General features: G+C 46.7%; 3 protein-coding genes across 53 annotated transcripts; all 3 read left to right on the forward strand.

Moving 5' to 3' along the window:
• The first annotated feature begins 8,936 nt into the window (after positions 1-8,936).
• poc1bl (POC1 centriolar protein homolog B (Chlamydomonas), like) lies at positions 8,937-54,573 on the forward strand. Of its 2 annotated transcripts, none has more exons than XM_035759109.2 (11): positions 8,937-9,320; positions 28,095-28,554; positions 39,097-39,266; positions 40,513-40,702; positions 40,984-41,169; positions 41,720-41,837; positions 43,817-43,993; positions 46,948-47,079; positions 51,427-51,537; positions 53,555-53,707; positions 53,911-54,573. In XM_035759109.2, exons 2-11 carry the CDS (start codon positions 28,163-28,165, stop codon positions 54,049-54,051), a joined length of 1,770 nt encoding a protein of 589 aa, XP_035615002.1. In that variant the 5' UTR covers positions 8,937-9,320; positions 28,095-28,162; the 3' UTR covers positions 54,052-54,573. The 2 variants fall into 2 exon arrangements, with proteins under 2 accessions (XP_035615002.1, XP_035615001.1); XM_035759108.2 differs by having other exon boundaries at positions 8,937-9,312.
• A 9,111-nt stretch (positions 54,574-63,684) lies between these two features.
• LOC118373055 (polypeptide N-acetylgalactosaminyltransferase 12) lies at positions 63,685-89,129 on the forward strand. Of its 50 annotated transcripts, XM_052472678.1 has the most exons (14): positions 63,685-64,816; positions 65,411-65,580; positions 66,790-66,979; positions 67,294-67,479; positions 75,024-75,141; positions 75,654-75,830; positions 77,465-77,596; positions 78,389-78,644; positions 78,693-78,880; positions 78,975-79,021; positions 79,069-79,115; positions 79,352-79,492; positions 79,635-80,567; positions 87,006-89,129. In XM_052472678.1, exons 1-8 carry the CDS (start codon positions 64,461-64,463, stop codon positions 78,542-78,544), a joined length of 1,485 nt encoding a protein of 494 aa, XP_052328638.1. In that variant the 5' UTR covers positions 63,685-64,460; the 3' UTR covers positions 78,545-78,644; positions 78,693-78,880; positions 78,975-79,021; positions 79,069-79,115; positions 79,352-79,492; positions 79,635-80,567; positions 87,006-89,129. The 50 variants fall into 50 exon arrangements, with proteins under 50 accessions (XP_052328638.1, XP_052328610.1, XP_052328648.1 ...); XM_052472650.1 differs by having other exon boundaries at positions 79,069-79,492; XM_052472688.1 differs by lacking the exon at positions 79,352-79,492.
• A 2,213-nt stretch (positions 89,130-91,342) lies between these two features.
• Positions 91,343-100,023, forward strand: LOC118373054 (uncharacterized). Its single transcript, XM_035759113.2, has 3 exons — positions 91,343-91,504; positions 95,715-95,822; positions 99,156-100,023. Exon 3 carries the CDS (start codon positions 99,161-99,163, stop codon positions 99,854-99,856), a length of 696 nt encoding a protein of 231 aa, XP_035615006.1. The 5' UTR covers positions 91,343-91,504; positions 95,715-95,822; positions 99,156-99,160; the 3' UTR covers positions 99,857-100,023.
• The last annotated feature ends 44,156 nt before the right edge of the window (positions 100,024-144,179 follow it).

Below are 144,179 nucleotides of genomic sequence, written 5' to 3' on the forward strand. Positions count from 1 at the left end.
CCTTATGTGTGCCAGTTCTTTCAGGTCTAAGATCCAGAAATAGTCAAACAAATACCACTTCAAGAGCTCTCATGTCCGCCAGCAGAATCTGTCAAATTCAAATGAGAAAGAGACAGTTGTGTGCAGCAATTACAACTAGCTCTCACATATCTGCATAGATCCTACCAGATCCCACCTCTAAAGAAGTAAGCCTGCCTACATTTTTTTCCATTGGATTCTTACTTAGAACTTTCTATGAGGCACAATCTGCTTTAGCAGCGTACCCAAAACAAGCTTCACACCTTCCTCTCTACTCCTACCCCCTTTTTGTCTCGTGAGCGACACAAACAGCTCCCACACTGTTGCCTCTCACGGACCGATGTGTTGCCGGGACAACGGGAGGAGAGCCTTGGGGAGTTTGATGCAGCAGAAGGGAGGGAGATTTTGGAGAGTATGTGTGTGTGGTACTCTATAAGGACATGGAGTGGTGTGTGTGTGTGGCCCTGTGGCTGGAATGAAATTGAGTCGAGCAGAAAGGGTGCTGAGTGGGCTATTTAGGATGAAGCCATTCTCTCTCACACAGTATCACTTAGAGCAGCGATTCCCAAACTTTTTATAGTCCCATACCCCTTCAAACATTCAACCTCCAGCTGCGTACCCCCTGTAGCACCACTCTCAAATTATGTTTTTTGCCATCATTGTAAGTCTGCCACACACACACTATTAAACATAAGAATGAGTGTGAGTCTTTGTCACAACCCAGCTCGTGGGAAGTGACTAAGAGCTCTCATAGGACCAGGGCACAAATAATAATTTAATAATAATCAATCATTTGTTTAGCTTTATTTATCTAACCTCATTTGTTCATCAAAAAATGTTGAATAACTCACCACAAGTTGATGAGAAGGGAGTGCTGGAAAAGATGCCCATAACTCTGCAATGTTGTGTTGTATTGGAGAGAGTATCAGTCATAAATCCTTTCCCACACACAGTCTGTGCCTGTATTTAGTTTTCATGCTAGTGAGGGCCGAGAATCCACTCTCACATAGGTACGTGGTTGCAAAGGGCATCAGCTTGCCAAGGCAAGAATCTCTGGGCGCAGCTCTATCCAGAGATCTGGCAGTGGCTTCTAATTAAATTCAATTTTCACAGAACCGCTTGTTGCAATTTTGATGAGGCTCTCTAGTTCAGATATCGGTAAGTGGACTGGAGGCAGGGAATGAAAGGGATAACGAATCCAGTTGTTTGTGTCGTCCGTTTCGGGAAAGTACCTGTGTAATTTCGCAGCCAGCTCACTCAGGTGCTTCGCTATATCACATTTATTTTATTTTTACATTTTTATTTAACCTTTATTTAACCAGGCTATTTGAGATTTGAAATATATTTTTGAAATATATTTTTCAAGAGCGTCCTGGCCAAGATAGGCAGCACCAAGTCATTATACAAACACAGACAGACAACATGAAAAACTACAAGTAATCTAGTAAAAACCATACATTTCATAAGAGTATAACAAAATCAGCCTCAAAATCCTTCATCAGTGATTTAAAAACACCAACCGGGACAAGTTCTTTAGGGCTAGGGGGCAGTTTCCTGAATTTCTGCCTGACTGACGTGCCCAAAGTAAACTGCCTGTTACTCAGGCCCAGAAGCCAGGATATGCATGTAATTGGTATTATTGGATGGAAAACACTCTGAGGTTTCTAAAACTGTTAAAATAATGTCTGAGACTATAACAGAATTGATATGGCAGGCGAAGATCCGAAGAAAATCAGACCAGAATTATTATTTTTTTCAGCTCCCAGGCTCTTATTATCAAAACCTATTGCTTATATATATATCTGTCACCCAAATTGCAATTCCTATGGCTTCCACTAGATGTCAACAGTCTTTATTCAAGGTTTCAGGCTTCTTTTTTGAAAAACTAAGAAGTATTTTGACTTTTTGTTTCGGAGAGCACCTGAACCAAATCAATCTTTCGGGACGCACTTACGAATTTTCCTTTCCTATTGAACATAGTACTTTCCGTGTGAAATATTATAGTTTATTTACATTTTAGACTACCTGAGGATTAGATAGAAATGTCCTTTGACTTGTTTGGATGAAGTTTACCGGTAACTTTTTGGACTCCTTTGTCTGCATGTTGAACGAGTGGATTACTGAAATCAATGGTGCCAACTAAACAAACTTTTGGGGATATAAAGAAGGATTTTATTGAACAAAACGACCATTCATGTTATAGCTGGGACCCTTGGGATTGCAAACAGAGGAAGATCTTCAAAGGTAACCTTGTCAGCTTGGGTAATGTAACCAGTGACCTTTCGGACACTGGCCCAATGCTCTAACTGCTAGGCTACCTGCAGCCCTTGATGTTGTTGAAATGCAACAGTGACACTCCATGGTTTTGGGCTTTACTTTCAGTTTTCTGCCAATTCAGTTCTCTCTCCTTTACATAAATGGCATATCCTTGAACAATGCTCTACATACCAGGGGTGGATGGTGGGCAGAGATATCGGAGGAAGGGCTTATGGTAATGGCTGGCATAGAATTAATGGAAAGGTATCAATCACTTGAAACACTGGAAATGATGTGTTCGATACGGTTCCATTCATTCCAGCCATTACAACGAGCCCATCCTCCTATGTCTCCGGCCCACCAGCCAACACTGAGACATATACATTGCAGATAGAAGGGGTTCACATGCTTATGAATGGGATTTGAGGAGATGTCCTGGTAAAGCTGTGGAATCTACGGCACGTCGGCTGAGGTGCATGAAGGTGGTGTAAGAGTGAAAAGAAGGAAGTACACTCTGGGTGGATAAAAATTTCAGATGAGTCTTCTACTTTGTGACTTGAACTCCCAGATCTGACAATTGTCGCACCAGAGAAAGTGTAATATAATGTACATTATAAGATAGCCACTAGATGGCATTGTACACTTTGCTAAATGATGTACCACCAAGCAGTAAATCGTGACTGGTCTAATATAGAGCGTTTCATATTGAATACTTGAAAATAAATTTGAAGGTCCCAAGATGAGAGAGGTGTTGATTGATTTTGAACTGTGTTTGACCTGAAACGACCCTCCAGATTATAATAAAATGATAGAGTCAGACAGTGTACTGTAAGCTAATAGGCTTAATCAGGCCAACCAGAAAAAAGCCCTTCTGGCCTGTTTATTTCATGCATTTATTGCTGGAATATATTATTTACAGATTAGGATCTGAATCAACTTTATTTGTCCTTCATCACGGTCCTTCATGGAATGAGCACAAATGGTTGGTCTTTGCCTACCACTGTCCTGTCATGGATCTCACAGTGGTACCATAGTAGTCAACACATCGTAATACATTTTTTTTAAAAGAATGTTTCATTCTAATCAATGAATTGAATGAACATTTGTATTTATTTAGGAACACATGGATAATCAAATTTGTACAATTCAATTAAACTAATTAAGTATTTGAATTCAGGAATGGTTGAAACATAAGACTGTACAATAATCCCCTTTCCTTCAGTAGCTTGAGATTTCAGATCCTATCAGGGAAACGGAACCCCTCTAGTTCCGGCTGGGTGTTCCTGGGAGAGAAAGAAGTGTCAATTGTTTTCAATGGGAAAAGGAGAATGAGAAAGAGTGGGAAGGGTAGAAAGAGAAAGAGTGAAGGAAAAAGAGAAGGGAGGGGAAAGAAAAGTTCCCTGGCAGGCTACCAATAGCCACAGGTGTCATGTTGGTTGGCAGCCTGGCACACTGCTATACCATCCGGGACTGGTCCGGTATGAACAGGACCCCTAGAGGAAAAGACAACAAACCAATCCCTATAAAGTCAAATATGCTGAGAGGGAAGGGAGAATTGTGTGCAACTGTGCATAGCATATGCAGACAGGCCCAGATGTTAACCGGTTAATTAATAATTTTCTTTGGCAATATGTAGCTGTCATTTGTTTCAAATAGGGAGAGTATGGTCCACACCTGTTATCTATTATTGGAATTATAATTATGTTATTACACTGTGACACACGATTCTCTGTTTTGTGATTTATTTAACTTGGGAGTTATTTACAAAAATCATAACTGGCTTCATTGAATATCTTCAGAATTTGCATCACATATTGCAAAATTCCAGTATCACATTTCTTATTTGATCAGTGCTAGTACCTGCACTGAACTAATAACTTTAGCCCATAACTTATTCCACAGCCTGTCATTTCAGATTGGAACCTAAAACCTGTTTTAACTTATGAAACCATAAACCATGTGTTGGTATTGATCCAACATAAGAAACATTCTCTTGACACTGTGAACTGAGACGGCACTTAAATGTTTCACACAAAACCCTTTTGCTAATAGCCGGCTGACATATCATGAATTTTATCTATTAGAATGTACTTCCTTCCATATTTTCAGTGTATAGGATTTCAGTGATTTCAGTTTTTCGCGCTTCCTCAATAGCTATAGATGTGAACTGGGATGTGGTCACAAATGTTCTCAAGTCAAATTCATATTATAATTCCTCTTCTTTTACTGTGAGTCAGATTTCCAATGTATTTATTTGACAAATAAACTTAAACCTAAACTGACTGAGAGCTCTGCATAAAACAAATCAGTCAAAATGTAAACACTTTTCCACTTGTTCTTGTGCCACACCTTTGTTATTAGCATTGCAATGCCTATGGAGTCTGTATACACACAGTGTTCTATAGTTTACTGTTGATATCCGCCACACCTAGGCTGCCCTCGGCAACAAACCCGGTGGGGTTGAAGTCCAGTTATATCCGCCACACCTAGGCTGCCCTCGGCAACAAACCCGGTGGGGTTGAAGTCCAGTTATATCCGCCACACCTAGGCTGCCCTCGGCAACAAACCCGGTGGGGTTGAAGTCCAGTTATATCCGCCAGACCTAGGCTGCCCTCGGCAACAAACCCGGTGGGGTTGAAGTCCAGTTATATCCGCCACACCTAGGCTGCCCTCGGCAACAAAGCCGGTGGGGTTGAAGTCCAGTTATATCCGCCACACCTAGGCAGCCCTCGGCAACAAACCCGGTGGGGTTGAAGTCCAGTTATATCCGCCAGACCTGGGCTGCCCTCGGCAACAAACCCGGTGGGGTTGAAGTCCAGTTATATCCGCCACACCTAGGCTGCCCTCGGCAACAAACCCGGTGGGGTTGAAGTCCAGTTATATCCGCCACACCTAGGCTGCCCTCGGCAACAAACCCGGTGGGGTTGAAGTCCAGTTATATCCGCCACACCTAGGCTGCCCTCGGCAACAAACCCGGTGGGGTTGAAGTCCAGTTATATCCGCCACACCTAGGCTGCCCTCGGCAACAAACCCGGTGGGGTTGAAGTCCAGTTATATCCGCCACACCTAGGCTGCCCTCGGCAACAAACCCGGTGGGGTTGAAGTCCAGTTATATCCGCCAGACCTAGGCTGCCCTCGGCAACAAAGCCGGTGGGGTTGAAGTCCAGTTATATCCGCCACACCTAGGCTGCCCTCGGCAACAAAGCCGGTGGGGTTGAAGTCCAGTTATATCCGCCAGACCTAGGCTGCCCTCGGCAACAAAGCCGGTGGGGTTGAAGTCCAGTTATATCCGCCACACCTAGGCTGCCCTCGGCAACAAAGCCGGTGGGGTTGAAGTCCAGTTATATCCGCCAGACCTAGGCTGCCCTCGGCAACAAAGCCGGTGGGGTTGAAGTCCAGTTATATCCGCCAGACCTAGGCTGCCCTCGGCAACAAAGCCGGTGGGGTTGAAGTCCAGTTATATCCGCCACACCTAGGCTGCTCTCGGCAACAAACCCGGTGGGGTTGAAGTCCAGTTATACACGCCACACCTAAGCTGCCCTCGGCAACAAAGCCGGTGGGGTTGAAGTCCAGTTATATCCGCCAGACCTGGGCTGCCCTCGGCAACAAAGTCGGTGGGGTTGAAGTCCAGTTATATCCGCCACACCTAGGCTGCCCTCGGCAACAAAGCCGGTGGGGTTGAAGTCCAGTTATATCCGCCAGACCTAGGCTGCCCTCGGCAACAAACCCGGTGGGGTTGAAGTCCAGTTATATCCGCCACACCTAGGCAGCCCTCGGCAACAAAGCCGGTGGGGTTGAAGTCCAGTTATATCCGCCACACCTAGGCTGCCCTCGGCAACAAACCCGGTGGGGTTGAAGTCCAGTTATATCCGCCACACCTAGGCAGCCCTCGGCAACAAAGCCGGTGGGGTTGAAGTCCAGTTATATCCGCCAGACCTGGGCTGCCCTCGGCAACAAACCCGGTGGGGTTGAAGTCCAGTTATATCCGCCAGACCTAGGCAGCCCTCGGCAACAAACCCGGTGGGGTTGAAGTCCAGTTATATCCGCCACACCTAGGCTGCCCTCGGCAACAAACCCGGTGGGGTTGAAGTCCAGTTATATCCGCCACACCTAGGCAGCCCTCGGCAACAAAGCCGGTGGGGTTGAAGTCCAGTTATATCCGCCAGACCTGGGCTGCCCTCGGCAACAAACCCGGTGGGGTTGAAGTCCAGTTATATCCGCCACACCTAGGCTGCCCTCGGCAACAAAGCCGGTGGGGTTGAAGTCCAGTTATATCCGCCACACCTAGGCTGCCCTCGGCAACAAACCCGGTGGGGTTGAAGTCCAGTTATATCCGCCACACCTAGGCAGCCCTCGGCAACAAAGCCGGTGGGGTTGAAGTCCAGTTATATCCGCCAGACCTGGGCTGCCCTCGGCAACAAACCCGGTGGGGTTGAAGTCCAGTTATATCCGCCAGACCTAGGCAGCCCTCGGCAACAAACCCGGTGGGGTTGAAGTCCAGTTATATCCGCCACACCTAGGCTGCCCTCGGCAACAAACCCGGTGGGGTTGAAGTCCAGTTATACACGCCACACCTAGGCTGCCTCGGCAACAAACCCGGTGGGGTTGAAGTCCAGTTATATCCGCCACACCTAGGCTGCCCTCGGCAACAAACCCGGTGGGGTTGAAGTCCAGTTATATCCGCCACACCTAGGCAGCCCTAGGCAACAAAGCCGGTGGGGTTGAAGTCCAGTTATATCCGCCAGACCTAGGCTGCCCTCGGCAACAAACCCGGTGGGGTTGAAGTCCAGTTATATCCGCCAGACCTAGGCTGCCCTCGGCAACAAACCCGGTGGGGTTGAAGTCCAGTTATATCCGCCACACCTAGGCTGCCCTCGGCAACAAACCCGGTGGGGTTGAAGTCCAGTTATATCCGCCACACCTAGGCTGCCCTCGGCAACAAAGCCGGTGGGGTTGAAGTCCAGTTATATCCGCCACACCTAGGCAGCCCTCGGCAACAAACCCGGTGGGGTTGAAGTCCAGTTATATCCGCCAGACCTAGGCTGCCCTCGGCAACAAACCCGGTGGGGTTGAAGTCCAGTTATATCCGCCACACCTAGGCTGCCCTCGGCAACAAACCCGGTGGGGTTGAAGTCCAGTTATATCCGCCACACCTAGGCTGCCCTCGGCAACAAACCCGGTGGGGTTGAAGTCCAGTTATATCCGCCACACCTAGGCTGCCCTCGGCAACAAACCCGGTGGGGTTGAAGTCCAGTTATATCCGCCAGACCTAGGCTGCCCTCGGCAACAAACCCGGTGGGGTTGAAGTCCAGTTATATCCGCCACACCTAGGCAGCCCTCGGCAACAAAGCCGGTGGGGTTGAAGTCCAGTTATATCCGCCAGACCTAGGCTGCCCTCGGCAACAAACCCGGTGGGGTTGAAGTCCAGTTATATCCGCCAGACCTAGGCTGCCCTAGGCAACAAACCCGGTGGGGTTGAAGTCCAGTTATATCCGCCAGACCTAGGCTGCCCTCGGCAACAAACCCGGTGGGGTTGAAGTCCAGTTATATCCGCCACACCTAGGCTGCCCTAGGCAACAAACCCGGTGGGGTTGAAGTCCAGTTATATCCGCCAGACCTAGGCTGCCCTCGGCAACAAACCCGGTGGGGTTGAAGTCCAGTTATATCCGCCAGACCTAGGCTGCCCTCGGCAACAAACCCGGTGGGGTTGAAGTCCAGTTATATCCGCCAGACCTAGGCTGCCCTCGGCAACAAACCCGGTGGGGTTGAAGTCCAGTTATATCCGCCACACCTAGGCTGCCCTCGGCAACAAACCCGGTGGGGTTGAAGTCCAGTTATATCCGCCACACCTAGGCTGCCCTCGGCAACAAACCCGGTGGGGTTGAAGTCCAGTTATATCCGCCACACCTAGGCTGCCCTCGGCAACAAACCCGGTGGGGTTGAAGTCCAGTTATATCCGCCAGACCTAGGCTGCCCTCGGCAACAAACCCGGTGGGGTTGAAGTCCAGTTATATCCGCCAGACCTAGGCTGCCCTCGGCAACAAACCCGGTGGGGTTGTTGAGCAACAGTTAGTTATAAACTCAAAGACCAAACAGTTATGGTCCAAAGGTTCGATGCAGTTAACTCCTCCATTCCCAATCAAATGTATGGGGGTTTTCCACTTTCTTTTACATTTCTGCATATATGGACCTTTTGTTTATAATATCATATATTTTCAAACATAAGCCCAGACAAAGACACATTAAGAGTTTAGACTGGGACTCATGAAAATCTCATTGAACAATGCATGCTATCTAACCTGTAAACCACACCTCATCCATGGATGGAAAATATCTAATGGAGGTTAAAGAGGTAGGGATTAACGGGTAAAGTGTCACGTAAGGTCAAACACACACACACACACACACACACACACACACACACACACACACACACACACACACACACACACACACACACACACACACACACACATGCACGCTTGCAAGCACACGCACATAGAAAATATAAGATGCATTATTTTGTTATTATTTTTGATATTGGAAAAAGTATTACATGTGAAACATCCTTGTTCATTTTGGAACATTGTATAAAATTCTGTGCTGTCTTTAATATTATTTTTCCACAATGCTTTGGTCACGTGGTTTATTCAGATCAAATCGCCACATTTGCAAACTTCCTAGTGAGTGATCAACAAGGTACACTTGCTCAGTCAGCACATCTGCATTTCGTGAATAACAAGAGGTTTTAAGGTCCGAAATATTTCCAGCACAAGTACGCATACATGTAGTCTCATTTATTACACAGCTTCAAGAATTCATTTGAAATCGAGTGAAAACAAGAGCTGGCAAGATAAATTCCGGAACGGAAAAGTGACAGCCGGAGCGAGCCAGCGCGGCAGACCATCATCAACGTGAAGAGGATGTGGTTGTGTTGAAAGCTGCAGTCTCAGATCGAGCTAGACAGATGCAAACCAGAGGTTGAGTCGGAGACAAAACGCCGAGCAGCTTCCAGGAACACGGAATGTAGTGGACTAGGTAATAAAGTAAGAATGAAGTTAATTTGTACACGTGGCTAATCAGGTGTAATCTGATTAGCAAACGAATACATAGATGAGCTCTGGTCGCCCTGGGCTAGAGTTAGCTAACTATCAAGTAGGTTAGCTAGCTACAGTAGCTAGCTAGGATTGCTTGGTCTTTTGCTACATGAACTTTGTGTTCTTGCCAAACGTGGCAAGTTGGGTGTTTAGTAAATTTACGTTGGATGTAAATGTCTTGTTCCTGAAGGTTTCGAACTATGGTCATCCAGCTCCCAGTCAGTAACAAGCTAACCTTAGCTAGCTAGCTAACTAGTTGGTAATCTAAACAAAAAGACTCAATATCTGAGATTTAATAACCAGCTAATTTAGTTGTCTGTCTTGACAGCTGAGTTAGGCGAACCTAATAATAGCTAACCCATGTCAGTCCATGCAAATAACTTTTATACTACTGTTATTTTGTAACAAACAGTTGGCAACAACAACAACTACACATGCATTGGGTTTTAGCTCGAGTTTAATATTCCCTGATTTAACATGGTTATATGTTAATTCTAAAGGTGCAATGCTTTTAAACCCTTCGCAGTCCCAAGTTGAGTTACTCTAGTTCACTATCACAGTAAGCCTCATCTTCTTTAAACGGAAGGTGATCTCGAGATGCTGCAGTTTCACCATTCTCAGCACATTTGCATTACAGTGATACATGTTTCTCTATTGTCTATAATTAAAACCTGTCAAGTTTCATGAACTAGATTTGATTTATTTGCACTCTGTTGGAACAAAATGTAGGCCTTATGCTGAAGATGTAGAGATGTAGCTGGACCTTTAGCCATCTACTGACACGCCCACTCCTGCTCGCTCCGCTGCATCCAGACCACAACCTAAACATCAGGGAAAACAAGCACTTTGACAAACTTTTCCCCAAAGTCTTTGAAACGGAATCTGTCAACATACAAGGAGACATCGGCTATTTTCATTTGCCAGTTTGGGCTAACATCAGACAAGATGCATCAAGTCCATTTGAAGAGAAAGTAAAGCTGAACGACAAGCTTTCACTGTAGGCTTTAGACAATTTTCGTCAGTGTAACGGAGGTATGTGGAAGACATGTTATAGCCTAACTTTATTTATCAACCTCCTGATCCAGTTCATATGGTTGGCCGGTCGGACTTACTATAGTGTTTACGCTCAGTGTAATCACTGAAGAGTTGTTATTGTCGCCGAGAGAGCTTTTTCTGTGCCACATGTTTACAGGGAGTATAGGCCTGTTGGCTCTTGTAGTTCGAGCTGGCCAGCTGTTCGTCTCTAGTGTACCGTTCAGTGAAATGCCGGGGGAAATTTCCCGTAGGTACAGATCAAGGGTCAGCATCCCCATTTCCAACCTTAACCATTAGTGATGGAAATGCAAAACTGACCCAAGATCAGCATCTGCTAGAGAAACTCCAAACTACACTATTCAGTGAGACCGATGACATCATCGTTGAATACCAAATGTACTAGCACATATTTTGCGGTTTTTCAGTGCTGAATGTTTAACAGCGAGTAAACGCTCACATATTGTCCCTCATATTTCATGTTGGCCCACTGTTCATCTGCGGTGTACCATTCAGCGACACTGATAAAATGTACTCGCACACATTTTCCCAGTTACAGTGAGTGTTGTCAGTGCTATGTGTTTGACTGGTCTCTGAGATGGATGTCACAGTGAAAGCAGCAGCCCTGTTCTGCGTTTGTACTTTAATACGACTATTGTTGATTGACTGTAGCTCTTTGTCAGTGTCGGGTGTTTTTCTTCCTCTTCGGTTGCAGAGGAAGACATTGGCAACGCTCCCATGTCCATACTAACGTAACTACTTTTAGAATGCCTGCCAAATACATTCCAGTGACAATGTGTTTCCCCTAGGATTGTTTTCAGCGGTGGTGGTAAGGGTAAGTGGGGGAGAGAGCATTGCTACTAGTGTTAGGGCAATGACGTGCTGGCTGTTCCCATACACTTCCAGTCATTTAGCCAACGACTATCTGTTTAAAAGCCTGTCTCACCAGAAATACATGCATACAGTAATACAGTACCAGTCAAGTTTGGACACACTTACTCATTGATTTCTTTATTTTTACTATTTTCTACATTGTAGAATAATAGTGAAGACATCAACACGATGAAATGACACATGGAAAGTGTGTAATAACACACCAAAAAAGTGTGAAATAGATCCAAATATATTGTATATTTGAGATTCTTCAAAGTAAAACTCTTTGCCTTGATAACAGCTTTGCACACTATTGGCATTCTCTCAACCAGCTTCGTGAGGAATGCTTTTCCAACAGTCTTAAAGGAGTCCCCACATATGCTGAGCACTTGCTTTTCCTTCACTCTGCGGTCCAACTCATCAGATTTCCACCGGTCTAATGCCCATTGCTCGTGTTTCTTGGCCCAAGCAAGTCTCTTCTTCTTATTGGTGTCCTTTAGTAGTGGTTTCTTTTCAGAAATTCGACCATGAAGGCCTGATTCAAACAGTCTCCTCTGAACAGTTGATGTGTCTGTTACTTGAACTCTGAAGCATTTATTTGCCAGTAGAAAGTTGCAGCAAGCTGATTGATGGCTACAATAAGCAGTTGTCTGCATTTATCTTAAGGTGTGGAGACAAGTTGTTTTTCAGTTTCAAGTTATTATTTTATTTTTTATTTCTTGTTGAATTTTTACCCCTTTTTCTCCCCAATTTCGTGGTATCCAATTGTTTAGTAGCTACTATCTTGTCTTATCGCTACAACTCCCGTACGGGCTCGGGAGAGACAAAAGACCGGAAGCCAGCCGCACCAATGTGTCGGAGGAAACACCGTGCACCTGGCAACCTTGGTTAGCGTGCACTGCATTCAGCCCGCCACAGGAGTCGCTGGTGCGCCATGAGACAAGGATTTCCCTACCGGCCAAACCCTCCCTAACCCGGACAACGCTAGGCCAATTGTGCGTCGCCCCACGGACCTCCCGGTTGCGGCTGGTTACGACAGAGCCTGGGCGCGAACCCAGAGTCTCTTAACCACTGCGCCACCTGGGAGGCCCCTTGTTTCAAGTTATTTTAGAAGAAATAAGGATTTATTTAAGAAAAGTGAAAGGGTGACAACAGTATACAGTGAGAGGGATCCTGCCGTGACATGTATACAGTGAGAGGGATCCTGCCGTGACATGTACACAGAGAGAGGGATCCTGCCGTGACATGTACACAGAGAGAGGGATCCTGCCGTGACATGTACACAGAGAGAGGGATCCTGCCGTGACATGTACACAGCGAGAGGGATCCTGTCGTGACATGTACACAGAGAGAGGGATCCTGCCGTGACATGTACACAGCGAGAGGGATCCTGCCGTGACATGTACACAGAGAGAGGGATCCTGCCGTGACATGTACACAGAGAGAGGGATCCTGCCGTGACATGTACACAGCGAGAGGGATCCTGTCGTGACATGTACACAGAGAGAGGGATCCTGCCGTGACATGTACACAGCGAGAGGGATCCTGTCGTGACATGTACACAGCGAGAGGGATCCTGTCGTGACATGTACACAGCGAGAGGGATCCTGCCGTGACATGTACACAGCGAGAGGGATCCTGCCGTGACATGTACACAGCGAGAGGGATCCTGCCGTGACATGTACACAGCGAGAGGGATCCTGCCGTGACATGTACACAGCGAGAGGGATCCTGCCGTGACATGTACACAGCGAGAGGGATCCTGCCGTGACATGTACACAGCGAGAGGGATCCTGCCGTGACATGTACACAGCGAGAGGGATCCTGCCGTGACATGTACACAGCGAGAGGGATCCTGCCGTGACATGTACACAGCGAGAGGAATCCTGCCGTGACATGTACACAGTGAGAGGAATCCTGCCGTGACATGTACACAGAGAGGGATCCTGCCGTGACATGTACACAGTGAGAGGGATCCTGCCGTGACATGTACACAGTGAGAGGGATCCTGCCGTGACATGTACACAGTGAGAGGGATCCTGCCGTGACATGTACACAGTGAGAGGGATCCTGCCGTGACATGTACACAGTGAGAGGGATCCTGCCGTGACATGTACACAGCGAGAGGGATCCTGCCGTGACATGTACACAGCGTGAGGGATCCTGCCGTGACATGTACACAGTGAGAGGGATCCTGTCGTGACATGTACACAGTGAGAGGGATCCTGCCGTGACATGTACACAGCGCTGTGAAAAAGTACTTGCCCCCTTTCTGATATTCTCTACTTTTGCATATTTTTGATACTGAATGTTATCAGATCTTCAACCAAAACCCAATATTAGATACAGGTAACCTGAGTTTAGAAATAACAAAAAAATATGTATTTATTTAATATACAAAGTTATGCAACACCCAATTTCCCTGTGTGAATAAGTAATTGCCCCGTTACCCTCAATAACTGGTTGTGCCACCTTTAGCTGCAATGACTCCAACCAGACACTTCCTGTAGTTGTTGATCAGTCTCTCACATCGCTGTGGAGACATTTTGTCCCTAAACCATCACACTACCACCAGCATGCATCACCGTTGGTATAAGGTTGTTACTGTGGAATGCATGGTGGTGGTAGTGTGATGGTTTGGAGATGCTTTGCTGCCTCAGGACCTGGACAACGTGCCTTAATAGAAGGAACCATGAATTCTGCTCTGTATCAGATAATTCTCCAGGAGAATGTCAGGACATCTGTCTGAGCTGAAGCACAGCTGGGTCATGCAGCAAGACAATGATCCCAAACACACAATCAAGTCTACTTGAAAATGTCTAAAAAGGAACGTTTTAAGTTTTGGAATGGCCTACTTAAAGTCAGGACCTAATCCCAATTGTGATGTTGTGTCAGGATTTTAAACAAGCTGTTCATGCTTGAACGCCCACAAATGTCGCTGAGTGAAAGCAGTTCTGCACGGAAGGGTGGGCTGAAAGTCCTCCACAGTGAGAGACTGACCAACAACTACAGGAAGCGTGTGGTTGGAGTCATTGCAGCTAAAGGTGGTGGCATTGACTTTTTCACACAGGGGCATTGGGTGTTGCATAACATTGTTTATGAAACAAATGAAATAAGTAATATATTAGGTTTTGGTTGAAGACCTTTATTTAACATTCAGTATAAAAAATATGCTGCGTTAGAAAGGGGGCAAATACATTTTCACAGCACTGTGTACAGGCCCGCAGTCCACATCCAGTGTTCTGCAGAGGTGTAGCCTACATAGTGCAAATGCAATATAGTGCAGTTACTATTACAGGTCATTGACGCCAAGGTGCAGTGTTCGGCCCATATGTAAATTCTCTCTATTCCAGCACACAAAGTGACATAGGATCATGGCTGGATGTAAATCCTTCAGATGGCTACAGCTAAACTCTCTAGTCTCTCTAGTCTCTCTAGTCTCTCTAGTCTACTGTACCTACTGTCTCTCTAGCCTACTGTACCTACTGTCTCTCTAGTCTACTGTACAGCTAAACTCTCTAGTCTCTCTAGTCTACTGTACAGCTAAACTCTCTAGTCTACTGTACAGCTAAACTCTCTAGTCTCTCTAGCCTACTGTACCTACTGTCTCTCTAGTCTACTGTACAGCTAAACTCTCTAGTCTCTCTAGCCTACTGTACCTACTGTCTCTCTAGTCTACTGTACAGCTAAACTCTCTAGTCTCTCTAGCCTACTGTACAGCTAAACTCTCTAGTCTCTCTAGCCTACTGTACCTACTGTCTCTCTAGTCTACTGTACAGCTAAACTCTCTAGTCTCTCTAGCCTACTGTACAGCTAAACTCTCTAGTCTCTCTAGCCTACTGTACCTACTGTCTCTCTAGTCTACTGTACAGCTAAACTCTCTAGTCTCTCTAGCCTACTATACCTACTGTCTCTCTAGTCTACTGTACAGCTAAACTCTCTAGTCTCTCTAGCCTACTATACCTACTGTCTCTCTAGTCTACTGTACAGCTAAACTCTCTAGTCTCTCTAGCCTACTATACCTACTGTCTCTCTAGTCTACTGTACAGCTAAACTCTCTAGTCTCTCTAGCCTACTATACCTACTGTCTCTCTAGTCTACTGTACAGCTAAACTCTCTAGTCTCTCTAGCCTACTGTACCTACTGTCTCTCTAGTCTACTGTACAGCTAAACTCTCTAGTCTCTCTAGCCTACTATACCTGTCTCTCTAGTCTACTGTACAGCTAAACTCTCTAGTCTCTCTAGCCTACTATACCTACTGTCTCTCTAGCCTACTGTACAGCTAAACTCTCTAGTCTCTCTAGCCTACTATACCTACTGTCTCTCTAGTCTACTGTACAGCTAAACTCTCTAGTCTCTCTAGCCTACTATACCTACTGTCTCTCTAGTCTACTGTACAGCTAAACTCTCTAGTCTCTCTAGCCTACTATACCTACTGTCTCTCTAGCCTACTGTACAGCTAAACTCTCTAGTCTCTCTAGCCTACTATACCTACTGTCTCTCTAGTCTACTGTACAGCTAAACTCTCTAGTCTCTCTAGCCTACTATACCTACTGTCTCTCTAGTCTACTGTACAGCTAAACTCTCTAGTCTCTCTAGCCTACTGTACCTACTGTCTCTCTAGTCTACTGTACAGCTAAACTCTCTAGTCTCTCTAGCCTACTATACCTACTGTCTCTCTAGTCTACTGTACAGCTAAACTCTCTAGTCTCTCTAGCCTACTGTACCTACTGTCTCTCTAGCCTACTGTACAGCTAAACTCTCTAGTCTCTCTAGCCTACTGTACCTACTGTCTCTCTAGTCTACTGTACAGCTAAACTCTCTAGTCTCTCTAGCCTACTATACCTACTGTCTCTCTAGTCTACTGTACAGCTAAACTCTCTAGTCTCTCTAGCCTACTGTACCTACTGTCTCTCTAGCCTACTGTACAGCTAAACTCTCTAGTCTCTCTAGCCTACTGTACCTACTGTCTCTCTAGTCTACTGTACAGCTAAACTCTCTAGTCTCTCTAGCCTACTGTACCTACTGTCTCTCTAGTCTACTGTACAGCTAAACTCTCTAGTCTCTCTAGCCTACTGTACCTACTGTCTCTCTAGTCTACTGTACAGCTAAACTCTCTAGTCTCTCTAGCCTACTGTACCTACTGTCTCTCTAGCCTACTGTACAGCTAAACTCTCTAGTCTCTCTAGCCTACTATACCTACTGTCTCTCTAGTCTACTGTACAGCTAAACTCTCTAGTCTCTCTAGCCTACTATACCTACTGTCTCTCTAGTCTACTGTACAGCTAAACTCTCTAGTCTCTCTAGCCTACTGTACAGCTAAACTCTCTAGTCTCTCTAGCCTACTGTACCTACTGTCTCTCTAGTCTACTGTACAGCTAAACTCTCTAGTCTCTCTAGCCTACTGTACCTACTGTCTCTCTAGTCTACTGTACAGCTAAACTCTCTAGTCTCTCTAGCCTACTGTACAGCTAAACTCTCTAGTCTCTCTAGCCTACTGTACCTACTATCTCTCTAGCCTACTGTACAGCTAAACTCTAGTCTCTCTAGCCTACTATACCTACTGTCTCTCTAGTCTACTGTACAGCTAAACTCTCTAGTCTCTCTAGCCTACTATACCTACTGTCTCTCTAGTCTACTGTACAGCTAAACTCTCTAGTCTCTCTAGCCTACTATACATACTGTCTCTCTAGCCTACTGTACAGCTAAACTCTCTAGTCTCTCTAGCCTACTGTACCTACTGTCTCTCTAGTCTACTGTACAGCTAAACTCTCTAGTCTCTCTAGCCTACTATACCTACTGTCTCTCTAGTCTACTGTACAGCTAAACTCTCTAGTCTCTCTAGCCTACTATACCTACTGTCTCTCTAGCCTACTGTACAGCTAAACTCTCTAGTCTCTCTAGCCTACTATACCTACTGTCTCTCTAGTCTACTGTACAGCTAAACTCTCTAGTCTCTCTAGCCTACTATACCTACTGTCTCTCTAGTCTACTGTACAGCTAAACTCTCTAGTCTCTCTAGCCTACTATGTCTACTGTACAGCTAAACTCTCTAGTCTCTCTAGCCTACTATACCTACTGTCTCTCTAGTCTACTGTACAGCTAAACTCTCTAGTCTCTCTAGCCTACTATACCTACTGTCTCTCTAGTCTACTGTACAGCTAAACTCTCTAGTCTCTCTAGCCTACTGTACCTACTGTCTCTCTAGTCTACTGTACAGCTAAACTCTCTAGTCTCTCTAGCCTACTATACCTGTCTCTCTAGTCTACTGTACAGCTAAACTCTCTAGTCTCTCTAGCCTACTATACCTACTGTCTCTCTAGTCTACTGTACAGCTAAACTCTCTAGTCTCTCTAGCCTACTATACCTACTGTCTCTCTAGTCTACTGTACAGCTAAACTCTCTAGTCTCTCTAGCCTACTATACCTACTGTCTCTCTAGTCTACTGTACAGCTAAACTCTCTAGTCTCTCTAGCCTACTATACCTACTGTCTCTCTAGCCTACTGTACAGCTAAACTCTCTAGTCTCTCTAGCCTACTATACCTACTGTCTCTCTAGTCTACTGTACAGCTAAACTCTCTAGTCTCTCTAGCCTACTATACCTACTGTCTCTCTAGTCTACTGTACAGCTAAACTCTCTAGTCTCTCTAGCCTACTATACCTACTGTCTCTCTAGCCTACTGTACAGCTAAACGCTCTAGTCTCTCTAGCCTACTATACCTACTGTCTCTCTAGTCTACTGTACAGCTAAACTCTCTAGTCTCTCTAGCCTACTATACCTACTGTCTCTCTAGTCTACTGTACAGCTAAACTCTCTAGTCTCTCTAGCCTACTGTACCTACTGTCTCTCTAGTCTACTGTACAGCTAAACTCTCTAGTCTCTCTAGCCTACTATACCTACTGTCTCTCTAGTCTACTGTACAGCTAAACTCTCTAGTCTCTCTAGCCTACTGTACCTACTGTCTCTCTAGTCTACTGTACAGCTAAACTCTCTAGTCTATCTAGCCTACTATACCTACTGTCTCTCTAGTCTACTGTACAGCTAAACTCTCTAGTCTCTCTAGCCTACTGTACCTACTGTCTCTCTAGCCTACTGTACAGCTAAACTCTCTAGTCTCTCTAGCCTACTATACCTACTGTCTCTCTAGTCTACTGTACAGCTAAACTCTCTAGTCTCTCTAGCCTACTGTACCTACTGTCTCTCTAGTCTACTGTACAGCTAAACTCTCTAGTCTCTCTAGCCTACTATACCTACTGTCTCTCTAGTCTACTGTACAGCTAAACTCTCTAGTCTCTCTAGCCTACTGTACCTACTGTCTCTCTAGCCTACTGTACAGCTAGTCTCTCTAGCCTACTGTACCTACTGTCTCTCTAGTCTACTGTACAGCTAGTCTCTAGTCTCTAGCCTACTGTACCTACTGTCTCTCTAGTCTACTGTACAGCTAGTCTCTAGTCTCTCTAGCCTACTGTACAGCTAGTCTCTCTAGTCTCTCTAGCCTACTGTACAGCTAAACTCTCTAGTCTCTCTAGCCTACTGTACCTACTGTCTCTCTAGCCTACTGTACAGCTAGTCTCTAGTCTCTCTAGCCTACTGTACAGCTAGTCTCTCTAGCCTACTGTACCTACTGTCTCTCTAGTCTACTGTACAGCTAGTCTCTAGTCTCTAGCCTACTGTACCTACTGTCTCTCTAGCCTACTGTACAGCTAGTCTCTAGTCTCTCCAGCCTACTGTACAGCTAGTCTCTCTAGCCTACTGTACCTACTGTCTCTCTAGTCTACTGTACAGCTAGTCTCTAGTCTCTAGCCTACTGTACCTACTGTCTCTCTAGCCTACTGTACAGCTAGTCTCTAGTCTCTCTAGCCTACTGTACCTACTGTCTCTCTAGCCTACTGTACAGCTAGTCTCTAGTCTCTCTAGCCTACTGTACAGCTAGTCTCTCTAGCCTACTGTACCTACTGTCTCTCTAGTCTACTGTACAGCTAGTCTCTAGTCTCTAGCCTACTGTACAGCTAGTCTCTCTAGCCTACTGTACAGCTAGTCTCTAGTCTCTCTAGCCTACTGTACAGCTAGTCTCTCTAGCCTACTGTACCTACTGTCTCTCTAGTCTACTGTACAGCTAGTCTCTAGTCTCTCTAGCCTACTGTACAGCTAGTATCTCTAGCCTACTGTACAGCTAGTCTCTCTAGCCTACTGTACAGCTAGTCACTCTAGCCCACTGTACAGCTAGTCACTCTAGCCCACTGTACATCTAGTCTCTCTAGCCTACTGTACAGTTAGTCTAGTCACTCTAGCCTACTGTACAGTTAGTCTCTAGTCACTCTAGCCTACTGTACAGCTAGTCTCTCTAGCCTACTGTATAGCTAGTCTCTAGTCTCTCTAGCCTACTGTACAGCTAGTCTCTCTAGCCTACTGTACAGCTAGTCTCTCTAGCCTACTGTACAGCTAGTCTCTAGTCTCTCTAGCCTACCGTACAAATAGTCTCTCTAGCCTACCATACAAATAGTCTCTCTAGCCTACCGTACAGCTAGTCTCTCTAGCCTACCATACAGCTAGTCTCTCTAGCCTACCATACAGCTAGTCTCTCTAGCCTACCGTACAGCTAGTCTCTCTAGCCTACCGTACAAATAGTCTCTCTAGCCTACCGTACAGCTAGTCTCTCTAGCCTACCGTACAAATAGTCTCTCTAGCCTACCGTACAAATAGTCTCTCTAGCCTACCGTACAAATAGTCTCTCTAGCCTACCGTACAGCTAGTCTCTCTAGCCTACCGTACAGCTAGTCTCTCTAGCCTACCGTACAGCTAGTCTCTCTAGCCTACCGTACAGCTAGTCTCTCTAGCCTACCGTACAGCTAGTCTCTCTAGCCTACCGTACAGCTAGTCTCTCTAGCCTACCGTACAGCTAGTCTCTCTAGCCTACCGTACAGCTAGTCTCTCTAGCCTACCGTACAGCTAGTCTCTCTAGCCTACCGTACAGCTAGTCTCTCTAGCCTACCGTACAGCTAGTCTCTCTAGCCTACCGTACAGCTAGTCTCTCTAGCCTACCGTACAGCTAGTCTCTCTAGCCTACCGTACAGCTAGTCTCTCTAGCCTACCGTACAGCTAGTCTCTCTAGCCTACCGTACAGCTAGGCTCTCTAGCCTACCGTACAGCTAGGCTCTCTAGCCTACTGTACAGCTAGTCTCTCTAGCCTACCGTACAGCTAGTCTCTCTAGTCTCTATAGCCTACTGTACCTACTGTCTCTCTAGTCTACTGTACAGCTAAACTCTCTAGTCTCTCTAGCCTACTGTACAGCTAAACTCTCTAGTCTCTCTAGCCTACTGTACCTACTGTCTCTCTAGTCTACTGTACAGCTAAACTCTCTAGTCTCTCTAGCCTACTATACCTACTGTCTCTCTAGTCTACTGTACAGCTAAACTCTCTAGTCTCTCTAGCCTACTGTACCTACTGTCTCTCTAGTCTACTGTACAGCTAAACTCTCTAGTCTCTCTAGCCTACTATACCTGTCTCTCTAGTCTACTGTACAGCTAAACTCTCTAGTCTCTCTAGCCTACTATACCTACTGTCTCTCTAGCCTACTGTACAGCTAGTCTCTAGTCTCTCTAGCCTACTGTACAGCTAGTCTCTCTAGTCTCTCTAGCCTACTGTACAGCTAAACTCTCTAGTCTCTCTAGCCTACTGTACCTACTGTCTCTCTAGCCTACTGTACAGCTAGTCTCTAGTCTCTCTAGCCTACTGTACCTACTGTCTCTCTAGTCTACTGTACAGCTACTCTCTAGTCTCTAGCCTACTGTACCTACTGTCTCTCTAGCCTACTGTACAGCTAGTCTCTAGTCTCTCTAGCCTACTGTACAGCTAGTCTCTCTAGCCTACTGTACCTACTGTCTCTCTAGTCTACTGTACAGCTAGTCTCTAGTCTCTAGCCTACTGTACCTACTGTCTCTCTAGCCTACTGTACAGCTAGTCTCTAGTCTCTCTAGCCTACTGTACCTACTGTCTCTCTAGCCTACTGTACAGCTAGTCTCTAGTCTCTCTAGCCTACTGTACAGCTAGTCTCTCTAGCCTACTGTACCTACTGTCTCTCTAGTCTACTGTACAGCTAGTCTCTAGTCTCTAGCCTACTGTACAGCTAGTCTCTAGTCTCTCTAGCCTCCTGTACAGCTAGTCTCTCTAGCCTACTGTACCTACTGTCTCTCTAGTCTACTGTACAGCTAGTCTCTAGTCTCTCTAGCCTACTGTACAGCTAGTATCTCTAGCCTACTGTACAGCTAGTCACTCTAGCCCACTGTACAGCTAGTCACTCTAGCCCACTGTACAGCTAGTCACTCTAGCCCACTGTACATCTAGTCTCTCTAGCCTACTGTACAGTTAGTCTCTAGTCACTCTAGCCTACTGTACAGTTAGTCTCTAGTCACTCTAGCCTACTGTACAGCTAGTCTCTCTAGCCTACTGTATAGCTAGTCTCTCTAGCCTACTGTACAGCTAGTCTCTCTAGCCTACTGTACAGCTAGTCTCTCTAGCCTACTGTACAGCTAGTCTCTAGTCTCTCTAGCCTACCGTACAAATAGTCTCTCTAGCCTACCATACAAATAGTCTCTCTAGCCTACTGTACAGCTAGTCTCTCTAGCCTACTGTACCTACTGTCTCTCTAGTCTACTGTACAGCTAGTCTCTAGTCTCTCTAGCCTACCGTACAAATAGTCTCTCTAGCCTACCATACAAATAGTCTCTCTAGCCTACTGTACAGCTAGTCTCTCTAGCCTACTGTACCTACTGTCTCTCTAGTCTACTGTACAGCTAGTCTCTAGTCTCTAGCCTACTGTACCTACTGTCTCTCTAGTCTACTGTACAGCTAGTCTCTAGTCTCTCTAGCCTACTGTACAGCTAGTCTCTCTAGTCTCTCTAGTCTCTCTAGCCTACTGTACAGCTAAACTCTCTAGTCTCTCTAGCCTACTGTACCTACTGTCTCTCTAGCCTACTGTACAGCTAGTCTCTAGTCTCTCTAGCCTACTGTACAGCTAGTCTCTCTAGCCTACTGTACCTACTGTCTCTCTAGTCTACTGTACAGCTAGTCTCTAGTCTCTAGCCTACTGTACCTACTGTCTCTCTAGCCTACTGTACAGCTAGTCTCTCTAGCCTACTGTACCTACTGTCTCTCTAGTCTACTGTACAGCTAGTCTCTAGTCTCTCTAGCCTACTGTACAGCTAGTATCTCTAGCCTACTGTACAGCTAGTCTCTCTAGCCTACTGTACAGCTAGTCACTCTAGCCCACTGTACAGCTAGTCACTCTAGCCCACTGTACATCTAGTCTCTCTAGCCTACTGTACAGTTAGTCTCTAGTCACTCTAGCCTACTGTACAGTTAGTCTCTAGTCACTCTAGCCTACTGTACAGCTAGTCTCTCTAGCCTACTGTATAGCTAGTCTCTAGTCTCTCTAGCCTACTGGATAGCTAGTCTCTCTAGCCTACTGTACAGCTAGTCTCTCTAGCCTACTGTACAGCTAGTCTCTAGTCTCTCTATAGCCTACCGTACAAATAGTCTCTCTAGCCTACCATACAAATAGTCTCTCTAGCCTACTGTACAGCTAGTCTCTCTAGCCTACCATACAGCTAGTCTCTCTAGCCTACCATACAGCTAGTCTCTCTAGCCTACCGTACAGCTAGTCTCTCTAGCCTACCGTACAGCTAGTCTCTCTAGCCTACCGTACAGCTAGTCTCTCTAGCCTACCGTACAGCTAGTCTCTCTAGCCTACCGTACAAATAGTCTCTCTAGCCTACCGTACAAATAGTCTCTCTAGCCTACCGTACAGCTAGTCTCTCTAGCCTACCGTACAGCTAGTCTCTCTAGCCTACCGTACAGCTAGTCTCTCTAGCCTACCGTACAGCTAGTCTCTCTAGCCTACCGTACAGCTAGTCTCTCTAGCCTACCGTACAGCTAGTCTCTCTAGCCTACCGTACAGCTAGTCTCTCTAGCCTACCGTACAGCTAGTCTCTCTAGCCTACCGTACAGCTAGTCTCTCTAGCCTACCGTACAGCTAGTCTCTCTAGCCTACCGTACAGCTAGTCTCTCTAGCCTACCGTACAGCTAGTCTCTCTAGCCTACCGTACAGCTAGTCTCTCTAGCCTACCGTACAGCTAGTCTCTCTAGCCTACTGTACAGCTAGTCTCTCTAGCCTACCGTACAGCTAGTCTCTCTAGCCTACCGTACAGCTAGTCTCTCTAGCCTACCGTACAGCTAGTCTCTCTAGCCTACCGTACAGCTAGTCTCTCTAGCCTACCGTACAGCTAGTCTCTCTAGCCTACCGTACAGCTAGTCTCTCTAGCCTACCGTACAGCTAGTCTCTCTAGCCTACCGTACAGCTAGTCTCTCTAGCCTACCGTACAGCTAGTCTCTCTAGCCTACCGTACAGCTAGTCTCTCTAGCCTACCGTACAGCTAGTCTCTCTAGCCTACCGTACAGCTAGGCTCTCTAGCCTACCGTACAGCTAGGCTCTCTAGCCTACTGTACAGCTAGGCTCTCTAGCCTACTGTACAGCTAGGCTCTCTAGCCTACTGTACAGCTAGTCTCTCTAGTCTCTATAGCCTACCGTAAAGCTAGTCTCTCTAGTCTCTCTAGCCTACCATACAGCTAGTCTCTCTAGCCTACCGTACAGCTAGTCTCTCTAGCCTACCGTACAAATAGTCTCTCTAGCCTACCATACAGCTAGTCTCTCTAGCCTACCGTACAGCTAGTCTCTCTAGCCTACCGTACAAATAGTCTCTCTAGCCTACCATACAGCTAGTCTCTCTAGCCTACCGTACAGCTAGTCTCTCTAGCCTACCGTACAAATAGTCTCTCTAGCCTACCGTACAAATAGTCTCTCTAGCCTACCGTACAGCTAGTCTCTCTAGCCTACCGTACAGCTAGTCTCTCTAGCCTACCGTACAGCTAGTCTCTCTAGCCTACCGTACAGCTAGTCTCTCTAGCCTACCGTACAGCTAGTCTCTCTAGCCTACCGTACAGCTAGTCTCTCTAGCCTACCGTACAGCTAGTCTCTCTAGCCTACCGTACAGCTAGTCTCTCTAGCCTACCGTACAGCTAGTCTCTCTAGCCTACCGTACAGCTAGTCTCTCTAGCCTACCGTACAGCTAGTCTCTCTAGCCTACCGTACAGCTAGTCTCTCTAGCCTACCGTACAGCTAGTCTCTCTAGCCTACCGTACAGCTAGGCTCTCTAGCCTACCGTACAGCTAGGCTCTCTAGCCTACCGTACAGCTAGTCTCTCTAGCCTACCGTACAGCTAGTCTCTCTAGCCTACCGTACAGCTAGGCTCTCTAGCCTACTGTACAGCTAGGCTCTCTAGCCTACTGTACAGCTAGGCTCTCTAGCCTACCGTACAGCTAGTCTCTCTAGTCTCTATAGCCTACTGTACAGCTAGTCTCTCTAGTCTCTATAGCCTACCGTAAAGCTAGTCTCTCTAGTCTCTCTAGCCTACTGTACAGCTAGTCTCTCTAGCCTACCATACAGCTAGTCTCTCTAGTCTCTATAGCCTACTGTAACAACAGTAAAGCAGTGATCTGCTCTGTCGTCAGTCAGACCTTTAAGATTAAACACTGCTTTCCAGACTCCCTTGAAAACCCCCTCTGACAGAAGATGTTAGATCAGGTGGCATCTAGATTAGTGATAGAGTAGCAATGGGGCAGTGTAGCCAGCCATGGATCCAAAGCCTCCTGTAGCTGGTGGCTTAGGTCTACTTGTTTTGGATTCTGCAGAGCTCACACAGTCTTACCTCAAAGAGGAGGCAGAAATTCTCCCTAAGCCTTCTGTCAGACTCTGCTGGTGCAAATCCCTCCCTACCCAGCCCCACCAAGGGCTATCCGATTTAGTGGGAGGAAGATGTGATGGACGTCTAATATAAAGGAGGTTTTGTTTAGTGGCGTTCTCCATTTTGTAACCCCAGGCCTCGGAGTCCCTTGGCCAGTGACCAGAGCATTGAGTGTGAAAGAGGCATGCCCTGCTAACATCTTGAAGGACTGAAATGGAGACCCCTGCTTAGTGACTCAACAATGCTGCAGCACACACCATTCTTAGTCTCCTCAGACAGGTCTCTCCTGAACCTGACAGTTTTATGGTGCGTTGTGTATGTATAAATCTATATAGGGTGACATCCTCGCTGACACCCTCAGTGTCCCTGTCATGATCATTCATTCTTTTTTTATTCTAGAGTTAAATTGATTTTATGGCAGTAAAGCAGTGTATTCTGGATTATGGAAAAATGTCAATGGTACAGTAGGAAGCTGGAGTGTGTGTGGACAGAACACCTCATCGGGTGTATCTTCAGGGTGGAAAGACACAGAGTGGATCAAAGTTACATTCTGAAGCATCAGTCTGTCAGTCACTGTTGAAGTGCGTATCGCTCCCTGCTGAATTATTAATGCTGCGATTACACTCAATGTCAGCAGTGATGATGGAGACGGGTTTAGCAGTGTCTGCCCTCTTTGATTTGCCTCTGGTCTGCCTGTCTTCTGAGCTGAGCTGTCTGTCTCTAAGCCTGTGTGTTAACACCAGGAGAAGTCTGTCTCTAAGCCTGTGTGTTAACACCAGGAGAAGTCTGTCTCTAAGCCTGTGTGTTAACACCAGGAGAAGTCTGTCTCTAAGCCTGTGTGTTAACACCAGGAGAAGTCTGTCTCTAAGCCTGTGTGTTAACACCAGGAGAAGTCTGTCTCTAAGCCTGTGTGTTAACACCAGGAGAAGTCTGTCTCTAAGCCTGTGTGTTAACACCAGGAGAAGTCTGTCTCTAAGCCTGTGTGTTAACACCAGGAGAAGTCTGTCTCTAAGCCTGTGTGTTAACACCAGGAGAAGTCTGTCTCTAAGCCTGTGTGTTAACACTAAAAGAACAGTAGAACAACCTTAGGCTTAGACTGTTTCCTAAACATATTGTCTCAGAGAACCTTGACTCTTAGAGAGAGAGAAATGATTCTGAAAGGTTTCTCCGGCTGTCCCTATGGGATAATTATTTGAAGAACCATTTTTTAGATTCCATATAGAACCTTCTGTGAAAAGTAATTCAATGGTTTTCCCTTGGGGACAGAAGAATGACCCGTTAGGTTCTGAATAGAACTTTCTAGAGTGTGCCATGTGCAATGCCTCCTGTATAAAATGTTGGAGTTGATTAAGTTTGAGTATCTCTGGGGCCGTGTGGTGCAGTGATAGCGGCATCACTACAGATCCGTGTTCGATACCGTGCTGTGCCACGACCGAGAGACCCATGAGGTGGCGTACCATTGGCCCAGCGTCATCCGGGTTAGGGGAGGGTTTGGGCAGCCGGGTTGTTCTTGTCCCATCACGCTCTAGTGACTCCTGTGGCGGGCCAGGCTCATGCACGCTGACACGGTTGCCAGGTGTACAGTGTTTTCTCCGACACATTGGTGCGGCTGGCTTCCGGGTTAAGCGAGCAGTGTGTCAAGAAGCAGTGCTGCTTGCGGCTTGGCGGGGTCGTGTTTCGGAGGACGCATGGCTCTTGACCTTCGCCTCTCCTGAGTCTGTACGGGAGTTGCAGCGATGGGACAAGACTGGAACTACCAATTTGAATATCACGAAAAAGTGTTAAAAAGAAGAAGAAGAACAACATGATAATAATAAGTTCAACTATTATATCAGCGGTACAGTGATCTATCTTTGCTACTTGTATTTAATTTCAGATCACATCTAGCCCAGCCCTGAGTTTGTCATTATTGATCTCGGATGATGATGATTGTCATCAGTTTAGTCAATTTGAACGACATCATTAGCAGTGTTTTCTCAATTAGCCGCAAACAGACGTCTCAGTCGAGTATTAGCGCTGCCACTGACTGGAATGAAATTAGCATAGAATCTTATTTAATTTAGCCTTTAAAGTGTTTTGTGCTTAATTAAATCTCCCTGTCACGTGGAACGCTCTTGAGTGAGAATTTTAATCTGTCAATATGAAACTTGTTATGAACACTACTATTCAGCCGTTGTAATGGAAATATTTATTATGGCAACGTTTTAATATTTATTATGGCAACGTTTTAATATTTATTATGGCAACGTTTTAATATTTATTATGGCAACGTTTTAATATTTATTATGGCAACGTTTTAATATTTATTATGGCAACGTTTTAATATTTATTATGGCAACGTTTTAATATTTATTATGGCAACGTTTTAATATTTAATTTCGCCTGATCAACACTAAGTTTAGCATATTTAGAGTGTTTGTAACACACATCGTTTCCAGTGTTCTATTTGCGACTCTCAAGGTTCAAATTGAAGGTCACGAGACTTGTTATGGATTTTTCTCATTTCTGTTGATCGTGATTGACTCCAGACTGGAGATACAAGGACTGAAGACACTGATTATTCACTGTTGTATTGATGACGTTCTATGACCACTGTGTGATTCTGTAGCGGCTGACAAATTCACAGCGTTTTGTTTGGACTTTCTAAAAGCCTCTCGGCTGGTGTTTAGAGAACATTTGGTGCTTGTATTAGGATATAAAGTGCCTGTTTCCAAGAGGCCAGTTAGACATTTTCTCTGCTTCTGTGCTGTTGTCTCCCTGTTGCAACACGTAATAAACCAGATAGATTTTTGATTGACTATCTGTGGCTGCTCTCACTTTCGTTTACCTGGGAATTCCTTTTCCACCGATTTCTGGTATAGCTCTTACCTGCTCACTGCAATGGTTCAAGTCTTATCAAGTCTGTGATGGAGTAACTCAGCTCAAGATGTCTTACTACTTTTATCATAGGCCAAACTTCAAACTGGCCCTCAACCTTTTCTCAGCCCTCCCTGTTGTGTGTTTGTGTTTTCCACAGAGCTGTGTGGCCTGGGGACTTTTTAAGTGGCAGCTGGTGAGATTCCACTCTAGTGGTTGCCGGGGGCGATGAGGGTGCGTTGCTCCCGGAAGCTGGGCCTCCTAGCTAAGTCCTTCTTCCTGCTGTGGGTGCTGTGGCTGGGCTACCTGCTCCTGGTCCGTTCCGCCTCCTTCTCCTCCACAGGGAACGATGGAGGGGAGGACGGAGGGGGCCGCAGCCTGTTGGTTAGGCACTTGGCCCCTGTGGAGGAACAGGGGAGCGAGCAGCTGGCCAGGCCTGTGTACGTGAAAGCGCCGGCGGATGCCAACGCTCCCGGGGAATGGGGCAAGGCCACCAGGCTAAACCTCAGCCCGGAGGAGAAGAAGCAAGAGGAGGACAGCGTGGAGAGATACGCTATTAATATCTTTGTCAGCGATAAGATCTCTCTGCACCGACACATCCAGGACAACAGGATGAAGGAGTGAGTAGGCAAATTATCTTCATCTTCACACAGTGGGAACATCTCAATTGCGTTCTCGTCGCGTCTTCTCTCCTCGTCTTCTTCTCAAAATTGAGAGGTCCCTCCCCTCTGACCTTGTCCTCCAATGGGTTTTGAGAAAGAGGCAAGGAGAGGGGCTGTGAGGAGTATGCTATTGGGATTGAGACCCCCGGCATTTCAATCCATCTGGACCAGTAGTTTAGACCAGTAACCACCTCTATTGTACAGGTCCAGTGAGTCTGATTGCAGAGACTTACATGGATACTTAAATCTGTGTTATGAAGCTGAACTAGACTTGGCTATTCTGGTGTCATGAAAGACTGATATTTTCTGTACAGCTGTAAGGGATGAATGAGTAACTTCCCTAACTGGCCTTCCTCAGTTTAAAAGGTACGGTACTCATTGCACTAGAGGACTGAACTTTGATTGGCTCAATAAAAAGTCTCCATCTGTGTTTCATCTTCCCAGCTGTTCACTGCAGAAGTGATGCTGAGTGATGCTGGCAGCCCAACACCTGTGTGATAATGTCTTATATTATTACCCCTCACATAAAATCATGTTTGTTTTTAGGAACAAATAATTAAGAGTATACTATAATATACAAACATTTGTGAGCAAAATAATATGAAAAATAACATTTTATTGAGTAAATGTTGGTTTCTTTTCATTTTGATAAGAGATTGATGTTATGATTTTAAGGTTATTTGTTGATGTAAAAATCTAAATGTACTGATTTTAAGGTTGTGTCATTAGATTTGTAGGGTCGTGAGAAATCCGTGCCCAAAAAATAAAGGGTCCCTGAATGAACGAATTAAAGTTTAAAGCTAAATCCTGACTTCAAATACAAGGCAAGCATGAGGTCATTTAGTAACACACAGTGTAAGTTGAGATCGGGCCAATCACATAACAGGAGACTTAAATGTTGTTAGGCACGTAAATTGCTTGGAATGTAGCAGATTTGTTACCTACTACTGTGTTGTTTACCTATATTGTGACGCATACTGTTGCTCGCTTAAAGATCGGCAACAAAACAGGTTACTACTTGTCTATAATCAAGCTACTACACACACACACACACACCATTATTGCTGTGGTTGAATTCAAGCTTGTGTTTTTGTTACTTTTCATCTGTTTTCCATAAGACGCTGTTCTGCTTGAGTTTCAATGACTTCCAATAAACACTGAATCTGTCGAGGCTCATGGTCAGCTTCCAATAAACAGTGAGGCCAGGATCCTTTTTTTTAAAGGCACATGAGCTGTCTCTCCAGTTCTTTACAGAGTAGCCTCCGTCTCTGACTGAAGCTCTCAAATGCCATTCTTTCTCTAACTTCCCCTTTGGTGCAGAAACCTGAGTTCTGTTTCTCTATTTCTTTACCTCCCTGCCTCTCATTTTCCTTGCCCCCTTTCTCTCTCTCGCTCTAACTCTTTCTCGCTGTTCTCTCTCTCGCTCTAACTCTTTCTCTCTTTCTCTCTCTCTCGCTCTAACTCTTTCTCTCTTTCTCTCTCTCTCTCACTAACTCTTTCTTGCTGTTCTCTCTCTCTCTAACTCTTTCTTGCTGTTCTCTCTCTAACTCTTTCTTGCTGTTCTCTCTCTCTCTCTCTTTCTTGCTGTTCTCTCTCTCTAACTCTTTCTTGCTGTTCTCTCTCTCTCTCTAACTCTTTCTTGCTGTTCTCTCTCTCCCTAACTCTTTCTTGCTGTTCTCTCTCTCTCTAACTCTTTCTTGCTGTTCTCTCTCTCTCTCTCTAACTCTTTCTTGCTGTTCTCTCTCTCTCTCTAACTCTTTCTTGCTGTTCTCTCTCTCTCTCTCTCTAACTCTTTCTTGCTGTTCTCTCTCTCTCTAACTCTTTCTTGCTGTTCTCTCTCTCTCTAACTCTTTCTTGCTGTTCTCTCTCTCTCTCTAACTCTTTCTTGCTGTTCTCTCTCTCTCTCTAACTCTTTCTTGCTGTTCTCTAACTCTTTCTTGCTGTTCTCTAACTCTTTCTTGCTGTTCTCTAACTCTTTCTTGCTGTTCTCTCTCTCTCTCTAACTCTTTCTTGCTGTTCTCTCTCTCTCTCTCTAACTCTTTCTTGCTGTTCTCTCTCTCTCTCTCTAACTCTTTCTTGCTGTTCTCTCTCTCTCTCTCTCTAACTCTTTCTTGCTGTTCTCTCTCTCTAACTCTTTCTTGCTGTTCTCTCTCTCTCTCTCTCTCTCTCTCTCTAACTCTTTCTTGCTGTTCTCTCTCTCTCACTAACTCTTTCTTGCTGTTCTCTCTCTCTCTCTAACTCTTTCTTGCTGTTCTCTCTCGCTCAAACTCTTTCTTGCTGTTCTCGCTCTCGCTCTAACTCTCTCGCTCTAACTCTCTCGCTCTAACTCTCTCGCTCTAACTCTCTCGCTCTAACTCTCTCGCTCTAACTCTCTCGCTCTAACTCTCTCGCTCTAACTCTCTCGCTCTAACTCTCTCGCTCTAACTCTCTCGCTCTCTCGCTCTAGCTCTCTCGCTCTAACTCTCTCGCTCTCGCTCTAACTTTCTCGCTCTCGCTCTAACTCTCTCGCTCTAACCCTCTCGCTCTCGCTCTAACCCTCTCGCTCTCGCTCTAACCCTCTCGCTCTAACTCTCTCGCTCTCGCTCTAACTCTCTCGCTCTCGCTCTAACTCTCTCGCTCTCGCTCTAACTCTCTCGCTCTCGCTCTAACTCTCTCGCTCTCGCTCTAACTCTCTCGCTCTCGCTCTAACTCTCTCGCTCTCGCTCTAACTCTCTCGCTCTCGCTCTAACTCTCTCGAACTCTCTCGCTCTAACTCTCTCGAACTCTCTCGCTCTAACTCTCTCGAGACGCTCTCGCTCTAACTCTCTCGAACGCTCTCGCTCTAACTCTCTCGCTCTCGCTCTAACTCTCTCGCTCTCGCTCTAACTCTCTCGCTCTCGCTCTAACTCTCTCGCTCTCGCTCTAACTCTCTCGCTCTCGCTCTAACTCTCTCGCTCTCGCTCTAACTCTCTCGCTCTCGCTCTAACTCTCTCGCTCTCGCTCTAACTCTCTCGCTCTCGCTCTAACTCTCTCGCTCTCGCTCTCGCTCTCGCTCTAACTCTCTCGCTCTCGCTCTAACTCTCTCGCTCTCGCTCTAACTCTCTCGCTCTCGCTCTAACTCTCTCGCTCTCGCTCTAACTCTCTCGCTCTCGCTCTAACTCTCTCGCTCTCGCTCTAGCTCTCTCGCTCTCGCTCTCTCGCTCTAGCTCTCTCGCTCTAGCTCTCTCGCTCTCGCTCTAACTCTCTCGCTCTAACGCTCTCGCTCTAACGCTCTCGCTCTAACTCTCTCGCTCTAACGCTCTCGCTCTAACTCTCTCGCTCTAACTCTCTCGCTCTAACTCTCTCGCTCTAACTCTCTCGCTCTAACTCTCTCGCTCTAACTCTCTCGCTCTAACTCTCTCGCTCTAACTCTCTCGCTCTAACTCTCTCGCTCTAACTCTCTCGCTCTAACTCTCTCGCTCTAACTCTCTCGCTCTAACTCTCTCGCTCTAACTCTCTCGCTCTAACTCTCGCTCTCGCTCTAACTCTCTCGCTCTCGCTCTAACTCTCTCGCTCTCGCTCTCTCGCTCTCGCTCTCGCTCTAACTCTCTCGCTCTCGCTCTAACTCTCTCGCTCTCGCTCTAACTCTCTCGCTCTCGCTCTAACTCTCTCGCTCTCGCTCTAACTCTCTCGCTCTCGCTCTAACTCTCTCGCTCTCGCTCTAACTCTCTCGCTCTCGCTCTAACTCTCTCGCTCTAACTCTAACGCTCTCGCTCTAACTCTCTCGCTCTCGCTCTAACTCTCTCGCTCTCGCTCTAACTCTTTCTCTTTCTCGCTCTAACTCTTTCTCTTTCTCTCTCTCGCTCCTAACTCTTTCTCTTTCTCTCTCTCGCTCTAACTCTTTCTCTTTCTCTCTCTCGCTCTAACTCTTTCTCTTTCTCTCTCTCGCTCTAACTCTTTCTCTTTCTCTCTCTCGCTCTAACTCTTTCTCACATCTCTCTAAAATTTAACTTTCTCTTTCTCTCTCTCGAATATACTCTTTTCTTTCTCTCTCTCGCTCTAATCTTTCTCTTTCTCTCTTAAAACTTTCTCTTTCTCTCTCTCGCTTCTAACTCTTTCTCTCTTCTCTAAGCTCTTTCTCTTTCTCTCTCTCGCTCTAACTCTTTCTCTTTCTCTCTCTCGCTCTAACTCTTTCTCTTTCTCTCTCTCGCTCTAACTCTTTCTCTTTCTCTCTCTCGCTCTAACTCTTTCTCTCTCTCGCTCTAACTCTTTTTCTCTGCTCTAACTCTTTCTTCTCTCTTGCTCTAACTCTCTTGCTCTAACTCTTTCTCTCGCTCTCTTGCTCTAACTCTTTCTCTCGCTCTCTTGCTCTAACTCTTTCTCTCTCTCTCTTGCTCTAACTCTTTCTCTCTCTCTCTTGCTCTAACTCTTTCTCTCTCTCTCTTGCTCTAACTCTTTCTCTCTCTCTCTTGCTCTAACTCTTTCTCTCTCTCTCTTTCTCTAACTCTTTCTCTCTCTCTTGCTCTAACTCTTTCTCTCTCTCTCTTGCTCTAACTCTTTCTCTCTCTCTCTTGCTCTAACTCTTTCTCTCTCTCTCTTGCTCTAACTCTTTTCTCTCTCTCTTGCTCTAACTCTTTCTCTCTCTCTCTTGCTCTAACTCTTTCTCTCTCTCTCTTGCTCTAACTCTTTCTCTCTCTCTCTTGCTCTAACTCTTTTCTCTCTCTCTCTCTCTAGCTCTCTCGCTGTTCTTTCTCTTTCTCTCTCTCTCTTTCTAACTCTTTCTCGCTGTTCTCTCTCTTTCTCTCTCTCTTTCTCGCTCTCTCGCTCTCGCTCTAACTCTCTCGCTCTCGCTCTAACTCTCTCGCTCTCGCTCTAACTCTCTCGCTCTCGCTCTAACTCTCTCGCTCTCGCTCTAACTCTCTCGCTCTCGCTCTAACTCTCTCGCTCTCGCTCTAACTCTCTCGCTCTCGCTCTAACTCTCTCGCTCTCGCTCTAACTCTCTCGCTCTCGCTCTAACTCTCTCGCTCTCGCTCTAACTCTCTCGCTCTCGCTCTAACTCTCTCGCTCTCGCTCTAACTCTCTCGCTCTCGCTCTAACGCTCTCGCTCTCGCTCTCTCGCTCTCGCTCTAACTCTCTCGCTCTCGCTCTCGCTCCTAACTCTCTCGCTCTCGCTCTAACTCTCTCGCTCTAACTCTCTCGCTCTAACTCTCTCGCTCTAACTCTCTCGCTCTAACTCTCTCGCTCTCGCTCTCTCGCTCTCGCTCTCTCTCTCTCGCTCTCTCGCTCTCGCTCTCTCTCTCTCGCTCTCACTCTCTCGCTCTCGCTCTAACTCTCTCGCTCTCGCTCTAACTCTCTCGCTCTCGCTCTAACTCTCTCGCTCTCGCTCTAACTCTCTCGCTCTCGCTCTAACTCTCTCGCTCTCGCTCTAACTCTCTCGCTCTCGCTCTAACTCTCTCGCTCTCGCTCTAACTCTCTCGCTCTAAACGCTCTCGCTCTCGCTCTAACGCTCTCGCTCTCGCTCTAAGCTCTCGCTCTAACTCTCTCGCTCTCGCTCTAGCTCTCGCTCTCGCTCTAACTCTCTCGCTCTCGCTCGTAACTCTCTCGCTCTAACTCGTAACTCTCTCGCTCTAACTCGTAACTCTCTCGCTCTAACTCGTAACTCTCTCGCTCTAACTCGTAACTCTCTCGCTCTAACTCGTAACTCTCTCGCTCTAACTCGTAACTCTCTCGCTCTAACTCGTAACTCTCTCGCTCTAACTCGTAACTCTCTCGCTCTAACTCGTAACTCTCTCGCTCTAACTCGTAACTCTCTCGCTCTAACTCGTAACTCTCTCGCTCTAACTCGTAACTCTCTCGCTCTAACTCGTAACTCTCTCGCTCTAACTCGTAACTCTCTCGCTCTAACTCGTAACTCTCTCGCTCTAACTCGTAACTCTCTCGCTCTAACTCGTAACTCTCTCGCTCTAACTCGTAACTCTCTCGCTCTAACTCGTAACTCTCTCGCTCTAACTCTAACGCTCTAACTCTCTCGCGCTCTCTCGCTCTAACGCTCTCGCTCTCGCTCTAACGCTCTCGCTCTCGCTCTAACGCTCTCGCTCTCGCTCTAACTCTCGCTCTCGCTCTAACTCTCTCGCTCTCGCTCTAACTCTCGCTCTCGCTCTAACGCTCTAACTCTCGCTCTAACTCTCTCGCTCTCGCTCTAACTCTCTCGCTCTCGCTCTAACTCTCTCGCTCTCGCTCTAACTCTCTCGCTCTCGCTCTAACTCTCTCGCTCTCGCTCTAACTCTCTCGCTCTCGCTCTAACTCTCTCGCTCTCGCTCTAACTCTCTCGCTCTCGCTCTAACTCTCTCGCTCTCGCTCTAACTCTCTCGCTCTCGCTCTAACTCTCTCGCTCTCGCTCTAACTCTCTCGCTCTCGCTCTAACTCTCTCGCTCTCGCTCTAACTCTCTCGCTCTCGCTCTCGCTCTAACTCTCGCTCTCGCTCTAACTCTCTCGCTCTCGCTCTAACTCTCTCGCTCTCGCTCTAACTCTCTCGCTCTCGCTCTAACTCTCTCGCTCTCGCTCTAACTCTCTCGCTCTCGCTCTAACTCTCGCTCTCGCTCTAACTCTCTCGCTCTCGCTCTAACTCTCTCGCTCTCGCTCTAGCTCTCGCAAACTAACTCTCTCGCTCTCGCTCTTTCTCTCGGCTCGCTCTGGCTCGCTCTTCTCTCTCGAAATAAAAACAATGAAAGCTCTTTCTCTCGCTCTCGCTCTCTTTTCTCGCTCTCGCTCTTTCTCTCGCTCTCGCTCTTTCTCTCGCTCTCGCTCTTTCTCTCGCTCTAACTCTTTCTCTCGCTCTCTTGCTCTAACTCTTTCTCTCGCTCTCTTGCTCTAACTCTTTCTCTCGCTCTCTTGCTCTAACTCTTTCTCTCGCTCTCTTGCTCTAACTCTTTCTCTCGCTCTCTTGCTCTAACTCTTTCTCTCTCTCTCTTGCTCTAACTCTTTCTCTCTCTCTCTTGCTCTAACTCTTTCTCTCTCTCTCTTGCTCTAACTCTTTCTCTCTCTCTCTTGCTCTAACTCTTTCTCTCTCTTGCTCTTGCTCTAACTCTTTCTCTCTCTCTCTTGCTCTAACTCTTTCTCTCTCTCTCTTGCTCTAACTCTTTCTCTCTCTCTCTTGCTCTAACTCTTTCTCTCTCTCTCTTGCTCTAACTCTTTCTCTCTCTCTCTTGCTCTAACTCTTTCTCTCTCTCTCTTGCTCTAACTCTTTCTCTCTCTCTCTTGCTCTAACTCTTTCTCTCTCTCTCTTGCTCTAACTCTTTCTCTCTCTCTCTTGCTCTAACTCTTTCTCTCTCTTCTCTCTCTCTAACTCTCTCGCTGTTCTTTCTCTTTCTCTCTCTCTCTAACTCTCTCGCTGTTCTTTCTCTTTCTCTCTCTCTCTCTCTAACTCTTTCTCGCTGTTCTCTCTCTTTCTCTCTCTCTCTTTCTCGCTGTTCTCTCTCTCTCTAACTCTTTCTCGCTGTTCTCTCTCTCTCTAACTCTTTCTCGCTGTTCTCTCTCTCTCTGCTCAGGCATGTGGGACGTCGGTGTGATTTCTTTCCCCTCATATTTCTTTCTTGTCGTTTCCACAACTCCCCACAGGAATGAGACCAAATGCTCCTCTCCTGCACTGACCAAAGCAACTCTAGCAAGCTGTCACATGTTCACTGCTCCAAATAGAGTGACTGATTGTGTGGTCTGTCTTGCAGTCAGCTCAAATCATTATGTATAATACTTGTGTATGTGGGTACAGTTGTAGTCGGAAGTTTACATACACTTAGGTTGGAGTCATTAAAACTCATTTTTAAACCACTCCACAAATTTCTTGTTAACAAACTATAGTTTTGGCAAGTTGGTTAGGACATCTACTTTGTGTATGACACAAGGAATTTTTCCAACAATTGTTTACAGACAGATTATTTCACGTATAATTCACTGTATCACAATTCCAATGGGTCAGAAGTTTACATACAGTAAGTTGACTGTGCCTTTAAACAGCTTGGAAAATTCCATAAAATTACATCATGGCTTTAGAAGCTTCTGATAGGGTAATTTACATCATTTGAGTAAATTGGAGGTGTACCTGTGGATTTATTTCAAGGCCTACCTTCAAACACACTGCCTCTTTGCTTGACATCATGGGAAAATCAAAAGAAATCAGCCCCCCAAAAATTGTAGACCTCCAAGTCTGGTTCATCCTTGGGAGCAATTTCCAAACGCCTGAAGATACCACGTTCATCTGTACAAACAATAGTACGCAGGTATAAACCCCATGGTACCACGCAGCCGTCCACTCAGGAAGGAGATGCGTTCTGTCTCCTAGAGATGAACGTAATTGGGTGCGAAAAGTGCAAATCAATCCCAGAACAACAGCAAAGGACCTTGTGAAGATGCTGGATGAAACGAGTACAAAAGTATCTATATCCACAGTAAAACGAGTCCTATATCGACAGAACCTGAAAGGCCGCTCAGCAAGGAAGAAGCCACTGTTCCAAAACCGCCATAAAAAGCCACACTACGGTTTACATCTGCACATGGGGACAAAGATTGTACTTTTTGGAGAAATGTCCTCTGGTCTGATGAAACAAAAATGGAACTGTTTGGCCATATTGACCATCGTTATGTTTGGAGGAAAAAGGGGGAGGCTTGCAAGCCAAAGAACACCATCCCAAACGTGAAGCTCGGGGGTGGCAGCATCATGTTGTGGGGGTGCTTTGCTACAGGAGGGACTGGTGCACTTCACAAAATAGATGGCATCATGAGGGAGGAAAATTATGTAGATATATTGAAGCAACATCTCAAAACATCAGTCAGGAAGTTAAAGCTTGGTCGCTAATGGGTCTTCCAAATGGACTATGACCCCAAGCATACTTCCAAAGTTGTGGCAAAATGGCTTAAGGAAGGACAACAAAGTCAAGGTATTGGAGTGGCCATCACAAAGCCCTGACCTCAATCAGAACATTTGTGGGCAGAACGGAAAAAGCGTATGCGAGCAAGGAGGCCTACAAACCTGACTCAGTTACACCAGCTCTGTCTGGAGGAATGGGACAAAATTCACCCAAATTATTGTGGAAGCTTGTGGAAGGCTACCCGAAACATTTGACCCAAGTTAAACAATTTAAAGGCTACCAAATACTAATTGAGTGCATGTAAATTTCATTAAATTGTACCCGCAAAACAAATATCTCAACGTCAACAGTGAAGAGGTGACTCCGGGATGGTAGCCTTCTAGGCAGAGGTGCAAAGAATAAGCCATATCTCAGACTGGACAGCAAAAAGAAAAGATTAAGATGGGGGGAAAAAGAACAGACACTGGATAGAAGAACTCTGCCCAGAAAGCAAGCATCCTGGAGTCGCCTCTCGACTGTTGACTTTGAGACTGGTATTTTGTGGGTACTATTTCATGAAACTGCCAGTTGAGGACTTGTGAGGAGTCTATTTCTCAAACTAGACCATTTAAAGTACTTGTCCTCTTGTGCACTGGGGCCTCCCATATTTTCTATTCTAGTTGGAGACAGTTTGTGCTGTTCTGTGAAGGGAGTAGTACCCAGCGTTGTATGATATCTTCAGTATTTTGGCAATTTCTCGCAAGGAATAGCCTTCATTTCTCAGAACAAGAATAGACTGATGAATTTCAGAAGAAAGTTATTTGTTTCTGGCCATTTTGAGCCTGTAATCGAACTCACAAATGCTGATGCTCCAGATACTCAACTAGTCTAAAGAAGGCCAGTTTTATTGCTTCTTCAATCAGGACAACAGTTTTCAGCTGTGCTAATGTAACAGTATAGCTTCTGCCCCTCTCCTCGCCCCTACCTGGGCTCGAACCAGGGACCATCTGCACACATTGACAACAGCCACCCTCTAAGCATCATTACCCATCGCTCCACAAAAGCCGTGGTCCTTGCAGAGCAAGGGGAACAACTACTTCAAGGTCTCAGAGCGAGTGACGTCACCGATTGAAACGCTATTAGCGCGCACCCTGCTAACTAGCTAGCCATTTCACATCGGTTACATGAACATAATTGCAAAAGGGTTTTCAAATGATCAATTAGCCTTTGAAAAATATTAACTTGGATTATCTAACACGACATGCCATTGGAACACAGGAGTGATGGTTGCTGATAATGGGGCTCTGTACACCTATGTAGATATTCCCCCCCAAAATCAGCCAGTTCCAGCTACAATAGTCATTTACAACATTAACAATGTCTACACTGTATTTCTGATGAATTTGACATTTTAAGACACAATTTGTTTTTCTTAAAAAAACAAGGACATTTCTAAGTGACTCAACTTTTGAACGGTAGTGTATATATATAATTATTCTATTTTTTTTATCTAAAGTTTTTTTCACTAAAGAATAATATCCATCTATAGGAGGGGTTAATTTATGTTTTTCTTTTTTTGTTTCAATTGTTACCTATCCCTTAATCTTTACATTTATTTAGGGACTTATTTCAAGATTAGCCTTTGATAGGCTGAAAGCAATCCTAATAAACAACATCTCTCTCTTTCATTTGAGTATAGATGCAGAGCTAAGAAGTTTGACTACCGCCATCTGCCGACCACGTCAGTGATCATAGCGTTCTACAACGAGGCCTGGTCCACCCTGCTCAGGACTATCCACAGTGTTCTGGAGAGCACTCCTGCTGTCCTCCTGAAGGAGATCATTCTCATAGACGACTTTAGTGACCGAGGTTTGACCAAGCTTTTTTGTTGTCTTTTTTTGGGGATCATTAATTGTCATTTTTACACCGTTTACTGTTCTGTTAGCCTAGTCAGCACCTCTACAAACATTATAGGGTTTGCGTCAGTTCGTGCTTTGCCGTTGTCTATTTTTTTGGGGGGGGGGGGGATCATAGAACATATTTTAATTTGTGAACATCTGGTTAATAAACTTAGTTTTTATATGAACAATCCTTTATGCCAAGAAAAGTTAGAGAGTAAAATAAAAGGTTAAAGGTTAAAAGATACCTTAGAATACCTAGTTATTATTTGTCAGGCATTGAGTTTCTCCCCAAAGTTGACGGTAATACAGAACAGGATCCTTACTTAGAACAGTAACGCTGTAGGCTGAACAATGGGGCTTATCTGTACATATCTGACATGAGATGAGCCAGAGAGTTCTGTGAGAGAGAAAGGATATATTCTTCCTTGGAGACAACACAGTCACTGCTGAGTGTCAGTACAAGTGGAGTTTCTAGTGTTTATGTGTGGCGCTGGTCAGGAAAAACTAATTATATAATAGCCTATTCACTGACACATACATAAGAGACCTGTCTCAGACACGCACAGAAATAGATTGAGCCAAATTATTCAAAATTGCCACCAGTCCACCCATTATGGCATCATTGACCTGAATGGGGGAAGTCTGTTCTATTCATTCGATTCTATGCTCAGACATGATAGCTGTTCTCTCTGAGTATCAAATGACCACGTATTACAATTGACTCTCCCCCGCCCTCTGAGACCAGTCAGGGTGTAAGATACCACATCATTCTCATCCACAACTGTAATATACAAGAGACTGATGATAAGGAGAGAGGAAAGCACTGTCATCAACACTACGGACTGTGTCTTCCCCTTCGGGGAGACTGGGACTATCAGTTTCATTGCAGTTGAATAATAATTTAGCTTTGCCTGTTGGTCTGTCAATGTGCAAAGATAAGATCTGTTTATTCGTTGTTCTATCTTATATTATTGTCTACATTATTATCACTGTACTGTTGGGAAAGAGCTCTCAAGGTAAGAATGTAACTGTACTGATTTACACCGGTTGTATCCTGTGCACACGACAAATAAACTTTTTGAACACAGTTGCGACGTAAGGATCTATGCCCTGCCCAAACTATCAATTATGAGTTTTTAGGAGTTGTGTGTGTGTGTGTGTGTATGTGTGTGTGAGAGAGAGAAGCCATGACCATCTCTCTGTGTGAAACCCAGTCTATCTGCAGTCTCAGCTGGAGCAGTACATCAGTAACTGGGAGCGTGTCCGCCTCATCCGCACCAACAAGAGGGAAGGGTTGGTCAGGGCGAGGCTCATCGGCGCCACCTACGCCACGGGGGACGTATTGACCTTCCTGGACTGTCACTGCGAGTGTGTCCCCGGCTGGATCGAGCCGCTCTTGGAGAGGTGTGTTTCACTTAGCCAGCATATTGACAATTTGATTACAATTACAGATTCAATACTCAATTAATGGGATGGGACTGGTCATTAGGGTTGCATAGCAACAAGACATTCTGGAGGCAATAAAAACAGATTAGTGTTGGTTGGCCCATTTGCATTCCTGGTCAAGTATAGTGGCACGTGAATTTCATCACATGTAAATAGGGGAATGTCTCATGAAAACCTTCCAGGGACTTTCAGTGAGTGTCCTTTCTTACACCATACTGTGTATCTCATCCTCCCTCCAGGATTGGAGAGAATGAGAGCACCATCGTGTGTCCAGTGATCGACACCATCGACTGGAACTCGTTTGAGTTCTACATGCAGACAGATGAGCCCATGATCGGAGGCTTTGACTGGAGGCTGACTTTCCAGTGGCACTCCCTCCCTGAGGTCGACCGTAAGAAACGCAAATCCCGCACCGAACCCATCAGGTCAGTAATTTTATGGTCATCAGATTCTGTCCATATGGGATTTCTGGGCCCATCTCAAACGGCACCCCTTTGGTGCACTGCTTTTGACGGGAGCCCTCTGGGAGCCCTCTGGGAGCCCTCTGGGAGCCCTCTGGGAGCCCTCTGGGAGCCCTCTGGGAGCCCTCTGGGAGCCCTCTGGCCCTGGTAAAAGTATTGCTCTATAGATAAGTAATAGGGTGCCTTTTGGGAAACAACCTCTGGCTCTCCTCTTAGGAGGAAATTAAATTGGGAGATATTTTGAAGAGAAGTTGTTTTGTAAAAGTTATAGTTGGATCCCAAATACTCTCCTTTCTGACCTAGTTTAAAATGTTTTGAAATGCATCTCACCTTCTCTCCTTCATTCCTTGAAGAATGTCTAATCACTTAAGTTTAGTCTAATCACATACAAATAAGTGATTACCTCAGGAAAGGGAGAAATAGATTTGATTTAAAAGTCTTCTAATATGGCCTCTGACTGTTAAACTGCACACTGTACTGACCTCCATGTTCCACTATGCTTTCTCTCTGTCAGGTCTCCTACCATGGCCGGTGGGCTGTTTGCTGTGAGCAAGGCCTACTTTGAGTACCTGGGCACATATGACATGGGCATGGAGGTGTGGGGAGGAGAGAACCTGGAACTGTCCTTCAGGGTGAGTACTAAATACTCATTGACTATGTAAAGTGCACTACTCTGGACCAGACTCCTATGGGCCCTAAGGGAATAGGGAATATGATGCCAATTGGGAAGCAACCGCTCTTTCAATATGGCATCAACATCTCAGTGCCAGTAGCATTTGCAGTTGGCACAATTAAGCTATTTCTCAGGTACTTGGTAAAAAAGAGACTAATCTAATGCAGAAAGGACACCCGCCTATATTCTGATCTTTGTCCCAAAATTGTTTTAAAAATGTCAATGATCCATGGTCCAAAAAGGTTTACAAAGTATATGTTCAATGCTTCAAAAATGTTTCAATAATAAGTTTAATTGGAAGAAAATGGATATAGGCAGACTGCTATCCCCAGTTCAAATCCAGTTAATGAGCTTGATTCATCAGTGTCGCCTAGAAGAGTCTGTGTGTGTCCCAAATGGCAACAGTTTCCCTATGTAGTGCACTATTTTCGACCAGCACCTGGTCATAAGTAGTGTTCCCTATGTAGTGCAGAGGGCCATTTGGAACGTTGCCTAGTTGTCAGCAGGCCCTGATGGCGAAGTGATGTCTCACAGTGTCTGATCTGCTGAAGGTGAGTGATGGCTGGATGGTGTTGGACACTACATCCCCATTTAGATAATGAAGGCTACCTTGTTGTCTCTTTCAGTTGTTCACGTCAATCATTACTGGCACAGATTTCCTGCTTTTGATCCAAGTGTGTGTGTGTGAACAACTAAAGACGGATGGGGTATCACCCTGTATGATGTTTTATGTATGTGGAAATAAAATGCCTCTCTCTGGGACTCTCCATCCATAAATAATGACTTGTGAATTGGTTTACAACTGTGTTTTGGGAACACAAAGGAGTAAATATGGCACAGAATGAAATGTTTTGATGAGAATGAATAGGGTTCTAGCTAAGTATCCATTACAATGAGAGAATGTGTTGTGTAATTGAGGCTTAACTCAAGGAAGTCGCTAAAGGTAATTAGCGAAGTGAGGTAGCACCCTGTCGCTCTCCAAAGCTGTTTTATTGGCTGTAGTGGAAAACAAGCAATTATAAGATGCAAATTGATACCGTAAATCAAATGTCCTGCAGGAAATGTATTAAAATGGGAAAAAGATCCCCCAACAAACTGGTTTTCATGATTCTCTTGTCATTTTTTTGTCACATGCAAAGTACAGCGAATGCTTAATTTGCAAGCTCTATCCAACAGTGCAGTATATCAAAATAGTATAACTATATACTATTTTCTGTACAGCACTTTGAGATATCAGCTGATGTACGAAGGGCTATATAAATAAATTTGATTTGATTTGATATACAACAACAAAAAAAAAAAAGATATATATATTTAAGATTCTTCAAAGTGACCACCCTTTGCCTTGATGACAGCTTTGCACACGCTTGGCATTCTCTCAACTAGCTTCACCTGGAATGCTTTTCCAAAAGTGGGCGGCAGGGTAGCCTAGTGGTTAGAGTGTTGGACTAGTAACTGAAAGGTTGCAAGTTCAAATCCCAGAGCTGACAAGGTACAAATCTGTCATTCTGCCCCTGAACAGGCAGTTAACCCACTGTTCCTAGGCCGTCATTGAAAATAAGAATTTGTTCTTAACTGACTTGCCTGACTTGCCTATGCATGTGACTCAAACCTTCCCAGAAATCCCAAATGTAAGATTTGTGGAGAGGTTCCTATTGCTCGTATAAAGGTATTTTAGAATAGGACTAGTGTAAGCCTTAGAATAAGGCTGTAATGTAACAAAATGTGGGGGAAAAGTCAAGGGGTCTGAATACATTCCGAAGGCCCTGTATATATACATATAAAGAAAATACGAGCAATAGGAACCTCTCCACAAATCTTACATTTGGGATTTCTGGGAAGGTTTGAGTCACATGCATACCCATCCTGTACATCTCCTGTCTGGATTTTTGCCAGAAATATCATAAGATGCAAAAAAAAAGTCTTCCTGTTCCCCAGGTGTGGCAGTGTGGAGGTTCTCTGGAGATCCACCCCTGCTCCCATGTGGGCCACGTCTTCCCAAAGAAAGCCCCCTACGCCAGGCCCAAGTTTCTCCAAAACACGGTCCGTGCTGCCGAGGTGTGGATGGACACCTACAAACAGCACTTCTACAACAGAAACCCCCCTGCCAGAAAGGTAGAGTGCGTACACTTTACAGTAAAATGTTATCTTATTTCATCTCGCTCCCCATTGTCATATGATCAACGTGAGGTACAGTATTTTCAGTGAGTTGTCAGGGCTACAACAAAGTTACACCATTATGAGGTAGCTAGTGGTTAGAGCGTTGGGCCAGGAAACGAAGGGTTGCTGGATCGAATCGACAAAGTGAAAATATGTTGTTCTGCACCTGGGTCAAGTGAGTTAACTCACTGTTCCCTGGGCGCCGAAGATGTGGATGGCGATTTCAGGCAGCCCCCCATACCTCAGAGGGGTTGGGTTAAGTTCAGTTGTACAACTGACTAGGTATCCCCCTTTCCCTTAGTAGTGGAGGATGCCGTGATTGTAGATTGATCAGGCTGTAGAAATACCAATAATAAAGGCACTTATTGTAATGTGATAGTCACTTATTGTAATGTGATAAAGTCACTTATTGTAATGTGATGAGGTCACTTATTGTAATGTGATGAGGTCACTTATTGTAATGTGATGAGGTCACTTATTGTAATGTGATGAGGTCACTTATTGTAATGTGATAAAGTCACTTATTGTAATGTGATGAAGTCACTTATTGTAATGTGATGAAGTCACTTATTGTAATGTGATAAGGTCACTTATTGTAATGTGATAAAGTCACTTATTGTAATGTGATAAAGTCACTTATTGTAATGTGATAAAGTCACGTATTGTAGTGTAATAAAGTCACTTATTGTAATGTGATGAGGTCACTTATTGTAATGTGATGAGGTCACTTACTGTAATGTAATAAAGTCACGTATTGTAATGTAATAAAGTCACGTATTGTAATGTAATAAAGTCACGTATTGTAATGTAATAAAGTCACTTACTGTAATGTGATAAAGTCACTTACTGTAATGTGATAAAGTCACTTACTGTAATGTAATAAGGTCACTTACTGTAATGTGATGAGGTCACTTATTGTAATGTGATGAGGTCACTTATTGTAATGTGATGAGGTCACTTATTGTAATGTGATAAAGTCACTTACTGTAATGTGATAAAGTCACTTACTGTAATGTGATAAAGTCACTTACTGTAATGTGATCAAGTCACTTACTGTCATGTAATAAGGTCACTTATTGTAATGTGCATAATCCCAACAGGTGATAAGAAGTAGCTCATGCTTTAGTTAGGACCAATCTGGAGATTAAAAAAACCTAATCATGCACTCTGACATTTGTTTTGGTAAACCGCTGAGGGATGGGGCTTGAGAACTATAACCACTCTTACATTCTTAGAAAGAGCTTTGGACTGACCGTCCATGATATCAACATTATAGTTTTAACCATGTTTTGAAGCTATACAGTGTTCGTTTACATTGACTTTGTTAACAAACATGGGAGTAAAACCAGCTGATATTTTGGGTTCTGATGGGGTTTGACAGTTGAACTAAGCTCGCGAGGCATTTTTAAGATCTGTTCTTCAAGAATCAATGTCTTTATACTGTATCAAGGATCATCAACTAGATTCCGCCGCTGGGTGGGTTTTTCTTGAGAGGTCGGGGGCTGGAACATAATAAAATAGTAGCCCAAACAGAGGTTTAAAATGATTGTTTTAGTCAAACATTTCTTGTATTTATGTATGATCACGTGTCTCTCTGTGTGGGAATATTTGGGAACAGATTTCGTAATATAAATCACTTGGTGATTATTTCCTGGTGTTTTTAGTCTTTTATGGCCAAATTTGTCCCTCAGGTATCCAGTTGGAGAACCCTACTGTATCATCCACAGTCAAAGTGGATGTAGCAACTCCTGATTGGCCCTTTACAGCTGTGATAGTTCTACCAAGGATGGAACACCCTAGACGTGATTAATATTGTATCGTAATGGAGTAACTTGGATGGAGATGTTCTTCACCTGTCTAGGTGTCAGCAGTGGTTGATGAGGTTGTGTGTGTCCCTCTCAGCTTTCTTTGTGTTGCCTGATATCAAAGTCTCGTGTTCATCTTGGTTTCACCTCATAAATTACATTATTAATGCCAGGCGTCTTTGATCAAACAATAAATGACCCAACCAAAGGTAGCTGGAGACCGGGTGCCAGACTAGTGACGACCACTAGTCCTTTTTTGGGTCTTTTTTTTTTCTCTAAACAAACCAGGTGTGTTTTCACAAGGAACCAAGCAGAAGCTAAGGAGATGAAATGGAAAACAAAAAACCTACCTGAATTTTATTCAGTAAGAAACGGTTGTTTTCATTTTGCCGTTGCGAAATGTTTTGCTACAGTGTGCCCTAATGAATACACCTCTGGTTCATCAGTTGCCACAAACATGTTTGAATTCCCATCCCTTTGGTTTGTTCAAGGTGGGGAGAACCACTGCTATCAGTACGACACAGGTGTCACGCTCACACCTGGCATCCAGGAAATCCTTCTCAATGACTTTCATTAAGGACACAACAGCAATGCACCACCCAGGAGTCAAACAGATTCAGGTTATCAGACCAGGATGTAGCTACTTCATGTTGTCACCCAGGACCATCATGGTTAGTGTGTCATATCAAAGCACTCCTAGGATTGACATATTTGACCAGAGCTGCATTTAGGATTGCAGTGAAATCCAGCTTATTTACATTACATTTTTGTCATTCAGCAGACTCTCTTATACAGAGCAGTTTACGGGAGCAATTAGGGTTAAGTTCCTTGTGCAAGGGCACATTGGCAGACTTTTCACAGTCTGCTCTTTGGTTACTAGCCCAACGCTCTAAACCGCTAGGCTACCTGCTGCCCCAGTTATTATTCTGGTGTGTCTTTTAGAGTTGCGTGTGTGTGTGTGTGTGTGTGTGTGTGGGCCTAATTTGTGAAATTATGGAAATTGTTGCAAGCTAAAGTGTTATGTTGTTTACTCAATGTGTCAATGTTTTTAAGTGTATCCATCCCTACTCAAATGTGTTAGATGAAGTGTTATTTTGTCCACAGGAGACATATGGGGACATCTCAGAGAGGGTTGTCCTCAGAGAGAGACTGAAGTGTAACAGCTTTGACTGGTACCTGAAGAACATCTACCCTGACCTGCATGTACCAGAGGACCGGGAGGGCTGGCACGGGGCGGTGAGTCTCTCTCTCTCGCTCTCTCTCTCCCCATCAATACGATTCGATATCTTAAGCACTAAAGCACTCCAAAACATTTAAACAACATAAAACATCGGTCCGTAATAAGTCGAAGCCTAAATGAACTCCTATGTCCTACCTCGTTGGCTTCCATGTAGATGTGAAATGAGTGTAACAGTATAACTTTAGACCGTCCCCTCGCCCATACCCGGGCGTGAACCAGGGACCCTCTGCACACATCAACAACAGTCACCCACGAAGCATCGTTACCCATCGCTCCACAAAAGCCGCGGCCCTTGCAGAGCAAGGGGAACTACTACTTCAAGGTCTCAGAGCAAGTGACGTCACCGATTGAAACGCTATTTAGCGCACACTGCTAACTAAGCTAGCCATTTCACATCTGTTACATGAGCATGGTAATACCATTAAAATAGACTAGCATCTCCTACTCATTTTCCTCTGCCATATTGCCTGCATACTTTTAGTTCTTCCGTATGTAAAAATGTATTTCTTGCCCTTAGAACAGACTCAATTCGTTGGGGCTCGAATTGGACTCGACAAGGTGTCAAAAGCGTTCCACAGGGACGCTGGCCCATGTTGACTCAAACACTTCCCGCAGTTGTGTCCAGTTGGCTGGAAGTCGTTTGGGTGGTGAGACCATTCGTGATACACACTGGAAACTGTTGAGCGTAAAAAACCCAGCAGGATTGCACTTCTTGACACAAACCAGTGTTCCTGCTACCTACTACCATACTCCGTTCAAAGGCACTTAAATCTTTTGTCTTGCCCATTCACCCTCTGAATGACACACATACTGCATGTCTTGCCCATTCACCCTCTGAATGACACACATACTGCATGTCTTGCCCATTCACCCTCTGAATGACACACATATTCCATGTCTTGCCCATTCACCCTCTGAATGACACACATATTCCATGTCTTGCCCATTCACCCTCTGAATGACACACATACTCCATGTCTTGCCCATTCACCCTCTGAATGACACACATACTGCATGTCTTGCCCATTCACCCTCTGAATGACACACATACTGCATGTCTTGCCCATTCACCCTCTGAATGACACACATACTGCATGTCTTGCCCATTCACCCTCTGAATGACACACATACTGCATGTCTTGCCCATTCACCCTCTGAATGACACACATACTCCATGTCTTGCCCATTCACCCTCTGAATGACACACATATTCCATGTCTTGCCCATTCACCCTCTGAATGACACACATACTCCATGTCTTGCCCATTCACCCTCTGAATGACACACATATTCCATGTCTTGCCCATTCACCCTCTGAATGACACACATACTGCATGTCTTGCCCATTCACCCTCTGAATGACACACATATTCCATGTCTTGCCCATTCACCCTCTGAATGACACACATACTGCATGTCTTGCCCATTCACCCTCTGAATGACACACATACTCCATGTCTTGCCCATTCACCCTCTGAATGACACACATATTCCATGTCTTGCCCATTCACCCTCTGAATGACACACATACTGCATGTCTTGCCCATTCACCCTCTGAATGACACACATATTCCATGTCTTGCCCATTCACCCTCTGAATGACACACATACTGCATGTCTTGCCCATTCACCCTCTGAATGACACACATATTCCATGTCTTGCCCATTCACCCTCTGAATGACACACATAATCCATGTCTTGCCCATTCACCCTCTGAATGACACACATACTGCATGTCTTGCCCATTCACCCTCTGAATGACACACATATTCCATGTCTTGCCCATTCACCCTCTAAATGACACACATACTCCATGTCTTGCCCATTCACCCTCTGAATGACACACATATTCCATGTCTTGCCCATTCACCCTCTGAATGACACACATAATCCATGTCTTGCCCATTCACCCTCTGAATGACACACATACTGCATGTCTTGCCCATTCACCCTCTGAATGTCACACATATTCCATGTCTTGCCCATTCACCCTCTGAATGACACACATAATCCATGTCTTGCCCATTCACCCTCTGAATGACACACATACTGCATGTCTTGCCCATTCACCCTCTGAATGACACACATACTCCATGTCTTGCCCATTCACCCTCTGAATGACACACATATTCCATGTCTTGCCCATTCACCCTCTGAATGACACACATACTGCATGTCTTGCCCATTCACCCTCTGAATGACACACATATTCCATGTCTTGCCCATTCACCCTCTGAATGACACACATATTCCATGTCTTGCCCATTCACCCTCTGAATGACACACATACTCCATGTCTTGCCCATTCACCCTCTGAATGACACACATATTCCATGTCTTGCCCATTCACCCTCCGAATGACACACATACTCCATGTCTTGCCCATTCACCCTCTGAATGACACACATATTCCATGTCTTGCCCATTCACCCTCTGAATGACACACATACTGCATGTCTTGCCCATTCACCCTCTGAATGACACACATACTGCATGTCTTGCCCATTCACCCTCTGAATGACACACATATTCCATGTCTTGCCCATTCACCCTCTGAATGACACACATACTGCATGTCTTGCCCATTCACCCTCTGAATGACACACATATTCCATGTCTTGCCCATTCACCCTCTGAATGACACACATACTGCATGGCTTGCCCATTCACCCTCTGAATGACACACATATTCCATGTCTTGCCCATTCACCCTCTGAATGACACACATATTCCATGTCTTGCCCATTCACCCTCTGAATGACACACATATTCCATGTCTTGCCCATTCACCCTCTGAATGACACACATACTGCATGTCTTGCCCATTCACCCTCTGAATGACACACATATTCCATGTCTTGCCCATTCACCCTCTGAATGACACACATACTCCATGTCTTGCCCATTCACCCTCTGAATGACACACATACTGCATGTCTTGCCCATTCACCCTCTGAATGACACACATACTGCATGTCTTGCCCATTCACCCTCTGAATGACACACATATTCCATGTCTTGCCCATTCACCCTCTGAATGACACACATACTCCATGTCTTGCCCATTCACCCTCTGAATGACACACATACTGCATGTCTTGCCCATTCACCCTCTGAATGACACACATATTCCATGTCTTGCCCATTCACCCTCTGAATGACACACATACTCCATGTCTTGCCCATTCACCCTCTGAATGACACACATACTGCATGTCTTGCCCATTCACCCTCTGAATGACACACATATTCCATGTCTTGCCCATTCACCCTCTGAATGACACACATACTGCATGTCTTGCCCATTCACCCTCTGAATGACACACATATTCCATGTCTTGCCCATTCACCCTCTGAATGACACACATACTGCATGTCTTGCCCATTCACCCTCTGAATGACACACATACTGCATGTCTTGCCCATTCACCCTCTGAATGACACACATACTGCATGTCTTGCCCATTCACCCTCTGAATGACACACATACTCCATGTCTTGCCCATTCACCCTCTGAATGACACACATATTCCATGTCTTGCCCATTCACCCTCTGAATGACACACATACTGCATGTCTTGCCCATTCACCCTCTGAATGACACACATATTCCATGTCTTGCCCATTCACCCTCTGAATGACACACATACTGCATGTCTTGCCCATTCACCCTCTGAATGACACACATATTCCATGTCTTGCCCATTCACCCTCTGAATGACACACATACTGCATGTCTTGCCCATTCACCCTCTGAATGACACACATATTCCATGTCTTGCCCATTCACCCTCTGAATGACACACATACTCCATGTCTTGCCCATTCACCCTCTGAATGACACACATATTCCATGTCTTGCCCATTCACCCTCTGAATGACACACATACTCCATGTCTTGCCCATTCACCCTCTGAATGACACACATACTCCATGTCTTGCCCATTCACCCTCTGAATGACACACATACTCCATGTCTCAATTGGCACAAGACTGAAGACTTAAGAATTGGCACAATACTTTAAGGGGAAGAGACAGGCACAACCTGTCTCTTCCCCTTAAATCCCCTTTTCTTGAGTGTAGATGGAGGGGAGGAGACTGGTTAAAGGATTTTTAGGCCTTGAGACAATTGAGAAAAGGGTTGTGTATGTGTGTCAGTCTCAGTGTATGAAGCCTTCTTTACATCAGCAGTTGTCTCTATGTACTATACAGAAACAGAGACCAAACTGCCAAAGATCCAGCAATGCAGAGGCAGAATCACAATGTTTTGTCTCCTTTAATCTGACCCTCTTTGCAGTGATGGCAGGTCTCATGATGCTAATCCGGATCATTCTCATCACAGGTGCGTAGCTCCGGGATCCATTCAGAGTGCCTGGACTACAACGCTCCGGAACACAGTCCCACGGGGGCACACATCTCCCTCTTCGGTTGCCATGGGCAGGGCGGCAACCAGGTGATTTAAAAATGTCATGTCTTGTCAGTTTATTTTCTCTCTCAACCCCCCTGATCCCACGTCCGTCTCCCTGATGGACGGACGGAGTGGTTTCTCTGAATGTCACCCATATCCGGTTACCATCCACCTCATCTCAGCTTAGGCCTAAATCTACATAAAACATATTTTTTTATACATTTATAGCTATGTTTCTAGTTAGTTTACAGATACTTGCTGACTGTATGGATGTATATTTGATGTAAGGTCCGACAAGAGGGAGTCGTGGAGGCCTCTGCCTGCATGTCTATCTCCATCTCTGATTACTCATTGATGCATCGCATCAGGTGTCCAACGCTACTAAAAGCACCATGTGTGTGTGACTGAAAATCAATGTTTCCACAGCCTGCACTGAAACGGAAACCTCTACCTTCTCTTTAGAGAGTTCACTCCTAGTTCCATTTAAAAGATACATGAGGGGAGAGAGAGAGGTGCGCAGAGAGAGAGAGAGAGAGGTGCGCAGAGAGAGAGAGAGAGGTGCGCAGAGAGAGAGAGAGGTGAGGAGAGAGAGAGAGAGGTGAGCAGAGAGAGAGAGAGAGGTGAGCAGAGAGAGAGAGAGAGGTGAGCAGAGAGAGAGAGAGAGGTGAGCAGAGAGAGAGAGAGAGAGGTGAGCAGAGAGAGAGAGAGAGGTGAGGTGAGAGAGAGAGGTGAGCAGAGAGAGAGAGGAGAGAGCAGAGAGAGAGAGAGAGAGAGGTGCGCAGAGAGAGAGAGAGAGAGGTGCGCAGAGAGAGAGAGAGAGAGGTGCGAGAGAGAGAGAGAGAGGTGCGCAGAGAGAGAGAGAGAGAGGTGAGCAGAGAGAGAGAGAGAGGTGCGCAGAGAGAGAGAGAGAGGTGCGCAGAGAGAGAGAGAGGTGCGCAGAGAGAGAGAGAGAGAGGTGCGCAGAGAGAGAGAGAGAGAGAGAGGTGCGCAGAGAGAGAGAGAGAGGTGCGCAGAGAGAGAGAGTGCGTGTGCAGCAGAGAGAGAGAGGTGCGCAGAGAGAGAGAGAGGTGCGCAGAGAGAGAGAGAGAGTGTGCAGCAGAGAGAGAGAGAGTGCGCAGAGAGAGAGAGAGAGAGAGAGAGAGAGAGAGAGAGAGAGAGAGAGAGAGAGAGAGAGAGAGAGAGAGAGAGAGAGAGAGAGAGAGAGAGAGAGAGAGAGAGAGAGAGAGAGAGAGAGAGAGAGAGAGAGAGAGGTGCGCGGGGGAGGGAGGGAGAGCGGTAGAGAGGCACGCGGGGGAGGGAGAGCAGTAGAGAGGCACGCGGGGGAGGGAGAGAGGCTCGGGGGGAAGAGAGAGGCGTGGTGGGGAGAGGGAGAGAAAGGCGTCGGGGGAGGGAGAGAGGCACTCGGGGGGAGAGACACACATACACACAGAGAGACGCCTGGGGGGAAGAAAGAGAGAGAGACTGGGGTGAAGAGAGAGGCGTGGGGGGAAGAAAGAGAGAGAGACTGGGGTGAAGAGAGAGGCGTGGGGGGAGAGAGAGACTCGGGGGTGAAGAGAGAGGCGTGGGGGAGAGAGACAGAGAGAGAGACTCGGGGTGAAGAGAGGCGTGGGGGAGAGGGAGAGAGAGACTCGGGGGTGAAGAGAGGCGTGGGGGAGAGGGAGAGAGAGACTCGGGGTGAAGAGAGGTGTGGGGGAGAGGGAGAGAGAGGAGTGGGGGGGAGAGAGAGGAGTGGGGGGGGAGAGAGAGGAGTAGTGGGGGGGGGGGGGGGGGGACTCTGGGTGAAGAGAGAGGCGTGGCGGGGAGAGAGAGAGAGTAGCGCGCGCCTCTCGCTTTCTCTCCCCCCTGCTTGCTCAACAGACATTACTTTAGACCTAGATCCAACCATTTCTCTCTTAAAAGTAAACGATTATTTTGGTGAAATCTAACTGTTGAATGCTAATGTTTGGAGCTGCTGATTTGAAATGCAGAAGCACCGAGAGTAAACATTCATCCATTCCCCAGGTACGGTGGTTACTATAATTCAGATCAGCAGAGTTTAACCATGCCTCTCTCTTTCCGATAGTACTTTGAGTACACGACTCATAAGGAGATCCGCTATAACTCTGTGACGGAGCTGTGTGCCGAGGTCCCAGAGGGACAGACTTACATTGGGATGAAACACTGCCCCCACGACAGAACCCCTACACCCCCCACCATCATCTGGGAGTTTAGAGAGGTCAGTGATGCAGACAAAAAACACGCATGTAAGCAGAAAAATGCTCTTACACACATACTCACTCACAGAAAAACACTACAGATGTTCATACTATGCACTACTGGGCTGATTGAATTGGTAAACACACGACAAGTTGTCTTGTCAGTCAGAAACAGACTGTATTCAACATAGCTGTAGTCTTACCTGTCTCTGTGTGACCACAGGACGGGACCATATACCACCCTCACTCAGACATGTGTGTCACCTCCTGCCGCACAGCCGAGGGGCGAGCGGACGTCCAGATGAGGACGTGCACCCCCGGGGACAAGCACCAGCGCTGGAAGTTTGAGAACGGGGGGAACTAGCTTCACCCTAACCCTAATTGACCTTTGACCTAAGTGCAATTACAGTTCCACGGTGGACGATTGAGAGGCAGGATTTTTAAAGAGGGGACCCAGCAAAGCCTCTCAGCAAACTACCTACTTGTTCCCTGTGGGAAGACTTCCTCATTTAAAGTGCCTTTGCAAACCAAGTGGGGTCCACACCAGAGGTGACCGTATTTATGCCTGTCTGTCAGAATGCCCTAGTTTTGTAGATCTTTCCTTCCTGTCACTATGGGAGTTTAAAAACAATAAGAAAGCTTGAAGGAACATTCCAGGATTGTCTAGTGGTGTCAGATCTAAAAGACTGGTTTCAAAGAGGATCAATTTAATTCAGTGGGATCGGCATAGATTCTAACAAGTACTGTTGCACTTCAGAATGATTTTATAGAATATTTGTGTTTTTTTTTACATGTAGACCACAACAAATAACTGAATTGTGTTGTCCTTAAAATAAGATTCAAAAAGTTTAGTACATTAAAACGATTCATTTCGAGGTCTAAATGATTACTCTTTTCTATGTGTGGTTAATCTGGGGGTTTGTAATTCAAAGATAACCCTTTGAGATAGCTGAATAAGTCCCAAAGCTTTGGATCATATGAGACTTTGTGTGTTCTACTCACCAGTGTCTGTCTCTCTGTTTGGAGACTGTCATGCTAGGATACTGTGTGTTCTACTCACCAGTGTCTGTCTCTCTGTTTGGAGGCTGTCATGCTAGGATACTGTGTGTTCTACTCACCAGTGTCCGTCTCTCTGTTTGGACCCTGTCATGCTAGGATACTGTGTGTTCTACACACCAGTGTCTGTCTCTCTGTTTGGAGGCTGTCATGCTAGGATACTGTGTGTTCTACTCATCAGTGTCCGTCTCTCTGTTTGGAGACTGTCATGCTAGGATACTGTGTGTTCTACACACCAGTGTCTGTCTCTCTGTTTGGAGACTGTCATGCTAGGATACTGTGTGTTCTACACACCAGTGTCTGTCTCTCTGTTTGGAGACTGTCATGCTAGGATACTGTGTGTTCTACTCACCAGTGTCTGTCTCTCTGTTTGGACCCTGTCATGCTAGGATACTGTGTGTTCTACTCACCAGTGTCCGTCTCTCTGTTTGGAGACTGTCATGCTAGGATACTGTGTGTTCTACTCACCAGTGTCCGTCTCTCTGTTTGGACCCTGTCATGCTAGGATACTGTGTGTTCTACTCACCAGTGTCCGTCTCTCTGTTTGGACCCTGTCATGCTAGGATACTGTGTGTTCTACTCACCAGTGTCTGTCTCTCTGTTTGGAGACTGTCATGCTAGGATACTGTGTGTTCTACTCACCAGTGTCTGTCTCTCTGGAGACTGTCATGCTAGGATACTGTGTGTTCTACTCACCAGTGTCTGTCTCTCTGTTTGGAGACTGTCATGCTAGGATACTGTGTGTTCTACTCACCAGTGTCCGTCTCTCTGGAGACTGTCATGCTAGGATACTGTGTGTTCTACTCACCAGTGTCCGTCTCTCTGTTTGGAGACTGTCATGCTAGGATACGGTATGTGTTCTACACACCAGTGTCTGTCTCTCTGTTTGGAGACTGTCATGCTAGGATACTGTGTGTTCTACTCACCAGTGTCTGTCTCTCTGTTTGGAGACTGTCATGCTAGGATACTGTGTGTTCTACACACCAGTGTCTGTCTCTCTGTTTGGAGACTGTCATGCTAGGATACTGTGTGTTCTACTCACCAGTGTCCGTCTCTCTGTTTGGAGACTGTCATGCTAGGATACTGTGTGTTCTACTCACCAGTGTCCGTCTCTCTGTTTGGAGACTGTCATGCTAGGATACTGTGTGTTCTACTCACCAGTGTCCGTCTCTCTGTTTGGACCCTGTCATGCTAGGATACTGTGTGTTCTACTCACCAGTGTCTGTCTCTCTGTTTGGAGGCTGTCATGCTAGGATACTGTGTGTTCTACTCATCAGTGTCCGTCTCTCTGTTTGGACCCTGTCATGCTAGGATACTTACTGTGTGTTCTACTCACCAGTGTCTGTCTCTCTGTTTGGAGACTGTCATGCTAGGATACTGTGTGTTCTACACACCAGTGTCTGTCTCTCTGTTTGGAGACTGTCATGCTAGGATACTGTGTGTTCTACTCACCAGTGTCCGTCTCTTTGTTTGGAGACTGTCATGCTAGGATACGGTATGTGTTCTACTCACCAGTGTCCGTCTCTCTGTTTGGACCCTGTCATGCTAGGATACTGTGTGTTCTACTCACCAGTGTCCGTCTCTCTGTTTGGAGACTGTCATGCTAGGATACTGTGTGTTCTACTCACCAGTGTCCGTCTCTCTGTTTGGAGACTGTCATGCTAGGATACTGTGTGTTCTACTCACCAGTGTCCGTCTCTCTGTTTGGACCCTGTCATGCTAGGATACGGTATGTGTTCTACTCACCAGTGTCCGTCTCTCTGTTTGGACCCTGTCATGCTAGGATACGGTATGTGTTCTACTCACCAGTGTCCGTCTCTCTGTTTGGAGACTGTCATGCTAGGATACTGTGTGTTCTACTCACCAGTGTCCGTCTCTCTGGAGACTGTCATGCTAGGATACTGTGTGTTCTACTCACCAGTGTCCGTCTCTCTGTTTGGAGACTGTCATGCTAGGATACGGTATGTGTTCTACACACCAGTGTCTGTCTCTCTGTTTGGAGACTGTCATGCTAGGATACTGTGTGTTCTACTCACCAGTGTCCGTCTCTCTGTTTGGAGACTGTCATGCTAGGATACTGTGTGTTCTACACACCAGTGTCTGTCTCTCTGTTTGGAGACTGTCATGCTAGGATACTGTGTGTTCTACTCACCAGTGTCCGTCTCTCTGGAGACTGTCATGCTAGGATACTGTGTGTTCTACTCACCAGTGTCCGTCTCTCTGTTTGGAGACTGTCATGCTAGGATACGGTATGTGTTCTACACACCAGTGTCCGTCTCTCTGTTTGGAGACTGTCATGCTAGGATACTGTGTGTTCTACACACCAGTGTCTGTCTCTCTGTTTGGAGACTGTCATGCTAGGATACTGTGTGTTCTACTCACCAGTGTCCGTCTCTCTGGAGACTGTCATGCTAGGATACTGTGTGTTCTACTCACCAGTGTCCGTCTCTCTGTTTGGAGACTGTCATGCTAGGATACGGTATGTGTTCTACACACCAGTGTCTGTCTCTCTGTTTGGAGACTGTCATGCTAGGATACTGTGTGTTCTACTCACCAGTGTCTGTCTCTCTGTTTGGAGACTGTCATGCTAGGATACTGTGTGTTCTACTCACCAGTGTCCGTCTCTCTGTTTGGAGACTGTCATGCTAGGATACTGTATGTGTTCTACTCACCAGTGTCCGTCTCTCTGTTTGGAGACTGTCATGCTAGGATACTGTGTGTTCTACACACCAGTGTCCGTCTCTCTGTTTGGAGACTGTCATGCTAGGATACTGTGTGTTCTACACACCAGTGTCCGTCTCTCTGTTTGGAGACTGTCATGCTAGGATACTGTGTGTTCTACTCACCAGTGTCTGTCTCTCTGTTTGGAGACTGTCATGCTAGGATACTGTGTGTTCTACTCACCAGTGTCCGTCTCTCTGTTTGGACCCTGTCATGCTAGGATACTGTGTGTTCTACTCACCAGTGTCCGTCTCTCTGTTTGGAGACTGTCATGCTAGGATACTGTGTGTTCTACACACCAGTGTCTGTCTCTCTGTTTGGAGACTGTCATGCTAGGATACTGTGTGTTCTACACACCAGTGTCCGTCTCTCTGTTTGGAGACTGTCATGCTAGGATACTGTGTGTTCTACTCACCAGTGTCTGTCTCTCTGTTTGGAGACTGTCATGCTAGGATACTGTGTGTTCTACTCACCAGTGTCCGTCTCTCTGTTTGGACCCTGTCATGCTAGGATACTGTGTGTTCTACTCACCAGTGTCCGTCTCTCTGTTTGGAGACTGTCATGCTAGGATACTGTGTGTTCTACTCACCAGTGTCCGTCTCTCTGTTTGGAGACTGTCATGCTAGGATACGGTATGTGTTCTACTCACCAGTGTCCGTCTCTCTGTTTGGAGACTGTCATGCTAGGATACGGTATGTTTTCTACTCACCAGTGTCCGTCTCTCTGTTTGGAGACTGTCATGCTAGGATACTGTATGTGTTCTACTCACCAGTGTCCGTCTCTCTGTTTGGAGACTGTCATGCTAGGATACTGTGTGTTCTACTCACCAGTGTCCGTCTCTCTGTTTGGACCCTGTCATGCTAGGATACGGTATGTGTTCTACTCACCAGTGTCCGTCTCTCTGTTTGGACCCTGTCATGCTAGGATACGGTATGTGTTCTACTCACCAGTGTCCGTCTCTCTGTTTGGAGACTGTCATGCTAGGATACTGTGTGTTCTACTCACCAGTGTCCGTCTCTCTGGAGACTGTCATGCTAGGATACTGTGTGTTCTACTCACCAGTGTCCGTCTCTCTGTTTGGAGACTGTCATGCTAGGATACGGTATGTGTTCTACACACCAGTGTCTGTCTCTCTGTTTGGACACTGTCATGCTAGGATACTGTGTGTTCTACTCACCAGTGTCTGTCTCTCTGTTTGGAGACTGTCATGCTAGGATACTGTGTGTTCTACACACCAGTGTCTGTCTCTCTGTTTGGAGACTGTCATGCTAGGATACTGTGTGTTCTACTCACCAGTGTCCGTCTCTCTGTTTGGAGACTGTCATGCTAGGATACTGTGTGTTCTACTCACCAGTGTCCGTCTCTCTGTTTGGAGACTGTCATGCTAGGATACGGTATGTGTTCTACTCACCAGTGTCCGTCTCTCTGTTTGGAGACTGTCATGCTAGGATACTGTGTGTTCTACTCACCAGTGTCCGTCTCTCTGTTTGGAGACTGTCATGCTAGGATACTGTGTGTTCTACTCACCAGTGTCCGTCTCTCTGTTTGGACCCTGTCATGCTAGGATACGGTATGTGTTCTACTCACCAGTGTCCGTCTCTCTGTTTGGAGACTGTCATGCTAGGATACTGTGTGTTCTACTCACCAGTGTCCGTCTCTCTGTTTGGAGACTGTCATGCTAGGATACGGTATGTGTTCTACTCACCAGTGTCCGTCTCTCTGTTTGGAGACTGTCATGCTAGGATACTGTATGTGTTCTACTCACCAGTGTCTGTCTCTCTGTTTGGAGACTGTTCAAAGTAGGTTGAAATTGGGCCATTCGAACAAGACTTGAAACACTTACAGTGAGGGAAAAAAGTATTTGATCCCTGCTGATTAAGTACGTTTGCCCACTGACAAAGAAATGATCAGTCTATAATTGTAATGGTGGTTTATTTGAACAGTGAGAGACAGAATAACAACAACAAAATCCATAAAAACGCATCTCAAAAATGTTATAAATTGATTTGCATTTTAATGAGGGAAATAAGTATTTGACCCCCTCTCAATCAGAAAGATTTCTGTCTCCCAGGTGTCTTTTACACAGGTAACGAGCTGAGAGCACATTCTTAAAGGGAGTGCTCCTAATCTCAGTTTGTTGCCTGTATAAAAGACACCTGTCCACAGAAGCAATCAATCAATCAGATTCCAAACTCTCCACCATGCCCAAGACCAAAGAGCTCTCCAAGGATGTCAGGGACAAGATTGTAGACCTACACAAGGCTGGAATGGGCTACAAGACCATCGCCAAGCAGCTTGGTGAGAAGGTGACAACAGCTGGTGTGATTATTCACAAATGGAAGAAACACAAAATAACTGTCAATCTCCCTCGGCCCGGGGCTCCATGCAAGATCTCACCTCGTGGAGTTGCAATGATCATGAGAACAGTATGGAATCAGCCCAGAACTACACAGGAGGATCTTGTCAATGATCTCAAGGCAGCTGGGACCATAATCACCAAGAAAACGATTGGTAACACACTACGCCGTGAAGGACTGAAATCCTGCAGCGCCTGCGAGGTCCCCCTTCTCAAGAAAGCACATATACATGCACATCTGAAGTTTGCCAATCAACATCTGAATGATTCAGAGGACAACTGGGTGAAAGTGTTGTGGTCAGATGAGACCAAAATGGAACTCTTTGGCATCAACTCTACTCGCTGTGTTTGGAGGAGGAGGAATGCTGCCTATGACCCCAAGAACACCATCCCCACCGTCAAACATGGAGGTGGAAACATTATGCTTTGGGGGTGTTTTTCTGCTAAGGGGACAGGACAATTTCACCGCATCAGAGGGACGATGGACAGGGCCATGTACCGTCAAATCTTGGGTGAGAAGCCAGGGCATTGGAAATGGGTCGTGGATGGGTATTCCAGCGTGACAATGACCCAAAACACACGGCCAGGTCAACAAAGGAGTGGCTCAAGAAGAAGCACATTAAGGTCCTGGAGTGGCCTAGCCAGTCTCCAGACCTTAATCCCATAGAAAATCTGTGGAGGGAGCTGAAGGTTTGAGTTGCCAAACGTCAGCCTCGAAACCTTAATGACTTGGAGAAGATCTGCAAAGAGGAGTGGGACAAAATCCCTCCTGAGATGTGTGCAAACCTGGTGGCCAACTACAAGAAACGTCTGACCTCTGATTGCCAACACGGGTTTTGCCACCAAGTACTAAGTCATGTTTTGCAGAGGGGTCAAATACTTATTTCCCTCATTAAAATGCAAATCAATTTATAACATTTTTGACATGTTTTTCTGGATTTTTTTGTTGTTATTCTGTCTCTCACTGTTCAAATAAACCACCATTACAATTATAGACTGATCATTTCTTTGTCAGTGGGCAAACGTACAAAATCAGCAGGGGATCAAATACTTTTTTCCATCACTGTAAGCTTGTGCTAAGTGCAATTTTCGATTGCCTGTGGGTGGTGGAATGTCTGACATTGTTGTCTGGGAGTCTTCACTGTGCTGTGGATTCAAAAACAGGCTGATTTACTGGGTCTACGATGTTGCCTCCAAAAAGTGAGGCAGAATTATTTTACACATTTTAATCTATAAAAAATACAAATCCAATGTGCCTAACATACAATTATAAAGATGTTCATTTGACTTTCATAATGGCAATATTCTCATATCAGTCTTGGTCTACAGCAATGTTGTCTGCTCTCTTCCAAGGCCTCCGTGTTGCAACTAACACAAGCATGTCACAGCATTGCTTACTTGTAGCATTTTTATACTGTATCGTGCATCAATTGTTGATCTCTCAAGGGCTTGATTGTCTTAAACCTGCCACACAACAGATTCCTTTGTCTTTGACAGACTTACATCAACACGCGTACGTACTCTGCTCTTACGCTCTCTCCTAACCTGAACCTTTCCTATAATATCTGGTTCCCTTGATTGGGATTCGAGAACCACATTGTGGCCTTAATAACAATGATTCCGTGTTTGTTGTTATTGAAGTGCTTATTATTGAAATCAGTTGTACCGCCGCAGACTGTTCTTCCTAATTGTCTTTTTGTGGTCGTTTACACTAGGGCATTTTTTCCCCTTCATATCAAATATTTGTAATGATTGTTTGATCATTCAAAATGACTCCAGCTTAATATGATATTTCTTGGTATAAAGGGACCTGAATGGGATGTGGTGTTTTTAAACTACTGAACTGATTTAATAAGCACGAGGTGGTGGGGATTATTGTTTGTACCAGTGAAGAATAAAAGGGTCAAAATAAAATTGGTGTTTAATTTTTTTAAATTGAACCTTTATTTAACTAGGCATGCCAGTTAATTAAGAACAAATTGTTATTTACAGTGGTGGCCTACCCCGGACAGACCCTCCCCTAACCCAGAGCCCAACAGAGCTCCCGAGAGTTTTGGAGGATTGCTAGATCAATGCCTTTTAACTCACTGAACAGTGACAATTAAAACAAGAATCCAAAAGAGTTGGTTTTATTTCTCTTAGTACTGACACAAGACTCCAGTGAACTTTGACAAGCAAGTAAGAAAGGCTTTTCTTCACTATGTTTTCTTCCAAATGTACTGATTTAGCACCATCTAGTGGCGATGGAAGGAACCACTCAATGTCAAATGGGGAAGTGATGCCCTTTTGAGGTTCAGTAAATATTCGTGCCCTTTTAATCCTTAAGAGTCTATTATAATCTAAGTAACCTAATCCCCATCAAAATCTGTCAATTTAAACTAGAGATATGTGGTTGTTATGCATAGACTGTGTCTCAATCCGCCCATGTCGGCCTTCCGCATCAGCGGTGAAAGGTGGCATAGCTACATCGTTGTTTGTCAGACCACTATGGACAGGGGAGAATCTTACGAACACGATGGTGTTCTCTATTTTGCTCTGACCCCTACCAGTGTCATGGGACGCCTCTCAAGGTAACCCATACAAACGAATGGAAGCATGGAGGCCGTTTTGTGCCAACAAAAATAAGGGTTTAAATCCCAAAAATATATATTTTCTGAACTTTCTTATCTCCTAGATATAGGACAGACACTTCAAAACCTAATTCCTTATGATGAATATTTGTCTTTTTTTTCTTCCATTTATGAATGTGTTATTCAATTAGTTTCTATAGTAGTGAAGACCAAATTCAATATTTGAACAAAAAAGTACATGTAATTTTTTTAATACCTAAAGGGGTCCTAAAATACTCAATCAAATAGAGACATGATCCATGGTATGACCATCTTAAAACAATTCCATATGTTAACTTAGTACCCCCCTAACTGCTTTTTAAACCTTACCATGAGCAATAAAACAATCAGGATGTCCAACATTCTGCAGGACATTACATGACCAGAGCCTCTGGTGTTTACTACTTATCCAAACAAATTACTCCATGGCTTTGTGTGAAATGGTAGAATAATCTTCAGGCTCAGTGAAGTGTAAGCCTAAATAGATTTTGCTGGCCAGAAATTATGTAAATGCTGTGCATGCATGTGCATTACTCTGGACAGCACCTTGAGATATTGCGTCATAACCACCGTGGAAATGAAGGCAAATAACTGGAGGTTGATATAGTACTATATTAGTTGGCTTCTTGACACTAATGCCACTTCATGCACTACTGTCTGAGGAGAGTGTTTATGGACCGTTGAATTTGCATTTAAAGTATCTCTCCTTTACATATTGTTTAATGTTTAATGGGTTAAGATAAATAATACATTTACCTGTTGGTCTACAAAATGAGTGTTAACTGTATATTTTTTATGAGAACTTCCTCATCCAGGCTAATATATGTTTTCCTCCAGAGATAGTAAGCCAGACAGGTCAGTGTACCATGGTACCTTTTTATCTTTGTTGTTTTGACAATAAGAGTATTCAATCAAACAGTATGGCACACAAATTACCTTCTCACTCTGAACAGTTACCTCAATTATTGATCATTTTCATTTGCTTCAAGATGTTTGCTTCAAACTAGATTATTTAAAAAATATATATAGGGCTAAGTGACATTTAACAGTGCTAAGAGAAATAATGTAAGAATATTTGTCCACAATGAAGATTACTTTGTAGCACCGTTAAATGTCAAATCATATATTTAATAACACAAGCTCTGTTCATACAAGAACACGGAATATCAGTGCATAAAATCTACAGTAAACTACAGTCACGTGACAATGTAATTTTTTTTTTACTACTTGTTGCCAACCCGGAAGCAGTCAATTTAATGCTTCATGCATTTGCATAATTATGAATAGGACATCGAAACGAAGCAGCTGTAACATTGTTAAACTGTAACTCATTTTTTTCCGTTTCAGTTTCCTGGAACGCAGAAGACATTGTTTGCACAGCGTCGTTTGTTGGTACAACAACTCGTGACACTGGAGAAAGATTAGTGACTGATAAACAAACTTCTGATAAACTTCTTAAATGTATCGACGTGTATGATTTTGTGCGGTTCGCTAACGGAAACCGTTAAAGTGTGAGTAGGTTGCAGGTAAAGAGCTACAATGTGACATAGTTCATGTAGGCTACATTGTGTCCGTGGCGCGAAGATAAGTAGGGTGCCGAACATGGATTAGGATTTAGTGCTACTGGGACAGAATGAAGCCCTGGACACTTTAATTTGACCTTGATTTTTTAACATTTTTTATCTGGGTGTTATTGATAATCCATCAAGATAGCTACTCTAATCGGGTAAATCCATTTTCAACATCACGTTTATGGAGAAGTATTATTTCAATAAACTTTGACCAAGGAAGCCAATCGCTGGATGACAGAAAAAGACCGTTGACATTTGACTTGGCTAGTTAAATTTGGTCAACCCTGTTAAACATTTTGAAATAAAAAATTGATTCAAGCAAAATAGGGGAACATTGCGCAAAGTTATTATCAGAAGCCAGTTCATGGTGAATTTGGTGGATCTGGTTTGGTAATGCACCATGATGCTGTTGTAGCCCACGGGGTATGAACGTATCTCGTGAAGGAGGAAGGGAGACACGATGGCACTTTCCCGGAGAAGGAATCGGTGGAAGTTGATAGTTTGCCTTTTTGGGGCGTCTATAGTGGGATATTTTATTTTAAACAGGCATAATAATCCCGGTGATATAGCTGGAACAAGTCGAAGAGAGGTTCCCACTGAGCAAGACATTGCAAATGAAATGCTTAAAAAGCCTGTTTATGACAAACCGCAGTTGGATTTAAATGCCTTGGGAGAAATGGGCAGAGCTGTCAAATTGAACCTCGTTGGAGAGGAGAAGAAAAAAGAAGAGGAAAGTATAAATAAACACCAGATTAATACCTATGTGAGTGATCTGGTATCTCTCCACCGCAGTCTACCCGAACGATGGAATCCTCTGTAAGTTGGCGTGAGTTTGAGTGGTGTTTATGATATTTTCCCAACATTTCCTTGTGATAAGAGTATTTTATAGAGCTTTTCTAAAATATGACTGACTGAATATGAAGTAGGTTAGCCCCTCGCCATCAACCCATTGTGGAAAACCTCGTTGAATATTTCTAAATGCCTAAATGACAGGCAAGGCAATGCTTGATTTTGCAAGATTGGATAAAGTTAGATCACTGACAAAGCTCGTTAAACTGTTTATTTTGAGTTTACTAAAGGGCCAGGAATTAGGTATTACATGACTCGGTTCCTGTTAAGCCATGTGCAAAGACTGAATAAAGTCCTGCATCTCAGTCAGACATCCAAGCACCAGGGTAACCAACAACATTGACCAAAAACAAACATATTTTCTTTCTTCCTAGATCAGATCTGCACTCCTACTCTTAGACATTTTTAGCCGTGGTGACAGATCTGTTTGTGCTATAATTACACTCCTTGTCATGCCAATGACAGTGAGTAAACAATGAGAAGCATGATGGAAAGGGGATGTCTGGGGTCAGGCTTGCTACAGATCTATAACAAGTGAACTCTTTCTCTTTACTTCTCCAGTTGTAAGGACCAGAAGTATGACTATAGGTCATTGCCATCCACGTCAGTGGTGATCGCCTTCTACAACGAGGCCTGGTCCACGCTGCTACGCACTGTCCATAGTGTCCTGGAGACCTCACCCGACAGACTGCTACGGGAGGTGGTGCTGGTGGACGACTATAGTGACAGAGGTACAATTATGTATATACAGTACCAGTCAAAAGTTTGGACACACCTACTCATTCAAGGGTTTTTCTTTATTTTTACTATTTTCTACATTGTAGAATAATAGTGAGGGTATCAAAACTATGAAGTAACACATATGGAATCATTTAGTAACCAAAAAAGGAGTTAAACAAATCAAAATATATTTATATTTGCGATTCTTCAAAGTATCCACCCTTTGCCTGTATGTGCTGATCTAGGACCAGGTGCCTCCTGTCAATGCAATTGGTATTAATTGTGATCTAAAAGGCTAAACTCTTACCCCGAGACCCTGTTTGTATGGGCCCAGATTTACACACATGCTTGGCTAGAGTGACATCACTATGTCTGCCAATGCCATTGTGAGCCAATATCTGATGAATATGACATTCAAGGGATATAATGTGAACTCATCATCATCAAAGTTTCTGCTCTGTACTGAAAGTGTTCTACCTTGAAGACTTGACTGCTGACATGCACAATTTTAGGGGTATTGTGTTAACAACGGACTAATGAACAAAATACTAAAATTAATGTTTTTAAGTGAACTTTAGTACATTTGAATACCAGTTGGTTATCATGCAGCCTACTGATAGGCCACAGTTTGTCACTTTCAGCACATGACGTAGTATTGGCCATGGGAGTCACTCCGAATATTTAATCAGATTTCTGACAAGTAGTTTACATTTTAGGCATTTAGCAGATGCTCTTATCCAGAGTGACTTGCATTCGTATTAAGATAGTTAGGTGGGACAACCACACATCAGTCATAGTAAGTACATTTTTCCTCAAAGTATCTATCAGCAAAGTTAGAGGTAGTAAGGGGAAAAAGAGTCGAGTGCCAGTGTTGGTTCACAATTATTATAATTTTGTGTGTGTTTTCTCTTTAGGATTAAAAGGGCGCCAATATTTACTGAACCTCAAAAGGGCATCACTTCCCCATTTGACATTGAGTGGTTCCTTCCATCGCCACTAGATGGTGCTAAATCAGTACATTTGGAAGAAAACATAGTGACGAAAAGCCTTTCTTTCTTGCTTGTCATTATCAATTCAACCACAAAGCGCAGGCACATCTGTTAGCAGCACCACACTGTTGTAACATTACACATACTGTACCTGCATGTTACACACATCCCAGTTGAGGAAATGTACACCCTTGTCATGATACGTAAACAGCCCTTTTGGTTCCCTGTCAGCTCATTTGAAGGAGCCCTTAGAAAACTACATCTCCAACTTGAAGAAGGTGCATCTGATCCGGGCCAGGAAGAGGGAGGGCCTGGTGCGGGCCAGGCTCTTGGGGGCATCCATCGCCACGGGCGATGTGCTGACCTTTCTCGACTGCCACTGTGAATGTCACAAGGGCTGGCTGGAGCCCCTGCTCGACAGGTGAGAAACCCCGTAGTTGGCCAGGTCCGGACTGTTCTTCAGTCTAGTCGTGGGACCTTAGTTTCCACATGTACAGTCGTGTCTCTCTCCATTCCTTCTACTTTGAGGTTGAATGTATCGTACTGCTGGCTAGATTTGGATATGTGTAGCGATGTGAATTATTTTCCTTATACCCACCCCGTTTCACACTAATCTCAAGCCTCCAAAGGCCTGTTCCATATGGTACCTGGTGAGGCCTTTCTCTCTGTCGTCACCCTGTTATACTGCAACCCCCTGCCCCATGCTTGCTTCTGCTCTCTTCTCCTCTGCCCCAGGATAAAGGAGGAGCCGTCCGCTGTGGTGTGTCCCGTCATTGATGTCATCGACTGGAACACCTTCCAGTATCTAGGCAACCCCGGGGAACCCCAGATCGGAGGGTTTGATTGGCGGTTGGTCTTCACCTGGCACTCGGTGCCAGAGTATGAGCAGAAACGCAGGCGCTCTGCCATTGATGTCATCAGGTCTGTGGTACCGTACATTAGAAACAGGCACTCTGCCATTGATGACATCAGGTCTGTGGTACCGTACATTAGAAACAGGCGCTCTGCCATTGAGGACATCAGGTCTGTGGTACCGTACATTAGAAACAGGCGCTCTGCCATTGATGTCATCAGGTCTGTGGTACCGTACATTAGAAACAGGCGCTCTGCCATTGATGACATCAGGTCTGTGGTACCGTACATTAGAAACAGGCGCTCTGCCATTGATGTCATCAGGTCTGTGGTACCGTACATTAGAAACAGGCGCTCTCCCATTGATGTCATCAGGTCTGTGGTACCGTACATTAGAAACAGGCGCTCTGCCATTGATGACATCAGGTCTGTGGTACCGTACATTAGAAACAGGCGCTCTGCCATTGATGACATCAGGTCTGTGGTACCGTACATTAGAAACAGGCACTCTGCCATTGATGTCATCAGGTCTGTGGTACCGTACATTAGAAACAGGCGCTCTGCCATTGATGTCATCAGGTCTGTGGTACCGTACATTAGAAACAGGCGCTCTGCCATTGATGACATCAGGTCTGTGGTACCGTACATTAGAAACAGGCGCTCTGCCATTGATGTCATCAGGTCTGTGGTACCGTACATTAGAAACAGGCGCTCTGCCATTGATGTCATCAGGTCTGTGGTACCGTACATTAGAAACAGGCACTCTGCCATTGATGACATCAGGTCTGTGGTACCGTACATTAGAAACAGGCGCTCTGCCATTGATGACATCAGGTCTGTGGTACCGTACATTAGAAACAGGCACTCTGCCATTGATGTCATCAGGTCTGTGGTACCGTACATTAGAAACAGGCGCTCTGCCATTGATGTCATCAGGTCTGTGGTACCGTACATTAGAAACAGGCGCTCTGCCATTGATGACATCAGGTCTGTGGTACCGTACATTAGAAACAGGCGCTCTGCCATTGATGACATCAGGTCTGTGGTACCGTACATTAGAAACAGGCGCTCTGCCATTGATGTCATCAGGTCTGTGGTACCGTACATTAGAAACAGGCGCTCTGCCATTGATGACATCAGGTCTGTGGTACCGTACATTAGAAACAGGCGCTCTGCCATTGATGACATCAGGTCTGTGGTACCGTACATTAGAAACAGGCGCTCTGCCATTGATGACATCAGGTCTGTGGTACCGTACATTAGAAACAGGCGCTCTGCCATTGATGACATCAGGTCTGTGGTACCGTACATTAGAAACAGGCGCTCTGCCATTGATGACATCAGGTCTGTGGTACCGTACATTAGAAACAGGCGCTCTGCCATTGATGTCATCAGGTCTGTGGTACCGTACATTAGAAACAGGCGCTCTGCCATTGATGTCATCAGGTCTGTGGTACCGTACATTAGAAACAGGCACTCTGCCATTGATGACATCAGGTCTGTGGTACCGTACATTAGAAACAGGCACTCTGCCATTGATGACATCAGGTCTGTGGTACCGTACATTAGAAACAGGCACTCTGCCATTGATGTCATCAGGTCTGTGGTACCGTACATTAGAAACAGGCACTCTGCCATTGATGTCATCAGGTCTGTGGTACCGTACATTAGAAACAGGCGCTCTGCCATTGATGTCATCAGGTCTGTGGTACCGTACATTAGAAACAGGCGCTCTGCCATTGATGTCATCAGGTCTGTGGTACCGTACATTAGAAACAGGCGCTCTGCCATTGATGACATCAGGTCTGTGGTACCGTACATTAGAAACAGGCACTCTGCCATTGATGACATCAGGTCTGTGGTACCGTACATTAGAAACAGGCACTCTGCCATTGATGTCATCAGGTCTGTGGTACCGTACATTAGAAACAGGCACTCTGCCATTGATGTCATCAGGTCTGTGGTACCGTACATTAGAAACAGGCACTCTGCCATTGATGACATCAGGTCTGTGGTACCGTACATTAGAAACAGGCGCTCTGCCATTGATGACATCAGGTCTGTGGTACCGTACATTAGAAACAGGCGCTCTGCCATTGATGACATCAGGTCTGTGGTACCGTACATTAGAAACAGGCGCTCTGCCATTGATGTCATCAGGTCTGTGGTACCGTACATTAGAAACAGGCGCTCTGCCATTGATGTCATCAGGTCTGTGGTACCGTACATTAGAAACAGGCGCTCTGCCATTGATGACATCAGGTCTGTGGTACCGTACATTAGAAACAGGCGCTCTGCCATTGATGTCATCAGGTCTGTGGTACCGTACATTAGAAACAGGCACTCTGCCATTGATGTCATCAGGTCTGTGGTACCGTACATTAGAAACAGGCACTCTGCCATTGATGTCATCAGGTCTGTGGTACCGTACATTAGAAACAGGCACTCTGCCATTGATGACATCAGGTCTGTGGTACCGTACATTAGAAACAGGCGCTCTGCCATTGATGACATCAGGTCTGTGGTACCGTACATTAGAAACAGGCACTCTGCCATTGATGACATCAGGTCTGTGGTACCGTACATTAGAAACAGGCGCTCTGCCATTGATGTCATCAGGTCTGTGGTACCGTACATTAGAAACAGGCACTCTGCCATTGATGACATCAGGTCTGTGGTACCGTACATTAGAAACAGGCGCTCTGCCATTGATGACATCAGGTCTGTGGTACCGTACATTAGAAACAGGCGCTCTGCCATTGATGTCATCAGGTCTGTGGTACCGTACATTAGAAACAGGCGCTCTGCCATTGATGACATCAGGTCTGTGGTACCGTACATTAGAAACAGGCGCTCTGCCATTGATGTCATCAGGTCTGTGGTACCGTACATTAGAAACAGGCGCTCTGCCATTGATGTCATCAGGTCTGTGGTACCGTACATTAGAAACAGGCGCTCTGCCATTGATGTCATCAGGTCTGTGGTACCGTACATTAGAAACAGGCGCTCTGCCATTGATGACATCAGGTCTGTGGTACCGTACATTAGAAACAGGCACTCTGCCATTGATGACATCAGGTCTGTGGTACCGTACATTAGAAACAGGCGCTCTGCCATTGATGTCATCAGGTCTGTGGTACCGTACATTAGAAACAGGCGCTCTGCCATTGATGACATCAGGTCTGTGGTACCGTACATTAGAAACAGGCGCTCTGCCATTGATGTCATCAGGTCTGTGGTACCGTACATTAGAAACAGGCGCTCTGCCATTGATGACATCAGGTCTGTGGTACCGTACATTAGAAACAGGCACTCTGCCATTGATGTCATCAGGTCTGTGGTACCGTACATTAGAAACAGGCGCTCTGCCATTGATGTCATCAGGTCTGTGGTACCGTACATTAGAAACAGGCGCTCTGCCATTGATGACATCAGGTCTGTGGTACCGTACATTAGAAACAGGCGCTCTGCCATTGATGACATCAGGTCTGTGGTACCGTACATTAGAAACAGGCGCTCTGCCATTGATGACATCAGGTCTGTGGTACCGTACATTAGAAACAGGCACTCTGCCATTGATGACATCAGGTCTGTGGTACCGTACATTAGAAACAGGCACTCTGCCATTGATGACATCAGGTCTGTGGTACCGTACATTAGAAACAGGCGCTCTGCCATTGATGTCATCAGGTCTGTGGTACCGTACATTAGAAACAGGCACTCTGCCATTGATGACATCAGGTCTGTGGTACCGTACATTAGAAACAGGCACTCTGCCATTGATGTCATCAGGTCTGTGGTACCGTACATTAGAAACAGGCGCTCTGCCATTGATGACATCAGGTCTGTGGTACCGTACATTAGAAACAGGCACTCTGCCATTGATGACATCAGGTCTGTGGTACCGTACATTAGAAACAGGCACTCTGCCATTGATGACATCAGGTCTGTGGTACCGTACATTAGAAACAGGCGCTCTGCCATTGATGACATCAGGTCTGTGGTACCGTACATTAGAAACAGGCGCTCTGCCATTGATGACATCAGGTCTGTGGTACCGTACATTAGAAACAGGCACTCTGCCATTGATGTCATCAGGTCTGTGGTACTGTACATTAGAAACAGGCACTCTGCCATTGATGACATCAGGTCTGTGGTACCGTACATTAGAAACAGGCGCTCTGCCATTGATGACATCAGGTCTGTGGTACCGTACATTAGAAACAGGCGCTCTGCCATTGATGACATCAGGTCTGTGGTACCGTACATTAGAAACAGGCGCTCTGCCATTGATGTCATCAGGTCTGTGGTACCGTACATTAGAAACAGGCGCTCTGCCATTGATGTCATCAGGTCTGTGGTACCGTACATTAGAAACAGGCGCTCTGCCATTGATGACATCAGGTCTGTGGTACCGTACATTAGAAACAGGCGCTCTGCCATTGATGACATCAGGTCTGTGGTACCGTACATTAGAAACAGGCACTCTGCCATTGATGACATCAGGTCTGTGGTACCGTACATTAGAAACAGGCACTCTGCCATTGATGACATCAGGTCTGTGGTACCGTACATTAGAAACAGGCACTCTGCCATTGATGACATCAGGTCTGTGGTACCGTACATTAGAAACAGGCGCTCTGCCATTGATGACATCAGGTCTGTGGTACCGTACATTAGAAACAGGCGCTCTGCCATTGATGACATCAGGTCTGTGGTACCGTACATTAGAAACAGGCGCTCTGCCATTGATGTCATCAGGTCTGTGGTACCGTACATTAGAAACAGGCGCTCTGCCATTGATGACATCAGGTCTGTGGTACCGTACATTAGAAACAGGCGCTCTGCCATTGATGTCATCAGGTCTGTGGTACCGTACATTAGAAACAGGCGCTCTGCTATTGATGACATCAGGTCTGTGGTACCGTACATTAGAAACAGGCGCTCTGCTATTGATGACATCAGGTCTGTGGTACCGTACATTAGAAACAGGCGCTCTGCCATTGATGACATCAGGTCTGTGGTACCGTACATTAGAAACAGGCGCTCTGCCATTGATGTCATCAGGTCTGTGGTACCGTACATTAGAAACAGGCGCTCTGCCATTGATGACATCAGGTCTGTGGTACCGTACATTAGAAACAGGCGCTCTGCCATTGATGACATCAGGTCTGTGGTACCGTACATTAGAAACAGGCGCTCTGCCATTGATGTCATCAGGTCTGTGGTACCGTACATTAGAAACAGGCACTCTGCCATTGATGACATCAGGTCTGTGGTACCGTACATTAGAAACAGGCGCTCTGCCATTGATGACATCAGGTCTGTGGTACCGTACATTAGAAACAGGCGCTCTGCCATTGATGACATCAGGTCTGTGGTACCGTACATTAGAAACAGGCACTCTGCCATTGATGTCATCAGGTCTGTGGTACTGTACATTAGAAACAGGCACTCTGCCATTGATGTCATCAGGTCTGTGGTACCGTACATTAGAAACAGGCGCTCTGCCATTGATGACATCAGGTCTGTGGTACCGTACATTAGAAACAGGCACTCTGCCATTGATGACATCAGGTCTGTGGTACCGTACATTAGAAACAGGCGCTCTGCTATTGATGACATCAGGTCTGTGGTACCGTACATTAGAAACAGGCGCTCTGCTATTGATGACATCAGGTCTGTGGTACCGTACATTAGAAACAGGCACTCTGCCATTGATGTCATCAGGTCTGTGGTACCGTACATTAGAAACAGGCACTCTGCCATTGATGTCATCAGGTCTGTGGTACCGTACATTAGAAACAGGCACTCTGCCATTGATGACATCAGGTCTGTGGTACCGTACATTAGAAACAGGCGCTCTGCCATTGATGACATCAGGTCTGTGGTACCGTACATTAGAAACAGGCACTCTGCCATTGATGACATCAGGTCTGTGGTACCGTACATTAGAAACAGGCGCTCTGCCATTGATGTCATCAGGTCTGTGGTACCGTACATTAGAAACAGGCGCTCTGCCATTGATGTCATCAGGTCTGTGGTACCGTACATTAGAAACAGGCACTCTGCCATTGATGTCATCAGGTCTGTGGTACCGTACATTAGAAACAGGCACTCTGCCATTGATGACATCAGGTCTGTGGTACCGTACATTAGAAACAGGCGCTCTGCCATTGATGACATCAGGTCTGTGGTACCGTACATTAGAAACAGGCGCTCTGCCATTGATGTCATCAGGTCTGTGGTACCGTACATTAGAAACAGGCACTCTGCCATTGATGACATCAGGTCTGTGGTACCGTACATTAGAAACAGGCGCTCTGCCATTGATGTCATCAGGTCTGTGGTACCGTACATTAGAAACAGGCGCTCTGCCATTGATGTCATCAGGTCTGTGGTACCGTACATTAGAAACAGGCACTCTGCCATTGATGTCATCAGGTCTGTGGTACCGTACATTAGAAACAGGCACTCTGCCATTGATGACATCAGGTCTGTGGTACCGTACATTAGAAACAGGCACTCTGCCATTGATGACATCAGGTCTGTGGTACCGTACATTAGAAACAGGCGCTCTGCCATTGATGTCATCAGGTCTGTGGTACCGTACATTAGAAACAGGCACTCTGCCATTGATGACATCAGGTCTGTGGTACCGTACATTAGAAACAGGCACTCTGCCATTGATGACATCAGGTCTGTGGTACCGTACATTAGAAACAGGCGCTCTGCCATTGATGTCATCAGGTCTGTGGTACCGTACATTAGAAACAGGCACTCTGCCATTGATGACATCAGGTCTGTGGTACCGTACATTAGAAACAGGCACTCTGCCATTGATGTCATCAGGTCTGTGGTACCGTACATTAGAAACAGGCACTCTGCCATTGATGACATCAGGTCTGTGGTACCGTACATTAGAAACAGGCACTCTGCCATTGATGACATCAGGTCTGTGGTACCGTACATTAGAAACAGGCGCTCTGCCATTGATGACATCAGGTCTGTGGTACCGTACATTAGAAACAGGCGCTCTGCCATTGATGACATGTCTGTGGACACATTAGAAACAGGCGCTCTGCCATTGATGACATCAGGTCTGTGGTACCGTACATTAGAAACAGGCGCTCTGCCATTGATGTCATCAGGTCTGTGGTACCGTACATTAGAAACAGGCGCTCTGCCATTGATGTCATCAGGTCTGTGGTACCGTACATTAGAAACAGGCACTCTGCCATTGATGTCATCAGGTCTGTGGTACCGTACATTAGAAACAGGCGCTCTGCCATTGATGACATCAGGTCTGTGGTACCGTACATTAGAAACAGGCGCTCTGCCATTGATGTCATCAGGTCTGTGGTACCGTACATTAGAAACAGGCACTCTGCCATTGATAACATCAGGTCTGTGGTACCGTAACAACTTCTGTGTATCGGAAAGGAAAATAGTCTAATCCTCAGTTAACTATCAAGATGTACATTTAACAATTTGATATGCATGTTATGTAGAGATCAACAATTGTTATACATACCATAGGCTATATAATTGATCATAATAATGGAACAAGTTCTGAAGATCTACTCTGTAAGCTGTGTGTGTTTTGGTCTCAGGTCTCCTACGATGGCTGGAGGGCTGTTTGCTGTCAGTAAGAACTATTTCCATTACCTGGGAACGTATGACACAGGCATGGAGGTGTGGGGAGGAGAGAACCTAGAGTTCTCATTCAGGGTGAGTGTGGGTGAGAGAGAGTGATACGTTTGGGCTTGCTGTACTCTGTGCACTTTATCCATGCCTTTTTTCCTGACGTTTCTGGGATAAGTTAAAAACCCACTGGAATCCAGTAACCGATAGTCACCATACTGTTGTGAAATATGTGGGGATTCACACAAGGCTGCAATCTTTACGCTTTCATTATATAACTAGGTCACCACTATGCAATTTTGGATAAACAAAAATGGCCTTTCTGTTCCCTAATCAAAATTACATTAAAGAACTTTGAACCAAAAGTTACCTCTGTCAATTAAGGTTCCGCAGTCAATAAAGTTGCAACGTTTGAAGAAGTTAAACTAGCACAGAGGTCATGTTTTCCTTCAGTTAATTCCTGTGGAAAAGAACCAAACCGCCATACAACAACAGAACTTCCTTCCCTTTTAGAAAGACACACAAAGCTGTCCATTGTGCTGCCTGATTGAATCATGGTGTGTACCTAATCATGTCCTCGTGTTGCTGCTGTTATTTAGATCTGGCAGTGTGGGGGCAGCCTGGAGATCCACCCCTGCTCCCACGTGGGCCACGTCTTCCCCAAGAAGGCCCCCTATTCGCGGAGCAAGGCCCTGGCCAACAGCGTGCGTGCTGCTGAGGTCTGGATGGATGACTACAAGGAGTTGTACTACCACCGTAACCCCCACGCTCGCCTGGTAGGCCAGCCCTGAACAGGGACTAGCAAAATGTGTGGCTGCAGAGTTTGAAAGTGCATGGTGCTGTGATTGTGGGTCAGGACCAGTAGTGTATGGTGCCATCTTACACTGAAAGAAGGGAAAAGCCCCTCCTATTATATATATATTTTACCTCTGAGACACACACACACACACACACACACACACACACACACACACACACACACACACACACACACACACACACACACACACACACACACACACACACACACACACACACACACACACACACACACACACACACACACACTTCTCCCCGCCCCCTGCTCTGTAAATGCTTCCCTGATTGAGTGACACTTGGGATGCATGAGGACGAGACACACAAGGTGACACTCCGTCCGGTGTGAGATTACCATTGAGAGGCACAGCTCCACGCAGCAACTGTGGGCATCACCCACCTACCCTTCAGTTAGTCAGAGATGCTCCGTTCTGCGCCAACCCAGGTGCTAGGCTGCTAGCAGGCCTGGGTTCAAATACTAGTTGAAATGATTTCAAATACTTAAACTGGGCTTGATTTAGCTTGCCTTTCGCAATGGAACCAATTGAATAGTTAGAAAATTATCTGGCTCTTCCCCCCCGTCTCAGTTGGGTCAGTAACCAGAAATCTCTTTGTCTTTCTCTTCAGTTTCCAAACCTCTCAGGATATATTCAATTTAGAGCTGTGAGCTCTCTGCCTGGCATTCAGGTGAAGGGGAATGTGTCAGTCTGACCTTTTCAGTAGAACACTATGATATACAATCGCTCTCAAGAATCCAGTGATTCAAGTTGATAAAGCTCCTGTCAAGCAATGGGATGTTTTCTAATGGTTGGACTAATGTTCCTCAGGGGCTTGTTTCCTGTTCAACTTTTAATTCACATCAGTTGACACCTGCATTTTACTACTTTCTAACAGTAAGGGTTGCAAAATTCCAGTAACTTTCCCCAGGTTTTCTAGAAATCCCGGTTGGAGTGTTTCCGGATTTCCTGCTAATTCCTTCCTGATTCCAGGAATCTTCTAACACGGGATGTCTGGAAAACCTGGGATGGTTAGGAAAGTTTTTGTAAGCCTAATCATTTCTGTAAAACTGCCCCCTACTGGCCCTTACTGCCCCCACCCTCCTGTCTCCCCTGATTGTCTGATTATCTTTCTCTGGGGTCTAAATAAATTGATGGGCAATTGTTTATGAAGTATTTGACAAATCAAATTTGATTTCTGAAAAACCTTGGGAATTTTGCAACCCTAGACTGTGGCTTGGAGTGTATTTGTGCTAACAGTGACCAGGATGCAGTGGTGGTCTGCTAGTGGGAAGTGTTTGTGTGTGTGTGTGGGAGGAGTGTTTACGTTTGGGTTGAGATTGTGTACAACAAAAGAGGAATGTGATGCTAAAGTCTGTTTTTGAGTGTCAGTGTATGTGGTGGTTTTGTGATTTGTGTGTTTATGGGAACTTTTTTGAAAAACCATAGATGGTGATGTTTGTCAGTTCACAGAATAATACCCAGAGACTCAAACAGACAGGAAGTCAGTTGAACATTTACTTCTGAGCTCATGACTGCATGGCCTCAAAATAAATCTAATTGTATCATTTTAAAGTCTCTTGTTTTGTTGTTGTTAGGAAGCCTTTGGGGACGTGACAGACAGGAGGAGGCTCAGGACCCAGCTGGGATGTAAGGACTTCAAGTGGTACCTGGAGAACATCTATCCTGATATCCACGTCCCTGAGGACAACCCTGGGATGTTTGGAATGGTGAGGAGAATGCTGCCATTTTGACTCCAACGTTGTATTAGTTAGGCACCAAACCGAAAGGAAACGGACTGAAACTACCTGAGCCTGTCCAATAAGAAACGCGTGTTGTTGTTTCCAACCCAGCCAACCTCACATTTACACACTGTAACTCAAGTGAAGGTCACCCAGTAAAATACTACTTGTCTGAAGGTATTTGGTTTTAAATATACTTAAGTATCAAAAGTAAATTGCTCAAATAAACTTAATTATTAATTTTTAAAAGTAAAAGTATAAATCATTTTAACTTCCTCATATTAAGCAAACCAGACATCCCTATGCTATTTAGTTTTTTTGTTAATGGATAGCCAGGGGCACACTCCAACACTCAGACATAACTTACGAACTAAGCGTTTGTGTTAGTGAGTCCACCAGATCAGAGGCAGTAGATGACCAGGGATGTTCTCTTGATAAGTGCGTGAATTGGAACATTTTCCTGTCAAAATGTAACAAGTACTTTTGGGTGTCAGGAAAAAATGTATGGAGTAAAAAGTACATTATTTTCTTTAGGAATGTAGTGAAGTAAAAGTTGGCAAAAATATAAATAGTAAAGTACAGATACCATTAAACCTGACATAAGTAATACTTTAAAGTATTTTTACTTAAGCTAAATGTACCACATTAATGAATCTGTGTTTATTAAAGGGATAGTGCACTCAAGTGGGTTATCATAGACAACTTGACTGAACTTTCCCTTGACTCCCAACACTCATAGCTGTACTTTAACAGCAGCATCTGCATGTTTTTTCCCTTTAGCTGAAGAACAGAGGCATGTCCAGCTACTGCTTTGACTACAACCCTCCTGACGACCATAACCTGGTGGGCCACCGGATCATCCTCTACCCCTGTCATGGCATGGGACAAAACCAGGTAGCTATGGCTCCATCTTTACTCTCCATGTCCTTCATTTAAAACCAGGTAGCTATGGCTCCATAATACTCTCCATGTCCTTCATTTAAAACCAGGTAGCTATGGCTCCATAATACTCTCCATGTCCTTCATTTAAAACCAGGTAGCTATAGCTCCACCTTTACTCTCCATGTCCTTCATTTAAAACCAGGTAGCTATGGCTCCATAATACTCTCCATGTCCTTCATTTAAAACCAGGTAGCTATGGCTCCATAATACTCTCCATGTCCTTCATTTAAAACCAGGTAGCTATGGCTCCATAATACTCTCCATGTCCTTCATTTAAAACCAGGTAGCTATGGCTCCATAATACTCTCCATGTCCTTCATTTAAAACCAGGTAGCTATAGCTCCATAATACTCTCCATGTCCTTCATTTAAAACCAGGTAGCTATAGCTCCATAATACTCTCCATGTCCTTCATTTAAAACCAGGTAGCTATGGCTCCATAATACTCTCCATGTCCTTCATTTAAAACCAGGTAGCTATGTCTCCATAATACTCTCCATGTCCTTCATTTAAAACCAGGTAGCTATGGCTCCATAATACTCTCCATGTCCTTCATTTAAAACCAGGTAGCTATGGCTCCATAATACTCTCCATGTCCTTCATTTAAAACCAGGTAGCTATAGCTCCATAATACTCTCCATGTCCTTCATTTAAAACCAGGTAGCTATAGCTCCATAATACTCTCCATGTCCTTCATTTAAAACCAGGTAGCTATAGCTCCATAATACTCTCCATGTCCTTCATTTAAAACCAGGTAGCTATGGCTCCATCTTTACTCTCCATGTCCTTCATTTAAAACCAGGTAGCTATGGCTCCATAATACTCTCCATGTCCTTCATTTAAAACCAGGTAGCTATGGCTCCATAATACTCTCCATGTCCTTCATTTAAAACCAGGTAGCTATGGCTCCATAATACTCTCCATGTCCTTCATTTAAAACCAGGTAGCTATAGCTCCATAATACTCTCCATGTCCTTCATTTAAAACCAGGTAGCTATAGCTCCATAATACTCTCCATGTCCTTCATTTAAAACCAGGTAGCTATGGCTCCATCTTTACTCTCCATGTCCTTCATTTAAAACCAGGTAGCTATGGCTCCATAATACTCTCCATGTCCTTCATTTAAAACCAGGTAGCTATGGCTCCATAATACTCTCCATGTCCTTCATTTAAAACCAGGTAGCTATGGCTCCATAATACTCTCCATGTCCTTCATTTAAAACCAGGTAGCTATGGCTCCATCTTTACTCTCCATGTCCTTCATTTAGTAGTGTTTCAGACACTGGGGTGCTAGCCTATATTGTTTTCAGGACTGCAGTGATTGTTGTCTAGTGTTGTTAGCTTAGATTTTTGTTTAGCATTTTTTTTCATTTAACTTTTTTTTTTAACTAGGCAAGTCAGTTAAGAACAAATTACGCCTCAGCTGTCATGGTGGATCTTTGTAGAATTGAACCTTGATTTATACAAAGTCGGGTGTTCTCTACTCTGACCATTAGTCCACAGATAAAGGAGAAACCAAGTTAGTTTTCTTTGATTTAATCTCTCCTCGTTCATCTTTTAATCACCCACGTGGGTTAGTATGCTCGTGAAAACCAATGAGTAAATGGGAGAGGCGAAACTTGAATATAATGGTAATTTGATGTTTAACTGGGCCTGGCAGACAGCATGTGGTAATGGAAATGGTATTTGACTCAGGGCTTCATATTATAATGCACAATGACAAGTACAAAATGATTTATGTTTATTTGGACCAAAATTATAGTGAAGAAAACAGGTACCATTGTGTGTGAGGTTAGCTGTATGGAACACAACAAAAACTCCATGAACCACGCACACACTCTTCGTCTCTCCTGTTGCAGTTCTTTGAGTACTCCAATGAGAGTAGGGAGATCCGCTATAACACCAGGGAGCCAGCAGGGTGTGCTGTGGGGGACGCCGTCTCCAACTACCTGACTGTGCACCTGTGCAGGAAACCCCGGCAGACTGTCCCACAGGACCAGAAGTTTGTCCTCAGAGAGGTGAGCTGGATGGGGACTGTGTTCATCCCACGTCATGGCAGCAAACAGGGAGCAGAGGAAAGGGTCAGTGGTGCATGGTTGGCAGAGATATAGGTGGACAGGAATTTTGTAATGGAATAAATGTTTTTTAAATTTATTGAACCTTTATTTTAACTAGGCAAGTCAGTTAAGAACTAATTCTTATTTACAATAACGGCTTACCAGGGAACAGTGGGTTAACTGCCTTGTTCAGGGGCAGAACGACAGATTTTTACCCTGTCAGCTCGAGGATTCGAACTAGCAACCTTTCGGTTACTGGCCCAAAACTAGGCTACCTGCCGTGTATCAAACACATGGATATCATACGTTTTGATACCGTTCCATTCAACCATTACAAAGACCCCGCCCCCTTAGATCCCTGTCCACCAGCCTCCTCTGAAAAAGGTAGAGAGGGGAGTAGAAAACCCAGATGAACACATGGACATACAGCGCCTTCAGAAAGTATTCACACCCCTGTACTTTTTCCACATTTTGTTGTGTTATAGCCTGAATTTAAAATGGATTAAATGTAGATTTTTTTGTGTGTCCCTAATGTACACAAAATATCACAATGTCAAAGTGGAATTATATGTTTACAAATGAAAATGAAAAGCTGAAATGTCTTGAGTCTAAGTATTCAACCAGTTTTGTTATGGCAAGCATAAATTATGTTCAGGAGTAAAAATGTACTTACGTCACATAAGTTGCATGGACTCGCTCTGTGTGCAGTAACTTTGTTTAACATGATTTTTAAATTAGTACCCCATCTCTGTTCCCCACACATACAATGATCTGTAAGGTCACTCAGTGAATGTGTGAATTTGAAGCACAGATTCAGCCACAAAGGCAATGAAGGGTTTTCCAATGGTTCGCAAAGAACGGCTACTATTGGTAGATGGGTCAAAACAACACACTTAAGTGCTCATTTGAGCATAGTGCAGTTATTAATTACACTTTGGATGGTGTATCAATACACCCAGTCACTACAGAGATACAGGCGTCCTTCCTAACTCAGTTGCTGGAGAGGAAGGAAAATTCTCAGGGATTTCATTATGAGCCCAATGGTGATCTGACTTTAGGGGTGGTAGGTAGCCTAGTGGTTAGAGCGTTTGGCCAGTAACCGAAAGAGTATTTTGAGTAGATTGTTGACAAAAATTGACAACACATTCCGTTTTTATCCCACTTTGTAACACAACAAAATGTGGGGAAAGTCAAGGGGTACTGAAGGCAGTATATACAGTAGAGTACAGTACGGGTGTAGCTAAATGTTGGTTGTCACTAAGCACTCTTGTGTTCTCTGTTCTGTTGACTTTCTTGTTGGAGCAGCCACAATGCATTCAGAGCATGTTCAAGGGGAAGCTTTGACAAATACTGACATTAAGCCCTCTCCCCTCTCAGCTCTCATTTCTTTCTCTCTCTCAGCGCTACCTCGCTCTATCAAATCAATTCAATTCAAAGGGCTTTATTGGCATGAGAAACACATGTTACATTGCCAAAGCAAGTGAAATAGATAATAAACAAAACTGAAAAACAATCAAAAATGAACAGTTAACATTCCAAACACAAACAGTCCTGGGATTGTTTGTGAACAGAGCCCTATGACCAGCTTGCTTTGGGGACTCTCCTCAAGGTTAATCTCTCTGTACGTGATGGCTTTATCTGTCTCTCTCCCTCTCAGCTCTCCCATTTTCATACTCTCTCAGCTCCCATTCTCACATTCTTTCAGCAGTACCTCTTGTCAGCACTCTCGCTCTTTCTTTCTCTTTCTCAAGTCCTTAGTTTCCACAGACTCCAACTCCCCTCAGATACAGACTCATCCCAGTATCACTATAGTAGATGTTAATAGTCCTAGTCTCTCTCTGGAGTAGGGGTCACATGATCAAATAATGTCTTTTGGATGGCTTGATGTATCTCAGGTGATAATTGCTTTTATGGCGTTTTGTCCACAATGGATCATAAAGCATTGAGGTAGCCTATTGACTGGGTGCACAGTCCATGCTTGTTGTGGTAGTTTAGTACAGGTATGTGTTCAGTGTATCCAGCAGGGGCGCAACTTTCACTGGGGATGCGTAAAAGTCCCCCCACATTTACATTTTTGTCCTCCCCATTTTTATCATTGGAGTGTGATATAAAACAAGGCAACGGTTTGCTTTAGGACCATGTTGACGCCTCTGAGCGGTCGGGTAGGCTGTTTGGAGTGGTTAATCGGATTTAAAATGTCCCTCCCACTTCTGAAATCAAAGTTGCTCCCCTGGTTTCCAAACAGTTTCTGACTCTTTTCACACTGCACTGCCCTCCTCTCTAATGCCTGTATGTCGTCTCTTGTTCCTGGATGTAGTCTACACACCAGTGGTTCACAACTTCTCCAGGGTTGTAGCCAGTCCTACTGCTGTTAAAATCATAGTTTTTATTGATTGGCTAATGAGTCCACAGACTTGGTTGTTTAGGTAGATATTAGTTGGTTAAAGGGAAAGATTTTATTTATTTAAAAAAATATATATTTCACCTTTATTTAACCAGGTAGGCAAGTTGAGAACAAGTTCTCATTTACAATTGCGACCTGGCCAAGATAAAGCAAAGCAGTTCGACAGATACAACGACACAGAGTTGGAGTAAAACAAACATACAGTCAATAATACAGTATAAACAAGTCTATATACAATGTGAGCAAATTAGGTGAGAAGGGAGGTAAAGGCAAAAAAGGCCATGGTGGCAAAGGAAATACAATATAGCAAGTAAAACACTGGAATGGTAGTTTTGCAATGGAAGAATGTGCAAAGTAGAAATAAAAATAATGGGGTGCAAAGGAGCAAAATAAATAAATTAATTAAATACAGTTGGGAAAGAGGTAGTTGTTTGGGCTAAATTATAGGTGGGCTATGTACAGGTGCAGTAATCTGTAAGATGCTCTGACAGTTGGTGCTTAAAGCTAGTGAGGGAGATAAGTGTTTCCAGTTTCAGAGATTTTTGTATTTCGTTCCAGTCATTGGCAGCAGAGAACTGGAAGGAGAGGCGGCCAAAGAAAGAATTGGTTTTGGGGGTGACTAGAGAGATATACCTGCTGGAGCGTGTGCTACAGGTGGGAGATGCTATGGTGACCAGCGAGCTGAGATAAGGGGGGACTTTACCTAGCAGGGTCTTGTAGATGACATGGAGCCAGTGGGTTTGGCGACGAGTATGAAGCGAGGGCCAGCCAACGAGAGCGTACAGGTCGCAATGGTGGATAGAATATGGGGCTTTGGTGACAAAACTGATTGCACTGTGATAGACTGCATCCAATTTGTTGAGTAGGGTATTGGAGGCTATTTTGTAAATGACATCGCCAAAGTCGAGGATTGGTAGGATGGACAGTTTTACAAGGGTATGTTTGGCAGCATGAGTTAAGGTGCTTTGTTGCGAAATAGGAAACCAATTCTAGATTTAACTTTGGATTGGAGATGTTTGATATGGGTCTGGAAGGAGAGTTTACAGTCTAACCAGACACCTAAGTATTTGTAGTTGTCCACGTATTCTAAGTCAGAGCCGTCCAGAGTAGTGATGTTGGACAGGCGAGTAGGTGCAGGTAGCGATGGGTTGAAGAGCATGCATTTAGTTTTACTTGTATTTAAGAGCAATTGGAGGCCACGGAAGGAGAGTTGTATGGCATTGAAGCTTGCCTGGAGGGTTGTTAACACAGTGTCCAAAGAAGGGCTGGAAGTGTACAGAATGGTGTTGTCTGCGTAGAGGTGGATCAGGGACTCACCAGCAGCAAGAGCGACCTCATTGATGTATACAGAGAAGAGAGTCGGTCCAAGAATTGAACCCTGTGGCACCCCCATAGAGACTGCCAGAGGTCCGGACAGCAGACCCTCCGATTTGACACACTGAACTCAGAGAAGTAGTTGGTGAACCAGGCGAGGCAATCATTTGAGAAACCAAGGCTGTAGAGTCTGCCGATGAGGATGTGGTGGTTGACAGAGTCGAAAGCCTTGGCCAGATCAATGAATACGGCTGCACAGTAATGTTTCTTATCGATGGTGGTTAAGATATCGTTTAGGACCTTGAGCGTGGCTGAGGTGCACCCATGACCAGCTCTGAAACCAGATTGCATAGCAGAGAAGGTATGGTGAGATTCGAAATGGTCGGTAATCTGTTTGTTGACTTGGCTTTCGAAGACCTTAGAAAGGCATGGTAGGATAGATATAGGTCTGTAGCAGTTTGGGTCAAGAGTGTCTCCCCCCCTTTGAAGAGGGGGATGACCGCAGCTGCTTTCCAATCTTTGGGAATCTCAGACGACACGAGAGGTTGAACAGGCTAGTAATAGGGGTGGCAACAATTTCGGCAGATAATTTTAGAAAGAAAGGGTCCAGCCGGCTGATTTGTAGGGGTCCAGATTTTTCAGCTCTTTCAGAACATCAGCTGAATGGATTTGGGAGAAGGAGAAATGGGGAAGGCTTGGGCGAGTTGCTGTTGGGGGGTGCAGTGCTGTTGACCGGGGTAGGAGTAGCCAAGTGGAAAGCATGGCCAGCCGTAGAAAAATGCTTATTGAAATTCTCAATTATGGTGGATTTATCAGTGGTGACTGTGTTTCCTATCTTCAGTGCAGTGGGTAGCTGGGAGGAGGTGTTCTTATTCTCCATGGACTTTACAGTGTCCCAGAACTTTTTTGAGTTAGTGTTGCAGGAAGCAAATTTCTGCTTGAAAAAGCTAGCCTTGGCTTTTCTAACTGCCTGTGTATAACGGTTTCTAGCTTCCCTGAACAGCTGCATATCACGGGGGCTGTTCAATGCTAATGCAGAACGCCATAGGATGTTTTTGTGTTGGTTAAGGGCAGTCAGGTCTGGGGAGAACCAAGGGCTATATTTGTTCCTGGTTCTAAATTTCTTGAATGGGGCATGTTTATTTAAGATGGTTAGGAAGGCATTTAAAAAAAAATATCCAGGCATCCTCTACTGACGGGATGAGATCAATATCGGTTGACCGCTGACCCATTACGTATGCAGGCAATGAGGCAGTGATCGCTGAGATCTTGGTTGAAGACAGCAGAGGTGTATTTAGAGGGGAAGTTGGTTAGGATGATATCTATGAGGGTGCCCATGTTTAAGGCTTTGGGGGGGTACCTGGTAGGTTCATTGATAATTTGAGTGAGATTGAGGGCATCACGTTTAGATTGTAGGATGGCTGGGGTGTTAAAGCATGTTCCAGTTTAGGTCGCCTAGCAGCACGAGCTCTGAAGATAGATGGGGGGCAATCAGTTCACATATGATGTCCAGAGCACAGCTGGGGGCAGAGGGTGGTCTATAGCAGGCGGCAACGGTGAGAGACTTGTTTTTAGAGAGGTGGATTTTTAAAAGTAGAAGTTCAAATTGTTTGGGTACAGACCTGGATAGTAGGACAGAACTCTGCAGGCTATATTTGCAGTAGATTGCAACACCGCCCCCTTTGGCAGTTCTATCTTGCCTGAAAATGTTGTAATTTGGAATTAAAATTTCAGAATTTTTGGTGGTCTTCCTAAGCCAGGATTCAGACACAGCTAGAACATCCGGGTTGGCAGTGTGCTAAAGCAGTGAATAGAACAAACTTAGGGAGGAGGCTTCTAATGTTAACATGCATGAAACCAAGGCTATTACGGTTACAGAAGTCATCAAAATAGAGCACCCGGGGAATAGGAGTGGAGCTAGGCACTGCAGGGCCTGGATTCACCTCTACATCGCCAGAGGAACATAGGAGGAGTAGAATAAGGGTGCTGCTAAAAGCAATAAGAATTGGTCGTCTAGAACGTCTGGAACAGAGAGTAAAAGGAGGTTTCAGGGGGCGATAAAATAGCATCAAGGTATAATGTACAGACAAAGGTATGGTAGGATGTGAATACAGTGGAGGTAAACCTAGGCATTGAGTGATGAAGAGAGAGATATTGTCTCTAGAAACATCATTGAAACCAGGAGATGTCATTGCATGTGTGGGTGGTGGAACTAATAAATTGGATAAGGTATAGTGAGCAGGACTAGAGGCTCTACAGTGAAATAAGCCAATAAACACTAACCAGAACAGCAATGGACAAGACATATTGACATTAAGGAGAGGCATCCTTAGTCGAGTGATCAGAAGAGTCCAGTGAATGGAGTGGTTGGTTTGGGGGTCACAGCGATTTAGACAGCTAGCCAGGACATCGGTAGCAAGCTAGCATAGGATGGAGGTCTGTTGTTAGCCACCTCTTGCGTTCCGTCATTAGATTAGTGGAGTTCCGTGTGGTAGAGGGGATTAGTCCAGCATTAAGACCAGCATTAGTTAATAGGGACCAGCATTAGTTAATAGGCCTTAAGGACAGTGCTTCTCTACTCTATACTAGTGGTCCATTTGGCCTGGCTTGTAAAATAGATTATATTTCAATAACCTGTGTTAAATAAAAGTAACATGTTTTTAATAACTCCTTTCTACTAGGACGAAACCTTCTTCCATGTGATGACGCAGAAGTGTGTCCAGGCCGTGGACAAGACTGACAACGGCACCCCTGCCCCCGCCCTGCGGCCTTGCTCAGACCACGCTAACCAGAAGTGGTTTTTTGAGGAGAGGGGGGCATAGTGGAGTGGGCCAGCCGAAATCCCTATCCCTGGGGTAGAGGGTGACAGCTGGAGGGCCCCAAAGACCAATACTCAGGTCCAGCGTCCTTATGCCGTGGAGATGACTTGGGTCGTATTCACAAGATAGAAAACAGAAGAAAATGGTCCAAAACAGGGAGGTTCTATCTGAAGTAGTCCAATAGGCATCATCATTTGTTTTCTGTTGCACACTGTTTTTAAATGTTGTGCTCTAATAAATATGACCCTGGTCAGGCGAACTGTTCTCACCTCCTGTATCTATGCACAACCGTGTGCTTGCTGGACAACGTTGACGTTTTCACACACTTGATATTAACTCATACCACATCTACTTCTCAAATCTTTTTTTGTCGATATTTGTTGTGAAAACCTGAGAGACGAAGGATGTTGGAATGGACAGATATTTAACACATTTTTATGTGTGGGATTTAATTACCTGTCTGTTCATCTGACTGAAAGCCACTCCTACTTTTTATTCTCACTTTCGTTCTTACCTCTCTCTTTCTCGAACACAGGAGCATTTAGCAGCTGGTAGTGAATGTTTTTGGCATTGCAGTGATCATGACAGACTCTTGTGTACTTGCGCATTACATTATAGCTGGAAATCTCAGACTCAACCTCTAGATGGAGCCAAAGCTTCCATCTTGTGTGCTGATCTTTTTCACTCCATCCAGCATGTTATCAGCTCAGTGATGTGAGTGGTTAATTGTTCAGGTATTTTTGGAGCAAGTATTTTGTTTTCTACATGTATTTTTTTATTTTAAATACGTGCGTACTACTTCAACCAGTCCCTCCAGGATGTTTTTTTTTTTTTGGTGATATTTGCCGACCCAAACATCGTGCATGGCAGGCAGTATGCAACAATTTTGTTCAAATTGTCGCGAAAGTGCGCTGACGAGGGAAACATTTGTTGCCGTGTAGCTTGATTAAACCATATTATGCTGTGATTGGTTAATTTGCGCGCCCTCTTTTTGTAATGCCGTGATGGATCTGTTTTATGCGGTAATATTGCAGTGATTTGACTTTTATGCAGCAATTAGTGTGGTTATTGGTTTGCAAGCCCTCTCAAAATATGTGGTGAAATTGATTGCACACAAAACAATTTGCGATGACAGAATCGTGGAGGGGCTTTTTAATTTTCGATTTGCTCCGCTCATAGGCTTAAGACAACACACAGTACGTCTTTAGCCACACAATTACTGGTAGTAATTGAGGAGAAATTCCACTCCGGTCTTTAGTTGTGTTCATGAATCACAATTATGAATTTGGTTATCTCACGGTAAGCAATTTAAACATTTCTGAAAGAAGGAATACTTGTGGTTTTTCAGTGTTTTTTGGTGTAACATACATCTTGTCAATGCAATTGACTCCTAGCGAGATTGTTATTTTCCTAATAGAGTGAAGCTACGAAGACTTAACGTAGCTATATTCTGTGTGTTAATTATATTACAATCCTTGTTTATTTTAAATTATATATTTACTCAAATGTTTATTTACTTACTTATTGATCATCGTTGATGTCAGCGTGGATTTAATTCAGCACTAAATGAGCCACTTGACTTTATGTATTGCAACTGCAACAACAAAATGGAGAAAACAATTGTTGACAATAAACGTCACTTAAGGCCATAATTTCGGCCATTTTACCCAGAAGTGCCTTACCTGATGTAAAAAGAGATATGGAAAGATACGCATGGAATTATAAAACAAATCTGCATTTTTGTTAGAGTAAGGACAAATCTCAAATGATACCTACCTTATCCCTCCCTATATACTATAGTGCAGGGGTACTCGACTACTATTTGAGAAGGTCCGGTCACACATTTCCTCTGTGGCAATGGTCCGGATGGATATTGTAATTTGTCGTAGTAACAATCCCCAATGTTGTGACCTCCGAGCTGTTCAAACTGTTTACACCCCTCTTTTTGCCAGATATAAAAAATAAAGTTGTCGTTTTTTAAACTAAGTTCCTGCAATTCTACACATTTTTACATGTCTTGTGTGTTTATATGATGCCTAAGTGGCTCATCGAAATCAGTCGGGATTCCCTTGGGATGGTGGCCCCTGGGCCTGTAATCTGGCCATGATCACTACAAGATGTAGGTAGCTGGTTAACTTTCCTATCTAGTTGACATTAGCTTGTGGTAATTAACTGGACATTTTTCGGACAGGTTATAAATAGCTCTCTAAGGTCTGTCAGTGGAGGAAGGAAAACTGTCGATACACAACCAAATGTCAAGATGTTACCTTGTGCATTCTACTATTATAACTCTCAACAGTAGTAAGTTTAATTTCCCAAAAAAGAAATGCTATTTATTTAGTCAGGACCTGTATTGACTCCGTTCTGGGTCCGGATCTCGTCAGGACCTGCGGTCCGTATTGACCTGTTCTGGGTCCAGATCTAGAACCACCAGTTGAGTATGGCTGCTAGGTGTCATTTTAGATATAGCTTAAGTGTACTTTAAGATTGATATCTTATGCAAGGAGATTGTGGGTGAATGGAGTGCTGCATTGATCCCTGTTCGCTTAGCCTAGTGGTATGGCTGTTGCGTTTAGGGGGACGTTGGACACACACTCACATGCATATATATACACACGGACACACACTCACACACACACACACACACACACACACACACAGGAGTTTACGTGCTTGAGGACTGAGGATCTCTACATCACTTCAATTGAAATTGTGATATGATATTTGATTTATACCTTTTCATATCCATGGCCACAAAACATAACATGTTTTCTAAGTGCATTGAAAACAGTTCTTTAAACAAGACCCGGTGAATCACAATATGTAAACCTATTGATTTTGAACAGGGTCCAAAGTAGTGCACTATATAGAGTACCATTTGGGATGCAGATATATTTTTGCGCCAGGGAGTTGAATAAATATGAGATTGTTGTTCCTGAGTTATATTAGCGTTATTTACGGTTTGCTTAGGCATCTGGTATTCCAGGCATGTCCCTACATTGTAAAACATGTCAATGTCCCTACATTGTAAAACATGTCAATGTCCCTACATTGTAAAACGTTTTATTGTATGTTATTTGACATGGTACAGTGGGGCAAAAAAGTATTTAGTCAGCCACCAATTGTGCAAGTTCTCCCACTTAAAAAGATGAGGCCTGTAAGTGTCATCATAGGTACACTTCAACTATGACAACTTCTCATTTTGTCCATCATAGTTGAAGTGTACCTACCTGAAAATTACAGGCCTCTCATCTTTTTAAGTGGGAGAACTTGCACAATTGGTGGCTGACTAAATACTTTTTTGCCCCACTGTATGTGACAGCAGCAGAATTGATAAGTGACCATTCACCTGGTTTGCTTAATCTCTTTCTGGCAGGTTATGTCGCGGTGCTCCTCTATCACCGTACAACGAATGAGATGTTCTGCTAGCTGCCCAGACGTTCTGTCTGTTTGGGACACGGTACCCTGGATGCCTACCACATGGCACCCTGTTCTCTATGTTGAGAACTACTTTTTCAAATCAATATGCTGGATCCTACTGGATTTTATTTTAATGCTGTTCATTCCAAGTCGCCTTTTACCATCATCAAAAAACGACTTATTAATTCAATATTTTTAGGAACTGTCCATAAAATAGAATAGATTGGATGAAACTGAGTTTGTAATCATACCATTTTTCTAGTACCATTCTGGGAAAAGTATTTCATGTGTAATGTTTAATTTCTGAATAATAATACAAAGTACAACTTTTTAAGTATTGTATTCTTGGTATGTGTATATGTATGTATTGTCACGCCCTGACCTGAGTATTCTTTGTTTTCTTTATATATTTTGGTTAGGTCAGGGTGTGACATGGGTGATGTATGTGTTTTGGTACTGTCTAGGGGTTGTATAGGTTTATGGGGTTGTTTACCATCTTGGTGTTTATGTATGTCTATGGTTGCCTAGATTGGTTCTCAATTAGAGGCAGCTGTTTATCGTTGTCTCTGATTGGGAACCATATTTAGGCAGACTTCTTCTTTGGGTATTTCGTGGGTTATTGTCTGTGTGTAGTTGCCTGTGTCTGCACTCGTTGTCATAGCGTCACGATCATTTTTGTTTAAGTGTTCTTTGTGTTCTTCATTCATTAAAAGAAGAATGCATTCTAGTCACGCTGCGCTTTGGTCTCCTCTTTACGACGATCGTGACAGAATAACCCACCAACAATGGACCAAACAGCGTGGTAACGGCCAGCAGCGGCAAAGAACGCAGGACTCCTGGACTTGGGAGGAGATTCTGGACGGCGAAGGACCCTGGGCACAGAAAGGGGAATATCGCCGCCCCAAAGCAGTGCTGGAGGGAGCGAAAGCAGAGAGGCGCCGGTGAGAGAGGGACAGAGTGATAGAGAAGACATCAAATCATTTGACATAACACAAATGTAATCATGTAGTAACCAAACAAGTGTTACACAAATCAAAATATGAAAATACTAAACACGAGCAATGGACATTAGACCAAATCTGTCCACATTTGAGATTTTTGGTTCCAACGGCCATGTCTTTGTGAGACGAGAGAGTAGGTGAACGGATGATCTCTGCATGTGTGGTTCCCATCGTGAATCATGGAGGAGGAGGTGTGGGGTGCTTTGCTGGTGACACTGTCTGATTTATTTAGAACACTTAACCAGCATGGCTACCACAGAATTCTACAGCGATACGCCATCCCATCCGGATTGAGCTTAGTGGGACAATCATTTGTTTTTCAACAGGACAATGACCCAACACACCTCCAGGCGGTGTAAGTGCTATTTGACCAAGAAGGAGAGTGATGGAGTGCTGCATCAGATGACCTGGCCTCCATAATCATCCGAACTCAACCCAATTGAGATGGTTTGGGATGAGTTGGACTGCAGAGTGAAGGAAAAGCAGCCAACAAGTGCTCAGCATATGAGGGAACTCCTGTTGGAAAAGCTTTCCACTTGAAGCTTGTTGAGCGAAGTAGGCAAAGGGTGGCTACTTTTGAAGAATCTCAAATATAAATATATTTTGATTGGTTTAAGATTAGATTTTTTAGTTACTACATGATTCCAAATGTGTTATTTCATAGTTTTGATGTCTTCACTATTATTCTTCAATGTATAAAATAGTACAAATAAAGAACCCTTGATTGAGAAGGTGTGTCCAAACCTTTGACTGGTGCTGTACATCAAATACCTGAATTCACACAATCTTTCTCCTTCATCCCATTACAGCACAGTAGACATTTTATTTATGTACATTTCCGATGCCTATGTATGTACTCTGCTGTGGCCTGACGCACAGGCAGGTATTTTTGAGCACTGTAACTAAACCATTTTTAAAAAACATTTTAAAAAAGCTCCCCAAGAAAACACTACATATTTTTAGTAACTACTCATATCATTACAATTTGAATAGTTTGTTCCCTTTTCCATATATGACTCATGCATCCCAGTCATAATAATATAGACTGCTGCTGGTGGATCCATTCCCATTATCCTCTTTGTGTCGTTAGAGAGAGTTCTGTTCAAACCATATCTGATTGGTTTTTAACACCAGCTGCTGTGTGAGATGGGGAAATGTCGAGCTCATGCCAAGTCCCCTCTTCCCCCTGTGCCTCAGCTATGCCCTGCCGTTTTCCTCAATTACTCATTCATGAAGCTCCACTGTTTGATATTTCATAGGGTGCTTGCGTGGGCCTCCTTTGTGTGGTGTCGTCTGCCTAGGCTGGCTCTCTGGCGCAGTGAGAGGAAAGGAAGGGAATTAGAACCTTGGTAGTTAGAGCTGTGTTCGCTGTCTCTCTCCTCACAGAAACACAGAAGGGAACTAGCTGGGGCCAGTTCAGGAAGGCTGAAATGATCCTTTGTGTTGAAAATTGTAGCCTCATAAACCAACATTTAACAAATATGTGATTTTCTTTCAATCATGGAGTATATCTGTAGAGCAGATACATCTATTTTGGAACATTTCAGTCTGCTGGCTCTCACAGAATGACACGCTCTCAGAAGAACTAGCTGGAACCTCTCATTCTGACAGGCACTAATGCTGCCGAGACATCAATCTGCATTAGCTCAAGATCAGCGCTTAGTACTATTCACTCCTTGTATAGTTTGTATATTGCCATAATGTATATTTTTGCCTTTGAACAGTGTATGGAATATGTAATGATACAATTCAGCGTTCCCAGAAATATCACAAATAAGTTGTTAACCCGGAAAGACCTTAATAACCTTCTGAAAAGAAATGTATCTTTATGTATAATAGTGATGTACATATTATGAACCAAAATATAAATGCATGTAGTGCTGGTCCCATGTTTCATGAGCTGAAACAAAAAATCCCAGAAATGTTCCAGATGCACAAAAAGCTTGTTTCTCTCAAATGTTGTGCACAAATGTGTTTACATCCCTGTTAGTGAGCATTTCTCTTGTGTCAAGATAATTAATCCACCTGACAGGTGTGGCATATCAAGAAGCTGATTAAACAGCATGGCAATTACACAGGTGCACCTTGTGCGGGGGACAATAAAAGGCCACTCAAAAATGTGAAGTTTTGTCACAACACAATGTCACAGATGTCTCAAGTTTTGAGGAAGCGTGCAATTGGCATGCTGACAGCAGAAACGTCCACCAGAGTTGTTGCCAGAGAATGTTAATTTCCCTACCATGGTTGACAGTACGTCCAACCAGTCTCACAACCGCTAACCACGCCAGCCCAGGACCTCCACATCCGGCTTCTTCACCTGCGGGATCGTCTGAGACCAGCCACCTGGACAGCTGATGAAACTGTGGGTTTGCACAAATGAAGAATCTCTGCACAAACCGTCAGAAAAAGTCTCGGCGAAGCTCATCTGCGTGTTCGTCATCTTCACCAGGGTCTTGACCTGACTGGTGTTCGGTGTCGTAACCGACTTCAGTGGGCAAATGCTCACCTTCGTTGGCCACTGGTACACTGGAGAAGTGTGCTCTTCATGGATGAATCCCGGTTTCAAGCCTTTTTTTTGTAAGTATCTGACCAACAGATGCATATCTGTATTTCCAGTCATGTGACTGGAGCTCCCGAGTGGTGCAGCGGTCTAAGGCACTGCATCTCAGTGCTAGAGGTGTCACTACAGACACCCTGGTTTGAATCCAGGCTCTCACGATCAGCCGTGATTCGGAGTCCCATAGGGCGGTACACAATTGGCCCAGCAGTGTCCGGGTTTGGCCTGTGTAGGCAGTCATTGCAAATAACAATTTGTCTTAACTGACTTGCCGAGTTAGATTTTTTTAATAGAAAATCCATAGATTAGGGCCTAATGAATTTATTTCAATTGACTGTTTTCCTTATATGAACAAAGTCCATTGTTCATATAATATAACTCAGTAAAATCTTTGAAATTGTTGCATTTATATTTGTTATATTTATTTATGTATATTTATGCAAGCCTTCCACAGTAACCCACATGCCATGCATATGTCTATTGGTCTTGTACATCACACTTCCTACAGTACAGCTCCTTTGAGAAGCTAAGGCTCTTTAGTTGTCAGGGGAGGGGGAAAGCATAGGAGGCTTGAGTGTGTGACATCGCCTACACAGAGTCTATTTCTCGTCTCAGTGCAAGTCAGTGGTTTACATAAACCCCAATACACATTGACCCCAGTGGCACAGTGAGCGGCTGCTATAGCTGAATGCATTAGGTGAAACACCTTCATTTTAGGAGGCTTGCCAGACGATGCATTGATTATGTAAGGCCTGCTGAGGTGATGCTCAGGAGCCTTGAAGCTCCTAATCTTGTTTAGATGATGTTTTGGTGAATGTAAAGGAAAAGTGTTTTTATTTTCTTACCTTTATTTAACTAGGCAAGTCAGTTAAGAACAAATTGAGGTTTCAGGGGCAGAACGACAGATTTGTACTTTGTTAACTCGCGGATATGAACTTGCAACCTTTCAGTTACTAGTCCAACGCTCTAACCACTAGGCTACCAGGTTGACTTAGATCTAATTACCACCTATATTTGGAACCAAGAAAGTGAACACATACTTGATTGATCAAAGATGATCACGTACATAAGTTCATAGGACAAATGCTTGAGCCGACTGACATTTTTAGATAATTTGCATCTCTTCTCTGAATGGAACCCTCTGATCTCATAGAATTCTGGTTTCCCGGGGAACAAGGAAACAAAGTATTTGAAGCATGCAACATTTTAGTACTTGAAGAGCTCATAACAGAACTGTACACACAACTGTAGACGGGGGAAATTCAATGGACTTTGTTGTGAAGAAGATTGAAGGTACATTTACAGCTAAGTAATTCATCTGAGAGTTGAGTGGGAACATTTATTTGTACAGTGAACAATCTGAGCTCATGTTGGCTTGTCATACATTTGGCCCTGAATACACATGAACCATGCTCTCAATTGCAGCAATACTCTCCCATCTCTCAATAAAACATGTATTATTATTTTGTTCTCTGTTCTGATGTAGCTTTGCTTATTTAAATGTGTTACACTTCAAATTATATTTTTTGCTTTTTATTATGGCCACTGAGTGTTTCAGTAATATGTCTTTTACATCCTTCTCTGTCTGACTAGAGTTAGATATATCCAGGTATCACACGAAGGGCCACTATAGGAAGCTTGGCTCGCCAAAGAATGATACCACAGATGATCTTCCTGATAACACTAGGACTGCAGAGAGAGGTAAATGATTATGCTGGCACTGTTATCCACAAAATATGTAGCCTACATATTTTAGCAAATTGTTATGCTAGAGGAATGGACATTATAAACATTTATCTGGAAAATGAATGCTTGTTCTGATACTTCTGATAAAATCATCTCTTAAGCAACAATATAGCACTCAATATTATTCTCATTTTAGCTAATGTTAGAAAATGTTAATCACAGCGAAATGTTCAGATTGAGTTCCCTTTGTGACATCACTGTTCTGGCCTGTGATGATGATGCACACGATTGCTCAAGTGTTCTAAAAATGTATTACATTTCTATAGCACTTTTCATATAATTTATTAATGAACAGTTATCTACTCAAAGTAGCTGTTGAAAAAGTGTAGGCAGGATGCACTGAAGGTCATGAGTGTGGACGCTCTGAGGAGGACTAAGAACAAAAATAACAATATTGTAGAGGAATCATCTGGTATGTTACTCTTTAATGGTTTCAGATTGCTGCCCTTATGACACTAGTCATGTAATAATGTGATGTTGACATATAAAAGTGTTTATCAGGGCGAGATGACAATGACATGGACATTTCTGAAGGGGAATCTGGTGATTACTCTTGATAAAAGTACAGATAGACTCAATGGATTTTTCCATTTGGATGTTGCTGCTTGATGAAGGTCATGACCTTTAGAGAACTGTAATGCGTCAAACCCATTTCCACCTCGAGCTGTGGGAGAAATGAGTGACTTTCTTCCACTCACTTCTACCTCTGAAAACACTCCAACTGTTCCCATTTAGACTGACTTTAAGAAGCAATGCAAACTAGATTTTTCTTTCAGTGATTCAATTTTAGACCACTAATGAAGCCTTGGAATTGTAAACTGCCTGCTGTCTATACAGGTTGTGAGAGTCAGGTACAGGTGCAGTCAAAGGCCATAGAGACAACTCCCTCCAGACTCAACCCCAGTCTCTCAGACCTCCTCTCTAGGCTCGGCACCACCAACCTGGGCAGCGACCAGCACCTAGCCAGTAGGCCCTCCGACCAACACCTCCACCAAGACACCATTATCCACAGCTACTCCCTCAACCTGGACACTCAAACCCTGGCAGGGTCCAACAGTTTGACAGGCACCGACCCTCACTCCCAGCCGCCGCAGACCATGTACTACCACCACCGCCCTGACTCCCAGAGGTCACTGTGTGGCGAGGTGGATCCTCTCTTTATCCACAAGGTCACGGCTGCAGAATTAGTCTGCGGGGAGAGTAAGTACAAGTGCTCAGGCTGCCTGAGGTACTACGACCACCTGGGGACCCTGCTGGGTCACATCGATCAGGGCTGGAGCGAGGGCTTCAGCTGCAGGGTGTTCTACAGGAAGCTGAAGAGCATGCAGGACCGCAGCCCCATGGTCATGATGAGTTGCCAGAGCAAGGATGCCCAGGCCCTGGATATCGACCCAAAGCACTCTAGCTCCTCCATCATTCGCCTCGGGTCGGCCTCTCTGGCCCTGGCCCACCATCCGACCGATGTTGACGGGAGGAAAGGTCCTGGGACAAGGGACAAGAAGGCAGACATGATCCACAGGTGGCTGCAGAAGACAGAAGTGACATCATTGCTTGACTGAGGCAGTTTTTAATGAGTTGATGGAGAATGTGTGTACTGTATTATTGTTGCTGTGTTGTCTAGGTGTTTGAAACTAAGTGTGTTAAATAAATGAATGAATACATCAACATAATATAAGTTCCTACTTCCCTTTTGAATGTGTTTTAGGATATCTGAAATTATCTTAAAGGCCAAGTGCAGTCAAATTGGATTTTCCTGTGTTTTATATACGTATATTGCCACACTGAAGTTGGAATAATACTGTGAAATTGTGAAAATTATGATAATGCCCTTTTAGTGTAATAGCTGTTTGAAATGACTGCCTGAAAATCAATTAGTTAGTAGATCAATAAGACAGACCATTTATAACCTCTCTACCATTAAAATCAATTTTTCAGTTTTCCCCCATGCCCACTCAGACCACTCCCAGACAATCCTAGCAAAATTCTTGCTTAAGAAATTGCCCTTTTGCTAAGAAGCTTTTTTTGTTTATTTAAAAAAAAGAAAAACATTTTAATGTAAAACAACCACAGGACTTAATTGTTAATTGTTACCCAGAAATTATACGACTTGCATTGGACCTTTAATATAATACTGTGAAAACTCTATTTTGTCATTTAGAGATGAAAATAGGATTGCATTCACAAAGGTTCAAGTCTCCTATCATTCATTTCTTCCATGTAGAAAGCACTGCTTGTAGTTTATGCCATCATCCACTGGTATTTAATCTGAGAAGCATCTCCCCTGGTGATGGAGAGAGGAGAACCATCAGAACATATCACACTTGTTCAACAAACCCTGGAGTCTATGGCTCTTTTCACCCCAAAGTCAATGGACATGGCAGAGCTAATGCAGATGACACATAATGACAAGCCTGTGTAGGAGATTTACATTTATTCAAATGTGTTGGCTAAAAATAGGGAGACACTCAAATGTGATTACTCCATTAACATTACATGCAGTGCCTTAGGTTTGAATTCACACCTCTGAGAAATGTGAGCATGCAAGACAAGAATATAAAACAGAAAAATATATATAAATAAGTCCAGTAATCCATGGTAAACATTCAATGTGAAATTATGTTTTAAGGAAAAACATGCTCTAGTTTGTGAATTTTGCAGCCTCCCCCGACACACCAAAATGGACAAAACTCTTCTGTAGTTTTCTTCTAGTGAGGTTAGAGCACTTTTCCAGTTCCTTCATAATGCTAGATGTTCTCCAGTTCCTTCTTAATGCTAGATGTTCTCCAGTTCCTTCTTAATGCTAGATGTTCTCCAGTTCCTTCGTAATGCTAGATGTTCTCTAGTTCCTTTGTAATGCTAGATGTTCTTCAGTTCCTTCTTAATGCTAGATGTTCTCCAGTTCCTTCGTAATGCTAGATGTTCTCCAGTTCCTTCGTAATGCTAGATGTTCTCCAGTTCCTTCGTAATGCTAGATGTTCTCCAGTTCCTTCGTAATGCTAGATATTCTCCAGTTCCTTTGTAATGCTAGATGTTCTCCAGTTCCTTTGTAATGCTAGATGTTCTCCAGTTCCTTCATAATGCTAATGTTCTCCAGTTCCTTCATAATGGTAGATGTTCTCAATTGGCTGCTTTCTTCAGTTTAGTCTACCTCTCAAATGCTATACTGAATAGAAATCTGAAAAGTGTAAAGGTCAGTCAGGTGCATTGATGTGTGTTCACCTAGCAATGTCTTCATAGATCAGGGTTCTTCATATGTACGTTCCCCTTATTTATTGTTCTCTCTCCCAGCCTCAATGAGATGGCCACCCTCCCTCACGGTTTTGAGGACAGCAGAGCCACACGTACGACAGACGCAGTCCATCCCCACTCACCCTCCCTGCACCCCCCTGAAGCACACCCCACCCGGCCCTTACGGACATGGATATCCACCACATCCACCTCAGCCTTCAGCCAAGGAGCGGTCCAAGTCGGTGGAGCCCAGATACGAGCCCCGCCACCTGGACTTTAACTTCCTGCGCAGAGCCTCTGCCATAGAGCAGGTAGAGGGGGAGCTCCAGTACCGGTGTGCTGGGTGCCTGTTGCTCTATCCCAGCCTGGCCGTGCTGCAGAACCACATCGGCCTCAGCTGGATGGAGGGCTTCAGCTGCCGCGTCTTCTACAGGAAGCTGAGGGAGATCTGCAACAGGAACGAAACCAAGAAGCTCCACGAGAGGGTCCAAACAAGTAGTGTCGCTGAGAAGCAGCTGAGGCCACCAACGTGCGGGGCAGCGCTGGGCCTTGCTAGAGGGGGTAGGAGTGTAGGGCAGACAGGGCTGAAGCAGGGAGATCCTCCTGGAGCTGCAGGAAGGAAGGACCAGGGGGCACTCAGCCACAGGTTGACTCTGGAGTCGGTGGAGACCATAAGAAGGAACACAGCCGTTCACAAGTGGCTGAATGAGATTGAATGTTACCCCTTCCCTGATGTCACCCAGTCACCAGAGAGAGCATAAAAACATCCCTCTTTTTGATTCATCAGTTTCACTGAATGAGAAAGACTATTGGCACTGAATTAAAAACTATTGGCATTACATTTCTCAGTGTAAAGGTGTCATTGCTGTCCTTAGAGGATTTGCTCTGGGATGGTGGGACAGGTTTGTGTTATTCACAAGCAGATAAGTTGCTGTCTGTGTTCACACATGTGTGAATTAAAATACCATCACTGCTGACCAGGGTTCACTTGCAGGTCTTTATTTTCTTCAACTGGTCTCACACTGTGACCATGCATCCTCCTGATACCAGCCCCTGGCCACTAGTCTCACACGGTGACCATGCATCCTCCTGATACCAGCCCCTGGCCACTAGTCTCACACTGTGACCATGCCTTCCCCTGATACCAGCCCCTGGCCACTAGTCTCACACTGTGACCATGCATCCTCCTGATACCAGCCCCTGGCCACTAGTCTCACACTGTGACCATGCCTTCCCCTGATACCAGCCCCTGGCCACTAGTCTCACACTGTGACCATGCATCCTCCTGATACCAGCCCCTGGCCACTAGTCTCACACTGTGACCATGCCTTCCCCTGATACCAGCCCCTGGCCACTAGTCTCACACTGTGACCATGCCTTCCCCTGATACCAGCCCCTGGCCACTAGTCTCACACTGTGACCATGCATCCTCCTGATACCAGCCCCTGGCCACTAGTCTCACACTGTGACCATGCCTTCCCCTGATACCAGCCCCTGGCCACTAGTCTCACACTGTGACCATGCCTTCCCCTGATACCAGCCCCTGGCCACTAGTCTCACACTGTGACCATGCATCCTCCTGATACCAGCCCCTGGCCACTAGTCTCACACTGTGACCATGCATCCTCCTGATACCAGCCCCTGGCCACTAGTCTCACACTGTGACCATGCATCCTCCTGATACCAGCCCCTGGCCACTAGTCTCACATTGTGACCATGCATCCTCCTAATACCAGCCCCTGGCCACTAGTCTCACACTGTGACCATGCCTTCCCCTGATACCAGCCCCTGGCCACTAGTCTCACACTGTGACCATGCCTTCCCCTGATACCAGCCCCTGGCCACTAGTCTCACACTGTGACCATGCATCCTCCTAATACCAGCCCCTGGCCACTAGTCTCACACTGTGACCATGCCTTCCCCTGATACCAGCCCCTGGCCACTAGTCTCACACTGTGACCATGCATCCTACTGATACCAGCCCCTGGCCACTAGTCTCACACGGTGACCATGCATCCTCCTGATACCAGCCCCTGGCCACTAGTCTCACACTGTGACCATGCCTTCCCCTGATACCAGCCCCTGGCCACTAGTCTCACACTGTGACCATGCATCCTCCTGATACCAGCCCCTGGCTACTAGTCTCACACTGTGACCATGCCTTCCCCTGATACCAGCCCCTGGCCACTAGTCTCACACTGTGACCATGCCTTCCCCTGATACCAGCCCCTGGCCACTAGTCTCACACTGTGACCATGCCTTCCCCTGATACCAGCCCCTGGCCACTAGTCTCACACTGTGACCATGCATCCTCCTGATACCAGCCCCTGGCCACTAGTCTCACACTGTGACCATGCATCCTCCTGATACCAGCCCCTGGCTACTAGTCTCACACTGTGACCATGCCTTCCCCTGATACCAGCCCCTGGCCACTAGTCTCACACTGTGACCATGCATCCTCCTGATACCAGCCCCTGGCCACTAGTCTCACACTGTGACCATGCCTTCCCCTGATACCAGCCCCTGGCCACTAGTCTCACACTGTGACCATGCCTTCCCCTGATACCAGCCCCTGGCCACTAGTCTCACACTGTGACCATGCCTTCCCCTGATACCAGCCCCTGGCCACTAGTCTCACACTGTGACCATGCATCCTCCTGATACCAGCCCCTGGCCACTAGTCTCACACTGTGACCATGCATCCTCCTGATACCAGCCCCTGGCCACTAGTCTCACACTGTGACCATGCCTTCCCCTGATACCAGCCCCTGGCCACTAGTCTCACACTGTGACCATGCATCCTCCTGATACCAGCCCCTGGCCACTAGTCTCACATTGTGACCATGCATCCTCCTAATACCAGCCCCTGGCCACTAGTCTCACACTGTGACCATGCCTTCCCCTGATACCAGCCCCTGGCCACTAGTCTCACACTGTGACCATGCCTTCCCCTGATACCAGCCCCTGGCCACTAGTCTCACACTGTGACCATGCATCCTCCTAATACCAGCCCCTGGCCACTAGTCTCACACTGTGACCATGCCTTCCCCTGATACCAGCCCCTGGCCACTAGTCTCACACTGTGACCATGCCTTCCCCTGATACCAGCCCCTGGCCACTAGTCTCACACTGTGACCATGCATCCTCCTAATACCAGCCACTGGCCCCTAGTCTCACACTGTGACCATGCATCCTCCTGATACCAGCCCCTGGCCACTAGTCTCACACTGTGACCATGCATCCTACTGATACCAGCCCCTGGCCACTAGTCTCACACTGTGACCATGCATCCTCCTGATACCAGCCCCTGGCCACTAGTCTCACACTGTGACCATGCATCCTCCTGATACCAGCCCCTGGCCACTAGTCTCACATTGTGACCATGCATCCTCCTAATACCAGCCCCTGGCCACTAGTCTCACACTGTGACCATGCATCCTCCTGATACCACACTGCCCCTGGCCACTAGTCTCACACTGTGACCATGCATCCTCCTGATACCAGCCCCTGGCCACTAGTCTCACACTGTGACCATGCATCCTCCTGATACCAGCCCCTGGCCACTAGTCTCACACTGTGACCATGCATCCTCCTGATACCAGCCCCTGGCCACTAGTCTCACACTGTGACCATGCATCCTCCTGATACCAGCCCCTGGCCACTAGTCTCACACTGTGACCATGCATCCTCCTAATACCAGCCCCTGGCCACTAGTCTCACACTGTGACCATGCATCCTCCTAATACCAGCCCCTGGCCACTAGTCTCACACTGTGACCATGAATCCTCCTGATACCAGCCCCTGGCCACTAGTCTCACACTGTGACCATGCATCCTACTGATACCAGCCCCTGGCCACTTGTCTCACACTGTGACCATGCATCCTCCTGATACCAGCCCCTGGCCACTAGTCTCACACTGTGACCATGCATCCTCCTGATACCAGCCCCTGGCCACTAGTCTCACACTGTGACCATGCATCCTCCTAATACCAGCCCCTGGCCACTAGTCTCACACTGTGACCATGCATCCTCCTGATACCAGCCCCTGGCCACTAGTCTCACACTGTGACCATGCATCCTCCTGATACCAGCCCCTGGCCACTAGTCTCACATTGTGACCATGCATCCTCCTAATACCAGCCCCTGGCCACTAGTCTCACACTGTGACCATGCATCCTACTGATACCAGCCCCTGGCCACTAGTCTCACACTGTGACCATGCATCCTCCTGATACCAGCCCCTGGCCACTAGTCTCACACTGTGACCATGCATCCTACTGATACCAGCCCCTGGCCACTAGTCTCACACTGTGACCATGCATCCTACTGATACCAGCCCCTGGCCACTAGTCTCACACTGTGACCATGCATCCTCCTGATACCAGCCCCTGGCCACTAGTCTCACACTGTGACCATGCATCCTACTGATACCAGCCCCTGGCCACTAGTCTCACACTGACCATGAGCCCCCATGCATGACCATGCATCCTCCTGATACCAGCCCCTGGCCACTAGTCTCACACTGTGACCATGCATCCTCCTAATACCAGCCCCTGGCCACTAGTCTCACACTGTGACCATGCATCCTCCTAATACCAGCCCCTGGCCACTAGTCTCACACTGTGACCATGCATCCTCCTAATACCAGCCCCTGGCCACTAGTCTCACACTGTGACCATGCATCCTCCTAATACCAGCCCCTGGCCACTAGTCTCACACTGTGACCATGCCTGATACCAGCCCCTGGCCACTAGTCTCACACTGTGACCATGCATCCTACTGATACCAGCCCCTGGCCACTAGTCTCACACTGTGACCATGCATCCTACTGATACCAGCCCCTGGCCACTAGTCTCACACTGTGACCATGCATCCTCCTGATACCAGCCCCTGGCCACTAGTCTCACACTGTGACCATGCATCCTACTGATACCAGCCCCTGGCCACTAGTCTCACACTGTGACCATGCATCCTCCTGATACCAGCCCCTGGCCACTAGTCTCACACTGTGACCATGCATCCCCTGATACCAGCCCCTGGCCACTAGTCTCACACTGTGACCATGCATCCTCCTGATACCAGCCCCTGGCCGCTAGTCTCACATTGTGACCATGCATCCTCCTAATACCAGCCCCTGGCCACTAGTCTCACACTGTGACCATGCCTTCCCCTGATACCAGCCCCTGGCCACTAGTCTCACACTGTGACCATGCCTTCCCCTGATACCAGCCCCTGGCCACTAGTCTCACACTGTGACCATGCATCCTCCTAATACCAGCCCCTGGCCACTAGTCTCACACTGTGACCATGCATCCTCCTGATACCAGCCCCTGGCCACTAGTCTCACACTGTGACCATGCATCCTCCTGATACCAGCCCCTGGCCACTAGTCTCACACTGTGACCATGCATCCTCCTGATACCAGCCCCTGGCCACTAGTCTCACACTGTGACCATGCATCCTCCTGATACCAGCCCCTGGCCACTAGTCTCACACGGTGACCATGCATCCTCCTGATACCAGCCCCTGGCCACTAGTCTCACACTGTGACCATGCCTTCCCCTGATACCAGCCCCTGGCCACTAGTCTCACACTGTGACCATGCATCCTCCTGATACCAGCCCCTGGCCACTAGTCTCACACTGTGACCATGCCTTCCCCTGATACCAGCCCCTGGCCACTAGTCTCACACTGTGACCATGCCTTCCCCTGATACCAGCCCCTGGCCACTAGTCTCACACTGTGACCATGCATCCTCCTGATACCAGCCCCTGGCCACTAGTCTCACACTGTGACCATGCATCCTCCTGATACCAGCCCCTGGCCACTAGTCTCACACTGTGACCATGCATCCTCCTGATACCAGCCCCTGGCCGCTAGTCTCACATTGTGACCATGCATCCTCCTGATACCAGCCCCTGGCCACTAGTCTCACACTGTGACCATGCCTTCCCCTGATACCAGCCCCTGGCCACTAGTCTCACACTGTGACCATGCCTTCCCCTGATACCAGCCCCTGGCCACTAGTCTCACACTGTGACCATGCATCCTCCTAATACCAGCCACTGGCCCCTAGTCTCACACTGTGACCATGCATCCTCCTTATACCAGCCCCTGGCCACTAGTCTCACACTGTGACCATGCATCCTACTGATACCAGCCCCTGGCCACTAGTCTCACACTGTGACCATGCATCCTCCTGATACCAGCCCCTGGCCACTAGTCTCACACTGTGACCATGCATCCTCCTAATACCAGCCCCTGGCCACTAGTCTCACACCTTGACCATGCATCCTCCCAATACCAGCCCCTGGCCACTAGTCTCACACTGTGACCATGCATCCTCCTGATACCAGCCCCTGGCCACTAGTCTCACACTGTGACCATGCATCCTACTGATACCAGCCCCTGGCCACTAGTCTCACACTGTGACCATGCATCCTACTGATACCAGCCCCTGGCCACTAGTCTCACACTGTGACCATGCATCCTACTGATACCAGCCCCTGGCCACTAGTCTCACACTGTGACCATGCATCCTCCTGATACCAGCCCCTGGCCACTAGTCTCACACTGTGACCATGCATCCTACTGATACCAGCCCCTGGCCACTAGTCTCACACTGTGACCATGCATCCTACTGATACCAGCCCCTGGCCACTAGTCTCACACTGTGACCATGCATCCTCCTGATACCAGCCCCTGGCCACTAGTCTCACATTGTGACCATGCATCCTCCTAATACCAGCCCCTGGCCACTAGTCTCACACTGTGACCATGCATCCTCCTGATACCAGCCCCTGGCCACTAGTCTCACACTGTGACCATGCATCCTCCTGATACCAGCCCCTGGCCACTAGTCTCACACTGTGACCATGCATCCTCCTGATACCAGCCCCTGGCCACTAGTCTCACACTGTGACCATGCATCCTCCTGATACCAGCCCCTGGCCGCTAGTCTCACATTGTGACCATGCATCCTCCTAATACCAGCCCCTGGCCACTAGTCTCACACTGTGACCATGCCTTCCCCTGATACCAGCCCCTGGCCACTAGTCTCACACTGTGACCATGCCTTCCCCTGATACCAGCCCCTGGCCACTAGTCTCACACTGTGACCATGCATCCTCCTAATACCAGCCACTGGCCCCTAGTCTCACACTGTGACCATGCATCCTCCTAATACCAGCCCCTGGCCACTAGTCTCACACCTTGACCATGCATCCTCCCAATACCAGCCCCTGGCCACTAGTCTCACACTGTGACCATGCATCCTCCTGATACCAGCCCCTGGCCACTAGTCTCACACTGTGACCATGCATCCTACTGATACCAGCCCCTGGCCACTAGTCTCACACTGTGACCATGCATCCTAGCTGATACCAGCCCTACTGATACCAGCCCCTGGCCACTAGTCTCACACTGTGACCATGCATCCTACTGATACCAGCCCCTGGCCACTAGTCTCACACTGTGACCATGCATCCTCCTGATACCAGCCCCTGGCCACTAGTCTCACACTGTGACCATGCATCCTACTGATACCAGCCCCTGGCCACTAGTCTCACACTGTGACCATGCATCCTACTGATACCAGCCCCTGGCCACTAGTCTCACACTGTGACCATGCATCCTACTGATACCAGCCCCTGGCCACTAGTCTCACACTGTGACCATGCATCCTCCTGATACCAGCCCCTGGCCACTAGTCTCACATTGTGACCATGCATCCTCCTAATACCAGCCCCTGGCCACTAGTCTCACACTGTGACCATGCATCCTCCTGATACCAGCCCCTGGCCACTAGTCTCACACTGTGACCATGCATCCTCCTGATACCAGCCCCTGGCCACTAGTCTCACACTGTGACCATGCATCCTCCTGATACCAGCCCCTGGCCACTAGTCTCACACTGTGACCATGCATCCTCCTGATACCAGCCCCTGGCCACTAGTCTCACACTGTGACCATGCATCCTCCTGATACCAGCCCCTGGCCACTAGTCTCACACTGTGACCATGCATCCTTACCAGCCCCCCTGATACCAGCCCTAATACCAGCCCCTGGCCACTAGTCTCACACTGTGACCATGCATCCTCCTAATACCAGCCCCTGGCCACTAGTCTCACACTGTGACCATGCATCCTCCTGATACCAGCCCCTGGCCACTAGTCTCACACTGTGACCATGCATCCTCCTGATACCAGCCCCTGTCCACTAGTCTCACACTGTGACCATGCATCCTACTGATACCAGCCCCTGGCCACTAGTCTCACACTGTGACCATGCATCCTCCTGATACCAGCCCCTGGCCACTAGTCTCACACTGTGACCATGCATCCTCCTGATACCAGCCCCTGGCCACTAGTCTCACACTGTGACCATGCATCCTACTGATACCAGCCCCTGGCCACTAGTCTCACACTGTGACCATGCATCCTCCTGATACCAGCCCCTGGCCACTAGTCTCACATTGTGACCATGCATCCTCCTAATACCAGCCCCTGGCCACTAGTCTCACACTGTGACCATGCATCCTCCTGATACCAGCCCCTGGCCACTTGTCTCACACTGTGACCATGCATCCTCCTGATACCAGCCCCTGGCCACTAGTCTCACACTGTGACCATGCATCCTCCTGATACCAGCCCTGGCCACTAGTCTCACACTGTGACCATGCATCCTCCTGATACCAGCCCCTGGCCACTAGTCTCACACTGTGACCATGCATCCTACTGATACCAGCCCCTGGCCACTAGTCTCACACTGTGACCATGCATCCTACTGATACCAGCCCCTGGCCACTAGTCTCACATTGTGACCATGCATCCTCCTAATACCAGCCCCTGGCCACTAGTCTCACACTGTGACCATGCATCCTCCTGATACCAGCCCCTGGCCACTAGTCTCACACTGTGACCATGCATCCTCCTAATACCAGCCCCTGGCCACTAGTCTCACACTGTGCCCATGCATCCTCCTAATACCAGCCCCTGGCCACTAGTCTCACACTGTGACCATGCATCCTCCTGATACCAGCCCCTGGCCACTAGTCTCACACTGTGACCATGCATCCTCCTGATACCAGCCCCTGGCCACTAGTCTCACACTGTGACCATGCATCCTCCTAATACCAGCCCCTGGCCACTAGTCTCACACTGTGCCCATGCATCCTCCTAATACCAGCCCCTGGCCACTAGTCTCACACTGTGACCATGCATCCTCCTAATACCAGCCCCTGGCCACTAGTCTCACACTGTGACCATGCATCCTCCTGATACCAGCCCCTGGCCACTAGTCTCACACTGTGACCATGCATCCTCCTGATACCAGCCCCTGGCCACTAGTCTCACACTGTGACCATGCATCCTCCTGATACCAGCCCCTGGCCACTAGTCTCACACTGTGACCATGCATCCTCCTGATACCAGCCCCTGGCCACTAGTCTCACACTGTGACCATGCATCCTCCTGATACCAGCCCCTGGCCACTAGTCTCACACTGTGACCATGCATCCTCCTGATACCAGCCCCTGGCCACTAGTCTCACACTGTGACCATGCATCCTCCTGATACCAGCCCCTGGCCACTAGTCTCACACTGTGACCATGCATCCTCCTAATACCAGCCCCTGGCCACTAGTCTCACACCTTGACCATGCATCCTCCACAATGACCAGCCCCTGGCCACTAGTCTCACACTGTGACCATGCATCCTCCTGATACCAGCCCCTGGCCACTAGTCTCACACTGTGACCATGCATCCTCCTGATACCAGCCCCTGGCCACTAGTCTCACACTGTGACCATGCATCCTCCTGATACCAGCCCCTGGCCACTAGTCTCACACTGTGACCATGCATCCTCCTGATACCAGCCCCTGGCCACTAGTCTCACACTGTGACCATGCATCCTCCTGATACCAGCCCCTGGCCACTAGTCTCACACTGTGACCATGCATCCTCCTGATACCAGCCCCTGGCCACTAGTCTCACACTGTGACCATGCATCCTCCTGATACCAGCCCCTGGCCACTAGTCTCACACTGTGACCATGCATCCTCCTGATACCAGCCCTGGCCACTAGTCTCACACTGTGACCATGCATCCTCCTGATACCAGCCCCTGGCCACTAGTCTCACACTGTGACCATGCATCCTCCTGATACCAGCCCCTGGCCACTAGTCTCACACTGTGACCATGCATCCTCCTGATACCAGCCCCTGGCCACTAGTCTCACACTGTGACCATGCATCCTCCTGATACCAGCCCCTGGCCACTAGTCTCACACTGTGACCATGCATCCTCCTGATACCAGCCCCTGGCCACTTGTCTCACACTGTGACCATGCATCCTCCTGATACCAGCCCCTGGCCACTAGTCTCACACTGTGACCATGTATCCTCCTGATACCAGCCCCTGGCCACTAGTCTCACACTGTGACCATGCATCCTCCTGATACCAGCCCCTGGCCACTAGTCTCACACTGTGACCATGCATCCTCCTGATACCAGCCCCTGGCCACTAGTCTCACACTGTGACCATGCATCCTCCTGATACCAGCCCCTGGCCACTAGTCTCACACTGTGACCATGCATCCTCCTGATACCAGCCCCTGGCCACTAGTCTCACACTGTGACCATGCATCCTCCTGATACCAGCCCCTGGCCACTAGTCTCACACTGTGACCATGCATCCTCCTGATACCAGCCCCTGGCCACTAGTCTCACACTGTGACCATGCATCCTCCTGATACCAGCCCCTGGCCACTAGTCTCACACTGTGACCATGCATCCTCCTGATACCAGCCCCTGGCCACTAGTCTCACACTGTGACCATGCATCCTCCTGATACCAGCCCCTGGCCACTAGTCTCACACTGTGACCATGCATCCTCCTGATACCAGCCCCTGGCCACTAGTCTCACACTGTGACCATGCATCCTCCTGATACCAGCCCCTGGCCACTAGTCTCACACTGTGACCATGCATCCTCCTGATACCAGCCCCTGGCCACTAGTCTCACACTGTGACCATGCATCCTCCTGATACCAGCCCCTGGCCACTAGTCTCACACTGTGACCATGCATCCTACTGATACCAGCCCCTGGCCACTAGTCTCACACTGTGACCATGCATCCTCCTGATACCAGCCCCTGGCCACTAGTCTCACATTGTGACCATGCATCCTCCTAATACCAGCCCCTGGCCACTAGTCTCACACTGTGACCATGCATCCTCCTGATACCAGCCCCTGGCCACTTGTCTCACACTGTGACCATGCATCCTCCTGATACCAGCCCCTGGCCACTAGTCTCACACTGTGACCATGTATCCTCCTGATACCAGCCCCTGGCCACTAGTCTCACACTGTGACCATGCATCCTCCTGATACCAGCCCCTGGCCACTAGTCTCACACTGTGACCATGCATCCTACTGATACCAGCCCCTGGCCACTAGTCTCACACTGTGACCATGCATCCTACTGATACCAGCCCCTGGCCACTAGTCTCACATTGTGACCATGCATCCTCCTAATACCAGCCCCTGGCCACTAGTCTCACACTGTGACCATGCATCCTCCTGATACCAGCCCCTGGCCACTAGTCTCACACTGTGACCATGCATCCTGCTAATACCAGCCCCTGGCCACTAGTCTCACACTGTGCCCATGCATCCTCCTAATACCAGCCCCCCCTGGCCACTGACCATGTCTCACACTGTGACCATGCATCCTCCTGATACCAGCCCCTGGCCACTAGTCTCACACTGTGACCATGCATCCTCCTGATACCAGCCCCTGGCCACTAGTCTCACACTGTGACCATGCATCCTCCTGATACCAGCCCCTGGCCACTAGTCTCACACTGTGACCATGCATCCTCCTGATACCAGCCCCCCTGGCCACTAGTCTCACACTGTGACCATGCATCCTCCTGATACCAGCCCCTGGCCACTAGTCTCACACTGTGACCATGCATCCTCCTGATACCAGCCCCTGGCCACTAGTCTCACACTGTGACCATGCATCCTCCTGATACCAGCCCCTGGCCACTAGTCTCACACTGTGACCATGCATCCTCCTGATACCAGCCCCTGGCCACTAGTCTCACACTGTGACCATGCATCCTCCTGATACCAGCCCCTGGCCACTAGTCTCACACTGTGACCATGCATCCTCCTGATACCAGCCCCTGGCCACTAGTCTCACACTGTGACCATGCATCCTCCTGATACCAGCCCCTGGCCACTAGTCTCACACTGTGACCATGCATCCTCCTGATACCAGCCCCTGGCCACTAGTCTCACACTGTGACCATGCATCCTCCTGATACCAGCCCCTGGCCACTAGTCTCACACTGTGACCATGCATCCTCCTGATACCAGCCCCTGGCCACTAGTCTCACACTGTGACCATGCATCCTCCTGATAGCCCCTGGCCCAGTCTCCCTGGCCAGCCCCTAGTCTCACACTGTGACCATGCATCCTCCCTGATACCAGCCCCTGGCCACTAGTCTCACACTGTGACCATGCATCCTCCTGATACCAGCCCCTGGCCACTAGTCTCACACTGTGACCATGCATCCTCCTGATACCAGCCCCTGGCCACTAGTCTCACACTGTGACCATGCATCCTCCTGATACCAGCCCCTGGCCACTAGTCTCACACTGTGACCATGCATCCTCCTGATACCAGCCCCTGGCCACTAGTCTCACACTGTGACCATGCATCCTCCTGATACCAGCCCCTGGCCACTAGTCTCACACTGTGACCATGCATCCTCCTGATACCAGCCCCTGGCCACTAGTCTCACACTGTGACCATGCATCCTCCTGATACCAGCCCCTGGCCACTAGTCTCACACTGTGACCATGCATCCTCCTGATACCAGCCCCTGGCCACTAGTCTCACACTGTGACCATGCATCCTCCTGATACCAGCCCCTGGCCACTAGTCTCACACTGTGACCATGCATCCTCCTGATACCAGCCCCTGGCCACTAGTCTCACACTGTGACCATGCATCCTCCTGATACCAGCCCCTGGCCACTAGTCTCACACTGTGACCATGCATCCTCCTGATACCAGCCCCTGGCCACTAGTCTCACACTGTGACCATGCATCCTCCTGATACCAGCCCCTGGCCACTAGTCTCACACTGTGACCATGCATCCTCCTGATACCAGCCCCTGGCCACTAGTCTCACACTGTGACCATGCATCCTCCTGATACCAGCCCCTGGCCACTAGTCTCACACTGTGACCATGCATCCTCCTGATACCAGCCCCTGGCCACTAGTCTCACACTGTGACCATGCATCCTCCTGATACCAGCCCCTGGCCACTAGTCTCACACTGTGACCATGCATCCTCCTGATACCAGCCCCTGGCCACTAGTCTCACACTGTGACCATGCATCCTCCTGATACCAGCCCCTGGCCACTAGTCTCACACTGTGACCATGCATCCTCCTGATACCAGCCCCTGGCCACTAGTCTCACACTGTGACCATGCATCCTCCTGATACCATGGCCACAGTCTCACACTGTGACCATGCATCCTCCTGATACCAGCCCCTGGCCACTAGTCTCACACTGTGACCATGCATCCTCCTGATACCAGCCCCTGGCCACTAGTCTCACACTGTGACCATGCATCCTCCTGATACCAGCCCCTGGCCACTAGTCTCACACTGTGACCATGCATCCTCCTGATACCAGCCCCTGGCCACTAGTCTCACACTGTGACCATGCATCCTCCTGATACCAGCCCCTGGCCACTAGTCTCACACTGTGACCATGCATCCTCCTGATACCAGCCCTGGCCACTAGTCTCACACTGTGACCATGCATCCTCCTGATACCAGCCCCTGGCCACTAGTCTCACACTGTGACCATGCATCCTCCTGATACCAGCCCCTGGCCACTAGTCTCACACTGTGACCATGCATCCTCCTGATACCAGCCCCTGGCCACTAGTCTCACACTGTGACCATGCATCCTCCTGATACCAGCCCCTGGCCACTAGTCTCACACTGTGACCATGCATCCTCTAGTCTCACACTGTGACCATGCATCCTCCTGATACCAGCCCCTGGCCACTAGTCTCACACTGTGACCATGCATCCTCCTGATACCAGCCCCTGGCCACTAGTCTCACACTGTGACCATGCATCCTCCTGATACCAGCCCCTGGCCACTAGTCTCACACTGTGACCATGCATCCTCCTGATACCAGCCCCTGGCCACTAGTCTCACACTGTGACCATGCATCCTCCTGATACCAGCCCCTGGCCACTAGTCTCACACTGTGACCATGCATCCTCCTGATACCAGCCCCTGGCCACTAGTCTCACACTGTGACCATGCATCCTCCTGATACCAGCCCCTGGCCACTAGTCTCACACTGTGACCATGCATCCTCCTGATACCAGCCCCTGGCCACTAGTCTCACACTGTGACCATGCATCCTCCTGATACCAGCCCCTGGCCACTAGTCTCACACTGTGACCATGCATCCTCCTGATACCAGCCCCTGGCCACTAGTCTCACACTGTGACCATAATGCATCCTCCTGATACCAGCCCCTGGCCACTAGTCTCACACTGTGACCATGCATCCTCCTGATACCAGCCCCTGGCCACTAGTCTCACACTGTGACCATGCATCCTCCTGATACCAGCCCCTGGCCACTAGTCTCACACTGTGACCATGCATCCTCCTGATACCAGCCCCTGGCCACTAGTCTCACACTGTGACCATGCATCCTCCTGATACCAGCCCCTGGCCACTAGTCTCACACTGTGACCATGCATCCTCCTGATACCAGCCCCTGGCCACTAGTCTCACACTGTGACCATGCATCCTCCTGATACCAGCCCCTGGCCACTAGTCTCACACTGTGACCATGCATCCTCCTGATACCAGCCCCTGGCCAGTCTCACACTGTGACCATGCATCCTCCTGATACCAGCCCCTGGCAGTCTCCTGACCATGCATCCTCCTGATACCAGCCCCTGGCCACTAGTCTCACACTGTGACCATGCATCCTCCTGATACCAGCCCCTGGCCACTAGTCTCACACTGTGACCATGCATCCTCCTACCAGCCCCTGGCCACTAGTCTCACATACCAGCCCCTGGCCACTAGTCTCACACTGTGACCATGCATCCTCCTGATACCAGCCCCTGGCCACTAGTCTCACACTGTGACCATGCATCCTCCTGATACCAGCCCCTGGCCACTAGTCTCACACTGTGACCATGCATCCTCCTGATACCAGCCCCTGGCCACTAGTCTCACACTGTGACCATGCATCCTCCTGATACCAGCCCCTGGCCACTAGTCTCACACTGTGACCATGCATCCTCCTGATACCAGCCCCTGGCCACTAGTCTCACACTGTGACCATGCATCCTCCTGATACCAGCCCCTGGCCACTAGTCTCACACTGTGACCATGCATCCTCCTGATACCAGCCCCTGGCCACTAGTCTCACACTGTGACCATGCATCCTCCTGATACCAGCCCCTGGCCACTAGTCTCACACTGACCATGACCAGCCCCTGGCCACTAGTCTCACACTGTGACCATGCATCCTCCTGATACCAGCCCCTGGCCACTAGTCTCACACTGTGACCATGCATCCTCCTGATACCAGCCACTAGTCTCACACTGTGACCATGCATCCCTGATACCAGCCCTGGCCACTAGTCTCACACTGTGACCATGCATCCTCCTGATACCAGCCCCTGGCCACTAGTCTCACACTGTGACCATGCATCCTCCTGATACCAGCCCCTGGCCACTAGTCTCACACTGTGACCATGCATCCTCCTGATACCAGCCCCTGGCCACTAGTCTCACACTGTGACCATGCATCCTCCTGATACCAGCCCCTGGCCACTAGTCTCACACTGTGACCATGCATCCTCCTGATACCAGCCCCTGGCCACTAGTCTCACACTGTGACCATGCATCCTCCTGATACCAGCCCCTGGCCACTAGTCTCACACTGTGACCATGCATCCTCCTGATACCAGCCCCTGGCCACTAGTCTCACACTGTGACCATGCATCCTCCTGATACCAGCCCCTGGCCACTAGTCTCACACTGTGACCATGCATCCTCCTGATACCAGCCCCTGGCCACTAGTCTCACACTGTGACCATGCATCCTCCTGATACCAGCCCCTGGCCACTAGTCTCACACTGTGACCATGCATCCTCCTGATACCAGCCCCTGGCCACTAGTCTCACACTGCTGACCATGCATCCTCCTGATACCAGCCCCTGGCCACTAGTCTCACACTGTGACCATGCATCCTCCTGATACCAGCCCCTGGCCACTAGTCTCACACTGTGACCATGCATCCTCCTGATACCAGCCCCTACCAGCCCCTGGCCACTAGTCTCACACTGTGACCATGCATCCTCCTGATACCAGCCCCTGGCCACTAGTCTCACACTGTGACCATGCATCCTCCTGATACCAGCCCCTGGCCACTAGTCTCACACTGTGACCATGCATCCTCCTAATACCAGCCCCTGGCCACTAGTCTCACACTGTGACCATGCATCCTCCATGATACCAGCCCCTGGCCACTAGTCTCACACTGTGACCATGCATCCTCCTGATACCAGCCCCTGGCCACTAGTCTCACACTGTGACCATGCATCCTCCTGATACCAGCCCCTGGCCACTAGTCTCACACTGTGACCATGCATCCTCCTGATACCAGCCCCTGGCCACTAGTCTCACACTGTGACCATGCATCCTCCTGATACCATGCATCCTCCTGATACCAGCCCCTGGCCACTAGTCTCACACTGTGACCATGCATCCTCCTGATACCAGCCCCTGGCCACTAGTCTCACACTGTGACCATGCATCCTCCTGATACCAGCCCCTGGCCACTAGTCTCACACTGTGACCATGCATCCTCCTGATACCAGCCCCTGGCCACTAGTCTCACACTGTGACCATGCATCCTCCTGATACCAGCCCCTGGCCACTAGTCTCACACTGTGACCATGCATCCTCCTGATACCAGCCCCTGGCCACTAGTCTCACACTGTGACCATGCATCCTCCTGATACCAGCCCCTGGCCACTAGTCTCACACTGTGACCATGCATCCTCCTGATACCAGCCCCTGGCCACTAGTCTCACACTGTGACCATGCATCCTCCTGATACCAGCCCCTGGCCACTAGTCTCACACTGTGACCATGCATCCTCCTGATACCAGCCCCTGGCCACTAGTCTGACCATGCACTACCAGTGACTGTGACCATGCATCCTCCTGATACCAGCCCTGGCCACTAGTCTCACACTGTGACCATGCATCCTCCTGATACCAGCCCCTGGCCACTAGTCTCACACTGTGACCATGCATCCTCCTGATACCAGCCCCTGGCCACTAGTCTCACACTGTGACCATGCATCCTCCTGATACCAGCCCCTGGCCACTAGTCTCACACTGTGACCATGCATCCTCCTGATACCAGCCCCTGGCCACTAGTCTCACACTGTGACCATGCATCCTCCTGATACCAGCCCCTGGCCACTAGTCTCACACTGTGACCATGCATCCTCCTGATACCAGCCCCAGCCCCTGGCCACTAGTCTCACACTGTGACCATGCATCCTCCTGATACCAGCCCCTGGCCACTAGTCTCACACTGTGACCATGCATCCTCCTGATACCAGCCCCTGGCCACTAGTCTCACACTGTGACCATGCATCCTCCTGATACCAGCCCCTGGCCACTAGTCTCACACTGTGACCATGCATCCTCCTGATACCAGCCCCTGGCCACTAGTCTCACACTGTGACCATGCATCCTCCTGATACCAGCCCCTGGCCACTAGTCTCACACTGTGACCATGCATCCTCCTGATACCAGCCCCTGGCCACTAGTCTCACACTGTGACCATGCATCCTCCTGATACCAGCCCCTGGCCACTAGTCTCACACTGTGACCATGCATCCTCCTGATACCAGCCCCTGGCCACTAGTCTCACACTGTGACCATGCATCCTCCTGATACCAGCCCCTGGCCACTAGTCTCACACTGTGACCATGCATCCTCCCTGATACCAGCCCCTGGCCACTAGTCTCACACTGTGACCATGCATCCTCCTGATACCAGCCCCTGGCCACTAGTCTCACACTGTGACCATGCATCCTCCTGATACCAGCCCCTGGCCACTAGTCTCACACTGTGACCATGCATCCTCCTGATACCAGCCCCTGGCCACTAGTCTCACACTGTGACCATGCATCCTCCTGATACCAGCCCCTGGCCACTAGTCTCACACTGTGACCATGCATCCTCCTGATACCAGCCCCTGGCCACTAGTCTCACACTGTGACCATGCATCCTCCTGATACCAGCCCCTGGCCACTAGTCTCACACTGTGACCATGCATCCTCCTGATACCAGCCCCTGGAGTCTCACCAGCCCCTGATACCAGCCCCTGGCCACTAGTCTCACACTGTGACCATGCATCCTCCTGATACCAGCCCCTGGCCACTAGTCTCACACTGTGACCATGCATCCTCCTGATACCAGCCCCTGGCCACTAGTCTCACACTGTGACCATGCATCCTCCTGATACCAGCCCCTGGCCACTAGTCTCACACTGTGACCATGCATCCTCCTGATACCAGCCCCTGGCCACTAGTCTCACACTGTGACCATGCATCCTCCTGATACCAGCCCCTGGCCACTAGTCTCACACTGTGACCATGCATCCTCCTGATACCAGCCCCTGGCCACTAGTCTCACACTGTGACCATGCATCCTCCTGATACCAGCCCCTGGCCACTAGTCTCACACTGTGACCATGCATCCTCCTGATACCAGCCCCTGGCCACTAGTCTCACACTGTGACCATGCATCCTCCTGATACCAGCCCCTGGCCACTAGTCTCACACTGTGACCATGCATCCTCCTGATACCAGCCCCTGGCCACTAGTCTCACACTGTGACCATGCATCCTCCTGATACCAGCCCCTGGCCACTAGTCTCACACTGTGACCATGCATCCTCCTGATACCAGCCCCTGGCCACTAGTCTCACACTGTGACCATGCATCCTCCTGATACCAGCCCCTGGCCACTAGTCTCACACTGTGACCATGCATCCTCCTGATACCAGCCCCTGGCCACTAGTCTCACACTGTGACCATGCATCCTCCTGATACCAGCCCCTGGCCACTAGTCTCACACTGTGACCATGCATCCTCCTGATACCAGCCCCTGGCCACTAGTCTCACACTGTGACCATGACCATGCATCCTCACTGATACCAGCCCCTGGCCACTAGTCTCACACTGTGACCATGCATCCTCCTGATACCAGCCCCTGGCCACTAGTCTCACACTGTGACCATGCATCCTCCTGATACCAGCCCCTGGCCACTAGTCTCACACTGTGACCATGCATCCTCCTGATACCAGCCCCTGGCCACTAGTCTCACACTGTGACCATGCATCCTCCTGATACCAGCCCCTGGCCACTAGTCTCACACTGTGACCATGCATCCTCCTGATACCAGCCCCTGGCCACTAGTCTCACACTGTGACCATGCATCCTCCTGATACCAGCCCCTGGCCACTAGTCTCACACTGTGACCATGCATCCTCCTGATACCAGCCCCTGGCCACTAGTCTCACACTGTGACCATGCATCCTCCTGATACCAGCCCCTGGCCACTAGTCTCACACTGTGACCATGCATCCTCCTGATACCAGCCCCTGGCCACTAGTCTCTGTGACCACTGTGACCATGCATCCTACCAGCCCCTGCCACTACACAGACCATGCATCCCCTGGCCACTAGTCTCACACTGTGACCATGCATCCTCCTGATACCAGCCCCTGGCCACTAGTCTCACACTGTGACCATGCATCCTCCTGATACCAGCCCCTGGCCACTAGTCTCACACTGTGACCATGCATCCTCCTGATACCAGCCCCTGGCCACTAGTCTCACACTGTGACCATGCATCCTCCTGATACCAGCCCTGGCCACTAGTCTCACACTGTGACCATGCATCCTCCTGATACCAGCCCCTGGCCACTAGTCTCACACTGTGACCATGCATCCTCCTGATACCAGCCCCTGGCCACTAGTCTCACACTGTGACCATGCATCCTCCTCCTGATACCAGCATCCCCTGGCCACTAGTCTCACACTGTGACCATGCATCCTCACTGACTGTACCAGCCCCTGGCCACTAGTCTCACACTGTGACCATGCATCCTCCTGATACCAGCCCCTGGCCACTAGTCACACTGACCACACTGTGACCATGCATCCTCCTGATACCAGCCCCTGGCCACTAGTCTCACACTGTGACCATGCATCCTCCTGATACCAGCCCCTGGCCACTAGTCTCACACTGTGACCATGCATCCTCCTGATACCAGCCCCTGGCCACTAGTCTCACACTGTGACCATGCATCCTCCTGATACCAGCCCCTGGCCACTAGTCTCACACTGTGACCATGCATCCTCCTGATACCAGCCCCTGGCCACTAGTCTCACACTGTGACCATGCATCCTCCTGATACCAGCCCCTGGCCACTAGTCTCACACTGTGACCATGCATCCTCCTGATACCAGCCCCTGGCCACTAGTCTCACACTGTGACCATGCATCCTCCTGATACCAGCCCCTGGCCACTAGTCTCACACTGTGACCATGCATCCTCCTGATACCAGCCCCTGGCCACTAGTCTCACACTGTGACCATGCATCCTCCTGATACCAGCCCCTGGCCACTAGTCTCACACTGTGACCATGCATCCTCCTGATACCAGCCCCTGGCCACTAGTCTCACACTGTGACCATGCATCCTCCTGATACCAGCCCCTGGCCACTAGTCTCACACTGTGACCATGCATCCTCCTGATACCAGCCCCCCTGGCCACTGTGACCATGCATCCACTGTGACCATGCATAGTCTCACTGTGACCATGCATCCCCTGATACCAGCCCCTGGCCACTAGTCTCACACTGTGACCATGCATCCTCCTGATACCAGCCCCTGGCCACTAGTCTCACACTGTGACCATGCATCCTCCTGATACCAGCCCCTGGCCACTAGTCTCACACTGTGACCATGCATCCTCCTGATACCAGCCCCTGGCCACTAGTCTCACACTGTGACCATGCATCCTCCTGATACCAGCCCCTGGCCACTAGTCTCACACTGTGACCATGCATCCTCCTGATACCAGCCCCTGGCCACTAGTCTCACACTGTGACCATGCATCCTCCTGATACCAGCCCCTGGCCACTAGTCTCACACTGTGACCATGCATCCTCCTGATACCAGCCCCTGGCCACTAGTCTCACACTGTGACCATGCATCCTCCTGATACCAGCCCCTGGCCACTAGTCTCACACTGTGACCATGCATCCTCCTGATACCAGCCCCTGGCCACTAGTCTCACACTGTGACCATGCATCCTCCTGATACCAGCCCCTGGCCACTAGTCTCACACTGTGACCATGCATCCTCCTGATACCAGCCCCTGGCCACTAGTCTCACACTGTGACCATGCATCCCCTGATACCAGCCCCTGGCCACTAGTCTCACACTGTGACCATGCATCCTCCTGATACCAGCCCCTGGCCACTAGTCTCACACTGTGACCATGCCTTCCCTGATACCAGCCCCTGGCCACTAGTCTCACACTGTGACCATGCATCCTCCTGATACCAGCCCCTGGCCACTAGTCTCACACTGTGACCATGCCCCCCTGATGACCATGCCTTCCCCTGATACCAGCCCCTGGCCACTAGTCTCACACTGTGACCATGCATCCTCCTGATACCAGCCCCTGGCCACTAGTCTCACACTGTGACCATGCATCCTCCTGATACCAGCCCCTGGCCACTAGTCTCACACTGTGACCATGCCTTCCCCTGATACCAGCCCCTGGCCACTAGTCTCACACTGTGACCATGCCTTCCCCTGATACCAGCCCCTGGCCACTAGTCTCACACTGTGACCATGCATCCTCCTGATACCAGCCCCTGGCCACTAGTCTCACATTGTGACCATGCATCCTCCTGATACCAGCCCCTGGCCACTAGTCTCACACTGTGACCATGCATCCTACTGATACCAGCCCCTGGCCACTAGTCTCACACTGTGACCATGCATCCTCCTGATACCAGCCCCTGGCCACTACTTTTTTTCTCATCTGTTTCTCCTTCTGCTCAATTGAAAGTGTGAGCAACATTTATATGTATCAGGCTTTAGGGTTTTAGAAAATACTTTGCTTGCTGTGTAATTAATTATTCTATCATATTTATCTCATGTAGTGTAGCAGAGGCAGAGATAAGAGTTGTGGAATCAACGACGCTCAAGGCCAGACATCTCAGTAGTGGAGCTTCAGCTAATGTTCTTTTAAGAGAGCACAACTTTCATTTTCCTCAGATATGAGCTGTAGGTCTATCCAGCTGTAGGAAGATGTTTCATGCATAATTCATCATTGGCAAAATTATCCGTTTAATGTTTGGTTTATAAAATGACAAACAATTGTTTGTTTAAGCAATGTGCTTTACGGTCATTACGTTGTTGATGGTGGCAACTTTAGAATATTTTTCCTTTTACTGGGTGTTGAAAGGCAATGTTGCTATCATATTTCATGGGTACATTACACACAATATCCTCTAGTCACAATCTGTTGCTCTGAGCCTGCAGTGTATTCTCACAACATCTTGTGAAATGGACCATGTGGCACCACAGAGAAAAGCACAGTGGTTACAGATTACAGCTGAGGTCCCTGTCTGACTACCAGAGAGAGAGAGAGAGACTTTGACTTTTGGTCTTGCTTTATTGAAACATTCTTAATTCATTTAAAACTCACCCCCCACTCCTAAAATAAAAAATAAATAAATAAAAATACACAAAAACCCTCTCCTACAACCGTATATCCAAAACATCTTCCCCAGCAATACAGACAGCCCCCCAACACACCATATCTCCTCAAACATCTCCACACATTTGATCATTTTATAGAACTCAAACTCAACCCTAAGGCGCGCAGAGACCATCCCATGAAACAGTAGTAAAGGGTCTGTTATCCCCCACCTTGACCCTGTTCCTCCTTGTTAGCCAAATAGCTAACTTTGCCTGAGCAAACAGAAAATTCAACAAAACACATTTTTCTTTCTCCTTACTCGAATACCTGTATCCCATTATAAACATCCCAACAGCAAAAACCACCCCCAACCTGTCACATAGACATTCCAACAGAGACATTAATGGCATTAACCTGGTGCACACAGAAAACACATGAATTACAGTTTCTTTCATTTGACAGAAAGGACACCCCTGCCCAATTCCCGGATCAACCCGTGCCAACCAGCTGTTAGTGGCCAGGGCTCCATGAAGAACCCTCCACTGGAGGTCCCCTGACCTCTTTGGTACTGGGGGTTTGTAGAGCGCCCTCCATCTAAAACCCACCATACTCTCCGCCCCACATACCCCCTGCCACTGATGTGCCTTCACTCCTGTTAGGCTTCTAATGCTCCTCACCTTAACGCAGAGGTTGTAGAGGGCTTTACCTCCCACCCCTCAAACTCCCCCAGGCTCGGAGTGTTAAAATCTAACAAGTCCTCCAGACCCCCTTGCCAGTCTCCAGTCTCTGCCGTCACCTGCAGTGGCGGGAACATTGGTGGCCCCTCTCCCTTTGGCCTCTCAAACACCCCCTTACCGGCTCAGACAGTGCCTCCTGGACCTCCTCCAGGAATCTCTCCAGCAGCCTAAGAGACGTTATTCCTGTTTGTTGCGCCAAGACCTCTGGGGTTTTCCACCCCTCCTCTCCCAGCAGTCTCAGGTCACCCAGCCTTTGTAAACCCCTGCCATCTGTTGCCTCTGCAGGGTGGCCGACTGAACCGATCTCAAAGTGATGGCTGGGTTGTGGAAGATGGGCTCCTCCCACACCCACTGCCCAGGCTCCACACCCCTTCTCGTGTGGGCCTTAGCAGCTGCCAGGCCCTCAGCACCGCAGAGTAAAACTCTGAGAGACCTGCTGTACTCAGCCTCTCCAGCTTCATGAGGAACAGCTGCCGGTCCAACCCTAATCCGCCAGCTCTCCTCAGCAGCATGCATGCTGGTTCCCTCCAGCCAACATCAGTGTGGTACAGCAGTCTCTGCACCGCCTTTAGTCGGAAAGCAGCCATCCTGCTCTCCAGTTCCACCAGGCCCTGTCCTCCTTCGTGGACGGTCATGTACAAAACTGCTGCCTTCAGCCAGTGATGTCCCGACCAAAAAAAAAAGTCCACCAGCTTGCGTTGCAGGTCTGCAAGCAGACCGGCGGGGGGTTGAGGACAGCCAGTTTATGCCACAAGGAAGATGCCACCAGGTTGTTGATTATCAGCACCCTCCCTCTATACGACACTTGGGACAGGAGCCACCTCCACCTGGCCAGTCTTGACACCACTGCCTGTGTCAGCCCCTCCCAGTTCTTGCTGACCCACCTCTCCGAGCCCAGGTACACCCCCAACACTTTAAGCCCTTCACAACCCCACTGCAAACCCCCTGGAAGCAGAGGAGGAGCCCTATCCCCCATGCCCCACATAACAGAGCTTTGCTCTTTCCCCAGTTTACCTTAGCTGATGAAGCTCCCTCATACACCTTCAGACTGGTCTCTAGTTCCTGCATATCTTGCCCATCCCTGACCATCACAGAAACATCATCTGCATATGCTGAGACTGCAATTCCTGTCACCACATCCATGCCTGTCCAGCACACTCCCGCAGTCTCCTGCGTAGCAGTCCTAAAAAAGGCTCAATGGCTAGTGTGTACAGCTGCCCAGATAGAGGGCATCCTTGTCTAATGCCCCGTCTCACCCAGACTGGCCTACTGAGCCCCCTCCCACCTTAACCATACATGACGCCCCAGCATACAACAGCTTCACACAGGTCACAAAACTCTTCCCAAACCCAAACACAGACATCACATTAAACAGATACTCATGATCCACTCTATCAAAAGCCTTCTCTTGATCTAAAGAGACCAGTCCAAAGTTCACATTAGAACCTCTCGACAAGTCCAACATGTCCCTAATCAAGAACAAGTTGTCCGTGATTGAGCGTCCCGGTACACAATATGTCGGGTCCTTGTGTATTATAGAGTCCAGATGGGACTTCAGTCTGTTAGAGAGGACCTTGGCAAAAATCTTGTAGTCCGCACAGAGTAATGCCACAGGCCTCCAGTTCTTAAGTTCACACAAGTCCCCTTTTTTGGGCAGGAGAGTCAGAGCGCCCGACGGCAGCTCATCGGCAACTCTTCTACCCCGACGCATTCTCGCAACACGCAAAAGAAATCCTGTCCAATTGTTCCCCAGAATTTTTTGTAAAATTCCACTGGAAGTCCATCAACCCCGGGTGCACGACCGGGGACATCTGGGTTACTGCCTCTGCCAGTTCATGTGACAACAGAGGAATGTCCATTTCATCCCTCTGTGCCCGAGAGAGCTTAGGGAGTCCTGCGAACAAGACCTGAGCACACATAGGATCACACATTTCTGCCCTATACAATTCAGTATAAAACTCCACAGTCCGCTCCCGCATCTCCCCCACCACAGAGGTCACCCGCCCATCTGACAGCCGTAGACAATGCATACCCTTGGCTTCACTGCTCTGTCTTTCCAAACCAAAGAAGAAGGAGCTGGGAGCATCCATCTCCTTGAGCATGGAGAACCTAGCTCTTACAAGTGCTCCCTTTGCTTTAACCTGGAAAAAACTGCCCAGGTCCCTACGTAATTCGGCTAAGTTAGCCTGGAGGCCTACATTGCCTTGCCCCACCATCTCTACCTCCATCTCACTAATACACCGCTCTAGTTCCCCCAACACTCTCCTAGCCTCTGAGGATGAGAGAGCTGTGTACTGTTGACAGAAAAGCCGAATTTGCACTTTCCCCACATCCCACCACTGACTCAGAGACTCATACTCCTCTCTTCGCTGCCCCCATCTTTCCCAAAAAGTCTGGAAACCTGAGCAAAAAGTGGCATCTTGTAAGAGCTTTACATTGAACTTCCAATAAGATGCCTGCCGGGGCCCTGGTGAAATAGACAGCCGAGCCATGGTTATGTGGTGATCCGAAACCCCACTGGGAGAATGGTAGCACCCAGAAGCCTATTGCTCTGATTCCTGGACATGTAAAAACGATCAAGTCGAGCTGCACTCACCCTAGCCCCAAAAACCTTCACCCACGTATACTGTCTTGTGTTTGGATGTTTAGTTCTCCAAACATCCACTAGGTCAAACTGATTAAAGATGTCCCTTAACACTCCCACTGACACTGAATGAGGCTCTTCCCCATTTCTGTCTTTTGTAAAATCCATTGTACAGTTCCAGTCACCTCCGATCACCAGCGTCTCCTCAGGCGCTACTTGTGAGAGTTCCTGTCTAAGACTCCCAAATAGAACCCCTCTTTCTCTCCCTGTGTTAGGCGCATACACATTTATAAAGACAAAACACATGTTGTTAATTTCTGCTTTAACAACAAGCAACCTACCCCTACACACCTCCTTTGAGGAGCAAATTTTACAGCCAGACCCGGTGCAAAAAGGACTGCCACCCCTGCACTAAGATTTGTCCCATGGCTCAACACACTTGCCCCTTTCCACCAGAGCCCCCAATCAACTTCATTCACCACATCACTATGCGTCTCCTGCAGAAACAACACCTGTACTTGTTTATGTTTTACATATTCACTCAACACACTCCTCTTTCCCGCATCTCTGGCGCCATTTATATTGAGCGAGCCTACCCGAAGAGTCTCCATAAGAAGTGGGAGAAAAGCCAGCAGAGAAATAGACCAATAGCAAAGCTCAAAAAGCCCCAGTGTCAGTAAGAAATTAAACATTTAAACAGTGTCTGAAGGTAAACCTTTACGCACTGTTGTGACCCACTTCCTCAACCTAAACCGTTTCTTGGGTGAGAGGACACCATGCCCCTCATTTCTCATAGCATGTTGTACTGATCTTACAAACTTTCTAGGATCAGGAAAAAAAAGCCTCAAGATTAACTTTTTTCCCCTTAGTCTCATTCAGGAACCTTGTCAGTTCTCTCAACGTGTACTTAGACCCCTCTGGTTGACTGGCTGTCAGCTCCGGGCCAATTGAAGAGGAGTCTGAAAAAATACCTCCTCATCCTCTTCCTCAGACTCACTTTCCTCCTCTTCTCTATCTCCCACCCTGACCACCTGCCCTTTCTCTCTGGTTAGGGCCTCACCCACAGCAACAGGCAACATTTCCATGGTGCCTTTGTCCACACCCTTTTCTTTTTCCTCTTGACACCCTCCTCCTCCTCCCCTAATCTCTTACACTTCCCCACTATACTCTCCTCATCCACTAGAAAACCTGACTAGACGCAGTATCATCTGCACCACCCTCCATAGCATGACTAGGGCCAGCCTCAGCTACACCACCCTCCATAGCATGACTAGGGCCAGCCTCAGCTACAACACCCTCCATAGCATGACTAGGGCCAGCCTCAGCTACAACACCCTCCATAGCATGACTAGGGCCAGCCTCAGCTATACCACCCTCCATAGCATGTCTAGGCCCAGCCTCAGCTACAACACCCTCCATAGCATGACTAGGGCCAGCCTCAGCTACAACACCCTCCATAGCATGACTAGGGCCAGCCTCAGCTATACCACCCTCCATAGCATGACTAGGGCCAGCCTCAGCTACAACACCCTCCATAGCATGACTAGGGCCATCCTCAGCTACAACACCCTCCATAGCATGACTAGGGCCAGCCTCAGCTACAACACCCTCCATAGCGTGACTAGGGCCAGCCTCAGCTACAACACCCTCCATAGCATGACTAGGGCCAGCCTCAGCTATACCACCCTCCATAGCATGTCTAGGCCCAGCCTCAGCTACCCCACCATCTCTAGCCTGACTAGACCCAGCCTCTGCTTCTCCACCATCTCTAGCCTGACTAGACCCAGCCTCATCTACACCACCATCTCTAGACTGACTAGGCCCAGCCTCTGCTGTCTGCATCTCCTTACCCCCTGCATTTTCACCTCGATTTCCCCCTTGCGCTCGTACCCTCCCCTTGTCTATGACCTTTATGTGGGCACGCAAAGCTCTTGTGCCCCAAATCCCCACATTCAAAACACCGTAGACTATCTGTGCTGGCAAAACCTGCATAGAGCCCTTCCCCATGCCTCACTTTAAAATGCACATTTAGCTGTTGCTCATTATTGTTCAGAAACATAAACACTTGCCTCCTGAATGAAACAACGTGCTTAACGGCATCTGCCTGAAAACCTGCTGACAGTACACGGAAACCGCTAGCAAACTTACCAAAACGACTCAGCTCTTTCCTAATTCCTAACCGCTAAAAACAAATATTGCATTAACCCTCCACCATAGAAAATAACATGTAAAGAAAAGAATAGAATCAAGAAAGTTAGTTAGGATAGAGCTTTCCACACCAAACTCCAAAAACACCCAGCATAGAGAGAGAGAGAGAGAGAGAGAGAGAGAGAGAGAGAGAGAGAGAGAGAGAGAGAGAGAGAGAGAGAGAGAGAGAGAGAGAGAGAGAGAGAGAGAGAGAGAGAGAGAGAGAGAGAGAGAGAGAGAGAGAGAGAGAGAGAGAGAGAGAGAGAGAGAGAGAGAGAGAGAGAGAGAGAGAGAGAGAGAGAGAGAGAGAGAGAGAGAGAGACCCGTTCACCTGATGGGATGACACACAAATACACTGGGGAGCACCAGGTTTGAGGAGTTACCGAGGTAACTTAGGTCAACTGAGTTCAACTCAGGATAACCTGTCTCTCTCTCTTCCCTTATCTCTATCTCTCTCTCCCTCTTTATCTGTCTCTCTCTCTCCCTCATTATCTGTCTCTCTCTCTCTTTCTCTCCGTCTCTCTCACCTTTTCTCTTCCCATCTCTCTATTTTTCACTGTGTCTTTCTCTCTCTCTGTTTCTCTCTCTGTCTCTCTCTCTCTGTTTCTCTCTCTCTGTTTCTCTCTCTCTGTTTCTCTCTCGCTGTTTCTCTCTCTCTGTTTCTCTCTCTGTTTCTCCCTCTCTCTGTTTCTCCCTCTCTCTGTTTCTCTCTGTCTCTCTCTCTCTCTCTCTCTCTCTCTCTCTCTCTCTCTGTGTCTCACCCCGTACATACATGTATAAATCATTGACTGGCTCTTAACCTTTCAGGAGCAAACTCTTATTAATCCGGGTGTTTTGGGTTCCCTCCATAATTAATGGTGCTGGCCGGAGTCCTGGAGCGCTGGTCCTCCTTGGAGAGTGGAGATCAGTCAGGCACGTGGGCCAGACAGGCTGGGCCTCCCCCTCCTTGGCTGGCTGACTGGCTGACTGGATGGATAGATGGCTGACTGGCTGTCTAGCTAGCTGTCTGGATAGCTGACTGACTGGCTGGCTAGCTAGCTGTCTGGATAGCTGACTGACTGGCTGGCTATCTGACTGGCTGCCTGGCTGTCTGACTGGATGGATGGTTGGTTCTCATTAGTGGAGACAGGGGTATGTCACAAATAGCATCCTATTCCCTATATAATGCACTACTGGTCAATGTAGTGCACTATGTAGGGAATAGGGTGTCACTTGAGAGATAGACAGAGACTGATTGGGTATTGTAATGTTCTGTTATAATCTCCACCCGGCACAGCCAGAAGAGGACTGGCCACCCCACATATGCTCTCTCAAATTCTCTCTTTCTTTCTCTCTCTCGGAGGACTTGAGCCCAAGGACGGTGCCCCAGGACGACCTGACATGATGACTCCTTGCTGTCCCCAGTCCACCTGACTGTGCTGCTGCTCCAGTTTCAACTGTTCTGCCTTGTTATTATTCGACCATGCTGGTCATTTATGAACATTTGAACATCTTGGCCATGTTCTGTTATAATCTCCACCCGGCACAGCCAGAAGAGGACTGGCCACCCCACATAGCCTGGTTTTTCCTAGCCACCGTGCTTCTACACCTGCATTGCTTGCTGTTTGGGGTTTTAGGCTGGGTTTCTGTACAGCACTTTGAGATATCAGCTGATGTACGAAGGGCTATATAAATGAAATTTGATTGATTGATTGATTGAATGGAGCTGAGGGTTTCTACATGGAGGAAGGTACTGTGGAGTGCTGCTGCTTCCTCTGGTCATGTTAGGAAGGACATGGGCTGGTAGGAACATTTTACTCAGATTGCATGTGAACTATGCTGTTGAATGTTATTTTCTTGAAAAGAAAGAGAGGAGGGGAATTAAGAGATTCAGATAGAATGTGTCTAGTGCGTGTGTGTGTGTGTCTGTTCGCTTGTGTGTGTATCCGTGAATGTGCAATCATTGCAGACTAGATTAGCGGTGGTGGGTTGATTTAGATGGTCCAGCTACGTCTAACACTAGAAGGAGTGTGAGACTGGAAGATTATTTTTGCCATGCCATGTTAACCACTGCAGTAAGAGTATCCTGAGGAGTGACTGCATGGTGTTTACCAGGGCTGCGTTTGAAATGGCACCCTATTTCCTATATAGTGCACTACTTTCAACCAGTTCAGGGATAGTGCACTATTGTCAACAGGGTACCACTTGGGACACACCCTAGGAGATGCCATGTAGTGACAGAAATACAACAGCCTGGCTGTGGGTGTGTGACATATTCAACTAGCTCTCACAGTCTCACATCAGAATTAGACGTTCATCCATGTTTCTCAAACTTCACATTTTGTGGTTGTTGCAAAAGTACTGTTTTGTTGTTGTTGTGTTTAAGGATATGTTTAGGCATTAACTCCACACTTTTAAGTTTCGGTTAAGGTTTGGGATAGGCTTACGCACATCCACCATCCCCATCCACAACACCCTAGCAAAACGTGCTCACTTTTGCCCCTAGTGTCCGGTTTCCATGTCATCTCCTGACGTTCTCAGACAGGGATGGACGTCGAATACTGACTTGTATTACAGGTGACCTGGCTGGACATGTCATCACGGCAGATCATTACTGATTTTGTATCTCATAAGTTTATTTAATATCCAGAGTTCCAAACTAACATGGAAATGCATTGTTCACAACTTTGATACAACAATGATGATACAACAATGATGATACAACAATGATGATACAACAATGATGATACAACAATGATGATACAACAATGATGATACAACAATGATGATACAACAATGATGATACAACAAAAAATATGTCATGTCACCAAATGTTTCCAAAACGGAGATATATGTTTCTTCATTACAGGAGCTAATCCCTGTATGCACCTGGTGGTCCAGGTGAGCCCTTGGTGACTTGTGATGTCATCTGGTGATGTTTTGAGGACAGCAGTCATAAGAATGGAGGAGACGTTGATCATCTATCTATTCTGGGAGTACTGTATGAACACAGTTTATCAGCCAAACAGCTACAGGCATAGAGATGTGTAGTGCTGTAACTAGTACATTTTGATGGGTCACAGCAGTCTCCAGCACATTGAACACAATTGTTGATAGTACTGTTTTTCATCCCAAATGGAACCCTATTCCCTATTTAGTGCACTACTTTTGACCAGGGCCAAATGGGTTCTAGTCAAGACTAGTGAACTATTGTGTATAGGGTGCCATTTGGGACACACTCTAGCGGTGTTAAGCTATCAGAAGTATTGTGTGTAACAGTGATAACACCAAGTAAAACTGAAATGATCATTTAAATACAAAATACAAATATCCATCAACAAACTTCTTATAGCTTTTCAGACACAATGTTAATCTGCTGGTTTTTTTAAGGTCATCTGGTGATGTTTTGTCAGTGTTTATATATGGTTGTGGAAGCAGAAACGACTGGATTCCAGATGTTCTGTAATGTGTTTTGTCAGTGTTATATATGGTTGTGGAAGCAGAAACGACTGGATTCCAGATGTTCTGTAATGTGTTTTGTCAGTGTTATATGGTTGTGGAAGCAGAAACGACTGGATTCCAGATGTTCTGTAATGTGTTTTGTCAGTGTTTATATATGGTTGTGGAAGCAGAAACGACTGGATTCCAGATGTTCTGTAATGTGTTTTGTCAGTGTTATATATGGTTGTGGAAGCAGAAACGACTGGATTCCAGATGTTCTGTAATGTGTTTTGTCAGTGTTATATGGTTGTGGAAGCAGAAACGACTGGATTCCAGATGTTCTGTAATGTGTTTTGTCAGTGTTTATATATGGTTGTGGAAGCAGAAACGACTGGATTCCAGATGTTCTGTAATGTGTTTTGTCAGTGTTATATGGTTGTGGAAGCAGAAACGACTGGATTCCAGATGTTCTGTAATGTGTTTTGTCAGTGTTATATATGGTTGTGGAAGCAGAAACGACTGGATTCCAGATGTTCTGTAATGTGTTTTGTCAGTGTTTATATATGGTTGTGGAAGCAGAAACGACTGGATTCCAGATGTTCTGTAATGTGTTTTGTCAGTGTTATATGGTTGTGGAAGCAGAAACGACTGGATTCCAGATGTTCTGTAATGTGTTTTGTCAGTGTTGTATATGGTTGTGGAAGCAGAAACGACTGGATTCCAGATGTTCTGTAATGTGTTTTGTCAGTGTTATATGGTTGTGGAAGTAGAAACGACTGGATTCCAGATGTTCTGTAATGTGTTTTGTCAGTGTTTATATATGGTTGTGGAAGCAGAAACGACTGGATTCCAGATGTTCTGTAATGTGTTTTGTCAGTGTTTATATATGGTTGTGGAAGCAGAAACGACTGGATTCCAGATGTTCTGCAGTGTGTTTTGTCAGTGTTTATATATGGTTGTGGAAGCAGAAACGACTGGATTCCAGATGTTCTGCAGTGTGTTTTGTCAGTGTTTATATATGGTTGTGGAAGCAGAAACGACTGGATTCCAGATGTTCTGTAATGTGTTTTGTCAGTGTTATATATGGTTGTGGAAGCAGAAACGACTGGATTCCAGATGTTCTGTAATGTGTTTTGTCAGTGTCTATATATGGTTGTGGAAGCAGAAACGACTGGATTCCAGATGTTCTGTAATGTGTTTTGTCAGTGTTTATATATGGTTGTGGAAGCAGAAACGACTGGATTCCAGATGTTCTGTAATGTGTTTTGTCAGTGTTATATATGGTTGTGGAAGCAGAAACGACTGGATTCCAGATGTTCTGTAATGTGTTTTGTCAGTGTTATATGGTTGTGGAAGCAGAAACGACTGGATTCCAGATGTTCTGTAATGTGTTTTGTCAGTGTTTATATATGGTTGTGGAAGCAGAAACGACTGGATTCCAGATGTTCTGTAATGTGTTTTGTCAGTGTTATATGGTTGTGGAAGCAGAAACGACTGGATTCCAGATGTTCTGTAATGTGTTTTGTCAGTGTTATATATGGTTGTGGAAGCAGAAACGACTGGATTCCAGATGTTCTGTAATGTGTTTTGTCAGTGTTTATATATGGTTGTGGAAGCAGAAACGACTGGATTCCAGATGTTCTGTAATGTGTTTTGTCAGTGTTATATATGGTTGTGGAAGCAGAAACGACTGGATTCCAGATGTTCTGTAATGTGTTTTGTCAGTGTTTATATATGGTTGTGGAAGCAGAAACGACTGGATTCCAGATGTTCTGTAATGTGTTTTGTCAGTGTTATATGGTTGTGGAAGCAGAAACGACTGGATTCCAGATGTTCTGTAATGTGTTTTGTCAGTGTTTATATATGGTTGTGGAAGCAGAAACGACTGGATTCCAGATGTTCTGTAATGTGTTTTGTCAGTGTTATATGGTAGTGGAAGTAGAAACGACTGGATTCCAGATGTTCTGTAATGTGTTTTGTCAGTGTTTATATATGGTTGTGGAAGCAGAAACGACTGGATTCCAGATGTTCTGTAATGTGTTTTGTCAGTGTTTATATATGGTTGTGGAAGCAGAAACGACTGGATTCCAGATGTTCTGCAGTGTGTTTTGTCAGTGTTTATATATGGTTGTGGAAGCAGAAACGACTGGATTCCAGATGTTCTGTAATGTGTTTTGTCAGTGTCTATATATGGTTGTGGAAGCAGAAACGACTGGATTCCAGATGTTCTGTAATGTGTTTTGTCAGTGTTTATATATGGTTGTGGAAGCAGAAACGACTGGATTCCAGTTGTTCTGTAATGTGTTTTGTCAGTGTTTATATATGGTTGTGGAAGCAGAAACGACTGGATTCCAGATGTTCTGTAATGTGTTTTGTCAGTGTTATATATGGTTGTGGAAGCAGAAACGACTGGATTCCAGATGTTCTGTAATGTGTTTTGTCAGTGTTTATATATGGTTGTGGAAGCAGAAACGACTGGATTCCAGATGTTCTGTAATGTGTTTTGTCAGTGTTATATGGTTGTGGAAGCAGAAACGACTGGATTCCAGATGTTCTGTAATGTGTTTTGTCAGTGTTTATATATGGTTGTGGAAGCAGAAACGACTGGATTCCAGATGTTCTGTAATGTGTTTTGTCAGTGTTTATATATGGTTGTGGAAGCAGAAACGACTGGATTCCAGATGTTCTGCAGTGTGTTTTGTCACTGTTTATATATGGTTGTGGAAGCAGAAACGACTGGATTCCAGATGTTCTGTAATGTGTTTTGTCAGTGTTTATATATGGTTGTGGAAGCAGAAACGACTGGATTCCAGATGTTCTGCAGTGTGTTTTGTCAGTGTTTATATATGGTTGTGGAAGCAGAAACGACTGGATTCCAGATGTTCTGTAATGTGTTTTGTCAGTGTTTATATATGGTTGTGGAAGCAGAAACGACTGGATTCCAGATGTTCTGTAATGTGTTTTGTCAGTGTTTATATATGGTTGTGGAAGCAGAAACGACTGGATTCCAGTTGTTCTGTAATGTGTTTTGTCAGTGTTTATATATGGTTGTGGAAGCAGAAACGACTGGATTCCAGATGTTCTGTAATGTGTTTTGTCAGTGTTATATATGGTTGTGGAAGCAGAAACGACTGGATTCCAGATGTTCTGTAATGTGTTTTGTCAGTGTTTATATATGGTTGTGGAAGCAGAAACGACTGGATTCCAGATGTTCTGTAATGTGTTTTGTCAGTGTTATATGGTTGTGGAAGCAGAAACGACTGGATTCCAGATGTTCTGTAATGTGTTTTGTCAGTGTTTATATATGGTTGTGGAAGCAGAAACGACTGGATTCCAGATGTTCTGTAATGTGTTTTGTCAGTGTTTATATATGGTTGTGGAAGCAGAAACGACTGGATTCCAGATGTTCTGTAATGTGTTTTGTCAGTGTTTATATATGGTTGTGGAAGCAGAAACGACTGGATTCCAGATGTTCTGCAGTGTGTTTTGTCACTGTTTATATATGGTTGTGGAAGCAGAAACGACTGGATTCCAGATGTTCTGTAATGTGTTTTGTCAGTGTTTATATATGGTTGTGGAAGCAGAAACGACTGGATTCCAGATGTTCTGTAATGTGTTTTGTCAGTGTTATATATGGTTGTGGAAGCAGAAACGACTGCATTCCAGATGTTCTGTAATGTGTTTTGTCAGTGTTTATATATGGTTGTGGAAGCAGAAACGACTGGATTCCAGATGTTCTGCAATGTGTTTTGTCAGTGTCTATATATGGTTGTGGAAGCAGAAACGACTGGATTCCAGATGTTCTGTAATGTGTTTTGTCAGTGTTTATATATGGTTGTGGAAGCAGAAACGACTGGATTCCAGATGTTCTATAATGTGTTTTGTCAGTGTTTATATATGGTTGTGGAAGCAGAAATGACTGGATTCCAGATGTTCTGTAAAGTGTTTTGTCATTGTCTATATATGGTTGTGGAAGCAGAAACGACTGGATTCCAGAAAGTACTCAGACCTCTTGACTTTTTACACATTTTGTTACGTTACAACCTTATTCTAAAATGGAATAAATACTTTTTTTTCACCCGCAATCTACACAGAATACCCCATTATGACAAAGTGAAAACAGGATTTTTGCAATAATAATAAAATAAAATGAACAAAATACCTTATTTACATAAGTATTCAGACTCTTTGCTATGAGACTCGAAATTGAGCTGTTTCCATTGATCATCTTTGAGATGTCTCTACAACTTGGAGTCCACCTATGGTAAATTCAATTGGTTTGACATGATTTGGAAAGGCACATGCCTGTCTATATAAGGTCCCACAGTTGACAGTACGTGTCGGAGCAAAAACCAAGAAATGAGGTTGAAGGAATTGTCTGTAGAGCTCAGAGACAGGATTGTGTCGATGCACAGATCTGAGGAAGGGTAGACTCTTCCTAGAGCTGGCCACCCTGCCAAATTGAGTAATTGGGGGAGAAGGGCCTTGGTCAGGGAGGTGACCAAGAAACCGATGGTCACTCTGACAGAGCTCCAGAGTTCCTCTGTGGAGATGGTTCTCCCATCTCTGCAGCACTCCACCAATCAGGCCTTTATGGTAGAGTGGCCATGCAGATGCCGCTCCTCAAAGAAAAAGGCACATGACAGCCCACTTGGAGTTTGCTAAAAGGCACCTAAAGGACTCTCAGACCATGAGAAACAAGATTCTCTGGTCTGATGAAACCAAGATTGAACTCTTTGGCCTGAATGCCAGCGTCACATTTGGAGGAAACCTGGCACCATCCTTACGGTGAAGCATGGTGGTGGCAGCACCATGCTGTGGGGATGTTTTTCAGCGGCAGGGACTGAGAGACTAGTCAGGATCGGGGCAAAAATGAATGGAGCAAAGTACTGAGAGATCCTTGATGAAAACCTGCTCCGGACTGCTCAGGACCTCAGACTGGGGCCAAGGTTCACCTTTCAACAGGACAATGACCCTAAGCACACAGCCAAGACAAGGAGTGGCTTGGGACAAGTCTCTCTGAATGTCCTTGAGTGGCCCAGCCAGAGCCCGGACATAAACCCGATCGAACATCTCTGGAGAGACCTGACAATAGCTGTGCAACATTGCTCCCCTTCCAACCTGACAGAACTTGAGAGGATCTGCAGAAAGGAATGGGAGCAACTCCCCAAATACAGGTGTGCCAAGCTTGCAGAGTGATACCCAAAGAAGACTCAAGGCTTTAATTGCTGCCAAAGGTGCTTCAACATAGTACTGAGTGAAGGGTCTGAATACTTATGTAAATGTGATTTTGTAGTTTTTTTTAAAAATTTGCCAACAAATTTTGCTTTGTCATTATGGGATAATGTGTGTAGATTGATGAAGAAAAAAACAAATGTAATCAATTTTAGAGTAAGGCTGTAACGTAACAAAATGTGGAAAAAGTCAAGGGGACTGAATCATTTCCGATTGCACTGCATGAAGCAGAAACGACTGGATTCCAGAAAATACTTTGGGACCCTAGAGGCTTCAAATGGAGAAAAAAAAACCTGTTGACCTGATTTCAATGACAGATTAAGCTAGGGAAATAACTGAAGTCAAAACTGATGGTAATCGCTTGTTTCTCTCTCTCCGGCTCTGTGTGTGTGTGTGTGTGTGTGTGTGTGTGTGTGTGTGTGTGTGTGTGTGTGTGTGTGTGTGTGTGTGTGTGTGTGTGTGTGTGTGTGTGTGTGTGTGTGTGTGTGTGTGTGTGTGCGTGCGTGCTAGTATGGAAAAGGCTAAACATTGTGTGTGTGCCTGTGCCTGCTACTCTCTCTCTGTGTGTGAGAGTCTGTTTGTGTGTGTCTACATCTGTCCGTCCGTCCGTCCGTGTGTGTGTGCCTGTGCTTGTGCCTGCCTCTCTCTCTCTCTGTGTGTGAGTGCATGTGTGATCATACCCGCTAATTAGAGTGACAGTTTTTAATAATACTTCCAGGGCTAATGTGAGAGAGCACAGCTCCACTCTGCCCGTCTCCCCCTCCTCTCTCAGACCTACAGGCTCTAATTAAGAACTGGGTTAGCTGACATCCACCCTCCAAAACAGAGCCGACACATTGACAACCTGTCTTCCTGTCACTCCAGCAGCCTTTAGAGGGTGCCATAGCTTCAAACCTCAATGTTTCACCTCCCTCCCCTTCCCATCACTCCAGCAGCCTTTAGAGGGTGCCATAGCTTCAAACCTCACTGTTTCACCTCCCTCCCCTTCCCATCACTCCAGCAGCCTTTAGAGGGTGCCATAGCTTCAAACCTCACTGTTTCACCTCCCTCCCCTTCCCGTCACTCCAGCAGCCTTTAGAGGGTGCCATAGCTTCAAACCTCACTGTTTCACCTCCCTCCCCTTCCCATCACTCCAGCAGCCTTTAGAGGGTGCCATAGCTTCAAACCTCACTGTTTCACCTCCCTCCCCTTCCCGTCACTCCAGCAGCCTTTAGAGGGTGCCATAGCTTCAAACCTCACTGTTTCACCTCCCTCCCCTTCCCATCACTCCAGCAGCCTTTAGAGGGAGCCATAGCTTCAAACCTCACCCCTTAGAGGGAGCCCTCCCCCCATCACTCCAGCAGCCTTTAGAGGGGGAGTTTCACCTCCCTCCCCTTCCCATCACTCCAGCAGCCTTTAGAGGGTGCCAAACCTCACTGTTTCACCTCCCTCCCCTTCCCATCACTCCAGCAGCCTTTAGAGGGTGCCATAGCTTCAAACCTCACTGTTTCACCTCCCTCCCCTTCCCGTCACTCCAGCAGCCTTTAGAGGGTGCCATAGCTTCAAACCTCACTGTTTCACCTCCCTCCCCTTCCCATCACTCCAGCAGCCTTTAGAGGGTGCCATAGCTTCAAACCTCACTGTTTCACCTCCCTCCCCTTCCCATCACTCCAGCAGCCTTTAGAGGGTGCCATAGCTTCAAACCTCACTGTTTCACCTCCCTCCCCTTCCCATCACTCCAGCAGCCTTTAGAGGGTGCCATAGCTTCAAACCTCACTGTTTCACCTCCCTCCCCTTCCCATCACTCCAGCAGCCTTTAGAGGGTGCCATAGCTTCAAAAACCTCCCTCCCCTTCCCTCACCTTTAGAGGGTGTTTCAAACCTCACTGTTTCACCTCCCTCGCCTTCCCATCACTCCAGCAGCCTTTAGAGGGTGCCATAGCTTCAAACCTCACTGTTTCACCTCCCCCCTTTTCCAGCAGCCCTAGCTTCAAACCTCACTGTTTCACCTCCCTCCCCTTCCCATCACTCCAGCAGCCTTTAGACGGTGCCACAGATTCAAACCTCACAGGTTTACCTCCCTCCTCTTAATCGGCTATGACTGCCAGAGAAAATTATTTTCTGTGCACACACATGCATGCATGCACATGCAGCCAGGTGCACACGCGTGTACACACAGACACAAAGACGAACAGCAGCTGTCATAAATGTCCCCGTTACCTCATAGAAATATTTGAATATGTCAGTACATCATTAAATTACAAAGAGCTGCTCTCTTTCAATCTACCTTAATCTATGAGGACATGTCAGATTGTAGGTTATATGTGATACAGCGTAATGTGAATCGGGATGACACTAAATTTAGCTTTGCTTTAGCAATGCTCAGTACAAACAGTACAGCCAAAATATCCTCAAAGGCAGTGAGTGACCTATTATCAGCCCCGTCTTCATCTCCGTATATTCTAATTTCCAGAATAATCTTGTTTTAATCTGTGGACAGAGATAAAGAAGACGGGGAACAGTAACCTCAGTCAATCAAGGGCCCATTTTGACTCTGTTATGTAAACATGCTGCAGTTTACAGATTGTCTGCTTAATGCACGTTATTTTGAATGAGGCTGGTGTAATAGTGGGATTCCCCACACTGATACCGTTTACAATCTGATAGCAATATTTATTAGATTAACCTGAGATTTATTGCCGAATTAAATTGATCACGCATTGACTTTCAACCATTTATTCTGCCTACAATGTCTGACTCAAGTAAAATATGACAAACGTTTTTTAAACCTCTTATATCGTTTTGGACTTTTAGATTGATATTTTGATAACCTGTTTGTGTCATTTCAAAGTAGGTATAACTGTGTAAGTGGCTTTTTAATCGTGATACCAGACACTGGATTCCAGATTGTCTTCTCATGAAAGACAAGATACGCCTACCCACTTTTTAAAAGGTTGCTTATGTCAGTCCATGTCATCTTCTAGCAGATACCTAAACGAGTACATCTTGAAAACCACAGTGATGGTAACAACATGTTGATACAATGTTGCTAATCGTGTTCCTCTTACAAAGCTATAAAAAATCATTATGTTACCAAGAATTTCATCCCTATAGACCATAGCTGACAGTAATCATGTCGTCTCCAACTCCCTTCGACAAGGAGATCTCTAGGGGTTTCACACGTAGCACACAGACTCCTGCCTTGGGAAGGATATGAGTGCAATCTACATTGTCTTCATGTTACCGAGCTCATAAAATCTGCATTTTCCCTGCGACGCCTGCAGACGGCTGCGACTACAACGGGAATAACTCATAGAGCTTCTTGGTATGCATGGGATTCTCAAGACTGGAAAATCAATTATTCAGATATCTCTCCTCGGTTGTAGAAGGAAACCCATACCACGCTGGGTTGTAGAAGGAAACCCATACCACGCTGGGTTGTAGAAGGAAACCCATACCACACTGGGTTGTAGAAGGGAACCCATACCACACTGGGTTGTAGAAGGGAACCCATACCACACTGGGTTGTAGAAGGGAACCCATACCACACTGGGTTGTAGAAGGGAACCCATACCACACTGGGTTGTAGAAGGGAACCCATACCACACTGGGTTGTAGAAGGAAACCCATACCACACTGGGTTGTAGAAGGGAACCCATACCACACTGGGTTGTAGAAGGGAACCCATACCACACTGGGTTGTAGAAGGAAACCCATACCACCCTCGGTTGTAGAAGGAAACCCATACCACGCTGGGTTGTAGAAGGAAACCCATACCACGCTGGGTTGTAGAAGGAAACCCATACCACGCTGGGTTGTAGAAAGAAACCCATACCACGCTGGGTTGTAGAAGGAAACCCATACCACCCTCGGTTGTAGAAGGAAACCCATACCACGCTGGGTTGTAGAAGGAAACCCATACCTCGCAAGGTTCTAGTTAGATGGAAAAGGCTAAACCCATACCACACTGGGTTGTAGAAGGGAACCCATACCACGCTGTGTTGTAGTAAGAAACCCATACCAGGCCGGGTTGTAGTAGGAAACCCATACCACACCAGGTTGTAGTAAGAAGGAAAAGGCTAAACTCATACCACGCCGGGTTGTAGTAGGATGGAAAAGGCTAAACCCATACCACACTGTGTTGTAGTAAGAAACCCATACCAGGCCGGGTTGTAGTAAGAAACCCATACCAGGCCGGGTTGTAGTAAGAAACCCATACCAGGCCGGGTTGTAGTAAGAAACCCATACCAGGCCGGGTTGTAGTAGGAAACCCATACCACACCGGGTTGTAGTAAGATGGAAAAGGCTAAACCCATACCACACCAGGTTGTAGTAAGAAACCCATACCACACCGGGTTGTAGTAAGATGGAAAAGGCTAAACCCATACCAGGCCGGGTTGTAGTAGGAAACCCATACCACACCGGGTTGTAGTAAGATGGAAAAGGCTAAACCCATACCACACCGGGTTGTAGTAAGATGGAAAAGGCTAAACCCATACCACACCGGGTTGTAGTAAGATGGAAAAGGCTAAACCCATACCACACCGGGTTGTAGTAGGATGGATAAGGTTCTATTGCACTGACTGGCCAGGGAAACCGAACAGTTGGCTGTGGTACAAAGCAAACAATCTATACCTCTCTTTTTTGACTTTGAACATTTGTCACGGGTGTCTTCCTGTAAATGAGCGGACCAAGGTGCAGCGTGGTAAGAGTATATTTTCCTTTATTTACATAAATGTCGCCAACATAACATGAAGCAAAGAAACGACCGTGACACTTACTAGGGCTATCGAGCCACTAACTAAGTCAACTACCCACAAACTACAAAGGAAAAAAGGCTGCCTAAGTATGATTCCCAAACAGAGACAACGATAGACAGCTGTCCCTGATTGAGAACCATACCTGGCCAAAACATAGAAACAGAAAACATAGAAATAAAGAAACAAGAATGCCCACCCTAGTCACACCCTGGCCTACCCAAAATAGAGAATTAAAAGCCTCTCTATGGCCAGGGTGTGACAACATTAGCATATTACAGTAGCCTACACTTCAATGCTCAGGGCAATATACTCCTGGGATATCCACTAGTGATGGCGTCAGGATTCCAATTATTTAGGAAAGAATTGAGGCATCAATAGTATCTTATTTTTCTGGAGCAGTCTCACTCATTTCATATTGTAAATGTTTCTTGGACAGGATAGTGAGAAGGAAACAAGAGAGAGGATGAGAACCCATGTTCACAGCACTGCATACCACATGTGATGCCGAGGCAGCGGACCACAAACAGGTTTAGACCACTGGACCACAAACAGGTTTAGACCACTGGACCACAAACAGGTTTAGACCACTGGACCACAAACAGGTTTAGACCACTGGACCACAAACAGGTTTAGACATCTGGACCACAAACAGGTTTAGACCACTGGACCACAAACAAGTATAGACCACTGGACCACAAACAAGTATAGACCACTGGACCACAAACAGCTTTAGACCACTGAACCACAAACAGGTATAGACAGGGGGACCACAAACAGGTATAGACAGGGGGACCACAAACAGGTATAGATGGGGAGACCACAAACAGGTTTAGACCATTGGACCACGAACAAGTTTAGACCACTGGACCACAAACAGGTTTAGACCACTGGACCACAAACAAGTTTAGACCACTGGACCACAAACAGGTTTAGACCACTGGACCACAAACAGGTATAGACAGGGGGACCAAAAAAAGGTTTAGACCGCTGGACCACAAACATGTTTAGACATCTGGACCACAAACAGGTTTATACCGCTGAACCACAAACAGGTTTATTCGACTGGACAACAAACAGGTTTAGACAGGGGGATCACAAACATGTTTAGACCACTGGACCACAAACAGGTTTAGACTGCTGGCAAACAAACAGGTTTAGACAGCTTGGCCAAAAACAGGTTTAGACCACTGGACCACAAACAGTTTTAGACAGGGGGACCACAAACAGGTTTATTCCACTCCACCACAAACAGGTTTAAACAGGGGGACCACAAACAGGTTTAGACCACTGGACCACAAACAGGTTTAGACCTCTGGACCACAACCAGGTTTAGACCGATAGACCACAAACAGGTATAGACCACTGGACCACAAACAGGTTTAGACCACTGGACCACAAACAGCTTTAGACCACTGGACCACAAAAAGCTTTAGACCACTGGACCACAAACAGGTATAGACAGGGGGATCACAAACAGGTATAGACGGGGAGACCACAAACAGGTTTAGACCATTGGACCACAAACAGGTTTATTCGACTGGACAACAAACAGGTATAGACGGGGAGACCACAAACAGGTTTAGACCATTGGACCACAAACAGGTTTAGACCACTGGACCACAAACAGGTTTAGACCACTGGACCACAAACAGGTATAGACAGGGGGACCAAAAAAGGTTTAGACCGCTGGACCACAAACAGGTATAGACAGGGGGACCACAAACAGGTATAGACAGGGGGACCACAAACAGGTATAGACAGGGGGACCACAAACAGGTATAGACAGGGGGACCACAAACAGGTATAGACAGGGGGACCACAAACAGGTATAGACGGGGAGACCACAAACAGGTATAGACAGGGGGACCACAAACAGGTATAGACGGGGAGACCACAAACAGGTATAGACGGGGAGACCACAAACAGGTATAGACGGGGAGACCACAAACAGGTATAGACGGGGAGACCACAAACAGGTATAGACAGGGGGACCACAAACAGGTATAGACAGGGGGACCACAAACAGGTATAGACGGGGAGACCACAAACAGGTATAGACAGGGGGACCACAAACAGGTATAGACAGGGGGACCACAAACAGGTATAGACAGGGGGACCACAAACAGGTATAGACGGGGGGATCACAAACAGGTATAGACGGGGAGACCACAAACAGGTATAGACAGGGGGACCACAAACAGGTATAGACGGGGAGACCACAAACAGGTATAGACAGGGGGACCACAAACAGGTATAGACAGGGGGACCACAAACAGGTATAGACGGGGAGACCACAAACAGGTATAGACAGGGGGACCACAAACAGGTATAGACAGGGGGACCACAAACAGGTATAGACAGGGGGATCACAAACAGGTATAGACGGGGAGACCACAAACAGGTATAGACAGGGGGACCACAAACAGGTATAGACAGGGGGACCACAAACAGGTATAGACGGGGAGACCACAAACAGGTATAGACAGGGGGACCACAAACAGGTATAGACAGGGGGACCACAAACAGGTATAGACGGGGGGATCACAAACAGGTATAGACAGGGGGACCACAAACAGGTATAGACAGGGGGACCACAAACAGGTATAGACAGGGGGACCACAAACAGGTATAGACAGGGGGACCACAAACAGGTATAGACAGGGGGACCACAAACAGGTATAGACGGGGAGACCACAAACAGGTATAGACAGGGGGACCACAAACAGGTATAGACAGGGGGACCACAAACAGGTATAGACGGGGGGATCACAAACAGGTATAGACGGGGAGACCACAAACAGGTATAGACAGGGGGACCACAAACAGGTATAGACAGGGGGACCACAAACAGGTATAGACAGGGGGACCACAAACAGGTATAGACAGGGGGACCACAAACAGGTATAGACAGGGAGACCACAAACAGGTATAGACGGGGAGACCACAAACAGGTATAGACAGGGGGACCACAAACAGGTATAGACAGGAGACCACAAACAGGTATAGACAGGGGGACCACAAACAGGTATAGACGGGGGGGATCACAAACAGGTATAGACAGGGGGACCACAAACAGGTATAGACAGGGGGACCACAAACAGGTATAGACAGGGGGACCACAAACAGGTATAGACAGGGGGACCACAAACAGGTATAGACAGGAGACCACAAACAGGTATAGACAGGGGGACCACAAACAGGTATAGACAGGAGACCACAAACAGGTATAGACAGGGGGACCACAAACAGGTATAGACGGGGGATCACAAACAGGTATAGACAGGGAGACCACAAACAGGTATAGAC

This window comes from Oncorhynchus keta, chromosome 20 (genome assembly GCF_023373465.1).
Source record: "Oncorhynchus keta strain PuntledgeMale-10-30-2019 chromosome 20, Oket_V2, whole genome shotgun sequence".
NCBI lineage: Eukaryota > Metazoa > Chordata > Actinopteri > Salmoniformes > Salmonidae > Oncorhynchus > Oncorhynchus keta.

What these genes read in the sequence shown, in the direction of transcription:
- poc1bl (XM_035759109.2), top strand. Translation starts at nt 28,163, where the DNA reads ATGAGGGTGCGTTGCTCCCGGAAGCTGGGCCTCCTAGCTAAGTCCTTC. An exon ending in ATGGGCAGGGCGGCAACCAG is followed by an intron (nt 51,538 to 53,554) that starts GTGATTTAAAAA and finishes TCTTTCCGATAG; the next exon opens with TACTTTGAGTACACGACTCA. An exon ending in TCATCTGGGAGTTTAGAGAG is followed by an intron (nt 53,708 to 53,910) that starts GTCAGTGATGCA and finishes GTGTGACCACAG; the next exon opens with GACGGGACCATATACCACCC.
- LOC118373055 (XM_052472650.1), top strand. Translation starts at nt 64,461, where the DNA reads ATGGCACTTTCCCGGAGAAGGAATCGGTGGAAGTTGATAGTTTGCCTT. An exon ending in CTGGAGCCCCTGCTCGACAG is followed by an intron (nt 66,980 to 67,293) that starts GTGAGAAACCCC and finishes CCTCTGCCCCAG; the next exon opens with GATAAAGGAGGAGCCGTCCG. An exon ending in GTAACCCCCACGCTCGCCTG is followed by an intron (nt 75,831 to 77,464) that starts GTAGGCCAGCCC and finishes TGTTGTTGTTAG; the next exon opens with GAAGCCTTTGGGGACGTGAC.
- LOC118373054 (XM_035759113.2), top strand. Translation starts at nt 99,161, where the DNA reads ATGAGATGGCCACCCTCCCTCACGGTTTTGAGGACAGCAGAGCCACAC.